Raw genomic sequence first — 120,062 nt, 5'->3', positions numbered from 1 at the left:
TTTTGACCCAACTACTTGAAAAACGTGACTGCTCGGTAAATATTTTAGCTGTTGGGTGCCTTGAAAAAATCATGAAGACCCTAAGGGTGCCTCTGAGAAAGTTTGGGAACCACTGGTCTAGGGCATTCCTGTACCTCTACCTGTACTGGATATCAATTTATTTAATTAATTATTTGGCTTTTCGATTTCATTTGACTATTTATATTGATTTGATTCCTTCCACAGGCCGGAAACTACAGTAGGAACCTAATGGCAAGGACCTTAACAGTGTCCACTTAATGATCTCGATGCCGATGCGCGTACACGCGGGTCGTACATCGCATCTTCAAATCTTGCCTACAGCAGGCAAGATCTGCCAATCTCATACATGATGCACTGGAAATAGTTAAGGGTACACGATAGATCGTTGACATTTTTAAGCACCATATCGTGTCCTGGAGCGCTGGGGAGAACTTCAAGGGAAATTGTTCACGATATTGCATCGTGTGCACATCATCTAGTGTGTAAGCACCTACAGAGGCACTCACTGCTTCTGACACACATGGAGCAACTGCTGCAGAAGGTACTTGATGGTGAAGCAGAAGTCATTGAGAGGTGAGCTCTTCAGTCTGGTCACCTGTTGCTTTGCTCTATGGTGACCTTTCATTACTTCTCACTAAACTCTGTATCCTGGCCTTGTGTAGTATTGTACTACATGTAAATCGAAATTTGATGTCGTCTGCTTAGAATTTACCCCCAGTGTCATGTGAGGGCGTCACAAGGCTCTGCTGCTGATGTTTACCTGTTTTCCCATGGTAAAGTAAATGAAGCCCATGGGAAAATGACAATGCTTTATAGATTTATTTATTTAGTATATTTGGATGTCTTGTAACTAAGAATTTACCACTTAAAGCTCAACTGACAAAATAAGTTACAATATACAATCGTGGATTAATGTTAGGGTTGTTCGGCATAGCATCTATTTGCATAAACAAGTAGTTTCTAATGTTTCCAGTCTGTTCACATTTGACATTTAATAAGGTTTTTAATATCATAGACTTATGTTTTAATGTGCATTCATCACCTACACTAGAAGTTACCAAACTCTGGGCCTGATTCAGAGCCGGTCGCTATTTGCGGTCGTTCGTTCAAAAAAAAGGGGTGGCTATTCTAATGAACCGTTCGCTCTTTGCGGTCTGTTCACGCCTCTAGGTCTGAACGAGCGAACAAAACTTGCGGTCGTTTTTTGGGAAACTACGCCCCCTGGCCGCTCGCATCCTACCTCATGTCCGCTATTAGATTAATCGAGTACATCGACCAGGGTATGAGCTGCTCGCTATTCTTGTGGTTGGTTTTTGCTACCACAATTTTGCGAGCAGTTCTGGCTATAAAATAACCCAGTGACATGCTCAATGATGCTGCTGTTTTAATTATGCACACCCATAATACGCCCGTTTTGACCTTTAAGCACGCCTGCGATCGGATCTCCACTCCCCGTTTTCAAGCACCTTCCCCTGTTACCACCCACATATGCCTCTTTCTGTCACTCAAATTATCAGGCATTCGCTATTTTGCGAGCACATGAATTTTGGCCGCACTGACTGGTTTGCGCATGCGTATAACGATCCGTACACATGCGCAGTTGGGCAAACATCGCTTGGAGCGAACGAGTGGCCGCTTACGAGCGGCTCTGAATCAGGCCCTCTGTCCTCAAGGCACTCTCACAGTCCAGATTTTAAGGATATCCCTGGTTAAGCACAGATTGTTAAATCAAAATGACTGATGTATTAAGTCATCTGTGCTCGATCATGGATATCCTTAAATCTTGAACTGTAAGTGTGCCTCTAGTGCCAAGTTTGGGAAACACTGACCTACCCAATGTGGAGACAGCCATTTTGTTGGCTAAACCAATGCACGTTGTACCTCATGGAAAATTTTAAGATTGCAGCCTAGCAGTATGGCCAGCTTTGCTGCCATTCGCCCCTATTCATTTCTCAGTGTTTCTCCAGCCAGTCACAGAAATCTGCCAGGACTAGACTCCTTGTGCTGAGTTACATTATAGAGGGCTGTTGATGTGTTACCTGCAATAACCAGCTAAGAAGACGAGTAGTGAGCACAGGCTGTAATGACGCTCCCTAGTAAGAGGACACCTGTTAGTTTTCCCCTGCAGGAATTTACATCCCAACTACAGAATTTCTGGTTTTTCAGTGTTTCGCTTCTCATGAAAACCACAAAGGCCTCAAAAACCTCTGACATGACCCACAGAGGAGCTCCTGGCTAAGCGATAACGAGAAAAGCAGCTTTCTGGGTGATTTCTAACAATATGGCCAGCCACATTTCATTTGCCTATTCATTTCTATATGTTTGACCCTTGCACATGACATTTACATTTTGTGTTAAAAACTTGCTGCTGATTTTGAGTGTACAACATGTGCAGGATGTGATGTTCATATGCCCGGCCTGATTCAGAGTTTGCCCGTAAGTGTGGGCCGCATTGCCTGCTGTGAAATAATTGCAACTCCTCGCCCCCATCCGTACGCTTGTGAAAGTAGCCGCCATCACTATTAGTGTGCATTTGCATCAGCTCTGTACCTAGTTCACCTAATTCCTCTAGAAACTATGTCACACAGGATGCTGAAGATGAGACGAGGGTGGATATTTCAGCAAGACAATGATCCCAAACACACAGCCAAGGCCACTCTCTCAATTGGTTTCAGAGAAAGAAAATAAAGCTGCTAGAAAGGCCCAGCCAATCACCTGACTTGAATCCAATCGAAAATCTATGGAAAGAACTAAAGATCAGAGGGTCTCATTCAGACTCGCGAGCGCTAAGCGCTCGCAAGCGGGTCGATGTTTCCCAAATGCGCATGCGCACGACGGAGGCGCCTCTGTCGTGCGCATGCGCGAGACCCGAATAACGACGGGGTAGCTGTCGTTATGGGTCTCGTACCAAAGGGGGCGTGCTGTCAATGCCTACCGTCTGGGTCCGGGCCCCACTGACATTACTAGTGATGTCAGTGGGAGTGATTTTGGCTCTGATAGAGCCAAAATCACTCCAGGGCTTGCGGCAGACGAGACCCTACCACAAGGGTCTCGTCGCAAGCCCGATGGTCGCGATGGTCTTGACCATCGCGACCATCATCATGGATGCTCGCATAAGTTGTGGGTGGTAACCCACAGCTATGCGAGCATCCAAAAGACCGGTTCGCAAAAAAAAAAAACACGCCCTGATTCAGTGGGCGCTCGTTCTGAGCGTCCGGCTCTGAAACAGGCCCAGAGTCCATAGAAGAGGCCCACGGAACCTTCAAGATTTGAATACTAGTTTCTCCATACAGGAGGCGTCTTCAAGCGATCGTTACCAACAAAGGCTTTTGTACGAAGTATTTAATACATTTTAGTAAGCCTGTTCAATACTTTTTCCCTGTGTCATTCCAAATTATTACATAAAACTTAATTTATGGACATCCGTGGTTTGATTTCTTTGAATGTGTGGATTGCATGGGTTGTTGCTGATATTTGGTGAACATTTCATTACAATAGCCCCGTTACAAATATATTTACTGAGAAAAATGTTGATGTGTTCAATACTTATTTTACCCGCTGTATATCTCTCCATCATTTAAATGTCGGATTTTGCCAAATCTGTGCTTTTCTTAAAACAAATTGTTTCTTTATTCCAAAAGAAAGCCATGACTCTAAAACATAGAAACTACATTTGGCAGCAGAAAATAACCATTTTGTCTGCCATTTTATGTATTTTTGTGAGAGTTTTTGTTTTGGGGGGTGGGATATTTTAGATCTTAAGATGTGCCCCGTGTATTCTTCAGTTATTTTATGATATGATTCTCCATCACAAGTGCTGGGAGACTATCCTGTCGCTCAATCACCCTTTATATAGAATAAAGGTCCTCCTCGGTCTATAAATCTTTTTTATTTACAAAGAGAAGAAACCCTGCCTTCCTCTATTAAGAATGTTATTCAATTTTAACTCTATGTGAATAACATTTTCAAAACTGCTCACATATTATTCACTTTATTCCCGCATTTAGCACTTTTCTCCCTAGGAATTTTGCTTCAAGTGTTCCACATTTATCTTAGAATTTTGAATAAATAAAATGTTATTGGTAAACGTGACACAAGTGATTAGGCTCTCATTAGTATTGTCAGTTATTACTTTTCCATATTGTGATCCAGTTTTCCACAATAAAATAGTCAATTAAAATAATTTGTCATGAAACAAATCCATAATGTGCTGCCATTTTTCCCAGGACAACTCAATTTGATAACATGCACATGACAGCTGAGGAGGTATGTGAGCAGTAGGACCAATCACCAGTGTTAACCTCTTGATTGTGGCTGGCTCCCAGAGGCTGGCTGGGACAGGGGGGCAGGGTGCCATGTGCCCCCCGGGCCGCAGCGCCATATACCATCCCGGGCCGCGGGCAGACTGTGTCTCTGTGACACAGCTGCAGTGCGCGTGTAGTGCTGACCGGACGGAATTCGGTCAGCACTACACAGTGCCAAACACTCCGGCGCCGGCAGCTGTGTCTTTGTTTAATTAGCAGCCAATGAGAGTCTGTGAGACTCTCATCGGCTGCTGCGCCTACTGCCGGAGCTGCTCCATCTTCCGGCTCCTGCAGTGGGTAATGGGAGAGACGTCATGACTTCTCTCCCATAGTGCAGAGCAGTTCGGCCTGGGATGACAGACGGAGGAGCGGATGGTGGCGACGGGAGCCGGGATTCAGGTAAGTGGTTTTTTTTATTTATTTTATTACGTGTGTGTGTTTGCTGGGGGTGGGGTGGGGCACAACTACTGGAGGCACTACAAGGGGGACTACTACTGGGGTCACTAAAAGGGGGATGACTACTACTGGGGTCACTACAAGGGGGGGACTACTACTGGGGTCACTAAAAGGGGGATGACTACCACTGGGGTCACTACAAGGGGGATGACTATCACTGGGGTCACTACAAGGGGATGACTACAACTGGGGTCACTACAAGGGGGGACTACTCCTGGGGTCACTACAAGGGGGATGACTACTGCTGGGGTCACTAAAAGGGGGATGACTATCACTGGGGTCACTACAAGGGGATGACTACAACTGGGGTCACTACAAGGGGGGACTACAACTGGGGTCACTACAAGGGGGGGAATACTCCTGGGGTCACTACAAGGGGGATGACTACTGCTGGGGTCACTAAAAGGGGGATGACTATCACTGGGGTCACTACAAGGGGGGACTACTCCTGGGGTCACTACAAGGGGGGGACTACTCCTGGGTGCACTACAAGGGGGGGGGACTACTGGGGGCACTACAAGGGGGGGGACTTCTCCGGCGGGGAAAACTACTAGGGGCACTGCAAGGGGGGGGACTACCACTAGGGGCACTGCATAGTGGGGGGGGAACTACCACTGGGGGCACTGCATAGGGGGGAACTACCACTGGGGGCACTGCATCGGGGGACCACTACTGGGGGCTCTATATAAAGGGCAATACTGGGGGTACTGCATGGGGGGGACTACAACTGGGGCAACTATTTAAAGGGCACTACATAGGGGTACCACTACTGGGGGCACTGCATAGGGGGGGACCACTACTGGGGGCACTGCATAGCGGGGGACTACTACTGGGGGCAGAAGGGGCACTGCACAGGGGGGACCACTACTGGGAGCACTGCATAGGGGGATCACTACTGGGGGCACTGCATAGGGGGGGACCACTACTGGGGGCACTGCATAGCGGGGGACTACTACTGGGGGCAGAAGGGGCACTGCACAGGGGGGACCACTACTGGGAGCACTGCATAGGGGGATCACTACTGGAAACCTGCATAAGAGTATTAGCAGAGGGCTTGATTCATAGTTGTACGCAATACCGAATGTTTATGGAGTGGAGAGATTATCGGTAAATCAGGGCCACTGTCTTGTACTTGCCCCCCAAGCTAAAAGTTGCCAGCCAGCCCCTGCTGGCTCCCCAGCTCACCCCACTTCCCCACCCAGTTTTTGCCAGTTGATGAAAGAAGAATTGAGGCACCAACGGTAAAACCAACTGCACGGAGGAGCTATGTTTAGGGTTAAGGGGCCCATGTGCTACCCTTAAGCTGCTGTTGGATTACTTCTGTTGTGTTCATTTCTTTAGAAAGTAACCTACAGGATTACAAGTGTGCATTTGTCACTTATGGTACAATATCAATATATGTTTTGTTTATTATCTTCCAGAACAATGGTGTAGACCAGAGCAGGGACGGACTGGGGCTGCTGAGGAGCGCTGGCAGTCCCCCTGCATGTGTGTGCCCGCAAAAGGCACGTGGCTTTACCTAAAAAGGGGAGTGGCCCCATCTCACAGGTGCGTGCCGTGAGTCAGGGGGACCTGGCCTCGCGCAACGCCCCCATCTTTCAGTATCCCCGGCCGAGTAGAGAGCCGGGAGGTGGGGCTGCTTGGCCGGGGTTTGACACCGGCCCATCTGGCCTTCTGCCCTTTGCCAGAAATGCCAGATGGGCAGTCCGGCCCTGGACCAGAGGTTCCCAAACTCTGCTATTACAGTCCAGGTTTTTAGGATATCCATGCTTGGGTCCAGATGGTTACATTGAGGTACTAATTAAGTCACTTGTGCTCAAGCACAGATACCCTTAAAACCTGGTCTGTAATGGCGGAGTTTGGGAACCTCTGGTATAGACAATTGCTGACCATTTTCCTGAAAACAGTTAAAGTAGTAAAACCAGAGTAGTTGGAAACAAAAAAAAAAGATTTGCAAAACCTGTGATCACCCGTTAGCCTGGAAAGTCAAATAATAATGACTGACAACTGAAGAAATGTGGATGCACAACCAGGTAGACTGGAACCAAACTGGCTTTACTGGAAGGAGCACGGGGCAGGATCCTGGGAAAGTGAGATCTGGTCCTGTCTGCTTCAACAACTGATAAACAGAGCTGGGATTTGTATGTAGTATCATCTTGTAGAATAATGCAGATAATGTAAAAATGACGGATGTTCTTAGTTTTGCAAGAAACTAAATAGACAGGAAAAAAAATAATTATTTACAAAAAATTCCAGCTCGACTAATGGACTTTTGTCCAGGAGTGATGATGTTTGTCCATGAAAGATGACATTTTGCCCCTTTCTGAGATCCGATTTTTGGCGGGAAAAATCCGAACTTGGCGGGAAAATTCAAACCTATCCGAGCCTGCACATCCCTACTTTAAATCTCTCCAATGCAACGCTAAGGAAGTATTTGTGACCTCGAATGTTTACCTATGGAGTTTCCTCGTAAACTGGGATAGTATAATGAAATACAGATGACAAATTTGTGCTGAAATAGACCAGATCATAACTGTTTTTCTAACACACTAAGGGGTATATTTACTAAGAGGCTGTATTTCAAAGCCACCGCTTGTTGGTGGTGGTTCTGGCCATGGTTTTAAATCGGCAATATATTAAATACAAAACCAGGAGTTTTTTGCATTAAATACTATTGCTTTCTTAAATCTGGTGGCCAGAGCGGCTACTTACGCTGGGTACACGCTTGTCAATATATTGCTTGCTCTATCGACGAGCGATCTATTGCGAGTGTATCAGCAGGTTTGTACACCTGATGGGGGCGACTCAAATGTTTTTGCCAGCGGCTGGTAGTTCCTGGCGCCCAACGGAGCAACTCAATTGTTGTTCCATAGAGCGTGAATTAGAAGAAAAGAGAAAGGGGATCTGTATAGGGTGCACTGTTATTAAAACTTGACCTTTATTGTTTTACTTAAAATGTTCTGTCAATACAAAAAAGCAAATCGAAATATCTTGATTAAAATAAAGAAAAAAATTGTGTACTCCGTATTAAAAAAGTGATTAAAATAAAAGAATATAAATTCTTTTAATAGCCAAGTGTCTGTCTGTCTGTCTCTCAATAAAACATCATCTTATCAATCAATCCTGTGTTCATGTCAAAATTATTAATGATCTGCTGAACCCAGAAGTATATAATCAGGGTTCCTGGTTCAATGGCAGTTTGGATTTACAGTCTATCTTCTAGGGGCCTATGTAATAATAACCGTGGTACTGCTGCAATTATTAACGGGCTAACTCGCCAAGGATATTTTAATTTATAAACATAATAAACATTAATAAACATATCCCGACTACGTACTGCCGGGAACTCGCAGGGACAGCGGTTGTGGTAACCTCGGTCTCAGCGAGTTATATCACCAGCATTTAGGAGAGGTCTTTCACAGAAGTGAAAGACTTCCCCAGGGGAAGCTGACACTGTGCATGCGCAGTGTCAGCTTCCCGTGGCTGCAGGGGAGAGATGGACAGATCTCTCTCCAGCACCGGGAGCCCCCATAGGCAAACAGTAGTTTACAACATCTGAAGAGATGGTGTAAACTACTGATGCTAAACTCCGAAAAGCTTAACTTTTTGGAGTTTAGTAAATGGGGGTCAGATCATAGGCCCTGATTCAGAGCCGGACGCTCTGACAGAGCGCTCGCTCTGAATCAGGGCCGGTCTTTTTTTTTTTTTTTTTTAGAACGGCCTCCTGGCCGCTCGCATAGCTGTGGGTGACCATCCACAGCTATAGCGAGCAGCCATGATGGTCGCGATGGTCAAGACCATCGCAACCATCAGGCTTGCAACGAGACCCTTGTGGTAGGGTCTCGTGGCCGCAAGCCCCAGAGAGCTTTTGGCTCAAACAGAGCCAAAAGCTCTCCCACTGACATCACTTGTGGGCTGCCCCCAGACGGTAGGCGTTCTCATGGGAACGCCTCCGTCTGGGCAGCCACCCCCCTGGCCCGCCCACCGAAGTGGGCGTGCTGTCACTCAGCATCAACAGCATGCCCCCTTTGGTACGAGACCCAGAGCGACGGATTGCCCGTCGCTATCCGGGTCTCGCGCATGCGTACAACGGAGCCGGCTCCGTCGTGCGCATGCGCTCTGGGCCACCATCGACCCGGTTGCGAGCGCTCAGCGCTTGCGACCAGGTCTGAATCAGGCCCATAGTCCACATTGATAATAGTGGGGAATATGGTGCTAACTAGCACTTTGCCAGAGATTTCTGTGAAATTTCCTGCATTGTGCTATTAGTACATAGCAACAATACATAAAATTGTGCAGAAATTGCAGTTTGTGCATAGTTTTATGTAAAAAATGACTTTATACATAGGTCCCATAGTCTTTAGCTGGTTAGATTAATACCTCCGGAATGACTATGTATCTTTATCACCAATGTGTCTGATTACAATGAGTGTTGAACAAATGTATCAGGTCCAGCCACTGACGAGTGCATCGGATACTAATGTAACTGAACAAGTGTTCCAACAGTTATAACATTTACATTCCAAATCTTTCAGCAGTAGGTAGGTGGGTCTGCACTGTGAGATTTCTTAGTGGGTTTCTAGTGGGAGATCAATTATAACATTTTCTCTCTACTTGATCAAGTGATATGAGACGTTCATATGTTCTTTATCCCTTGTGGTCCGTTCGGAATGTAGTTTGGAAGCCGACGGTCTAAATCCCGACCACCGGCTTCCAGACGGTCTAATCCCGATGTGGTACTAATGACAGGCATCTAAATCTAGATGCCTGTCATTAACCAGACACCGGAAGACCGACGCCCGGCATCCCGATCGAAGTGATTCCGGGCGCGGACAGCTGTGGGGGGGTGGGTTAGGTTTAGGGCTCCCGTGGTGGACTTAGGGTTAGGCACCCCCCGGGAGATTAGGGTTAGGCACCCCCCCGGGGGATTTAGGCTTAGGCGGCGGGGAAGGGGGGGTTAGGTTTAGGCACTTAGAGGGGGGATTAGGGTTAGGCACCCCAAAGGGAGGGTTAGGTTTAGGGGGGGGAATTAGGTTAGCGATACTTACCTTAGGGACGATCGGGATTTTCACCCTTGCCGGCCTGCCGCTGTCGGGATTTGAACCTACTACTCCCGGTTCGTTCACATGTGCTTTATCCCCAGTGGTTATATTATCAGAAATCCCACTGATCGCTAATAGTCAGTTATTACATATAGTACTTTTATACACTTGGTGGTTCACTCCACAGTATCTGCACAGATTTAACTACTTGAGCTGAGATTTCAATGTGTTGAAACTTTCAATTGTATTAGATACACATGGAATTTGGCAGATAGGATAATTCTACCACACTGGTTAAATATTAATATATCTGTCCCCTAAATGACAGTAATTCATTCCTGAAATAGCATTCGCTTAGTCATATCTGCAATAATTTTAGGATCGCTAAAGGTCTTTATCCCCTGTGGGTTTGTATTAAACCCTAGTTCATTCCCATTCTTGTATATAAATAATAGGTGATATTTATTTTACTTCTATTGTACATTATGGAGGGTATTTATCAAGGCTGGAAGAGAGATAAAATTGTGAGAGATAAAGTACTAACCAATCAGCTTCCAGTTTACATTTTGCAGGCTGTGTTTAAAAAATTATAGTTAGGAGCTGATTGGTTGGTAATTTATTTTTTACAATTGTATCTCTCCCAGCTTTGCTAAATACCCCCTATGGGCCTGATTCAGAGCTGAATGCTCTGACCAGAGCGCTCGCTCTGAATCAGGGCCCTCCTACCTGTTTTTGGAGCTTCCTCATGGACGCTCGCATAGCTGTGGGTTACCACCCACAGCTATAGCGAGCGTCCATGATGATGGTCACGATGGTCAAGACCATCGTGACCATCGGGCTTGCGACGAGACCCTGCGGTAAAGTCTCGCTGCCGCAAGCCCAGGAGTGATTTTGGCTCTATCAGAGTGATGTCAGTGGGGCCGGACTCAGACGGTAGGCGTTCCCATGGGAACGCCTCCGTCTGGCAGCCACGCCCCTGGAACGCCCACCAAAGGGGGCGTGCTGTCACTCACCATCGACAGCACGCCCCCTTTGGTGCGAGACCCCGAGCGACGTATTCCTTGTCGCTCGCCGGGTCTCGCGCATGCGCACGACAGAGCTCCCTCCGTCGTGCGCATGCACAACATCGACCCGCTAGCGAGCGACCTTCGCTCGCGAGCGGGTCTGAATGTCCCCCTATGTACTAATAATCTCGGCACTGCCGTGACTATTATGTATCCATCTCACCGGGAATATTTTCATTGTTAATGAAAATTTCCTGGCTATGTACCAAGGGGGACTCGCAGGGACAGCGGTTGCGGTAATCGCTGTCCCTGCAAGTTATATACCCGGCATTAGGAGAAGTCTTTCCCGGTGGACGCTGACACTTAAGCTGCATACACACGGAAAGATTTTCTGTCCAACCATCCAACTAGTTGATTGGTTGGAATGAAAATCTGGTAAGGTATGAAAGCAAATGACAATCAGCAATTTGCTCTCAAACGCCGGAAAATGGACAAAACTGTTGTTTGAACAAATTGTTTAGATCAAACATTTAACAAACTTGTCTGACGACCATTTTCATCTGTTTTCTGGCATTTAGGAGCAAATTGCTGATCATCATTTACTCCCATACGTTACCAGATTTGCATTCCAACCATTCAACTAGTTGGATGGCTGGACAGAAAATCTTAACATGTGTACCCAGCTTTAGGCCCTTATATCTTGATAAAGTTGCATATCTTAAGTTCCGCAACCACTACTATTTGCAAGTGACGTACTGTACACATATACAGGAGGTAATACCAGGTCAGCTATTACAGTAGTCAGGATCATTTTCCCACATTAATTGGTGAATATAAATAGATCTGTTCACAAATTTGTCAGTAATTAGTTACTGAACCAGCATCCGCTTAGTCAAATCTGTAGTAATTTTAGGATAGTTAAAGGTCCGTTCACATGTGCTGTATCCCCTGTGGGTCTGTATTGAATCCTAGTTCATGCCCACTCCTGTATATAACGTAATGAGTGATATCGTGCTCACTTCAGTGGCATATTGTATATTAGTACAGTCGCATATCTTAAGTCGGATTATGATCACATCACATGTACTGGAGGTACATTAGGTCAGTTTATAATCAACTCATAATTTGGACTTATTTAATCATTATGACATGTCAGACACTCGGCTACTGAAGCCGATGTACGTTACTATATATATATATATATATATGCTATATGTTATTATAATCTCATAAGGGGGAAGAAAAATGATTGTTTCGTTATAATTGACATAAAAAATATAAACGTGAAAGAACCCTAATCAAAAAAACTCTTCTATTTCTATAAATTATAGATAAATATATTTCTATGGATTATAATACAGCAAAAATCATCAACCACTTTATATTAAATGGAAAGGAGCAATATCTTCAATACATACTATAATACCTAAAAGTATTAAATATAATCATATCCAATCCTTATATTAATAATCGTGTGATTTATGTGTTAGCGAACTCAAAACTATAAATAACTGAAAAAAAAAGAACATGTCTAAGATGACTGTAAATCGTATAGATCATATGGTGAATTGTGTGTTCAGTACTACATCATGTGGTACTCTGTTAAAATCTGTGAAATAATTATAATAATGTGTAAAATTGTGTATTGTGAATAAAAAAAACAAACGTGTAAAATGTGATGGTGTACCTGTGCGTTACTAATATAATCATATGTGTAACTAGTCAATGTACAGTGCCTAAGAAGTGTATATATGATTATACAGTAGTAATAACAAATTTATTCCAAACTTCTATTAAAACATAATAAAAAAATAATCACAAATAATGTATCATCCAAGACACACCTAGCATATAATACAATCGCATGCAAAATAGTCATAAAATAGGTTAAAATAAATGCATGTATAAAATCCTCTATAGCATTCAGTGAAGAATTGCCAGAAGTCCCACTTCTAAGGGCCCGTAGATTTTAAAGGTGGAGGTTTCCGGATAACCTCTCAACTTCCGGAAATGGTACTATCTCCAATCCCCATGTGACATGTTTCTGTATATACCGGCCACATGCATGCAGTAAGCTACACCGTACATAAGGCGCCCCACGCGCCTGTACGGACACCTGTAAGTGTAGGTGCATAGTATCAGCATCATGTAATCCAGGCAGTGCTTCATACAGGATAAATAACATACTGTGAAGACACAAAAACACTAAATAGACAAGAAAGAAACATAGAAACAGACGATTTGCTATTATGTGTGGCACATTATAAAAAGCAGCTAAGATTTAACTATTCATTGAGCTCCAGAGGTGATGTAGAACGTAAATCGTAAATCCAGCGACATTCATTCTGCAATAGTTTTTTACCACGATCACCACCCCTAGTAAACGGGGGTATGTGGTCGATCGGCATCACTTTGAAATCTAAGAGGCTGTGACCCATCTCAACAAAATGCCTAGCAACAGGAGGGGTATTGACGTGAATGCTTTACGTATATGGAAGAGCGATGTAAAGCAATCCGCTCTTCAAGCATACGAACGGTCTTGCCCACATATAGGCGATTACACGGACACTTCATAATGTACACGACAAATTTACTCTCACAATTTAATCGATGATGGATTTTAAACACTTTTTTTGATTGTGGATCTTCAAATTGTTCCCCGACAATCAGGAATTTGCAATTAATGCATCCTGAGCAGCGAAACACTCCATTCTTTAAGGATAGCCAGATTTTAGGCCTTTTTATTCCAACATCCGATCTTGTGACAATGGCCCTGATTCAGACCCACTCGCGAGCGGAAAGTCCTTCGCTCGTTGTGTCTGATCAAAGGGGGCGTGCTGTCGATGTTGATTGACAGCACGCCCCCTTTGGTGGGCGTGCCGGGGGCGTGCCTCCCTGACGGGGGCTTTCCCACGGGAACGCCTCCCGTCAGAAGCCGGCCCACTGACATCACTAGTGATGTCAGTGGGAGTGATTTTGGCTCTGATAGAGCCAAAATCACTCCGGAGCTTGCGGTTGAAAACCTCAACCGCAGGCTCCGGCTCGCAGTTTCGATGGTCGCGATGGCCAAGACCATCGCGGCCATCAAACTGCACGCTCGTATAGGCTGTGGGTGGTGACCCACAGCTATACGAACGTCCAGGAGGACGCTCCATTTTTTAGGAGGGCGGCCCTCATTCAGAGCGTGCGCTCTGCTCAGAGCGTACGGCTCTGAATGAGGGCCAATGTCTTTAATGTTACTGCTACGTCTGTAGCTAATCAGTGGTAAATCTTTACAACTCTTTGATAATGCCGTCTCTGTTTGCACAATATGCCAATGGCGAATAATTGCATTATTAATCATCTGTGAACTGACAGAAAAAGTACTATTGAAGACCAATCGCTCTGGTTTAACTTCACATACATTGTTCTTCTTATCCAGCAAGGTAGTTCTATCAAGTTGCAGGCATTTATCTGTTGCTTGTTTGATTTCCTTTGGGGCATAGCCTCTCTCGATTAATTTTTTTGACATCTGTTGTAAGGCTGTTGGCTAATTCCTCTCTATCGGTGGTTATTCGTGTAACACGGAATAATTGCGAATAAGGGAGACCTTTTTTGAGAAGTCTAGGATGGAAGCTGTCTGCTGCCAGTAACGTGTTTTTATTAGGGATGTGCAGGCTCGGATTAGTTCGGTTTTGCACGCCGGGTTCAGATTTTTCCCTCCAAAACACGGGGCTCAGAAAGAGGCAAAACGTCATCTTTCACTGACAAACATCATCATTCCTGGACTGTCCAGGGATGTTGATGTTTGTCAATGAAAGATGACGTTTTGCCTCTTTCTGAGCTCCATTTTTTGGAGGGAAAAATCCGACCCCGGCGTTCAAAACCGAACTAATCCGAGCCTGCACATCCCTAGTTTTTATCCGATGCCTTCGAATATACAGATGTCTTAATTTTGTCACCAGTGATGTCAAGTAATTAAGTAATTAATCACTGTAGTACTGAAGCTCAAAGTAAATCTAATCGTATATATATATATATATATATAATTATATATATATAAAATACTATAATTTTAGTGTTTCAAATTTCCCTCATCCAAATGTTGAGTGTTGTACATTATTACATCCTAACACTATTAGAGCGTGACCAGATGCCGGCTTTTCTGCAGAAATATGCGATAAGTACTGGTTTTGGGCGCCCAAGCGGGAGTTAAGATGGGTTTAGCCATTTTACACGGGTAAACTAGGTCTAATTGGCTGCGAAGCGCACAATAATAAATGGCCACCCAAATCGATTGAATTAATTACCACGATGTAAAAAAACAATTGAATCACCCCTGAGGTGTCGGTGAGCGACGTCGTTCACCGACACCTCAGGTCAGCCCTGCAGCACAGCCGATGCCAATATATATGAAAGATAAATCGGTGCATCTGGCTGTGTGTACGGGTAACCTGCGGATCACCTGCACACAAGCTGCAGGGGCCGCCGGTACTGACATCTAAACTGAGCGGACAAATTTAAATCCCCGGTCAGTTGTGATGTCAGCCCAGACATATCCAGTGGTCGATTGGCAACTCTGTTTAGCTTACTAATCGGCCGCTGATGGCGAATCTGTCTGCTGACCGATCCGTCGTCTAAATGTGTACCCAACGTTAGTAAATATATCCCCAGATCTAATTTGGTTTGTTCCCTGTATGTTACCAACCTCCTTCTCAATCACCCCTGCTGTTCCTCAAACCCACTTTCTTTAACTTTGTATGTATCGATATTTATCATTTATTGCAGTTTAATATTTAAGTATTTTCTACACTATTTGAAAAAAAGAAAATAAAACTAAATACTATATAACATTTTATGGTGTTTGTATTAATACCCTCAACTGCGTGCAAACCATGGGCCTGATTCAGAGCCGCTCGTAAGCGGCCGCTCGTTCGCTCCGTGCGACGTTCGCACATCTGCGCATGCATATGGGTTTTAGTACGCATGCGCGAACCAGTCATTGTGGTCGAAAATCGGGTGTTCGCAAAATAGCGAATGCCTGCTAATTTGAGTGACAGAATGAGGCGTTTGTGGGTGGTAACAGGGGAAGGTGCTTGAAAACGGGGAGTGGAGATCCGAACGCAGGTGTGCCAAACGGTCAAAACGGGCGTTTTAAGGGTGTGCATAATTAACAAAGCAGCGTCATTGACCACGTCACTTGGTTGTCTTTTAGCCTGAACTGCTCGCATGATTGCGGTAGGAATATGCTACCACAAGAATAGCGAGCAGTTCATACGCCTTTCGATGTACTCGATTAATCAAATAAATAGCGGAGATGACGTATGATGCGAGCGGCCAGGGGGCGTTTTTTCCAAAAGAGTGAGCGCATGTTTCGTTCGCTCGTTCAGACAGAGCGGCGTCAACAGACCGCAAAGAGCGAGCGCTTAATTTAAATAGCCAGCCCCTTTTTCTGAACGAGCGGCTGCAATTAGCGTCCGGCTCTGAATCAGGCCCCATGACCATTCAGTAATCATATCTCGTCACCTAAGAGCTGCCATAATTTGTGACGCAGGAACAATTATTTCCTTTAAATAGCCTACAAAATGTACTTTATACTGGCAGTCAGAGTCTTGTTTTCTGTTTTAAAAAATGGTTCTCCGTTGCCCCCAAGATGTTTGCACAGAGTAACTGGTGTTTACCACTCAGGATAAATGTATAGATAGACACACAGAGAAGGAGAGCAAGGTAAAAAAAAAAAAATCAAGATACTGGCCGGGCCCAAAAACAACGGAGTATAGTTATTTCTGACTTCGCAGCCTCACAGTCTCCAGGAACATCTGTAAAATATAAATCTGGGAAAAGAGATCCCCAAGGTAGGCAGCTGGAGGTTATATATATCTTCTGTGTTTTTTTTGCTGGCACTCATTGGAAATACAAAGAATTGTATATGTGATTGCTTTACAAGTGCTTATTAGGTTAAAATCTGCTAACTGAAGTTTTGATATTATGTACATTGGGAAACAGATAACGTAGTAATATGAATTACGTCGGCTGTTAGACAATTTTATGTTAGTGATGGTTTTGAGGATTGGATTATAAATAGTAAATTTACCGACTGGTGTTATATTTTGTGTTTTATATATAGTTTATAATTTTCATTTTTTAGTGTTCTAATAAATAAATATTCTGTATAATATTTGGGAAATTGAAGATTGCCAGCGCTTTTCTCACTTTTTTTGTTATATAGGTCTTATTTTTGGGCTTGAGTAATCCCAATTTTGGAAGGCAGCAAGCAATCGGTCTTTCTCTGCACTGAGAGGCTAATTGGCACCAATGTGTTTCTTTCTTGTTTCTCTATTGGATACACCTATATGGTTTGATAAATGGTGAAACCATTCTACCAAAGAAACCTTTATGTGAACTTACTGGTGAAATATTAGGAGAGTGTTATCCCTATGCGCGGTCTGGGGTTGTACTACAACTGTCAGAGAAGTGTGGGGTTGTAAAGAAACCTTTTGAAGAATGCATTTTATTTTATCTGGGTGAATCCAAAGGCTCCTTCGCGTCTATAGGAAGAAGACTTTTGATTCTATGTGGTTGACAAAATTTCCCCTTAATTCTTCTGAGGATTACAGAGCGTCTTCGCAGGGATCTCCAGTGGGAAATGAAGAGAAGTTATTGACTTTATTTCTAACGGCGCTTGTGGACCACTCCATTTCTAATTTGTACATTTGTTCAAGAAGTGGTGCTCTTGGGAGTTGGTACTGAGCTGCGGTTAGGTGGCGCGAATTAGTCAATTCATTCTTTTTATTAGAGAATGGAGATGTGATGTCCGCCAATGCCTGGACCTTAATCTGCCCTCCCCAGGAGAGCTGGGCAGGAGAGCTGTAACACCTGCATGTCCCTGACCTGTCCTGATGGAATCCAAAGACGGCGTCTGGTCCTCTGCCTCTCTCGCCAGAGTTTCGCCCAGTATCCGGATGCGCAACATGACGTTATGGCGCAGCCGCGTCTTACAGAGACCCCGCCCACCGGGCAGAGTGCCAGGAGGCAGATCTTCTCAGCCAGGCCTCTTGACTTCTGGACTGGACCATCTGGCCATCGGCCCTTCTGGCATTTGCCAGAACTGCCAGATGGCCAGTCCAGTCTTCATGCCACAGCTGTATACAGCTGTACTTTGCCATCGAGACAGAATCGCTTCTGTACTATTCGAAGGTAGCAAACATCGGAAAGCAGCCATCGAATGGAAAAAAAACACAAACATGGGGGAAAAAACATTGATGATTGTAAACCATCGGCTATCGATGTCCATCCATCCATCCCTAATATTAAGATGTACAAATAAGAGTACATTGAAGGTTAGTGAATTATAAAGTGCAGGGAACATGCTGATGCTATATAAGTAGATGTTAATAAGTAATAGTGCATTCTGTATCTGGGAGCCAGTGATCAGTCACACACATACCATGTATAAAACATGCATGCACACAATGCACATGGATATCATGGGATGTAGTCAGCATCCCGGCATTCGGGTTGCCGACAGTTGAAATACCGACGTCCAAATCCCAACAGTGCCGAGATCCCGGCACCAGAATCCCGAACGCCGGCATCCTGAAGATGAGTATCGAGGGTTAGGGTTAGGCACCGGCGAGGGGAAGGTTAGGGTTAGGCACTAAGGTGAGAGGTTAGGGTTAGACACTAAGACGGGAGGTTAAGGTTAGGCACTAAGGAGGGAGAGTTAGGCACTAAGATGGGAGGTTAGGGTTAGGTACTATGGATGGAGGGTTAGGCACTAAGGAGAGAGGGTTAGGCACTGAGGGAGGGTTCGGCACTAAGACGGGAGGTTAGGCACTAAGGAGGGAGGTTAGGCACTAAGGAGGGAGGGTTAGGCACTAAGATGGGAGGTTAGGGTTAGGCACTAAGGGGGGAGGTTAGGCACTAAGAGAGGGTTAGGGTTAGCCTCTAAGTAGGGAGGGTTCGGCACTAAGACGAGAGGTTAGGCACTAAGGGGGGAGGTTAGGGTTAGGCACTAAGGGGAGGGAGGGGTAAGGGTAAAGGTGCTCATACACGGGGTGATAAAGCAGCCGATCTGACGGATTGGTAGGATTTGGCTGCTCTATCGTACAGTATATGGGCATGATATCGGACAGAGCGCGCACCCTTAGGGTCGTACATTGCACCCCCAGATCTTACTGCAGGTTCAGTCATTCTGGGGATGCGATGTGCGATCCCATGCAGTGCTATGCGGATGGGGGAGCCGGTATATCAGGTGGTCGGCCACCCGATCGCAATGTGTGTGGGGACTGCCCGATGTCGGACGTCGTTTTCCCCATCGTGTCGCATGGTGCTAATCGAACCGTGTATGGGCCACTTTAGTCTTACCTTACTTATACCACTTTTATACCTAAATTCCGGGTCTGACCCGGAGGTTGGAACAGGGTTCCAAACCGGATCAGATCCGGAATTTTGCCGGCGCCAACCTAGGATATTCCCGAGTTGGCGCCGTTCACACCGGAGCTGGGTCTGCAGTGACCCGGCTCTTCCGGTGTGGAAGTGGACGCTTGGAGATGACGTCATAGCCAAGCGCCACTGAAGCCGGCATGCGGCGTGCTCCAGGTTATTGTGACCCGGATCGCGCTGTTTACACTGCAGGGTTTCACGGGTGATTGCTGTGGTAAACGATGCAGGTTACCTGGGTTGGATTTTCGGGTCACTCGACCTATGAATCCAACCCTGTCCCCTTTTACACCAAGGAGCTACCCGGGTTAACCCTGCAATAACCCGGGTTTTTGCTCTGGTGTATTAGGGGTATAACTTAAGAGTGTGGGGATTCTGACTGCCGGAATGCCGCTGTCTGTATTCTGACCAGCGGCATCCCATACCCAACTATAGCTGGGTGTGTGAACAGACTGCTGTGCAGACATTGCTCACGGGTTTGTTGACTTTTACAACAGCAAACACCTATTGCAGCAATACAACTCCTGCCCGTGTGTTTGATCAGAGTTTGTATGACGCTGCTGACCAGGTGCCTCTCTGCATGGTGGAGGCTGTGGCATCTGGGCAAGCAGGTTTCACTTTACCTGCAGTGCATGCCAGCCAGTCTGCTTCCGGCCACCACTGTGTTAAAGTCTCCGCGTGTTTGATGGGACACCTCCCTCCTGCTGCTGTCTGCAGCTCTGCCCCGACTCAGGCTCATTATATGCTAAGGAAGAACCAGGGACGACAGCCAGCATGACCTCCTCAGCAGCCTGCTCCTAATTACAGAGCCTGCAGCCCGCTCAGGAGCCTCGCACTGCAGGTATGTGCCTTTATGGTGTTCCCGAGTATTTGTAACTCAGTAGATTACAGGTAACCTCAGTTCAACCAGGACATAAGAATCCGTATTTGCTTCTCCCGGAGATTTTGTTCCTATTCACTAAACTTACTTTGACTATAAAGTGTTCTTATAAAGTGTTGCCGAAGGTGACTTCATTCGCTACCTGCTGCAGATACTTCTATATGGGCGTACTGTACATGCACCTGACGTTTGTGATGGACGAGAAAAGGAAGACCGTTTGCAAATATTACATTATTCAAGATTTGATTCCTACAGAAAGCAACATAATGCAGTTGTAATACTGGCATACAGTGAGGTGTGCAGTATCGGGGTGTCTGCAGACTGAAGGCCTGGTTCAGCAAGGATCGTGGATGCGTTTGCGTATGCAGTCGGCCGATTGTTACGCACTGTGCATGCGTCAAAGCCGCAGTGTGCGAATGCAGAACTGCGATTGCACTGTGTACATGCAGAGCAGGGTAAAGCATTGCACAGTGAGTGACAGAGCGTTTGGGGGGTCGGCAAAACACAGGCGTGTCAGTGCGTTGGGATGCCGTTACAGGGACGTGTATAAATTAGCCATTGCGATGTCGTACGCAGCCTGAGTACTCAGGGCCGGCGCTAGGCTATGCTGCGGCCAGCGCCGCATGGAGTTGCCGCCCCTTCCCTCCTCCGCTCCCTCCCCCTGAGCTTAAATATTTCCTCTACCCCTGGGAGGGTGGTGGGCGTTTCCTGCGCCCTCTGGATACAGTGGCGCTCCGGGCGACGGACCGGCTTGCCCGTGCCTGGAGCCACTACTGTGAGTACTCATAGCGTGCCATGAAGTTGGCAATTCCTGAGTAAGATCAGAGCTTGTGCAAGTGCGTGAGGCTGCGATTGTACTCGATGTTACCGATGGTTTCGCAGTCTTCCTAAGGATTGTGCCGGGTCGGCATAGCGATCGCAATGGATTAGCATTCTATCGCAGTCGAACTGCGTGCGTAATTACTATTGCATTCACAGTTGCGATCTGTAATGAATCAGGACCTGAGGTTAGTAGCATGTTAGCACAGTACCTTTATTAAATACTATTTTGCTAAAAGAAATGCTGGAACTATTATGTCTCTGTGTGTAACAAGTAATGTGTAACAAACATTAATCACATGTACCAGGGGAAAAGGTGTAAAGTGTTTAAAAGTGTTATGAGATGAACCTACAGACACAAAAATATTGTAAAGGTTAAAACCAAAATAAAGGTTACATAGAAAGATCAATGACAAGAATGTACATACATATTTTTATTAATATATAGATTTACATATAGGGGCCTGTGTATTAGTAATCGCGACACTGCTGCAATTATTACCCGGCCGTATCGCCACAGACTTTCATTTTGAACAAAAGTTTCCCTTCTATGTGCTAAATGTAACTGGCGGGGAGAGCGGTAGTGGTAAATGTCCCTGTGAGTTACGTTCCCGGCTCATCGGAGGTGTCTATCGCTGTTTCTAAACAATCCTGGGAATCTGACATCACGCATGCGCACAGTGTCAGTTTCCGAAGCCAGACAGAGAATGCCCCCATAGGCATAAAGCAGTTTATGCCATCTGAGGATGATGTAAACCAATGGGCTCAGACTCCAAAAAGTTTTGCTCTTCAGAGTTTGGTACATAAGGGTCAGACCGTAGTCCCAGATTATAATAATAGAGACTGCGGTCTGCAGGGCTGATTAGCTATTTGCAGGAGATCATGGGAATACATAAAATTTAGCAAAAACTGCAGTTTCTGCAAAATTGTGTGAAAACTGGGCTTGTTAGATATACCCCATAATCCTCAGAATATGCAGATTTTCAATGTACTTTAAGAATTTATACATTCTTATGGCACTTTCAGCCTGACTCTCAGAAACATGTGCCCTGATTTGCTGGTTATCATTGCTGAAGTGGATCTAATATAGTGATTACTACTCAAAAGGGGGCATGTACCTGTGCGTCCGGTGCTTCCTAAGGAAGCGCTGGGTGCCTCTCCGGGAAGCAGGGTTCCTTTCCAGACCAAAGATGGAGAGGAGAGCTGCAGCTACCTCCTCTGCCTGGAATTGGTATGATTTACCGCCGGACCCATGCCCAGCGGTTCAAATCCCGACAGCGGCAGCCCGACAAGGATGAAAATCCCGATTGTCCCCAGGTAAGTATTCACTAACCTATTCTACCCCCTAACCCTCCCTTAGGGATGCCTAACCCTAACCTACCCCCCCCCCCTCTAAGTGCCTAAACCTAACCCCCCCCTCCCCGCCGCCTAAACCTAAGTCCCCCGGGGGGGTGCCTAACCCTAACCCCCCCTCCCCCTAGCCTAACCCTAACCTCCCGGGGGGGGGTGCCTAACCCTAAGTCCCCCCCCCCCCCCCCCGGGAGCCCCTAACCTGACCCTCCCCCCCCCTACCACCGCTGCTGTCCGCGCTCGGCATCACTTCGATTGGGATGTCGGGCACCGGTCTCCCGGCATCGGTAAAATGATAGGCGTATAGATTTAGACGCCTGTTCTTTAACCGTCACCGGGATTAAGCATTGGGTAGCCGGCTGTCGGGATTAGGTCCTCCGGCTTCCCGAGTGCATACCCTCTGCCTTGCACCCTGGTTGATGGCCTCGGCTGCACACTGCTTTCTACAGTACTGATGTTTAGTTTACACTCTCCGCCATACTATAATCTTTATGTGGATATATAGCACTTGGGGGGTGGGGATTAAATGACATGAACTCCTACTTGTTAAGTGTCATTTTCCAAATTCCTTAAGTAAAGATCCGCAAGTGGAATGCGGTTTTATGGCATACTTCTACTGAGCGGACAGATTATTCTGACCACCAGGTGATTTTATACAAAGTAGCTATTCCACAGATCATGCTGAATAATGAGGATGTCTGAACCTGTATAAGAATGGAAAGGTGACGGTATGCAGAAAGAATGAAGCGTATTACTCCTGAAATAACGGGTAAACCACGTGATCTGATAGACTTTCTATGTGGAATGATTGTAAAATGGCTGCACTAATGAACAGCATGAAATCATGGATCACTGGCGGAGGCAACGTCATGGTATGGGGCTTGTTTTCATGGGAGTTTCTGGGCCCTTTGATTCGTGTAGACAGTAGAATCCATGTCTGGAAGAATTCAAGCCGTATTAAGGGCAACAGGTGGCCCAACAAAGTGCTAACCCGGTGCTCATAATAATTTGGCCGCTCGGTGTATGTGCTAAGTGCAGGGCCCGGGTGAAGGGGGCGTGGCCTAATCATGAGAGGCGTGACCACGTGTCCTTAGGGGAAAAACAAACATTTTTTGCAGTGCTGCAAAGCGACGCTGCGTGCTAGGGAGTAGGGTGCTGTCAGTCCCTCAGCCCGGCGCATAACCAGTGGGGGGCACAATTACTGTCATCGACCCCTCCACAGGCATAGGAGACTGCTGTGGCCGCGAGCAGTCTCCCAGTGCAGCCCAGCACACTGCAGGCTCTACGTATTTAAAAAAGAAAATACACTTTAAAAAGTACAAATGTGAATCTGATAAGAAAGATGGTTCCAACCTAATTGTCACAGACAGGCATTTTAAGTCCTATTCATACTTCTGGCTGTTTCCTCGGCTCAGAAAGTGGTAATGGAGTGTTTTTGCCCAGAGGCACTAGCAACAGCGGGAAGTGGCCGTACACCTATGTTTGTACAGGGAGGAGAAAGAGGAGTAGTGGTACAACCCGGCATTGCTGCACCTCTGCATAGTTTGCAGCTATTAAATCACGCTAAGAGATCTCTAATGAGAGGACTCAGATAACTACTATTTTACTATCAGCAAAATCACTCCGAACATATTTACAATATTCTTAATTCTTTATTTTACTTTTATAAAAGAGCAACTTCAAAATTGTGTAGGCCCGTGGCATGCTCAGCTTTCATGTGTGTACGTATATAATTTTTTTCCTCTTGCTTTTGTTAGATTTGCTTGTCTGATGATCCCTCCTAATGAAATTACACACCATAACATTCTGATACTTGTTGTTTTTCTCTTTATCCCGCTAGGTATTTGCACTGACAGTCAAGACGGTTTTCTGCCAGCCACTAGGAGATGTTCTCAAGGCAACATCTCAAGGTCCTTTTAATTGGGAATGCAGGGTGAGATCCGTCTGACAATTGTAAAAAAAAAAAATAAATATCTAAAAATAAAAAAAAGAAATCACATAGATGTCTATTTTTGATTAATACTGTATATCAATATTATTCTCCTAGCTGTCATCTTTCCTTGTTAAATGATCTAAAATAGTTTATAAAGATCCAATGTCCACCATCCATGGAGGCAGAGTTTAGCCCTGTCCCCTTGGATTTTCATTGACTAGGATTGTACTTTGTGCTGCTCTAACCGTCCAGCCAGACATCTCATTAGTTTGCACTGCTCTGTTAAACAGCTAAAGCAGTTGTTCTCAAACTTTCTCAGTTCGAGGCACTCTTAAGGTCTTCATCATTTTTTCGAGGCACCCTTAAGCCATAATAATAAGTTTTTATAACCCTATCCCTTGGCTCCCCTCCACGCCTCTCCCTTTGCTCCCCTCCACGCCTCTCCCTTTGCTCCCCTCCACGCCTCTCCCTTTGCTCCCCTCTATGTCCTTCCCCCCTACTTACTCTCCTGTTTGATCTCCCACAACGCACTGTGTTGTAGAACCCCATTCAGCAACAGGCAGCCTCACGAATCACTGCCTGTTGCTTTCCACTGACAGGACCTCCCCTGCACCCTTCCCCTGCTCATCACAACCAACCCCCCTCCCGCTCCGCACCACAACCCCTCTCCCCCGTACAAATAAAAAAATAAAAAATACACAGGACAGCCTTGTCAGGCTACCAGCCACCGCGGTGCACAGTTTGGGAAACGCTGAGCTAAAGGCTTCCTGAGTCCAAAATAATCTGTGGTCCTAAAATTAAAAACAAAACTACCTCTCACACTGGGCCTGATTCAGAGGTGGGCGCTAATGCAGCCGCGCTGCTTCTTTTTGCAGAGTCGCACCGGCAATAATATGCAAATTCTACTTCCAGCCTCCTGGAAGCCTCTCTCTGCAATAGCAGCCCGGACTGGCAGTACCAGGGGGAGGAGACACATCCCCCTGAGAATGCCTGTTGTGTATCTGACTGGCAGATGGCGCTTCCAATAGGAAGCCACTGCCAGTCACAGTGTAGAGAGTGCAGTCACGGACTGAACTGACTACACTGAGGTGTCGGATTTTACTGGGGAAGGGGTGGGGGGGCTGCAGCCTCGCGGCCCCTAAATCCGCCACTGATTGTAAGTCTTTCACATACAGTCCATGCTCCACTAGTTTAGTCACTTGCCTACCACATTCATCCATGTACCAGCCTCAGCTCTATCACATACAGGCCAAATCTCCCCCATGTGAGGGCCCTCGCCTGCCACAGAAGTGCTGTAGCTGGATATGATCTGCAGAATACTACACATCAAATGTATGGTCTTTGTTTATTTTTTATGTTTCTCACATGACATGAGGCATTCAAATAATCTTCCGTTCAGTCCATATAAAGAATTGTTTATCCCCCTTCCATGTCCACCATTAATGTGTGTGTGATTTATATTCTGTTGCTACAGAGTGGGGAAATCGGCACTGATGAACCAGTATGTCAACTGTCGCTTCACCAACTACTACAGAGCGACCATAGGAGCTGACTTCTTCACAAAGGAACTGCGAGTAGATGATAAGCAGGTGTCTGTGCAGGTAAACAGAGCAGCAATCATACAAACATGCTGTTTAGAACAGTTTGTATAATAGACAACAGGCCTGATTGAGAGATTTACGATGATGCAATTGCAGCTGCGATTCCGCAATCTCATATCCGTCCAATGTCGCTCTCTTGCATAAACATCGGTAACATCGATGCACATCGGGCAGTCATGCAGCATGTGAGTCAAGTCTGACCAGCCACAAAACACTGCAGCTCTCCTGACATGCAGAGAGCTCTCATGCTGCTGCGAAGGAGATAGCAGTGGCTAATTCATGAATGCCCCTGAAACGGCGTTTAAGCAGTCAGACACGCCTGCGTTTGCCTAATTACCTCCCTCAAACGTTGACTACCTGTCACTCACTTTGCAAGTGAATCCTCTGTGCGGCCGTAATGGCAATACAATCGCTACTTGTGCGCAGTGCAACTTACATGCATGTGCAATGTCAAACAGATGCTTGATCTGCGGAACTAACGCTATTGCATCCGTCTCTGAGTCAGACCCAATATTACTACGTAGTAAGGTTCTACGTGCAAGAATCATACACCTTCAATCTCTGGCCCACACATCCTAAGGCAACTTTGCCAGTAAATAAAATGGCCACATAGGTTATGTTGGCAGGTATATGGTGATAAAATGATGCCTGCTACCCCAGCAATTCAGCAATGCCGGACCAGGCTTGGCCGTAGAGGGCCATTGTATGAGACTCAATGGTAAATCTAATAGGATGCAAGTTGCAGGAAGCCGCAGGATTTCAGTGAATTCGCTGTAGATTTAAAGTGCCAATAATTTCACAGCTAGGACCAGGTAAATTTGGACTTTTAAATTATTGCCGCTTTAAATCTACGGGCCAAATTGTCAAAAGCTCACGTCTCCCCTCAGTAGAGCAGCAGTAGGATAGGCAGCATTAAGGAATGGGACCTTTGTTGATACAAGTGAGGCTGCCATGTTTCTTGGGAACATCGGAAGGTGAACATTTGTGGATCGCTATGAAAGTCGGACAACAGTGCAGAAATGGTTCTCTCAGATCTACAATAAACGCTACAGAAATTGCCATTACAGTATTCACAGGTGTCACCCTCCTGTTATATAAGTAACTAATGAATATCTTCAACCATATCATGTGAGAACTGGGCACCATTAACCAACTCTTTCCTAGATCTGGGACACAGCGGGCACAGAGCGCTTCCAGTCTCTGGGTGCTGCACTGTACAGGTGCACGGACTGTTGCATCTTGGTTTTTGATGTTACATCCCCAAACTCTTTCCACGCTCTCAATACCTGGCAAAAGGAGTTCCTGGTACAAGCGGATCCTCCATCGCCTGAGAAATTCCCCTTCGTGGTCATTGCCAACAAGACAGACCTAGAAGAACGCCAGGTCAGTATGTGCTCTTGCACTGCATTAACCTCTACCACAATTTGCTTCATAGAGGTTTTCTCCCCAAAAACAAGCAAAAAAAAAACAGAAATGGAACCTAAGTCATTACTTGTGACCTGTGAAAGTTCAGATAACCTAACTTAACACAACTATTTGGTCTGTGGTTGCATTTAATTAGTGATGTCTACATACAACAGAATCAGAGCATCGTTATTTGAGATCTTCCAAAGGTTCGAATGGAAACAGAACTCTACAGTTCCAGCACCTGAGACCAGGACTCCTTCCCTGCCCTGACATACAAACCAAACACCTTCACATTGCCACATTTTCTGATTGCACATGGAGCCTTCCCAATATAACTAAACAAAGAAATATCATTATGAACATCCATTGCTGGGAATAAGAGCACCTACACATAGCAAGGAGATATAGTTTATAAATGGTAATATCTGCTATTGCTCTAATCCCCAGCAGTGCTTGGGTGCATCTTGTCACAGCTCCTGCCCAGCTGCACTCTGGAGGCTGCTCCTTCCCATTGCGCTGTTAGGTCACATGACTGGCCCGCTCCCCTGCAGCAATTCAGCTTGAAAATACTAGACCAGTGGTTCCCAATTCCTGTACTCTAGGCACCCTAACAGTCCATGTTTTATGGATATCCATGCTTAATCACAGGTGACTTAATTAGTCAGTCAATTTGATTTTACCATCTTGGCACAGGCATGGAAAACCTGGACAGTTAAGGTACCTTGAGCACCAAGTTTGAGAAATCCTGTACTAGACAATTCAATACCTGCCATAGCAACCTCCAACTTTGATGTTAATCCCTGCTGTCCATCAGTCAGTGCAATATTATATACAGATGTGTCCTTGCTCATCTAGCCTCAATACGCCATGCAGCATGTGTGCCTGGCATGAGTGAGCCACCAGGTCCTGTGCAACTTAATTTGATATGCGACACTTGTATATCTGTGTGTGACTGAGAGGGAGATTCAGACCCGGATGCAACGCATCGCACTTTCGCAGCCGTTGGGGGCAGGGTATGCAAATTCCACGATCGCACGGCAAGGCTTAAGGACTCCCTCTATGTCTTAGAGAGTGACGGCAGAGCGCACGCACGCCAGTCTATAGATACCCCCTTTTCCTTCGCAGCACACGTCAGCTCCAGGAAGTGTTTGCAATATCAGTAACGAGAGCCATCGGAGCTGCTCGTAGCCCTTCAGGTAGACCCTACCCCACCGCAAGCACTGCGATCACTGCAGGCTGAAATACAACCAGGTGACGTGTACAATGACGCCTCCATGCTAATTATGCACGCCCATGAAACGCCGTTAGGACACACAGACACGCCTGCCTTCACACATCCACACCCCCGTTTTCATAGACCTTCCCCTGACACCACCCACAAATGGCACTGACACTCAAAGTAGCGCTCAGTCTGTGTACTTCAAGCGCCCGATTCCCGATCGCTAAGACTAGCTTGCGCACGCGCACTACGGTTTATAAGCATGCGCAGAATGCGAAAATCGTCCATCTACGAGCGAACGCTGCATTGCGTCCGAGTCTGAATGAGCTCCTGAGTTTGTAAATGGAACTTGGAGTGGAAAACAGCGACGGCCCCTGCATCGTAGCGATTTGCGCGCTGATTGACTCAGTCGCACACAGATATACAAGTGTCACATATCAAATTAATCAGCACAGTCTCCTGGTGCTTCCAAGTCACATCGCATTGCCACTTAGATGCATTTTCATCAAAGTAAAGACGCCTGTCGCGGGACCAGGCGCCTCTGCACCAAAGACGAGTGAGGACACACCTGTACCTAGGCACTTACACCTTCCGAATACAAGGTAATTTACAAGACACAAACTGTTGGTGATGTGTAAGGACAGGTTTTAGCACAGCTACTGTATTTTATATGGTACAAACCTGCACTAAAAAGGCAGATAAACAGTGTATATTAAGTAACCGATAACAAATGTGGATATCTCTTTAAAATTGCACGGTGTGGCTGCTGCACCTGTATCCTGAATCGCGCTGTGCTGGAAGCTGTCCACACCATTCATCACTGTTTGCAGTAAAGGTGCCGAGTGCTTGTTAGTCTGGTGTAGACATATTTACGTGGTGCATATATAATGAGCGCGTGACCTAACCATTCTGCAAACAAACATTTACTAACACACAATATTGGCTACATCTCTATCTTTATTACAGGATTGTCATATGACGTGCTCTGCAACTCCTGCAAATAGCAGCCCAGAGCCCTGACGGGGCCTGATTCAGCACGGATCGCTATTCTAATACGAACGCAACACAGTTGCTAATATCAGCGGTGATATGCAAATTATTGCAATTGCAGCCTAACATAAGGACACCCACTTCCCCTTACTCACAGTATACTTTAGCAACATAACTACATCATCGGTAACATCGGACCCATACACACACTTACTCAAGCCCAGACCTTACTCAGGAATTGCTAACTTCCCCGAACGCTATGAGACCTCACACTGCGTATGGCACCGCAGTGGCTAATTTATGCACGCCCCTGCAACGGCGGGCAAACACACTGGCACGCCTGCATTTCCACGACCAAAGCCCTCCCGGCTCCACCTACAAATTGTGCTTCCTGTCACTCACTTTGCGAGGGATCTGTGTAGATCGCAATAGCTAGTTCACGTACGCACACTGCGATGCATACACAGAACACAACAATCATCCAATTGCGTGCGTATGAGCAACTGCGATCCTTTCTGAATCAGGCCCAGGGTGTCAAGTGTGAGAAAGAGCTCAATCTGTGTATTGGTTTGCTGCTATCGGTAGTTTATTCATTGATCCAAAGTATGGATTTTGAAAAAGAGACAGATGTTCACAGAAATATAGCAACGTGAATTGGGCAACTTATTTCCTGAGCAAACCTAGCAAAATGCAGTCATTCTATAAATGTCAACATGCTACAAACCATCATTCTGCCAAAATTGTTTACTTGGGTTTTTTTTTTCACTATTTTGTTCTTTAAAAAATAAATTTGCAGCATTCTCACGAGTTGGATAATCCTTCAGATATAATGTTTTATTTTTTATTATTATTATTGCATTTTCCCATTTTGATTACTTTCAGACTTTCTCTAATGCAAGTGACACTCTCTGCAGCAGAGAGGCAGGTGACCTAACAACATTCCAGTCGTTGAAAAGAAAGATAATCCCTAATTTTATTGCTTTGAGGAAAAGAATGAAGGATTAATTGTTAGTTCTGTTTTTAACCTCTTCCAGCAACACCAGATTTCCACATCTCTAGCTTTCAAGTACTCAGGGGCATTGTGAGATGAGGCGAGGTTAGAACTTTTTGCCTCAATAGTCAGAGTACTAAGAGCGCCATTGAAGAGACCAAAACATTCAAATAGTGTGTTAACTTTCTACTTCAGGGTCCATAGGGTATCCACAGGATACCTTGGGGTATAGGTGTGACGTCAGTCATCGGGCACCATACAGTTAAGCTTTCAGCCTCCCAGGATGCACTAGGGTCCCCCTCCTAAACCCCGCCCCCGAGCCAAGGCACCTCAGTTTAGTTTGGTGCCCGGCCGGAGTCGGGTGCACCTGTTGGAGTGGGGGCTAAGAAGAGCCCCTGAAGTTTTCCTGCATGCAGCTTGAGAGGGGTCACATACTTTGTACCATCATGTCTGAAAGTGATTTTCCTCTCCGGCTACAGTGTACTACGTGTAAAGTACCTTTAGCGGAGGGGGAGGGTAGCGCGGAGGGCCTCTGCCGGCAGTGTTTGTCAATGGCGCGGCCTATTACGGTTACAGCACCGGTACAGGAGCCGCCCTGGGCTTGTTTCGCTCAGGCGCTTACAACCTTAGTGGGCCAGTTAGCTCCGCAGCCCGCGTTTACGCAGATGGGTTTGTCCCAGCAGTCAGTGGTGTCGTCACCCATGCAGGGTTTCCCAAGACAATTGGTGGTACCCCGCAGTCTCCCTATTTCCCCTCTCCCGGTTTCTCAGGAGTCGGCGTGTTAACTCCCTGACGAGTTCTGTACAGCACTTGTCGGATGTGTTGCAGGGGGAGGCTGTGATGCGGCCACATAAACGGCCGGTGGCGTCTGTCGGCTCCTTATGAGGATGACGAAGGGACGTGTGATGATGGGGAGATTCTGGATCCTTACGATCAGGAACCTCTCCATACAAAGGACGCTGACGCTAGGTCCAAGGTGTATATTCCTGGACTTATTCGGGCAGTCCGCACAGCCTTGGTGATTGAGGACGAAGTTCCCCCAGCGGCTAAATCCAAGTATGCCTTTTTTAAGGATGTGAAGGGTGACTCCACAGTCTTTCCTCTTTCGGGTCAGTTAGTGGACCATTTAGAGGAGGCGTGGAAACAGCCTGGCAAGCGATACCAGCCGCAGAGGCGCCTGGCGGTGGCTTATCCGTTCGCGGATAATTATTTTGCTAAGTGGGAATCCCCTCCACAGGTGGATTCTCACGTGACCCGTCTTGTCCGTAGTGCCACATTGCCGATGCCATCCATGTCCTCCCTTAAGGATGCTACGGACCGCAAGGTGGAGATCTGCCTGAAGTCCGCTTATTCCCTTGCGGGGGGGGCAGCGCGGCCAGGTATGGCCATTTGCTGGGTTGCTAGAGCGATGGAGCGCTGGGCGGATTCATTGGAGGCGTCCTTTGATTCCGACTGTCCGGCCGATCAAGCGGAGTTGATTGGTAATCTCCGTGATTCGGCCACTTATATCAACGAGGCGGCCTTAGACATTAGTACCCTGGTGTCTCGAATTTCTTCAGCAGCGGTGGCTGCTCGTCGCACCTTGTGGTTGCGATCCTGGAAGGCGGACGCTGATTCCAAAAAGGAGACGTTGCCCTTTAACGGAGAAGTTCTCTTCGGTCCAGATCTGGACAAGATTGTGGCCACGCTGGCGGCAGCCAAATCGGCATGTCTCCCGTCGGCCGCTGTTCCTTCTGGTTCAGGACCATCGTCCTTTCGGTCTTATAGGGCCCAGGGCAGGCCCAAACCACAGTCTTTTCCCCGACAGGCTGGTCCCAAAAAATCGGCCAAGCCCCGGAAGCAGGCATGGAGTACCAGACGTCCGGCCCCTAAGCCTGATGACAAACCTGCGGCCTGACGGTCCGGGCCTCCCTTTGGGGGATCCCAAAGTGGGAGGCCGCCTGCTGCAGTTCGCCCGGTGTTGGTCGGTCACCACGAAAAGAAAATTGGGTTCTTGAGGTGGTCTCCCACGGGTACGCCCTCTCTTTCCGGCACAGACCCCCGGCTCGATTTTTCACCACGGGTCTACCATCAGACCGGAACAAGGCCACGGAGCTGCGGAAGGTCTTGCACACTATGCTCCAGGCTGGAGTTATAGTGCCTGTTCCATTCTCCCAGAGGGGCCAGGGTTTCTATTCTAATCTCTTTTTGTGCAGAAACCCAATGGGTCGTATCGTCCGATTCTCAACCTCAAAGCTCTCAACAAGTCTTTGCGGGTGCCGAAGTTTCGGATGGAGACCCTACGGTCCATCATTCTGGCGCTGGAACCTGGGGACTACATGGTGTCATTGGACATACAGGACGCTTACCTGCATGTCCCTATTCTTTTGCGCCATCAACAGTTCCTCAGGTTTGCAATCCGCAGCGACCACTTTCAGTTTCGGGCGTTACCTTTTGGCCTGGCGACAGCACCGCGGGTGTTCACCAAGGTGATGGCGGTCATGGCAGCTTCTCTGCGGCTGCAGGGAGTCCGCATGTTGCCGTACTTGGACGACCTTTTATTAGTGGCAGGATCTCCGGAGCTCCTTCTGCGCCACTTGGACCTGACCATTGCGCTACTGCAACGGCACGGCTGGTTAATAAACTGGCAGAAGTCCACTCTACTCCCGTCTCGGCGGATTCTGCACCTCGGAGCCTTATTGGTCTCGGGACAGCAAAGGATCTTTGTGATGGGGGAAAAGATCTCTGCTTTACAGTCGAGGGTGCGCAGTTGTCTGCACAGCTGCCGGGTGTCTCTACACTCGGCGATGAGGTTACTGGGCTCCATGGTGTCGGTGTTCGACATGGTGGAATATGCCCAGTTTCACTCCAGACCTCTGCAGCACCTGATCCTGTCCAAGTGGAACGGGCTGCGTCAGTCTCTAAAGTCCCAGATGATGGTGCTCACCCCGGAGGTTCGCCTGTCCCTTGCCTGGTGGTTACAGATGACCCATCTCAGCAAGGGACGTCCATTCTGGGTACCAAATTGGGTCCTGTTGACAATGGACGCCAGTCTTCGGGGCTGGGGAGCAGCGTCGGGTCCACACTTGTTCCAGGGCAGGTGGACTCCGACAGAAGCGGAGCTTCCAATAAATATCTTGGAACTCCGTGCGGTCTTCAATGCCTTCCAGCAGGCACATCGGGTTCTCCAGGGTCGCCCAGTGCAGGTCCAGTCGGACAACGCTACCACCGTGGCCTACATAAACCGGCAAGGAGGAACCCGAAGTCAGGCGGCTCTCGTAGAGGTGTCTCGGATCCTGGTATGGGCGGAGCGCAATCTGCCGGCCATATCAGCTGTCTTCATCCCGGGAGTGCTAAATTGGGAGGCGGACTTTCTGAGTCGCCAGGACATTCATCCGGGGGAATGGTCCCTGCACCCGGACGTTTTTCAACTGCTGGTGGACAAGTGGGGTCTTCCAGAGATCGACCTCATGGCGTCCCGGCACAACAAGTTGCCGGTGTACGGGTCTCGCACAAGAGACCAAGAGGCGTCTCTGGTGGATGCTCTGTCCGTCCGGTGGACGTTCCGGTTCGCTTATCTGTTTCCTCCGGTTTCCCTTCTTCCACGGGTAATCCGGAAATTCAAACAGGAAGGAGGGACGCTCCTGTTGATAGCTCTCGCGTTGCCCAGACGGCACTGGTTCTCAGACCTTCAGGGTCTGTCCGTGGACAGTCCTCTGCGGTTGCCGCTACGACCGGACCTTCTGTCGCAGGGTCCTTGTCTTCACCCGGACCTGACTCTGCTGTCTTTGACGGCGTGGCTGTTGAGACGGCCATGTTGAGGTCCAGGGAGTTTTCCAGCTCTGTAGTGAGTACCATGTTACGAGCTCGGAAACAGTCTTCCGCGAGGATATACCATCGCGTGTGGCATACGTTCTTCCAGTGGTGTCGACCGAGAGGTTATGCACCGCGGGAGTTTCGTCTGTCTCGGATACTCTCCTTCCTACAAGCGGGACTAGATCATGGGCTTCGCCTTGCTTCTTTGAAGGTACATGTTTCGGCCCTGTCTGTCTGGTTTCACCGTAGGATTGCTACAATCCCGGATGTGCGCACCTTTATGCAAGGTGTTCTCCGCATTCAGCCGCCCTTTGTTCCACCTGTGGCGCCTTGGGATTTGGCTGTGGTCCTGAGGGCTCTCCAGGGACCGTCATTTGAACCACTGGGCTCAGTGGATCTTAAATGGCTAACAGCTAAGACTGTTTTCCTTCTGGCCATAGCTTCGGCCAGACGTGTTTCTGATTTAGGGGCTCTTTCTTGTAGACCCCCTTTCTTGATTTTTCATGGGAACAGGGCAGTGCTCCGCACTCGGCCTGAATTTCTTCCCAAAGTTGTTTCATGTTAACGAGGAAATAGTTGTTCCGGCCTTTAACTCACCTGGTCTTTCGGTGGGTGAGGCCACTTTGGATGTGGTGCGGGCCTTAAGGACTTATGTTGACCGCACTTCTTCGTTTAGGAAGTCGGACGCCTTGTTTGTCCTCCTATGGCTTCCGTAAAAAGGGTTGGCCTGCTTCAAAGCAAACTTTGGCAGCCTGGATCCGTATGGCTATTTCTGAAGCTTATCTTCATGAAGGTCTGCCGGTTCCTCCTTCTTTGAAGGCTCATTCCACTAGGTTTGTGGGTCCTTCGTGGGCAGGTCGACGTGGTGCCTCTGCAGTCCAGATCTGCAAGGCTGCTACGTGGTCCTCTGTCCATACCTTCGTGAGGTATTACAGGTTTGACACCTTCTCCTCTCAGGATGCTTCCTTCGGGCAGCGGATTCTCCTTTCAGCACAGGAGCGTCCCCACCCTTAAAGGATACTGCTTTGGGACATCCCCAAGGTATCCTGTGGATACCCTATGGACCCTGAAGTAGAAAATATGAGATATGGTAAGAACTTACCTTTGTTATCTCTATTTTTACGAAGTCCATAGGGTTCCACAGGACTCCCGCCCTGTTGCACCTGTGCTGCAGATGGGCTTTGTTCTGGTCACCGGTTTTTCCGTCTCCCTCTGGTGAGAGTGTGATTCTTGTGTGTATCCAGATCTTCTTTCTCTCTCTTCCTTCTCCTCCGGCCTATGGCTTGGTAACTAACTGAGGTGCCTTGGCTCGGGGGCGGGGTATAGGAGGGGGACCCTAGTGCATCCTGGGAGGCTGAAAGCTTAACTCTATGGTGCCCGATGACTGACATCACACCTATACCCCAAGGTATCCTGTGGAACCCTATGGACTTTGTAGAAATAGAGATAACAAAGGTAAGTTCTTACCATATCTCATATTTTTCTAGGATCTGAGTATTCTGACACACACGTCCTGGCCCCGGCAGGGTGAAAACATCGGACATCCTGTGTAACCTGTGGGTCACTAAGATGGCCAATGTTTTCAGATGATTCGATGTAGCGGATCACAGAAGCCTGCGTTAGGCGGCTGTTTACACAAGCCGCCTCCTTCAGCACTAGCATACACACAGCAGCTGCATCCAAAAATGTCTCATATCCATATCTCCTCTACCCCAGCTACTGGTTATCGCACTCAGGAGCTCATTCAGACCCGCTCGCTAGATGCGGACGCTCCCACCCAGCGCATGCAAATTCGGCACACCCCCAGCAAGGCAGGCGATCGCACGGCAAGGCATAAGCACGCCCAATATGTCTTGGCGTGCGATCACACAGTGTGTGCAAACACCCACCAGCCTGTCTTAAGACGCCCAGTTACGCACGTCATCTCTAGGAAGTGTATGAAACCATCAGGTAACATCGGATGCGATTGCAGCGCTTGTGGCAGGCCATACCCTAGCACCAGCACTGCGATCACTTCAGTGTGAAATACAACCAGGTGACGTGTACTATGATGCTGCCTGTTAATTATGCAGGTGTTCAGCTCAGGAGGTAGTTAATGGTGACGGTATCACCCACAGAATAATTGCAACATTCTTATTCCTCCTGCTTTCAGTGTATTAGGAGTGAGGTCACAGAAGGATGGGGTTGGGTTTGAGTTCCAGCCCATTATTTATATCCTATTTATTTGGGCTGGATGGGGCAATATAAAAATAACAAAGGGTACAGTGCTGATACACTATTACCATATTAAAGTTTTGCTGTTATTATTTTTATATTTTGCGTACACAACTGGTGATATTATTTTTTACATAGTTACAAACTACTGTAAATGAATAATGAACACCTGAAGACATCACCGTCTGGGGCTATTTAAGCATCATAGTTGAGATGCCCTGAATTCTAAAACCTTTTTATGTTTTAGAGACATCAGTGTGGTCTGATGACGGGGCTACTTTTAACATATGTAGTTACAACGATCAATTGTTCTTTGGTATTATCATGTGAGATCTAGTCATGCAGAGAAGTAGCTGTTGCATGAAACCAACCTCTAGAAGTAGCTTTCACTATTTAATCTGTACTCCTAAAGTATCCTCTGTGGTTTATAAATGTATTTTCTCCTTCATCCACTAGGGGACACTGGAGCTTCATGACAGTGGGGTATAGACGGTGGGTTGAGTTGAGCCTGGCACTTTAAAAATCTACAAGTGTGACTGGCTCCTCCCCCTCTATGCCCCATCAACCCCAGTTTTTAGAATGTGCCCGAGTAGAGCCGGTGCACAGGGGCTGTCTCCAGCCCTTATATTAATTTTTATATGATTTGTAAAAGAATCAAGCAAGAGGACAGGCAAACTGTTAGCTGTGACAGTCTGCCTGCATCATGGGAGCCGCCAGAGAGGGGACCACACGGCTACTGCAGCCTGTGTCCGGTCACCCTATGGAGGGGAGGCTGCTTTAGGCAGTTAGGAGTCATCAGACTCAGCGGGGCCCGCCACAGCTACCACTGGCTTGTGTCCGGGTCCCCGCTCTCCCCTCACTGCCCAGCGCTCTGGCCGCAGCAGCTCGGTGAGTAGCACACCTCTCCTGACTAGCAGGAGAGGTGAAAATAACTGCTGGGTCTGAAAACAGCGCGCGGCTGTCAGCCCCGCTGTCAGTTGCCACGCTGGTGTTGTGATAGAACACCGGTGCTGGCTGTTAGGTAGCGCGCTCACAGCGGTCCTGCCTCTGCGTGCCGGTGCTTGTGTAAAAGGCACCGGCACGGTTATCACTGGGGCGGTCGTGCCGCTTGCCCCCGCTGTTAGTGCGGGGACAGAACGTCCCACTGTATAAGTGTATGCCGCGCGCATACAAAGCGGCGGCCATTAGGGGAGGAGCTTATGGGTCCCTCCTCCTCTTCCTCCTTCACTGCCTGGGCTAGTTTGGCGCGCTCTGAACGGGAGTGGCGCCTCAGACTGCAAGCACTGAGCGGAGGGGGAGAGGAGCAGATGAGAGCATCTACAGGGGGTCTGTAAATACAGAGGGTGGTTTTTAACTACTTTCTGGTCCTATTGATTGCTCCTCCCTTATATGCCTGTCTGCCCCTGTTACTGAGTTGCATTTTCTTGAAATTCTGCTCCTCTTACACTGCTCTGCATGCAATTTGAGTAGCATTATTATTGAAATTCTGCTCCTCCCTTATTGCTCTGTCTGCTCCCATACTTGAGTAGCATTATTATTGTAATTCTGCTTCTCCCTATACTTCTTCTGCATTCCTGAATTGTATGTGGTGCTTGTCTGTGAGTACATGATGACATCCAGGACAGAAAAAACTGCATCACAAAAGCTGTTTGCCTGCACTAAGTGCAGGAAGAAGTTTACCCATGCTCGCTCCGAAGGGTCTTCCCTGTGCGAGACATGTGAAGCAGACAGTGCTAACACGCAGTCTGTCACTCCCTCCTTCATAAATAGTTTGGCCGGGGTCATGGCGGACCTTTCTTCTGAATTAGCCGCTTCCCGTAGGGAACGGGAGTCTGCCAGAGATCTACCTGGCACATCTCACCCTTCTTTTCTAGCAGAACCAGCGTGGGCTCAGAATTTAGTCCGCTCGGTGAATAGCCTTGCTCAAGCGATGGGTTCTGCGTCTAAAGCTCCTGAAGCTACGGTAAGTCGCTCATCTAAAAAGAGGGCTCTTCCGGCGGTTCTCCAGTCGGATGAGGATTCTGCAGCGGATCACTCGTCTCAGGAGGAAGGGGAGATGCTGGACGAATCAGACGTAGAGACTTACTCACAAGAACCTGAGGCATTGCAAGGTATTGACGCACTCATTCTAGCGGTAAGGGAAGTTCTTAAGATTTCTGGCCAGGAAGCTCCAGAATCGTTAGAAGACTCCTTATTTGCCAGGTCACAGAAGATGGCCGTCACATTCCCTGTTTCTCTCCAGTTGGATGAACAGATGACGGCAGCCTGGCAGAATCCGGACCGTAAATTCCAGATTCCTAAGCGTTTCTTCTCTCTTTACCCATTTCCTGCGGAAAATAGGAAGAGGTGGGAGACCCCGCCACCTGTGGATTCTTCGGTTTCTCGGTTGTCAAAGAAGACCACGTTACCTGTTCCAGGAGCTACTACATTGAAGGAAACCTCAGAGCGGAGATTAGAAACCACTTTTGAAATCCATTTATACGGCCGCAGGTGCACTTCTCCGCCCGGCCTTGGTAGGATCTTGGGTCAACAAGGCTGTGGAAAAGTGGGCGGAACAATTGACTGAGGGTCTTAGATCCAGCACTCCGCGGGCAGATCTGATTACCTTGGCAGAACATATTCAGGAGTCTGCTGTATACTTAGGAGACGCCTCCAGAGATATCGGCCAGGTAGGCGCTAGGATTTCTGCTTCGGCGGTCTCTGCTCGCCGGGCACTTTGGCTTCGTGCCTGGCAAGCGGATGCGGAGTCAAAAAGAGCAGTGGAAGCTCTTCCTTTCACAGGCGATATTTTATTTGGTCCAGAGCTGGACAAATGGATTTCGCTGGCCACTGGAGGTAAGAGTACTTTTCTACCTTCATCAGCACCTCCTCCACGTCGCTCGTTTAGGGGACCTTCCTTTCGTTCCTTTCGAGCATCGGCAAGATTTCAGGGACGATCGCGAGGTTCGTCTTCAGCGGGGCGAGGAGGCCGTACTAGAGGACGTCAAGCAAATATTGGCCGCCGTCCAGATCCCAAGCCAGCAGACAAGCCTGTGGCATGACGGGCTCCCATCCCATCTCGGAAATCCGAAGGTGGGGGCACGCCTCCAGCGTTTCTCGGAGGTTTGGAGACGGACTTCTTCAGACACTTGGGTTCGAAATCTGGTATCTCAGGGGTACAAGATCGAGTTCGCTTTCACTCCTCCTCGGCGTTATTTTACAACAGGTTTGCCCGTCGATCCCTTGAAGCAACTAATTTTGCGTCAAGCGATCGAGAAACTTTTGCTGGCCGAGGTCCTTGTGGCGGTTCCCACTGCACAAAGGCAACAAGGGTTTTACTCAAACCTTTTTGTGGTTCCGAAACCAGATGGGTCAGTCAGACCCATTTTGAATCTGAAATCATTGAACCAGTATCTTTCATTTCACAGGTTCAAGATGGAATCTCTCCATTCTGTCATTGCAGGACTAGAGGCAGAAGAGTTTCTGGTGTCGATAGATATCAAGGACGCCTATCTGCATGTCCCAATTTGGGTTCCTCACCAGGCTTTCCTCAGATTTGCCATCAGGGAAGCTCATTTCCAGTTTCAGGCCCTGCCATTCGGTCTCTCGTCAGCTCCCAGGGTATTCACCAAAGTGATGGCCGTCATGGTGTCTCACTTGCGCTCTCGGGGGGTGACGATAGTTCCGTACCTAGACGATTTACTCATCAAGGCTCCGACGGCAGAAGTCCTTTTACACCAAGTGTCCCTTACACATCAGATTCTCATTCAACATGGATGGATTGTGAACTTCCAGAAGTCTCAGTTGATGCCGTCCCAGAGTCTTCAGTTCCTAGGAATGATTCTAGACACTGTTCTGCTTCGTATATTCTTGCCAAGGGACAAGGCCATAGCCATACAGGAGCTGGTTCGTCTAGTGCTCAGACCCAGGAAAGTATCTGTGCATCTTTGCATACGTCTCCTGGGGAAAATGGTGGCTTCCTTCGAGGCCATCCAATTCGGCAGATTTCACTCCAGAATATTTCAACTGGATCTTCTGTCTCAGTGGTCCGGGTCCCACCTACAGATGCATCGGCTGGTGCGTCTGTCTCCCCGGACCCGCATATCCTTGCTCTGGTGGCTTCGGACGGAGCATCTGTTAGCGGGTCGCCGCTTCGGAATTTGGAATTGGACCTTGGTCACCACGGACGCCAGCCTCCGCGGATGGGGAGCGGTGGTTCTGGACAATCACTTCCAGGGGCTTTGGTCGCAGCAGGAGTCCCTCTTACCAATCAATGTTCTCGAACTGCGGGCAGTCTACAGAGCTTTGATACAGGCTGCTCCTCTGTATCCGAACCGGAAGTCCTCGTAACAATCAGACAACGCCACGGCAGTGGCATACATAAATCGCCAAGGGGGAACCCGCAGTCGGATGGCAATGAGAGAAGCCAGTCGCATCCTTCTGTGGGCAGAAAGACACGTAGAGGTCATTTCAGCAGTGTTTATTCCGGGGGTCGACAACTGGGAAGCGGACTACCTCAGTCGTCAGGATCTTCATCCCGGGGAGTGGTCCCTTCATCCCGAGGTCTTTCATCAACTGGTTTGCAGATGGGGGAAGCCACAGATAGACCTGATGGCATCTCGGATAAATCATCAACTACCCCTTTACTGCTCCAGGACCATGGATCCGGCAGCGGTGGGAGCGGATGCTTTACTGATCCCTTGGCCGTACAGCCTTGTGTACCTGTTCCCACCGTTTCCGCTCCTCCCTCGGATTCTCAAGCGGATCAAACGAGAGTCGTCCACCGTCATCCTAGTGGCTCCGGATTGGCCTCGTCGGGTTTGGTACTCCGATCTTTTATTCCTTCTGGCAGACGAACCTTGGCATCTTCCGCTACGATCGGACCTTCTACAACAGGGTCCATGTGTGTACCCGGATTTACGGCGGCTTCGTTTAACGGCGTGGCTATTGAGACCGCCATCCTAAGAAGCCATGGAGTTCCTAGGTCGGTCATTCCTACCATGCTTAGGGCTAGAAAACCGGTAACATCAGCGCATTATCATCGCATTTGGAGGGCTTATATCTCCTGGTGTGAAGGTCGTGGATCCTCCACTTCCTCTTTTCATTTACCACGTCTTCTTCTTTTTCTTCAAAAAGGCCTCGATGCGGGGTTACACTTGGGATCGCTTAAAGTGCAGATTTCTGCTCTTTCTATTTTTTTCCAGCGTCGCCTAGCTCTGATTCCGGAGGTTCAGACCTTTTTTCAAGGGGTTCTTAGAATTCAGCCCCCCTTTGTGCCACCCACGGCTCCTTGGGACCTGAATCTTGTTTTATCTTTTCTTCAGTCATCCACCTTTGAGCCTTTGCAGGAGGTGGAATTGAAGTATTTGACTTGGAAGATGATCCTTTTATTGGCCCTGGCTTCGGCCAGACGTGTGTCGGAACTTGGAGCCTTGTCCTGCCGTTCCCCTTACTTGATTTTTCACGAAGATCGGGCGGAACTTCGTACCCGGCCTTCCTTTTTGCCCAAGGTGGTCTCGGGTTTTCATCTGAATCAGCCGATTGTAGTGCCAGCGTTGTCGGACTCTTCTGGGGATTCTCACTCCTTGGATGTGGTTCGGGCACTTCGCATTTATGTGTCCCGTACTGAGGGGCTACGTAAATCAGAGGCTCTATTCGTCCTTTATGATGCTAATCGGCGTGGCTGGCCGGCGTCTAAACAAACTTTGGCCATGTGGATTCGTCTGACTATTCGTCAGGCATATGTTGCTTCTGCTCGACCACCGCCGTTATCCATTTATGCGCATTCTACGCGCTCTGTGGGTACTTCTTGGGCGGCACGTAGAGGTGTCTCGGCTTCACAGCTTTGTAGGGCAGCGACGTGGTCTTCGGTTCATACTTTTGTACGTTTCTACAGATTTGACACTTTTGCGGCTTCTGCTTCAAATTTTGGTCGTAGTGTCTTGCAGGGCGTTCAGCACTCTCCCCCCCAGGAGGGTAGCTTTGGGACGTCCCCACTGTCATGAAGCTCCAGTGTCCCCTAGTGGATGAAGGAGAAAACAGGATTTTGGTACTTACCGTTAAATCCATTTCTCCGATTCCACAGGGGACACTGGACGCCCACCCAGTGCTTCTTGCCTGTTCTCAGTTGTTTGTTCTGCTTCAGTTCTGTTGCAGTTTTGTCTGTTTTATTGTGTGACTGTTTATCACTGCAGCCTGCTGTGTTCTTGCAGTGTGTCAGTATGTTGGATGTTTCTTTTCCTGTTCTCCTTCTCTGTTCTTCAGTCTGTTCTCCGTCTCCTCTCGGGCTCAGTTCTTTAAAACTGGGGTTGATGGGGCATAGAGGGGGAGGAGCCAGTCACACTTGTAGATTTTTAAAGTGCCAGGCTCAACTCAACCCACCGTCTATACCCCACTGTCATGAAGCTCCAGTGTCCCCTGTGGAATCGGAGAAATGGATTTAACGGTAAGTACCAAAATCCTGTTTCCTGTGCTAAACAAAGAAGCAGAAAAAAAAACAAAAACATTTATTTCTTCCTGCCATATACAATCTATTTTGGCAGGGGGACCCTGTCAAGTGTCCCCTTACTGTGGCTTTACACCCCTCTAGTTAGAGCCTGGTGCTGGTTATGGATAATATAGGGGACCCGCGTATTTTCAAAACCAGGTCTGGCTCACGGAGCCAGAGCTGGTTATGCCTTTGGTGGGAGACACACCTTTTTTTTTTTTTTTTAACACTTTCCTTTCACTTTTAACACACAAAAGCTTACACGGATCTCACTGATGGTTACATTGGCTAACTCGTACCTTGTAATAAACTCTGCGTTACAATTTGCGAGCTTTTCCGCAGTAACAATAGCTAAATCTCGCATTTCAGATATACTCGCACCTTCCACCTCACAGGCTATTACATTGAAATTTTCGGAGCAAACTCACTTCATACTCACAGCGAGATGATAAGAGTCCATACTCCCACAAAAGCTCAGAACATAGTACATTTCTGATGGGTGTCCTGAAAATATCTTGTACTTGGGCCCCCTCCCTTCTTAAAGCGCCAACTTGCCCTGATGCCTAAAAGACAGCCATGTTGAAACCACTATCTACTTGACCTGCTACTGATATGGGAAGTACAATATGTGGGTATTCTGGTCCTGATTCAGAGCCGTTCGTAAGCGGCTGCTCGTTCGCTCCGAGCGATGTTCGCACATCTGCGCATGCGTATGGGTCGTAATGCGCATGCGCCAACCAGTCATTGCGGTCGGAAATCGTGCGCTCGTAAAGCAGCGAGGGCCTGCTAATTTGAGTGACAGAATGATGCGTTTGTGGGTGGTAACAGGGGAAGGTGCCTGAAAACGGGGGAGTGGAGATCCGAACGCAGGCGTGCCAAACGGTCAAAACACAGTTTAATGGGTGCGCATAATTAACAAAGCAGCATCATCGACCACGTCATTTGGTTGTCTTTTAGCCTGAACTGCTCGCAGTGATAGCGGGAAGTAAAACCTACCACAAGCACTGCGAGCAGTTCAGACGCCTTTCGATGTACTCGATTAATCTAATAAATACAGGAGATGACATATGTTGCGAACGGCCAAGGGGCGTCTTTACAAAATAGCGAGCGCATGTTTCGGACGCTCGCTCAGACATAGAGGCGTCAACAGACCGCAAAGAGCGAGCGCTCAATTTAAATATCCGGCCCCTTTTTCTGAACGAGCGTCCGCAAATAGCGTCCGGGTCTGAATGAGGTCCTCTGTTCCACCCAGTTGTCAAAACATTAATGGATCTTAATTTTGACATTAGCTCTAGTTTGCTCTTTACGGACTTTTAAAAATAGTGTTGTCACAACTCACAACTGGTCATGGCGAACTGCCACTCATGCTCGGACATCTAGTGCAGTGTTTCTAAACTCCTCATTGGATTTTCAGCCATATGGTCGCCGTGGTTAATCTACCATGATGCTCCCCCCTTTCCTTGAATCTATGACTGCAGGCTCCTTTCAATCCATCTGCAACTTTAACTGTTCTCTTGCGTAAGACTCAAGTTCTCCCAGATTTTTGTATACTTTACTTTTTTTGCTTTTAAGTTTGTTTTATGTTCACTGAATGGTGCATTTTAGCTTTTATTGTATTTCATCAACTCTTAAATGCTTGTACTATGTCCCCTCCTTTCCCCTATCCCAGCCCTCTTTTTACTTCTTGCACCCCTCCCTTCATATCTCAAATAAAAAGATATATAAAAAAAAAAAAAAAAGACTGAAGCTGATTGGTTGGTTGTTTTGGGCAACTGCTTCACATTATCTCCCTCGAAGGCTTGATACATATTCCCCAGAGTCTCAAAAATTCTGGCATGACCTAACATCCTGTATAGTCTTGTGGTGCATATTGTGAAATGCCTTTGTGGGCTTTTTTTTTCCATTTCATGTAAGCATGTGCTACAATCCGCTCTTTATGGGGTGAAGATCATCATTGGAACGAAAGGTGACCTCACCCCCTGCTTAGGTCTCCTGAAGTTCCATTTTTAAGTGGTTGAGGACTTTATAAAACAAAGTGATCCACATTATTACTATTATTATCATTATTTTCATTTTTAGGATATAGCGAACTGCTGATTCTAGGATATTACCGTTTGGGTTCTAAGGGCCTTGCAAGGATTGCAATAGTGATTCCGCACACAGTCACACTGCGATCATATGCTAATCCTCTGCGATCGCTATGCTGTCGCAGCACAACAAAACTACCTTACACACATCTGTAATACTTAGCAAGACTGCAAAACCATCGGTGACATCGAGTACAATCGCAGCCTCTTCCACAAGGTCAAACCTTATTCAGAATTGCAAACCTTCCGGTATGCAGTGAGAGCTCAGGCTGCGTATGACATCGCAGTGGATAATTCATGCACGCCCCTGCAACGACGTTCGAACCCACTGGCACGCCTGCGTTCCGCCGACCACCCCCCATCACCACCACCAAACGGTACTTCCTGTCAATGACTCTGCGATGGGCCTGCATCACCATTGTGTTCGCAGTCCCGATCGCAGTGTAGTGTTCGCACAATGCATACGCATGCACAACGATCGGCCGACTGTGTGCGTAATCGCAGTTGCGATCCTTGCTGAATCAGGCCCTAAGTCGGGAATGTAATAGAGATTTTGCGCAATTTTTCCTCTAAATGTAAAGCGCCAATATTTATAAAGGCGGAACCAACCTAGTTTTGCCTTTTATAAATATTACTGCTTTGAATCCAGCTGCAAAGTTGCTCCTAAAAAGTCTTAGAACCCAAACGGTAATATTCTAGAACCAACAGTTAATTATATACTTTCATTGAACAAAACAATGTGAATGCTAATTGTCCACACACATTTCTGCAAGTCTGGTCAATTTGGGTATATAATCACAAAAGCACTGGTTGAGGTCACCTATTATAGGTAATAATAGACTGAGACTAAGATCATCTTTCACTTTTTTAGAAGCTGATGTTTGTGGTTTTGTATTAATTAGCTGTTTTGATGCTCTTTATTGCTTATATTTACATTCAATTCATTAGTTTTAAAAAATAAAAAAAAACAACATTACAATTTATGGAGAAAATGGCTTCTGGCGAGATCTCCATTTCCCGATTTTTTTAATAGTGTGAGCGGCAATACAATTTACTGTCCTTTTCTAGAGTATTTCTATAACTATATTGAATATACATCTATTTGCTTTGTTACAGGTACTTTCACGTCAGGCACAGGCGTGGTGCAAAACGTGCAATGCAGAGTACTATGAGACCAGCGCCAAGGAGGCAGTGAATGTAGAGGAAGCATTCCTGGGAGCCATCAGATTAGCCTTGAACCATGTACGTACCAGTGAAAACACATTATTTATTTTATTAGCAACCTGCATTGGAAACCGGGTCTGAACCCAATCTGTGGGAAAGCAATGTACAAATAAAGCCTGCGATATGCAATCATCAAACTTATGGAGCATACACACGGTCAGATTTGTCAGATGAACGATTTTACCAAAGACTTGGACGATTCCATTCATTTTAATGCAGTCAAAAATCGTTCAAGTCTGACTGCAAACACATCAGATGTCCGATATCGTTATCTGACCATCGGAAACGCGCATCGTTCATCATCCATCGTTCAGGCATTTCAGATATGTCAGATTTTCTTTCAGATATGAACGATTTGTTAAATCATTATAGTTCAGATCTGAAGAAAAATCTGACCGTGTGTATGCACCATTAAAATGCCACATTTATTATACCAGTAATTTTCTGGCATACCAAAATCATTTCGGGATTATCAACCACTGCAGAAAAAAAACTTTAATATTCCCTACATCATATATTTTAATGAAGTGTGAATATTGCTTTTTAAAATTATTATAATTAGTATTTTATACAGCACCAACCTACTTTATGCAGAGTTTCTACAGAAAGTTTTATTCATTTATATCCATCAATCTAAGGTCTCTGCCAGTTATTGGACGATCAGAAGAAGCGGCACACTAATACTACTTTTACAACAAAGTCCCGGGTCTGACCCGGGATTTGGAACTCGTTTCCAACCCGGAACAGACCTCTTTTAAACCGCAGCACCGACCCGGTCGACACAGTACACACTGGAGCCGAGTTTGTGCAGTGTCTGTCTCTTTCGGCGTAGGTAAGCAGCACGTGTATGCCGTCCCGGCCAATCGGGCGGCATACAGCATGATCCGGGTCATCATGACCCGGATCGCACCGTTCATGCTGCAGGGTGGCACAGGAGCGACCCTGCAAACTACCAGAGTTCACGTGCATCAACCCGGGATTTTTATGTCCGTGTAAAAGGGGTATTACAAAGAATCCACAGATATTATATTAAATCTTTTTTTTTTTTTCTGATTACAGTGGGTACAACTGAGACCATGGGTATACAGAACCTCCAGAATATTAGCACTTTAAACAAAATAAAGCTTTTCATGCACCATTGTGTAAGGCTCGTTCACGCATAACACTTCTCATACTTGCAAACGCATTGACAGTGGGGCTGAGACTAGGTCAAGGTGTCTATAGTATACATAAAATGTATATACCCTTAGGCAGAAATCGGTATGTAATGGCGGCTATCGGGATGCCTCCTGTCACATACCGATGGTTGGTATCCCGACAGGGGTCAGGTAAGTATACTCACCCTCCCCTCTTGTAGCCTAATCCGCACCCTCTCCATTAGTTCCTGAACCTAACTCCCCCTCCTTCGTGCCTACTCCTAACCTCCTCCCCCCCCCAAAAAAAAAAAAAAACCTAAACGCTAACCCCACTAACATGGCTTTCCACTTCACAAGCACTGTACATTTATCCCCTTTATGATTTTTATATTTTTTTTCTACCAATAGAACTCAAAGTTCTTTACATTTGCATATAAAAAAAAAATATACAAAATAAACTTAAGTATTCACTACATACAAGAGCGTTCAATATATGGAAATATATATTTTTTTTATTAGATACAAAAATGCTTTAATAAATAAGTCATCAGTCTGCTTTTGAAGGTTTCTAATTGGAGCCAAAATCTAAAAAAGCTCAATCCTCAAATAAACTACAGGAGTTTTTGGGTGGTACTACTACTAAGTAACGCTGTATGATGCATTGTAGGTGAACAGTACAATTTACTATAACATTGCTTATGCTAACTGTCTTCAATGTTTGCCTTGTTTACAGCATGAAGAACCAGAACGAAATGCTAATGGCGAGTCTATGACCCTATTACAAAAGGAAGGCCGTAAACAAAAGTGTGACTGTTAACATTGTACATATTTCACTTCACCCCTAACTGGATGTGTTCATCAGTCTAGAACTATTTGTCCTATGTTTAATGCCACAGACTACTCTGGATCTCTGCAAGTATATAAACACAATACTGAAAAATATACACCTGAAGTTTGGGCTTTGCTGCAAAACTTTCTAATCTGTTTGCCATGGAATGGATCTACTACAGTCTACTGAGCAAATTAAGCTACTTTTTCTTTCCACTAAGCTGGTTAAAGTTCTCAGGTATAAAGCCCCTACCCTCCATCCCTTTGAACAAGAATAGGACAGTAAGGTCACACAACTCTTACAAGACAAATAGGAGGAGGGGTCCCCCAGCTGGACTCTGAGAAAGGGATTTCACAGCAGGTACCAAAACTCCTATTTGCTCAGTCATCCGTCTGGGGAACACAGCTGACCATGGGCTACCTGCTCAGACTTTACTAAACGCAATAGGGTTTGTCTAAATTTAGCATATTTGGAGGCAAACTCATGAAATCATTAAATTAGTCAATGTTATTATTAAATTATCTTAGTAAATGACTAGAGGACCATGTTTCTACGCTACATTGCTGCTCTATGGAAACACCATGCTGCTCCACCCACAAAGTCCCAACCAAACTAGTGGAATGAGCTGAGATTCGAGCTGGAAGTCCAGCTAGACATATTTGCTGAATCATGAAACTAATCCATCTAGATATTGACTGCTTAGATGTTGGCCAACCTCCCTGCTTAGCATCATAAAGCACTAATATACTGTCAGTCTTCTGGTGCGTACACACGTAGCGATCAGCCAGCGATACGATATTGCTGGCTGATCGTTATGCACCCTCCATGGTGTGCTGGATGATTGATATCGCTCATCCAGCACACCACCTGCTTACCGACAACTATATAGCGACCCGCGATCAAAGATTGCGGGTGCCTATAGTAACTTGCTCGATATCGAGCAAGTCGACCGGCATGCACGGCCGATGGACAACACCGCTATCGTCCATACATTGCCGCGCAACACTGGTCGATGGCAAGTTGGTAGGGACCATTTGAAAGACCTATTTGAACGATATCGTTCAAATTGTTCTTTTAAATTGCTACATGTGTACGCAACATTAGGATGGTCAGTATACCTATCATGACAAATTCTAAACGGTATCTTTAGTAAAGTGTGGAGTTTTAGAAGTGGAGATGATGCCCATAGCAACCGATCAGATTCTACTTATCTTTTAGAGGGTGCTAGATAAATGTTACGTAGAATCTGATTGGCACTTTCAACATTCAAGAATGACAACTAACCCTGATTAGTTGTAGTATTAGATTCCCAAAAGCAGGCACGATAATTTCCTGATTAAGGTGAAAAGCAGACACCACCTTTGGTTGAGAGGATGGCTGTGTGCGTAATACTGCCCTATCTACGAGTTATAACAAAAAAAAATGGAGACTTGCAAGGCAAGAGCCCCAATTCAGAAACTCTTCTAGCCGTTGAAATTGTTAGAAGAGCCCATTTTCCAAGTCAAAAACCATCAGCTCCACCCTTTCCAAGGGTTCAACTGTGGGTAACTGAAGAGTTGATAAAACAAGCTTAAAGTCCTAATACTCTCTGGGATGAACAAATGGAGGCCAACTGTGTTTTACTCCCTGTAAAAATGTCTTCACCTCCGTGATCAGAGCCAATCCTCTCTGAAAGTATTTTGAGCATGCATTTTAAGTGAACCTTGGCAAAGTCCTAATTCTAGACTGACCAGAAGAAATGAAAGAAACTGGGCCAAAGTAAAAGATGACAGAAGACTTGATTTTCCAGGCCAGACTGTTTTTTTTTTTTCAGACTCTATGATAATTATGAGTATACCTACTTCTGATTATGGCATGAATCACTGTATGAGAGAATTTTTTTTTCCTTCCAGTATCTTGGTTTCAAGAGCCATGCTATTAGATGTACTCGTTAAATGTACTGACAGAATTGTCCCCTCTGATAATAGATTGGTTTGTAGCAGGATCCTGAACCCTGGACTGCCTGCCATGTTTAGTACCAAATCCTTTTGAGCAAATGCGTGGCGACAAGGATCAAATTCCTTCCACAATTTCTTGATAAGTAGAGGGAACATTGGAATTTGTGGGGATATGAAAGTTAACTGAGGAAACATCAGAATTTGTGGGAACATTTAAGCTAGTTGGAATCTCCACAGTACTACCACGCAGTCTGGGTGGTTTTTATTTTTGTTGAATCAGGAAGCCATAAGATCTATAGATTGGGGTCCAGTGTAATGGCTACCCATACCTGAAGACTGTCATCTGTAGTCACCATTGTATAGTTGTGAATTGAAACCATCTTGCCCATCACCTCATCAAGAAACTGGTGAAAGACTCATAAACTGTACTGAGTACCAATGGTTGAACAGACACCAATTCCTGTGTGTGTTTAGCTGAAACATCTGGGAATGTAGTCTTGCATACTGAACCGCCTCAAACGACAGGATATGTTTGGCATTGCGGCAGTCGGGATGCTGACGCTTACATTACCGGCGCCAGAACCCCGGCCGCCAGGATACCGAAGGCAAGTAGAGGATTTGTGGGGAGGGTTAGGGTATGGGGAGAGGGAGGTTGTTTAGGGACTGGGGGGGTTTAGCATCGGTATGCTAACCCTGCGGGCTGCCGGCGGTGGCATTCTGACCACTGGAATCCAGAGCGCCAACATCCCGTACCCAACCCCAAATGACAATACGATCTTTACCATTAGTCTTATACATGCAGCCATGGAGAAAAGTTAAGATTGACACAAGTATTCATTTTCACAAAGTTTGTTTAGTGTTTTTAGACTTTTTTTGTCAGAGGTTACTATGGTATACTGAAGTAAAATTACAAGCATTTCATAAGTGTCAAAGGCTTTTATTGACAATTACATGAAGTTTATGCAAAGGGTCAATATTTGCAGTGTTGACCCTTCTTTTTCAAGACCTCTGAAATTCACCCTGGCATGCTGTCAATCAACTTCTGGGCCACATACTGATTGATGGCCACCCATTCTTGCCTAATCAATGCTTGGAGTTTGTCAGAATTTGTGGGTTTTTGTTTGTCCACCCACCTCTTGAGGATTGACCATAAATTCTCAATGGGATTAAGGTCTGGGGAGTTTCCTGGCCATGGACTCAAAATTTAGATGTTTTGTTCCCCGAGCCACTTAGTTATAACTTTTGCCTTATGGCAAGGTGCTCCATCATGCTGGATGGTTGGGAGAAGTTGCTCTTGGAGGATGTTTTGGCACCATTCTTTATTCGTGGCTGTGTTCTTCGGCAAAATTGAGAGTGAGCCCACTCTCTTGGTTGAGAAGCAGCCCTACACATGAATGGTCTCAGGATGCTTTACTGTTACGCATGACACAGGACGAAGACTTTTGGAGGATGGCCTGGTGTCAAGAAGGGCAGCAAAGAAGCCACTTCTCTCCAGGAAAAACATCAGGAACAGACTGATATATTCCAAAAAAAAAATACAGGGATTGGACTTCTAAGGACTGGGGTAAAGTTATTTTCTCTGATGAATTACTTTTCAGATTGTTTGGGGCATCTGGAAAAACGCTTGTCCGGAGAAGGAAAGGTGAGCGCTATCATCAGTCCTTTGTCATGCTAACAGTTAAGCATCCTCAGACCATTCATGTGTGGGGTTGCTTCTCAGGCAAGGGAGTGGGCTCAATCACAATTTTGCTTAAGAACACAGCCATGAATAAAAAAAAAATGGTACCAAAACATCTTCCAAGAGCAACTTCTCCCAACCATCCAAGAACAATTTGTTGATGAACAAAGCCTTTTCCAGCATGATGGAGCACCTTGCCAAAAGGCAAAAGTGATAACTAAGCGGCTCGGGGAATAAAACATTGAAATTTGTATGTGGCCCAGAAGTTGATTGACAGCATGCCAGGGCGAATTGCAGAGGTCTGCAATAAGGGTCAGTACTGCAAATATTGACTCTTTGCATAAACTTAATGTAATTGTCAATAAAAGCGTTTGATACTTATGAAATGCTTGTAATTTTACTTTAGTATACCATAGTAACATCTGCCAAAAAGGTCTAAAAACACAAGCAGAAAACTGTGAAAACCAATACTTGTCATTCTCAAAACTTTTGGGCATGGCTGTAGAACTGAAGGACTTGACATCTAAATTCCAGTAAATCAGCTTCTGAATGTCTTTGATGTTGTCTCTCATCAGGAAAACTCTTCCTAAATGGGTATTAAAAATTAAATCTAAGAATTCTCTGATTTCTGAAGATTGAGACTCCTGCTGTGAGACCCTAGTGCCTCCACAGCCTCCAGAAAAGTTAACCTTACGGACAGCTTTGAAAAGATCGTCCAAATAGGGAACGATCTTTATCTCCATTGATCTTAGGAGTCCATCCATGACTGCAATAATTTTTGTAAGAATACAATGGGCTAGAACAAAAGAAAGCCCAGAGCTGAAACTCCCTTCGTTTGACCACAAATCATAGAAGACAGTGGTTTCCTACCCAAAGTGGCACATGGAGGTTGGCATCCTTGATATCTATTCATGGCAAGAAATTGTGTACCTGCATACTACTTATTACTGATCTCATGGATTCCATTTTTAATCTGTTTACACACAGCCTTATGTTTAGACTTAGTTCAAGATTGGTCAGTAACTCCTGTCTATTTTGTGGACTAAAAATAGATTGGAGTAAAAACCCCAAGGTCTACTCATTCTCTTGTACAGGAATAATTACTCCTGACACTAGAAGAGAAGAAATTGACAGTATAATCTGTTTGCCGTCACCCTGTGGTCTGAAGAGGACTTTCTCCACTGATCCCTGAGCAACAGAAGACAGGTACCCACCAAAGAGATGGCTGGGTGTATGCCATTCCCCTCATGTGATCTTCTCATGGAACCTAGGTGCCTCACATTTGCCTGGTTCCTTCCTGTGTGTCCAAATAAGTTTACTTCTTTGAGAACCATTTCTGAACAAAGAAGCCTGGGCTTTTGCCTTATAAGATATTGAGAGAGTATAATTTGTTGAAAGGGAGACTTGAAGAATTTTTAGCCGTACTATCCAAAGTAAATAAAAATATATTTTCCCTCCTGTGGTTTTACAAATTATTTCACTCTGGACTAAACAAAAGCTTTCCTTCAAAAAGCAGGCTTTCGAAAGATTTGCTTCTGAATCTGCACTTCAAGATTTCAGCCATAATAAGCAACTTGCCACAACCGCTAACCCTGATTGCAGAAAAGTAGTCAAACCTTTTTGTGGAAGGTATTCAGCCTTGGAAACCCACACAGAAGATATACTAGGTAATTTTCCTGTGGCTATTGATTATAGCATGCTCACACTTCCAATCTGAACCCTACTTTAAGGAGGCCCTGTCTGAAATGGGAAGAGAGGTGGTCTTGGATAAGCAAGCTACTGTAACATCTATCCTTGGTGCGGACTTGTTGCTAGCAAGCTCACCATGCAATAACAGATACATGGAAGGAAACCTATAGAGGGATTTGACATTTCTTATTTGGATTTAATAGATAACTGGGAGGATGAAGGAAATAGTTTCTTTCCTCAATCGTTCTGAATATCTTGAACCTTCTGGTTCTCGGCATCTCTTAAATCCAACTCTAGCAAACCTTAAGTCCCAGAGAGGAAATGGGAAGTGATTGTCTCAGCAGTCATCAAATAATCATCACTTCAAGTGTTGGACAATTCCATTAGGTTGCTACTCTTCCACCCAAAAAAAAAAAAAAAAAAAAGGACCTGCTTACCTGTCAACATTACCTCAGTGCATAACCCTTTTCATTAGGGGTGACCCTGGGTCTATCTACCCACTACTCTGACCCTTTCACTAGTGGAGCAGATGGTTGTCATGATTCTAGCCACCCCTCCCCTTTTAATGAGGTGGCCTGGTCCAGTTCCTGCTGACATCTATAATGGTCGGCAACAAACTTCCTTTTTCTGGAGCCCTCTCTGGTCAGCATCTCCGAGGAGTGCATCTCCCAGGTGCAATCCCACCTTATTCATTAGCTGTTGGGGCTTTTGGTAATAAAATTAAAAAAAAAAAAAGCTAAGCAGCGCTGCCTTCTCCTTCAGCACAGAGTGGAAAAAAAAAAAGTTAAGTGGACAACCAATCAGCTTCAAGGTAGCATTTATTTTAGATTGTACTTGATAAGTAGAAGGCGATTGGTTGCTTTGGGAAATTTGGCCACGCTTTTAACTGCTAGATACATTACCTCCATAAATGTAAACTGAATAGGGGGTTTGAGGGGAGGTGCTTTATACTTGAGAAAGCTTCTATACTCACAATACTCCCCTTGGTCAGCAGTGGCCCCCAAATGTAGGAGAGAGAAGAAGAAGAAAAAAGGAAACTGCTAGAGAATAAGTGTGTTAATTTTTGCTCTTAAGATCAACTAAAGGGGAAGATGTATCAAACATTCGAGAGTGAAGAGGACAAGTGAAGCCTTTGCCCATAGCAGCACCAGTAACAGATTGCTGTGATCACAGCAGTCTAAACTCGTGACACAAAAATGGTCAGTTTTCCATAGATAAAAGTGAAAGTGCTGTAGGACCACCTAACATACACAGGCACCTGGTTTGCGGTGTTCCATATCACCATGTGCATTACATTTGACAATATTGTCCCCTAGTACATTTCAAGTTTCTCATTTCATCTCAAATTTAAAGACCTGCAGTACTAATTATTGGGATATACACAAACTATGGGCATCAGGCTTTAAAGCAGTCACTGCCAGAAATGGTTTCCCCAATTTTTACATACAACATACATTTTAACCTACCAGTTGACCATTCTTTGGTTAAAGCAAAAGAGATGAGCAAGAGATTTATTCAGGCCAAACCACTATAAAACGACAAAAAAAAAAAACACGCATCATAGCACTTCTGCTATCATCGTTATCAAAGGCCCCAGCCATCAAAGATAGTCTGCAAAGTGTGTGGGATGTGGAGAGTTTTATTTGGGTTCCTTACACCCCAATATTTGCTACCATTATTTAAGATGCCACTTCATTCTGCCAGCAGAGGGCAGCATAGGAAACACCCGTCACAACAGCTTACTTAAGATAGACTGTCTATTAGATAAATTTGTACTTCCAAACTGCTCAAGGGCTAAAAAGAACATATTATAGATCTTGCAGCACCATGTAAAATATATTTTGATACTACGCCTTACAATTACATGTTTAACACAACCTAAACAGAAGTATGCAGTTTCAAAAAAAATAATAAAATTTGTGCACACAGCCGCCACGCCAAGTAGCGGAACCTTTGCACAGAGACCTTAAAGTATCATGGGAGTGGCGCTGAATGAACCTTGTCATTTCCTGCACATTTCTATTCGGAGGGTTTTCCTGTATAGTTGCCCTTTAGGTTTTGTAGAATAAAGTCCCCCCCCCTAGGGTTGTAAAGAGAATGTAAATGTGCACACTGAACCAGAGGGGAAAAGCTAAAAAAACAAGACAACACTTCAAAAAAGGTTTTTAATTGTTCAAAATAGCACAAAAACGACAGATAGCACTATAGTAATATTGGATCACTTCGAGAACTCCTCTACAATGGAAGTCATAGCTTTTCTTCTCAAAGGAAAAAAAGGCAGGTGAGGTTTTAGCAGGAGAGTCTAGGCGGTAACACACAGTAACACTATAATACAAAAACGAGAAGTGGCAGCGGCCATTTTCCTGTGGGATCTGCATATTTTTGTCTCCACTTTTGCCACACTCTTCCATCAAGCTGGCAAAGTATTTTAAACAAAGCTGCAATTGCTTCATGAGGCTGAAAAACTAGGCTAAGATAATCTCACGTTTAAAAGGGAGGGGGAGGGGACATTAGTAAGACGAGGCTACATTATCCTCAAGATATTTCTCCCATCATAAAAATACTTCCATCTTTCACTGCTGCCTGTGTCCCTACGTTTTAGGGTGCAGATTAAGTTTGACAAAACATTCAGTCTGGGAACAATTAAACTGGCAATTCATAGAATTGTCAAAAAACTTCTCATAAACTGTGCACACATCTCCTGTTCTGTCACATCAGCCCACATTCTCAAGATGTAAGGATATTAACCTAGATACTCGTTAAATCATAAAAGTCACAATAGGCCAAAAAATAAAAGTATGATCCCAGTTACAAATTTAGGGGGGTAAAAAAAAAAAAAAAAATTGCCCAAAATAAAAATATATATGGGCAGACCTCATTTCTCTGCACATTTCTTTACAAAAGCCAATTTTGTGCCGTGAGCACCAGAAAATTTTTAAACATTTGGAACCCGCTAAATGAAAAATACAAAGCAAAAAAAAGTATATGTATGCGTGTAAAATATATATATTATATATTCTACACGCAATTAACACAAAGCAGTATTAAAATGAAACACTATGGAGATAAGGTAAATTCTAGGTGATCTATACAATTTTTTTTTATGGTTTTGCTTTTGTACAAAAAAATTCTCCATGCTTTAAGCTACTTCAGTTTTTTTTTTTTTTTATTGTTTTCTTGTTTCTTATAAATTTGTTTTTACAAAAAGAAAAAACAAACCCTAAAACAGTTTGTGAAATCTGTTTTGAAACAGCTCCAACTGTTTGTAAATATTTATATATGTATATTTATACTTATGTATATGAATAGAAATGGCTAACGCTTGGCCTTCCTGCACTCTGGCCAACAACGATTGGTGCTGGTTATTTCTGGCAGGAAAATGAAAGTTTGGTGAACACATTTACAGGACTGGTGGGCGGGCATGCCTGTTTGGATAGGAAGCCGCTTCTGTACGGTCAAGTTTCTTAGGTGCAGGGCAATCGGCAGCTACAGGAGATCACAGACAGTGGCACAGAAAAGGGGAGGTCTACTGTATTATATATTTGAGCCTTGGAAGAAAGGGTCGAGCTATAGAGAGTTGTGTCGGAAAAATGTGTACATTATGCAGAAAATAATAAAGGAGGGGGGGGGGGGGGGGGGAGACAAAAAACACAAATAGCTGTTTTAAACTAATTTGAATTTAGATTATACAACGCAAACAATTGCAACCTGGTCACTGCCATGTAAGGTCTGTCGTGCAATTTTCTGCTACCTTTCCTAGTCTCGAAAGGGTTAATCTAAGAGTAGTGATATAAACCGACAAACTCTAGATCACCCACACTCATCCATCCCAACGTGAATGGGCTAGGTTGTAAAGATAGGTTGGTATGCAATTAATTCCTCTTCAAAAAGTTCATCTCAAACCCAGTGGGACAAAAGAAATATAAAATAGGCTGCACAAAATGAAAATGGTAATAGAAATTGAAAACTTCATTCAAAAACAAATTTTTTTTTGTTGCAATATATATATATAAAAATGTGAAATTTTGACGGTGCTTTTGAACTTTCCAAGTAACTTCCTTTAAATACATTTCGAGATGTGTTGTCCACGAGCTGAAACGGAATTTATCCGGCAGAGCTCCAGTAGAACAAAGCAGAAAACGCACACTTCAATGCCAAGCTCGGTTACAGATTGGACATGTCTGCACCATTTAAGAAAACAAAAGGGCAGGTGGTTGGGCACAATAAAGTTCCAGGAATTATGCCCAGGTCTCATTTTGCACAGCTTTGCCGTCCAAGAGAGTCACTTAAAACTAGCATCAGGATGGGCCTGCCAGGCGGAGTTCACTCACGGCAACCCCTTTGCTCATGTCTTTAAAACCATTACACCACGGATGTAGCTGAAATAAAGTCCCAAGTGCTTCTGTTGTCAAAACAAAATGTAGTATTTCCCCCAAAACTCCCTCTTTGTAGTCTTGCAAAAGAAAAAACAAATGCCAAACAAGCAAAAAAAAGACCTGGACGAATCTTCTACAGCATTTCCGTAAGAAGCTTTGTGGGTTTTTTGGGCTGTCTGCTTGTGCACAGTTAACCTCTGAAAGTTCACATTGTCCCAATGCAATCATCCTGCAACTCGCTCCATAGAAATACAGAAGCAAAAGATACAAAAAAACAAAACTAGGGTCATCTGATGAAGTTTATCACAACCCCCAACGAGGGGGTTGACAAAAAAAAAAAAAAAAGGTGGTGTGCTTTTTCCAAAGTTAGTTGTAACCAGGGGGGCAGGGGGGATAATAATAATAAATGAAAAGATGGCTATCAGTACTTCCTACCAACCCCATGCGACTGGTGGGGGAGGGGTGGAGGGAAAGAAATAAAAGGAAGTAGAAGTTGAGGGACAGCAAAGAGATCGCTGTATGAGCATCATTTTGGAGATTGGGAGGTGCTTCACCCTTGATCACGGATGATCAGGTTTTGCTTTCTTTGGAGCAGATTTCCTAGGTAAGAAAATACAAAAGAACATTTTGCATTACCGAAACATTATCAATCTACAGATGTGTGCAAAAAGAACAAACATTATAAGCCCTGCTTATCAATGGAGAAAAAAAAAAAAAAAAAAGAGAAAAAAAACAAACACATCATACCTCCACATTTTTATGCAAGTTCTTAATTTATTATCAATATATCTAGCCCTGTGTGCTCCATATTGTCTCAACCATAAATCCATCACACATACCCTAGAAGCGTTCACCATCCGGTAAATGCAGCCAACTGCAAGAGGTGGCTGAAGCAATATCCTACCCGCAAGAGGTATTGTCCATCATGTCAAGGTACACTATAAAAGCGATGGGATCGCTAAAAGCTGATCGATATTTGTCAAGATGGCCCATACACCTTAAGATTATCATTCCAACCAGTTGGCTGGTTGGATAGAAAACCTGGTAATGTATGAGAGCAAATGACAAATCGATCATTTGCTCTCATACACTGGAAAACAGACAGACCGTCATTCAGACCAATATTTTCCTGAACGACTCTTCCTCAGTTTTCCGGAGCAAATCGTTAATTGTAATTTCCTCCCATACATTTACCAGATTTTCTTTCCAACCAGCCAACTGGTTAGAAACCATGGTTGGAAAGATTATCTTCAATTATTTGTTAAGATGACCATACAATTTATCATATACAATATGAACTTAAAGTCTACCAAACTTATTAGGACTGGTAGTAGTAGGAGCTACAGCCATCACTATTGTCATACAGACCATCCAGGCACTTGTGATTTGCTAGGCAGAGACTTAATATTTGATATACAAACAACTCTACAATGTTTTAAGGAGAATATTAATGGCATCTTACTATGCCCAATAACCTCATGGATAACTTAGTTGGCAACATGCTATGTACGAGGGCTGACTGAAGAGCGAGGAGATTGCCTCGGTGTTCCGGTCCCATAGGTGGACATGGCAACGCTATGCTGGTTATTGTGAAGCTCATACATCGATGACAATAGAGCTGCAGGAGAACTGTGCATCTGAGAGGTGTCTATGCTTGGAGGACACTACATTTGTTTTTAGCACACATGGAAACTTTTCCCATGGTCTATAAAATACAGATGGTTTTTCTAATAAGGATTATTTATCCCTATGGGCAGCAATGTCAATATATAGTGTCAGAACATTACACAGAGCAGTCCTGTCAGTTGTGGGTTAAAGTACTTACATTTCAGGGGAGGATACGGGGCGTTTATTTCCGGGTTTACCAGCTGAACCATCTTTGCTGGATTCTAGGAAGTGAATTGATAACAGGTTAACACATACCAAAAAAAAAACAAAAACACCCACTTCACCTAAAAACACGTAATAAATGACCAACTTGTGGAATAATCTTGAATAATTGCATCATTTACCTTGCAGCCACCTAACTTGTGTAGCGGGTCCATAGCCCTTTTCATTGCGTGCGGCAATGCGGAAGATGATTGCAGGTTTTGTGGTGTAGTCTATATGAGCATTGGAAAGGCTGGAGGACTGCACCAGACACGAAGGATTAGGGCCACAGTATACCCGCATGAATGCCAGCTGGGCTGGTGTTGTAGACTTCTGTTCACTAGTCTGATTGCTTTGGATGGCCAGATACACAGAGTACTCTATGATCTTCCCAGATGTAACAGAAGGTGGTTCCCACGTGAGGTGAGCACCGTCAGGGCTCTGCAGAAAATAAAGATGCATGGAAAGTTAGCGACAACTGAAGTAATGATAATACCTACATCTACAAATAGTAAGCCCTTCATTAGCACAAATCACTGGGCTCACTCAGTAATAATTAGTGTCAAACAATTTAATTCCACGTGTCAAGTGAATCTCTAGGTATTTAAAGTGGTTGAGAAAAGCCAGAAGCAGCAACAGAAGGCTGACTGACAGCGAAGCAGAGTATTTTAGGAGATCCCTCTCCCCTACAGGATTCAGATTAAAACTAATTTTAATGGCGCACATCCACTTGCCGACTGTGAAACGAGAGCACGATTACGACATTGTAATCGTGCAGTCATTTCACAGACTGATGTGCCTACACTGAACGTTCAGTCGTCCAGTGTAGGCACATCAATCATCCCCGCACATTACCGTCAGGTTGACCACCATGTTCGGGCGATGATAGATGTCAAAAACGACCAGTGGGCACGCGCATCGCTGGTAGTTTTTGACTTTACACTGCCCGATTTGCGGACGATTAACAAGCGATTGAACGATCACGATATCGTTATCGTGCAATCGGCCTGTTTAATCGCGTAGTGATACGCAACTTAACTTTCAGAGACCTCTAAAGCTGGCTGCATACTATACAATATATCGGTCAATCTTGCGATACGCGATGGATCGCTATGACCATTGTATAGTGTACACCCAGTTCATCAATTGATGAATTGTCTGGTCAAATACCCCCCACATTGCATGAGCTGCACGGCAGATGGACTATGCAAACCTCTGTAACGATACAGTGCGTCATCGTACGGCAGATCGTGTAGTGTGTACGTGGTCACGATAGATCGTTAAATCATATTAGCCAGTCTCTAGATAGACTCGTCATTCAGGTGTGTACCCAGCTCAAAGCTCCTCTTCCTTCTACATCTCCTACCTCATTTCCCTGCACAACACCCTAACGCTGTCAAACCAGCGACCGCCACCTCACCTCTCCACTGATTACCAGCTCCCACTCCCGCCTACAAGACTTCTCCCACGCTGCTCCACGTTTTTGGAATGCGCTCCCGTCCTAGAAGATCCCCCAAACATCTGTTGCTTTGAGTGCTTCATGAAAACAAACGTATTTCTTATTTAACCTGTAGCCCCATAGGATATCTGCCTGAGATGGTCTTCCCTTAACCATCCCTAACCCCTTGTTTCTCCCCTTTACTCCTCCTTCCCTCCCTCTTTGAATGTAAGCTCTTGCGAGCAGGGCCCTCTCTCCTCCTGTTTCATCCCTCAGCCAATATGCATTAGCTACAGCTATGCCTACACTTCTATTTGTTAAGCTATACTTTACGTAAAATGTTACTTTATTGGCGCTTTATAAATAAATGCCAACAACAACGCTGAAATTGCAGGAAGTGTTTATGTTGGACTCTGCACGACAAAGTTAGCGTCATGATGTTGACGGAAGGGCTGTGTATAACGGGTAGCGTCATGACGTAGGAAGGACAGGAGTAGCGTCATGACGTAGTAAGGACAGGGCTGTGTATGACAGGGCTAGCGTCAGGATGTTGGAAGAGGAAGCCACAGTCATTTGGTGGAAGGAGCAAAGTCTTCCAAGAGCATAGGTGAGACTATCTAGAAATTTTTTTTTTAAACCCAAAAAACTGGTTTTTTTTTCTATTGACAGATACTGGTACCTTGCTGATCTTTATGGCACATGGTGCACCTGGGAAACCAGGTAGACAAGTCTTAAAGGCAGAGATCTCACTGAAAGGTCCACGTCCACAAGCATTTATTCCAGCAACACGAAATTTATAGGCAGTGCCAGGCTGCAGTTCTTGTTTCTTCAACTGGCTATAGTCTGGGAGGACACCAGAGTCATCCTGAAAACACAAAAAAAAAAAAAAAAAAAAAAAAAAGTTTCAATAGAAACAAATCTCCAATTTTAAATAAAAAAATAAATAAAACCTCTGGCTTTTATTAGCGGCTTTCCTATTTTAGCTTCTATTTTAAATGCATTTGTACTTTAACATCTTTAAACCCACCACCCACCATTATTTTTAAATAATTTTTTTTTTCTTTTCTTCTTTAAATAAAGTTTCCAATACACAGCAAAAATGCAGCATAAAAGAACAGAGCAGTCTTTTTTTTTTTTTTTAAAGGTGGAGGTAGATTTTCACTTTTAAGGGTGGTTTAAAGGAATTCTAGGCCTTTGCAGATATATCTTTAGTCTTATAAGCCGATAAGAACTGTAGTTTGTATTGGTCTTATAAGAAGCATACATAATCTATTCTATTTTACAATCGAGCCTTCCAGTAAATTCATTTAGTCAGACAAGAATTCACACAGAACATGTTCAAGGGTTATTTTTTGTCATGTAATGAGAACACCCTCCCACAATATACTTCTATTACGTCACTCTGAATTCCATGCTGCCAGTGTACCCACATCATTGCTAGAGTCGTCAGCAGGCAAGTAGTAATGGGTCACCATCATGTTTGTGGTTTTTATCACTCCAACATCAAACCATTGATTCTCTTTTTTTAACTGAGCTTTAGGCTGCTGTGGGGGTAAATCCTGTTTCTGTAAAGAAAAGAACAGTGTGAATCCCAGGATCCCAATGCAGACGCGTAAAAACGTTCACAGACATTCATCATCCCACAATAGAACTTACAGACTCAATGCCATTTGCTACTTCAGCGAGAGCTGCCGCCGCCTGGAGCTTTGCAGGGCTGGCAATCACCACAGGCTGCGGTGCGGTAAAGGCGTTCGTCGGAGCCAAACCTGGCAACGAAAACAAGAAATTAACCACTTGTAAAGTACAAACTGCGTAACCATGACTGGCAAAAAAAAAAAAAAAAGGGAGAACATGCTTTCTGCATTGACTAAATTCATATTTTGTTGACACTTACTCTCTGTGGGAGTAGCAGGTATAAGTGCTACCGCACTGGTCACGGCGTTCGTTAGCTCATTGAGCCCGTTACTTTCGCTGGCAGGATCGTTGAGGCTGTCTGCTGGTGCCAAAGCCTCCGTAGGCAATTGGTGCAACTGTTGCAACTGCTGTAGTTGCTGTAACTGCTGTTGATGCAATTGCTGCTGCTGTTGCAACTGTTGCTGCTGGAGCTGTTGTAACTGTTGCTGATGCTGAGCTTCCTGCAATTGTTGCTGCTGATGAACCAGAGCTGCCAGCTCCTGCTGGGTTAGGACTATCGGAATGGTGGTGGTGGGGCCTTCAGACGTCAGATGACGCAGCTCAGCGTGAGCCACGTCAGAAGTGTCCATTGGCTCTCCAGCTGCTGCTTGGAAACCCATAGGGACAAAACACAAAAACGAGTTGCAGAAGATGGACTTACAAATGTATGACCTCTTAAAAACAGTACAAAGAAAGAATTTCTCTTTGAAACCGTCCATTATACACAAACCCTTTGAGACTTACCCATCACCGCCTGCTGTGCAGCCTGCAGGACTGCTTGAATGGCCAATGCCTGAGCCTCTTCAGTAGCAGCAGCCTGGGCAGCAGCTTCAGCAGCGGCGGTTACTGCTAGCTCTTCCGGCGTTAACCCTGTGACCATGAGTGTGGTCGTCTGTCCCTCTGCCATTAGCTCCTGAGGAAGAGAAAGCTGTTCAACTCCTTGTTGCTCTGCAGCTGCAGCCTCCTGGGCATGTTCCGCTTCCATTGCAGCTTGTAGCTCTGCTTCACTATGCTCAGGCACAGCAGTGTCCATAGCTTGTGCTTCCGGTTCTCCCTGGGCATCCTCGGGAGGCTGGAGGATGTCAGAGGAAAGCTGAGCTTCAGTTTGTTCAGGGCAAGAGACCGCATTGGCAGCTTGCACGGCGTCTTCAGCGGGATCAGTCATGGATGAAATATTCTGGAGGGAGAAAGACCATAAACTGGAATTCTAGAAGGAATTAAAGCCATTCAGTTTCAAAGAGAAGAATGGGGACGATGACTACATAAGAGTAGATCAATAATACTATAGTCTTACCGGTACGGATGGGCCAGGGAGTGGTGTGGACTGTGTCACTGTTGTCACTGCTCTGGAAACGATGGGTTGAACAGCTGAATGGGCTGGGGAAGAGGCGGCTGTTACTACCACAATGGTAACTGGGGACGCGGCAGCTATGGCGCTGGAGCTGGTACTTGAGGCAGATTCTTCAGTGGGGACAGTTTCCTGCTCTCCTTGGCCATTAGCAGCTGGTGGTTGGTCTACAAGGGGATCATAAAACAATATATTACTACTGTGCTGTATATCATACAGACTAGAATACAAGAGAGGTCACATGAGTGCTTTTAATACAGGATTTCATTGGGGAAGGCATGAGGGGAAATAGAGTCACTGCTAATGGGAGGATAACAGGGTGACCCATGTGGCCATGCTAAGAAGCCCAAAGAAAAATAAAGCACAGATAAGAAGTTGCTGCTGAGCACAAGTTCGTCAAATCTGAAGGTGCCTATACACTTGGCGATTTTTTACACGATCTGGCAGATTCCGACACATTGGAACGACAAATCTTGAGTCCCCACTCATGAATCGCGTCCTCACTGGTCGCACATCGCATCGTTAGATCTGCCGTGCAGTAGGGTAGATCTGCCAATCTAGGACACGATGCACTGAAAAAAGAGTCTGGATGCAGGAGAGATCGTTTGAAGATTAGACACCAAATCTCGTGCAGAGCTGCCAGGGAGAGTTTCAAGGGAAATCGTTCACGATGTGGGATCGTCAGCAAGTCAGTAGGTGTGTAGGCACCTTAATAGATACTGCACTCCAAGGAAGTGCTTCAGTGTGTATATTGTGCCACATACACACATACATTATATATGTATACACACACACACACACACACACGGTAGTCTGGAAGCCGACAGTCTAAATGCCGACCACCGGCTTCCCGACTGTCATGATGTAGACGCCCAGCATTTCCCCGACGCCGGGAGACCGGCCTCCCGATCGTAGTGATGCCGGGCGCCGCGAGCGGACAGCCGCGGGGGGTGGGGGACTTAGGGTTAGGCACCCCCCCGGGAGGGTTAGGCTAGGGGGAGGGAGGGTTAGGCACCCCCGGGGGGGGGGGGGGGGGGGGAAGACAGGTTTAGGCAGCAGGGATGGGAGTGGTTAGGTTTAGGCACTTGGGGGGGAGGTTAGGGTTAGGCACCCCTAAGGAGGGTTAGTAGATACTCCTTTATCCACGATCGGGATTTCCAGCGCTGTAGGGCTTCCGCTGCCAGGATCTCTGCTGTCGGGCTGCCGCGAATCGAACCGCCGGCCGTATTTCAATTCCGGTTCAGACACCCCCCTGGGAGGGTTAAGCAACCCCGGGGGGGAGGTTAGGCACTCCCCCCCGGGGGACTTCGGTTTAGGTGGCAGGGAGGAGGGGAGGGGGGGGGCTGTTAGGTTTAGGCACCCCTAAGGGAGGGTTAGGGGGTAGAATTAGGTTAGCGATACTTACCTTAGGGACGATCGGGATCTTCACCCTTGCCGGGCTGCCGGCGGTAATGCCTACTACACCCATACACACAATACGTGCGCATGTGAGTAAGTATACGCCTAATTAGTGTGTATCCAAATATAATAAGTGCTCCTTGTAGAGGTTATGGCTATACAGTAAAGCAGCTAGATTTGAAAAAGCCTGCATCAGCATAAGCTAGATATTAAGTGGTCATTAAATCATGCATACAGATATTATTAGAGGAACAGATTGCAATAAGCTCAATACATTCTGTAACAACTTGGTAGCACATAATTTCAATTACACTTTACAGATCAATGAAAGATCAAAAACACAGACATGTTTGTCTGTACATTACCAGGCAAAATAACAAGAGATATGGTAAGAACTTACCTTTGTTATCTCTGTTTCTACGAAGTCCATAGGGTCCACAGGGTTGACCTTGGGGTATAGGTTGGGAACCAAATCCGGGCACCACGCAGTTAAAGCTTTTAGCTCCCAGGATGCACTTGGGTCCACTCTCCCTATAACCCCGCCCCCCAGCCAGAGGCACCTCAGATTGTAAGTAGCCAAAGGCCGGAGGAGGAGAGAAAAAGAGAGAGAAAACTGGAACACTCTAGAACCATACTCACAGAAAAGGAGACGGGAAGCCGGTGACCAGTAACACAGCCCATATGAAGCCAGGTGCGTCAGGGCGGGCGCCCTGTGGACCCTATGGACTTTGTAGAAACAGAGATAACAAAGGTAAGTTCTTACCATATCTCTTGTTTTCTACTTCAGGGTCCATAGGGGGTCCACAGGGTTGACCTTGGGGATGTCCCAAAGCAGTTCAACCAAGGGTGGGGACGCTCCTGTGCTGAGAGGAGAATCCGTCGCCAAAAAGGAAGCATCCTGAGAGGCAAAGGAAACCAATGCCTAGAACCTTAAAAAGGTATGGACAGAAGACCACGTGGACACCTAGTAAGGCAAAACAGCCGAGGCGCCACGACGAGCCGCCCACGAGGGTTACACGGCCCGAGAAAAAAACAAGCCTCAACGACAGAAATGCCCACCCATGGGTAGGCCCCTGAGGAAGACATACGAGGCCATCCAGTCAACATTTCATTATAGGCCGGCCATCGTTTCCTGTTAAAACCAGAAACCGCAGACCACCAATAAGGAGTCCGCTTACCATAAGGAACTTGAACGGATCACATAAAGCCAAAGAGGCCGGACCACAGTCCATGAGGCCACAACAGCCGAGAGGACTGTGAACTGAATGGCCATACCATAAGTTCCAGAATAATATGGAACCTAAAAACCACTTTAAGAAGAAACACAGGGCGAGAGCAACTCACACCCTGACATGATGCCCTCCAGAAGAGGGAGCCACATGAGAACGCTCCCCATTCAGACACTCTCCTGGTTGATTTAAACACCCTGAGAGAGAGAGAGAGAGAGAGAGAGAGCTTAAACAATAGACCATGTAATGGCTATCACAACCAGCGGTTCCATTGACTGTCCCCGGAGGGAACAAAGAACCACTACTAACTCCCCAGGAGTCCCTAGGGAGGACAAGTGGAGACATAATCCAGAAAACACTCCAAAGGATGAACTGGATACCAGAGCGGAGCAATTCCATATCTTAACCATACCGACAGTGTAGAGATCCGCACTGTCAGGAAGGCCAGGCCAAGGGTGAAACCCAAGCCAGCTGGAAGGAATGCCAGAATATCTGGAAATCCTGGACACCGGAGGATCGTATCGACAGGTACGATACCATAAGAATTATGTATGCCACAGTCCGTGGCAGATCCCAGCAAAGTCTGGCCTATCTGCTCTAAACATCTCAATGAAGACAGAGCCAGGGAAGCCCGAGGACCACAGTAGGGGCGCAGTTAAAGACAAGCGATCCAGATCCAGGGAAAAACAAGGACCCTGAGACAACAGGTCCAGATAGTGAAGCAGTAGGAACGGAGCATCGAGGAGGAGACTCCGAAAATCTTAGTACCAGTGATGTCTGGGACGACCTGGAGCCCCCAGAAGGAAAGCCCCTCCGTCTCGAATTAAACTTCCGAAGACCTCGAGGAAGAAGGGAGACCGGAGGACACAGGTACACAAAGTGGAAGGACCACTTCACTGACAAAGAGTCACTGAAGGTAGCTTCAGTACTCCTAGAGCTGGACTGTAACACCGGTAATGTGTGATCGAGTCAGAAGGCCATGGGGATCAATCCCCTCAGGGAGGCCCCCTCTGCTCACCAGGAGTTGAAACCTCTCTTGGAGAAGAGACTAGTCCCCGGGATGCACGCCGTGACGGCTGAGGAAGCCCGCTTCCCAATGGAGAGCTCCGGGAATAAACACCGCAGAGTTGGCCAGGAGAAGACCCTTGGACTATGTCAGAATGGGTGACATTCCTAACATTGCCACCCAACTACCAGTGTTGCCTAGATGGAAGCCACTGTTGTGACACTGTCGGACTGAACCTATTCAGGTTTACCGTGACAAATGGGTTAGGCCAGAGTGAAAGTCCAAGACAGCTTAAAGTATCAACAAGGTAAGTGGCAGGGCAGAAGCGACAGACGTCCAACTGCCCCGAAATGAATGCGGACCAGACACTGTCTTTAGCAAAGAACACCCTGGACGAGATGGCCATAGCCACCCGGACAGAGACCAACTCGCCTCCGTAGAAAGTATCATCGTTCGAACAGCGATCCGATGGAAAAAACTCGATCCATCTGGAGGGGAGTCAATTATGGCAAGGCCTGGAATGGAACTGAGCACATTCCACCCTACCAAAAGGTAGACACTCTGGTAGACCGCGCATCACAAAGAGTAATGACATATGTCGACTGCGTAGATATCCGCACACTCGAAGTTGAAGAGTGGAGATCTTGTCTTACGCCAGAAAAATTCTCAGATTCTGAGAATCCAGCAGTGCTCCCAGATGAAGAAAACCCTGTGAGGGATGCAGGGAGGACTTTTCTGTGACGAGAAGAAGCCCCGGTTATCCTGACCTGGCGGTAAAGTACCTTGGTGATCCTGCTAAAAGTAGGAGACCGTCCAGAGAAAGGAGCATTCGGATACACTGAACAGGTGAACTGTCAGAAAATCCATAAAGCTGGTAAACCCCGGTGGAGTTGAGGACAGCCCCAAAAGGCAGAGCCCGAAACTTACAAGTGTTGCTGTGGCACAGCAAACCTGAACCCATGCTGATGAGAGGGCTCTGTATGTACCCGTAGGTACGTATCCTGAATACTCGGATATACCATAAAATCCCCAGGTTCCAAACATCGGATGATGGAGCATGGACGATTCCACCTGAGTCAAGGCACCGTTGGAATCTGATTCAGGGATTTGAGACAGAGTATAGGCAAAGGAGGACCAGTCGGTCACCGCCCCAAAAAGAAAGTAGAACAACCAGTCCCTCACTGAGATAGTGAGGTTGGCCGAAATAGCTCTGCTTACCACAAAGACTGTATAGCTTTCTGGGATTGTAAGGCCCTGATCAGTTCTGAAGAAGGGCCCATGTAACAATGCCTGTGAGGAGGCTGCATGAGCAATGAGAGGCCGTTGAGAATCAGTACCTCACTCTGGAAATTCCCCAGATGTAGACCTGTCCCGTTAGGCTGAGGGTATATCCTCAGGTGTAGAAACAGGGTCGTCCGGAAGTCCAGGACTGCTCGGTACTGGATATGGTGGCCCCCGTGGAGGCCGACAGCCTAGGAAAAAACAGGCCTTTAGGCTGACCCTGAGGACAAAAAGACTTAACAGAGTTAGTCCGAATGTAGTGGGAGTAGCTAAAGACGGTATCTCCCCATTAGTGATACTGCCAATGATGCAACGATCTTGTCAAGGTCAGGACCAAACAAGAACTTCCCCCTGGAAGGAGTGTGCACCTCTGCTTTCCCATAACGCAGCCATAGGGTACTGCGGCGGATACAGACGCCGCCGAAACCCTGAAAGTTAGAAGACCGGCATCCCATGAGGTAATCCCACATATGACCACTGCATATTTTATGTGAGCGGCAAAAGATATTTGAACCTCAGACGTGTTGGAGGGGAAAAACGTCACAAAAGCATCACCATGCGATGGCCATGGTAGGACGGGCAACAGGCCCTGAAAACGAGTACATTGATTTCAGGCAAAGTTACCACCTACGGATCCGTAAAATTCGTCCAGGCCGGGATGGGAGGCGTATTAATGCCTGTAACCCGATGATTAACATACAAATCCATCCCAGAAGGGGATTTCCATTACTTGTGAGGACCCTCAGGGAATGGGAAACAGGAGGCCTTTGTGACTCCTCGTATCTGGGGACAGCCAGACTCCCGCTATGAGATCCACCCGCTGGGCAGAAAACGGGAGATGTATGATACTGGTGCAGGATCGACATTCTCTATATCCAGAATGAGCCTGGCTACCAGCCCCAAAGCAGGGATAATAATACTTGAGATCGGCTCCCCCCCATGTGAGAGGGAAAGAGCCGAATATACCATCCAGTTCACGGCAGAGCCACTGGTCAGTAACCACAGGGCGTATATCACGCCAATTAGTATTTCGTATAAAACGACATCCACCAGGGTGGCCGTTGTGGTAATCCCTGCAAGGGGAATGACAGACCGATGTGGTATCGGAGGTAATTCATGTACTGTGAAAAACCCCGGCAGGGAGCGATAGTCTGTGACACAGGGGTAAATTGCAAGAAATTGCGAGATACCCCGAGTTCAAAAGGGCAGTATGGTGAAGTAACTCCAAGCGAGTGACGACAATGGGGCCCGCCCGGCGATCCTCAAAGGAGAGGATCCTGAGAAACAACGCCCTTTAAGGGGGTCGTGCAAGGGGCCCGGCACCAGATGGTGCCGCATACGTAAACCTTTCTGAGTTAAAATCCTCCGCACTAATTCCTGCAGGCTATGACTTGCAGGATAGCAATAATGGGTGCAGTATCGTGTGCAATCTCCTGGTCAGATATATCTGACTATCTTGACGGAAATATTAAGCAGCGCCATACCGGTCCTGACTGACGCTAAGATTAGCTGCAGGAACCCATTATCAGCGTACGCAACTCACAGTTCCATCTAAAATATGGCAACGTGCAGCACGCAACAGTATGTGACAAACCTCACAGATATTAACAAATATATATATGTGAGGTCTCAGAACCACCCCAGGTACACCTGTATTAGGGCAGATAAAGAAAAGGGATAGATATACACTGACAGGTGAGAGAAAAAGCAGACAGTCAGCACTAGCATAAGTCACATACAATGCAGAAAAATATATATACATACATAAGCATGACATATAATATACTGCACAATGTCGCTACATTCAACTGCCCAGATTCAGTGTCTGGGAAGGCTATAGCGCTGTGTACACTCACCCAAAATGGCCAGGTACGCAGGGGGACTGGGCTCACTGACATCCTAGGAGTTCTGCAGCACCACAGAGAGAAAATGGCCGCTGGAGACCTCAGAAGAAGCGTGGCCCGCGGAGGAAGCAGCTCAGCGACGCCAGACTGTATTATTGAAAGGCGCGCTGAGCTGAGGGGAGGAGCCGCTAGACAGGGAAGGCTTCCTCCCCTGGCTAGCAATTAACCCCCCGGGATGCCGGCTCCCGCTGCCGCTATAATCCCTGGTGGGCTGTGGACACGCGGGGTATGCCTCCATGGAGGGGGAGCCCGCCGCCACCGCTAGCGCCTCCGGTCTGTCCCCAGAGACCGGAGGCATAAGGCTGCATGTACACGCGGGTCACCGCAAGCGGTGACCACGCGACTTACCTGTCCCCGTCGATCCGGCAGCAGCCCAGGGATTCCTCCAGAGCCCGGCTAGTACAGACTCTGGGGTCCCGCTGCGATCCCCAGATCTGTACTGGCGTCGCAGCGCCGGCGGGGTGTAGGGGCGGCAGCTCAGACGTCCATTGGACAGTCTGATGCTGCCGCTCTGAAGAGTAGTAAAAAAAAAAATAATAAAATAAAACTCTTTTAAGCTTAGGGGCTGCTAAGCAGCCCCCCTGCAGTAACGGTGACCCGACTCCGGCCGGGCACCAACTTAAACTGAGGTGCCTCTGGCTGGGGGGCGGGGTTATAGGGAGAGTGGACCCAAGTGCATCCTGGGAGCTAAAAGCTTTAACTGCGTGGTGCCCGGATTTGGTTCCCAACCTATACCCCAAGGTCAACCCTGTGGACCCCCTATGGACCCTGAAGTAGAAAATTCTGTACAGCAACATAGTTAAAGTTTCAAGATGAAGTATTTAAGATCATGTCCCAATATGGAAACATTAAAATCATTTCATTTTTGCAGTCAAATATCTCCACTAACACTACATGTCCCTCCTTTCAATAGCACAGAGAAATTAAAGATGGCTGGCCCCGAGAGGAAGCAATGGTTACTCCATATCTATCTGGATAACCTATTAAAAGTCAGATCCTCATCTCTCCTGCAGACCCAGTGGCTTTTCTGGTGGATGCCACTGTCCGTCCCTTTCACTCCAATTAGGGTTCTCGAGAAGATGAAGGAAGAGGGGGCTTGGGTCATTCTAGTGGTACGAGACTGACTAAGGAGTTCATAGTACTCATTCAAAAGTTCGCAGTAGGTCCCTGCTGCGACAAGACCCAGGTCCTCTTCATCAGGATGTTCCTTCAATTGGCTTTATGGTGTAGCGTTTGAGCCCATGATTCTTAAAGCTAAAAGGTCTCTCGGACATTGTGATGTGGTCCACTGCTAGTTCCTGCTAGAAACTACCATCAGTTTGGAAAAAAAAAAACATTTGAGGAAAACTGACATTTAGAGATAAATGGCGTTCTTTGCAATATTAAACCCAGAGCTCCTGGGCACGCATTCACACCCTATGGGGAGAAATAATTGAATTGATCCGATGGGCGCCTACAGAACAATTGAAACGTCCCCTATTAGTCTGTGTAATGAGACTTCTCTTCTGTCAAGTACACTTTTCTGCTGTTGGGTGTCTCAAAGCAGTTCCACACAAGTCTCTGTTTAGAAACTACCCATGTCTCTTTATAAAGTCCTTAAAGTCTCTAGCAGATGGGCCGTAAGCAAGGCTGGGGAAATCACCTTAAATCAAGAGATTGTCCAGAGAAGGAATGACCACCTCACATACATCGCATCACCTGTGTGAACACGTAAAGGTGCTGACATTGGACAGAAAGGCAGAGCCAGAAATAGATAGCACTTGGATGTTCGCACCCAGAGATCTTCTAGGAATTTCTTTTGAGGGCTTGGAAGGCAGCACCTTGCCGACCTATTTCCCTCTATGCAGTCCATCAAAAGAGCAAAGGAAGGGACTAGGAAGGGACTACTAACCCCGTGTTTTTCCTGCAGTGAGGACCAAAACCTACTACACTACACTTCTGGGGCATAGCAGACAAAGGAACTCCTCCCAACCACCACCTGGGCTAATGACCTTCTCCAGTACTGGGACGAAGCAAACTATTCCTAAAAAAGGCATAAACTGAGCGGTGCTAAAGTCAATTCTAGACTCAAGAAATTCAGATATCTCATGGGTGTGTTCAACTGAAGTCAGCAAATCATACCTGGGTCCTCATGACAGTAATCCCACCCAAAAGCTGCTGCAACCATTTTACCACAAACTTGTCCAACCAAGCTAAAATATGTTTGCGTGGCTCCAGTATCAACATCTATAGACTTGAGGATATTATCGTATTTCCTATGCATGCGATCCCAAAGTGCAACAGCATGTGTTAGAATAGGTATAGTTTCAGACAAGCCTGCTATGATTGCACCTACCCTGGTGGTTACTGCCAGTTATCCTAGCTAAGGAGATGATAAAAGATTTGCAATCTGCATGACACTTGGAACTTCCATTCAGATTGTCAACTTTTTGTATAGCCAGACTTACGCCAGCAAGAGTAAGAAGGGAAGTAAATTATCAGGCACCTCTAACGCCACTGTCCTGGCAGTTTAGGCTTTGCTTCACAGCCTGACTAGATGAATGAATTCTACTAGATGATAGGGTTTACTTCATCATGAGAGGTGCAGGGATTCTGATCTCCCCTAAACAATTCTGATGTTCCGAGGCAGATTCTAAAATGCTCTAAAAAGTAGGAAACACATGTATCATTGGTGTCATCACTCCAGACTTCTCTACTTAAATCAGACATGATAGACAAATGTGTAGTTTTAAAGTGCCAGGCTCCACTCTCCCCCAGCGTAACTCCAGTGTCCCCAGTGGATGATGGAGAAATGGGATAACTGCAGCACACTGTTAGGTGAGAATGAACCAGCCATGATGGAAACCCAACCCTAGAAAAAGCCCGAGTCACTGAGCCATTCCGCAGAACTATCCCACGCACTAATACTTCCCTGCAGCAGAAAATACAGAAGAGGAAAGATGGAGGTACAAGTCTGTCTATTTTGGTAGAGTTCTATAAGGCCTGCCAAACACAAGATGGATCTGTCTGTCTAAGGTGTTGCATCTCCCACCAAAGCTCCCAGATTGCCTAGTGTGTGGCTGACATACTTAGCGACCCAAAGTATAAGGGAGATCTGCACTTCTGTTTATGCCCCGCACACAGGGACTTACACTTTAGTGCTGCGACACCAGATGGCACTGTAGCAGCACTGGGCACCTGGCTATTACATGGGACCAGCTCCGACCTGCATCCATAATGTCTCTCGTAGCTAGTGGCAGTAACAAGTAACGGAAAGACACCTGAGCCCACTCCTGACAACTACAACCATGGAGGCTGTTTGGATGTCTGACCATCAAGGTGGTAAAATGGAAGTAAAATAAAAGTGTAGACATGCCATAGGTGACTCCGTTCCCAAGTACCCTAATTGAATTCCATGCAAGGGAAGAGGTGGGCAGGACATCCAAGGAGGAGACGTTAATACACAGTGCAGATTTTCTGAAGAACCAAACACCTGTCTGAGCCTCTATATTCTCAGGGTCCAGTCTTCAACATGGGATAGAAAGAGAAATAATGGAATGTAACGAAATACAGTTTTGAGAGAGACTATATCTGATGGTAACTGCAGTTGCAAATTTTTTTTTTAAGCACATCAATCAACATATGGTTTGAGCATGGTACATTAAAAGAGATTATGATTTAGCAACATTCCAAGTGTGTGATAATTAGATAGCAAGAAAAGAAAAAAAAAAAAATCTGAGGAAGGAACCTCACCTTGATTAGTCCCCATGGTGGCAGTAACTGTTGTGGCTGTGTGGGTAGTTCCGGTTTCATGCGTTTCACAAGGTGGGTTGGAGCAAACCTGCTGTGCAGCACCAGGAGGTGCATTGGGTCCAATATTGGACGTAGATGTGGTTGCAGTATTGGTGGTGTTCGTTTCGTGGGTTTCACAAGGTGGGTTGGAGCAAACCTGCTGTACAGGAACAGGAGGTGCATTGGGTCCAATGTTGGACGTAGATGTGGTTGCAGTATTGGTGGTGTTCGTTTCGTGGGTTTCACAAGGTGGGTTGGAGCAAACCTGCTGTACAGGAACAGGAGGTGCATTGGGTCCGATGTTGGACGTAGATGTGGTTGCAGTATTGGTGGTGTTCGTTTCGTGGGTTTCACAAGGTGGGTTAGAGCATACACGTTGCTCTAAAGTGTTTGGTTGAGTTTCTGTAGGCATTATGGTGGCCCCCGTACAGGTTGCCTGGTGACTCTCACCAGAAGTTTGTTGTGTATTTTCACCTTGTTCTATGACAATACTAGACCTTGCTGTAGTTGGGGTGTTGGTTGTACCGGTCTCATGAGTCTCACATGGCGGGTTAGAACAGACTGGGCTTGCAATCTGGTTGCCTTGTGCATCTGAATCTGCAGATACAGACATGGTGGTACGGGTAGAACTTGCCTGATGAGTCTCGCATGTGTCACCAGCAGACCGTTGGTTGTTTTCAGTTGTTCCAGAGTTAATGTTGGACTTTGCTGTGGTTGCAGTTTGAGTAGTGCCAGTTATCATAGTTTCAGACGAACAGTTAGACGATCCTGACTGGCCTAGCTGTGTGACGGATTTGTCAATTTCTTTGCTAGCAACATTGCCATGCTCCACCTCGATAAGACCAGATGCGCCAGAATTAAATTCTGTATGCACAGACATGGTCGTTTTCGTAGAACTGGTTTGATGAGTCTCACAGGGTGGGTTGTTTGGTGTTCTCTGTATGTTCTCTGACAGCCCTGTGCCGATATTAGACCTTGCTGTGGTTGGTGTGTGAGTGGTGCCAGTTTCGTGAGTTTCAGATGGTGGATTAGAGCATGCCTGAATGGCATTACCAGGCTGTTCAGTTGACAGGTTAGATGAGGCCACAGTAGCAGTGTTTGTTGTATTTGTCTCATGTGTTTCACATGGTGGGTTTGAGCAAACTTGCTGTAAATCTTCTGACTGTCCACTGATAATGTTAGTAGCCACCGTCATAATTGTACGGGTGGACGTGGTCTGTAAAGTCTCACATGGTGGATTATTCGGCGGCCTTTGCAGGTTTTCATTGCCAATATTTGATCTGGCCGTTGTAGCAGTTGGAGTTGTACCAGTATCATGAGTTTCACATGGTGGATTAGAACACACTCTAACCACTGTCCCTATCTGTCCATTGCCAATATTTGCCATTGCTGTAGTCGATGTCTGAGTAGTTCCGGTATCATGGGTCTCGCAGGGAGGATTTGAACATATTCTCACCACAGTTCCCGGCTGCCCACTGCAGATGTTGGCCATTGCGGTGGTTGAAGTTTGCGTTGTTCCAGTTTCATGAGTTTCACATGGGGGATTGGAACAGACTCTAACAATGCTTCCATTAGCCTGGCCCATTGTTACATAGGTCCCAGGTTCCTGACCTTCACATACAAATTGCAATGTGCCACCAGGTTGCTGAACAATGCTGCTGAGGTTCACGAGGGTGGTGGTGGCAGTATTTGTGGTTCCTGTTTCGTGGGTCTCACAGGGAGGATTGGAACACACAAGGGTAACTGTGCCAGGCTGCTGATCTCCTTGACCCGAGTCTGCTATAGTTACAGTTGCTGTGGGCTGGTCCGTAGTTGGTGAGGCCAAAATAGAGACAGGAAGGTCATGGACAGGTTGGGCTTCAACCCCACTGGGAGTGGTGATTAAAGTCACTTGGGTTGGCTGAGATATTGGCTGAAGAGGAAAAAAATAAAAACGTCAAAACACTATAATGCATAGTAGTTATAGAAAGCATTGTATTTCACATTATAGGGGGAAATAAAAAAATGTTTGGTGTGTGCCTGACAGAGCAATTCAATTGTTGCTCCGATCTGGTACGCTTGCTATGGGTGCACAATTTCTGCTCGCACCGTCCTGAGACAGAGGAGAAATCGGCGAAAAGGCAGCCGTTTGGGCGCGCTACAGTGTACTTTAGACGGATTTAGCCGCTTTATGTGGCTAAATCTGGTGCATTTGTGCTCGATCACTGCGCCATTCGCACCCGATCAGAGCAACAATTGAATAGCTCTGTTGGGTGCCTATTAATAATGGGCACCCAAAAAAAAACGAATGTAATTCCCTGCTATATTGTGCTAATAAATTTTGATGTAAAACTGAATAAGGCCAGAGTTATATTAGTGCTGTGTAATGTATCATTTAAGTGAGGGGCAGAAACACACAGGGAGAAAAGGTGTGTGCTTGTCACCTGCATAGTGATTGTGGGTGTACTCAGTCCAGAGGCTGCAGTAAGAGAAGTTTGAGCTGCAGACATAGTGATGGCTCCAGGATTAATCACCTGACTTGATAGCGTGGCAATGGTTCCCAAGGTATTTATCGGAGTTGCAAGTGAGGCTGTGTTGTGTATTCCACCTCCTGCCAGACTCGACGACACTGTTCCAGTAACTGTACCAAGAGTTGTCATTCCTAACGACAAGGCAAAAGTAGTGTTAAAGAAGAAAGGTCACAAAAGGTCTATACATTAAAAAAAAATGCCAAAATACATTGACTGCTAAAGCCGTTAAAGTGAAACCCCCTCTGAATCTACAACAGGCCTGGCCAACCTGTGGCTCACCAACTGTTGAGACTACAGATTTGCCCCGACAGTTTTAACATTCCCTAAAAGCAAAACTGTGGCAGGGCAAGCTAGGACTTGTAGTTTCACAACAGCTGGAGAGTCACAGGTAGGCCAGGCCTGATCGACAGTACAAATTAGGGATGGCCATTGGCAACCAATAGTTAAATATCGATGATTTTGCCATCTATGGCAGAGAGCCAATGGTGGAACCAGATGTTTTTTTTCCTGCTCCCAACAGAGCTTAGCCCCACCCCCCTGCGCCATCAAGTGGTGCAAACCATTGGTTTTTGTATCATCGATGGTTATCACCGATGGCACCATCAATAATGACCATTGATGGCTATACCTACTACAAATGCCAAGCCATTTCATAAAGAACCGTAATTCTTTAACCTGTCAGTCACACTGAAACAAGGTAAGTATTAGAAAAAGCAGAAGAGTTAAAGCCACATAATAGGATAAACTTGACAGAATTTTTTTTTTTATCCAACAAAAACAATGTTCTAAAGCCAGGACTACAATATCCTGACATAAATCAAACTTAAGACCATTTGAGGCTGAAAAATAGGCTTGGTTACCAGCCCTAACTATGGAAGATGACGCAAAGAAAAAAAAAACCAAAAACAAAACCCCCCAGCTCCAAAACTCGATGTGCAGCTAGCTAACAAGGCGGCAGTCTTCTAGGCTAGGAACTTCAACCTCACCAAATTGATTTGAAAGGAAGGTGCAACAATGTGTCCGGACAAGGTTGAGACCTCAATGAGCGAATGGGGGCTGCACCCTATGAAAGGCGGTCTGCACGAAAGGTAAGAGTGACAGTTTCTCTAAAGAGAACACCAAAAGAGCAGAGTTCCGTTCCTTCAAAAAGTAGAGTATTAAACACCCTTGCAGACCATATGGCAGTAACCGCATCAAGCAGAAAGAACAGGTAAGGAAACCAGCTTCATACCAAGTGATGTAGATCTTTAAAATACTGTGATCATTTTCTCTGAAAAAAGTTTTTGCGCCTTGACCATAGCATTAAAAAAAAATAAAAAATAACTCAGCCCTAAACAGAATGACTACAACAGCTACACAGTTAAAGGGGCCAGAATATTGAACTTTTTTTTTTTTTTAGTCTGTGAGGCAACTTTAACGCTGACCATGGAAACAGAAGTTGTTCGTCACATGGGTATTTAAAGCTAGATTACTTCAGTGTGAATCTTGTCACCTGTTGCATTTCATCCCTAACAAAATAGAAATGGATTCAATACCAATATTTACTTAAGAAAAGCTTACACCATTCCATTTCATTATCCTACCTCTGAGCTCTATAATAATAATAATAAAAAATAAAAAAAAGTTCTGATATTCAAATGTTGCAGCCACTTAAAAACCAGCGCACCTACCTGTTGTCCCCTTAACCACTAGAGTTGTTACAGTCGGCTTGACTGCAGATACAGTCACAGGGGTGACCAGTCTCATGCCACTCATGGGGACAGTTCGGAGGATAGTGCCTGGTTGGCCTGGTGCACCCTTCAAAACCACCTGTCAAATACAGAACAGTCATTTAGACCAGACAGGAACAAGCCAAAGTTAGATTTTGGATATAAATTTCCTGCTTTTGTATACAAACCTGGGTTAAACCCTGTTGCCCATGGCCTGCTGTGAGCTTCGGAACAGCCGTTATGATTTTGGCTGGTGTGCCAGTGCCTGATGTTACCATTTTGGTTGTGAGGATGGTAATTGGTGACTTAATCCCAGCGGTGCTTGTGACACCTATTGTATAGAAAGCACAGACACAAATCATAATGTAATTAAACAAATGGTACATTTCAGATGCCAGTATTTTAATTAGGGGGGGGGGTCAAGGCTTCGCGGAAAGATCAGATTATAGTTAATGTCTGTAATAGAACCTTCAAATACACTATGTACACAAAAGCAATTCTAGAATTTGTAGGGAGTTTGTGTTTTTCTCGCTTGCTCAATATAAAAAAAACAGGGTGAAGACATGGACCTCCCTCCAACAAAATCACCATGTCTGCCGGTTGGCCAGTGAAGAAAACACAAACTTACCATAGAGCAATTTTTCAATGGTTTATTGACAGCTGTTAAGTTTGGCAAAGCAGATAAATGCGAATCCCTTGACTCAGTACTTTAGGACAGGTATAAGTCTCTTACCTGTTGCTCCTGCCTGTGTGATAATAGCAGACATTGGGATAGTTTTAATAATGGTAGTGGTTCCTGGTTTTGTGGTGTTTGGCGACACACTGCTGATTCCGAGAATGGTAGGCTTGGTGCCTGTGCCTCCAGCCTGTGTGGTGGTGATTATAGTTGTGGGTTTGCCATCTGCTGATGTCACCAACTTCAATATCGTTCCAGCAGGAAGAGGTCCCTTGGTCTGGACATAGATAAATACAAAACACACAATTAGAGAATGCCTGCAGGGCAGTATAAAATACCGTGGTTACGGATATAGATCTAAAATGAAGACAAAATGTACCAAAATCAATTCAGTCGCATCACCAATTACCTGAATAATCTGTGTCAAGGGCCCAGAGGATGCCTGTCCTGTTATCGCAGATGTTTGGACCGGTTTGGTTTGAACTACAGACATCATTTTGCCAAGATTTGAAATCTATGGGAAGGAACATTGTACTTAGGTGATGACAAAACAAACAAGTAATGCCCATTATAGGTTAATGTATCCTCAAAGTAACACCCCAAACAGTTGCTTTATATTATATACGGGGGAGAGAGCTCACCAAAGTGCTGCCGCCGGGCACAGAAATCGGACTTTTCACAAGCGTGATTGTCTTTGTGACTCCTCCAACCACCGTGGTTACAACTTGGGCTTGCTGGGCGACAGTGACCGTTCCAGATTTATGCACAGTGATGATGGGACGTGTCTGTGTGTTGGCGGCAGATGAAACCGATGTGCCCACTTGTGCTGCCGCGGTCTTCAACATGCGTGTGGCCGGGTTACTGACCTGTGAAGTAAAGGGGAACTATAAAACGATTATTCCTTATGTTCAACAAGTTCAGTTTTAAAGAAATACAATTTCTGTTAAAGAATAAACAAAACATATATACATAAACCTGAACAAAAAAAGATTACTTCCAAACAAGCCAGGAGACTCTAGACCCCTCTTCTGAAAAACATATCTACAACTTCCATTGTAAAGCCCTCATCGGTCACGTTCTTACCATGATTGGGGAGGATGCCATTTTCATGGAAGTAGGGAGCGTAGTGGTTCCAGGTGACATTGCAACAGTTTTCACCATGGTTGTCCCAGCTGGCATGCTTAGCATTGTGGGTGCAGAGGAGGGGGGTATTTTCTGGGTAGCTGCTGCTGCAGCAGCAAGAGCAGCCATGCCACTCATCGGTTGACTGCTGCCAATAGCCTGTGTGGCAAAGACCATGATGGTAAATACACCTTTCCCTTCATTGTTAGAACAGCAACTTTATTGACTTACTAATAAAACACACACAATTCTTACGTTTTGAAAAGCCAACAAATAGGAAACTGGTGCAACATGGCACATACATGGACAAGACATACAATTCAGATAACTCTTTAAGCCAAGAAATGACAATACTTACAGTGCCTTGAGTGCTTTGGGCAGGTACCACCATTCGCACACCAGGAGGAAGAGAGGTGACGGTCATTGGCGTTTTCCCAACTTGTGTGGCTGGCCGAACAGTAACGAGTGGTGAAGTGACTGACTGCGGTGCCCCCACCTTCAGGACAGCTGGAACAGCTACAGAAATTGAATACAGTGGTTAAGGTGGCATAACAAAAAAGTGGGGCACCTGGGAAATCAGACTGGACCAAGCATTTAGTAAAGAACTTGCCTTGAGGACGTGGAGCAGCAGAAACGGCTATTGGGCTACCAGGGATCGCTGGCAAAACCTGAATAGTGGCTGTTGTTGGAGGCAGAGAGGCAGCCTGTGGGAGCAGGGTGATGCCGGTGTGAGCGACAGGTTGTACTGTGGGAGCAGCTGCTGCAGGAGCTGGACTCTTGGGCGGATTTACTGGCACAGACGGAACTGGATTGGCCGGTGACATCGCTGCGGCAGCAGCTGGTATGTCATACTTCTGAAGTTGCAGCAAGTAACTGTCTGCAGTGGATACAGCTCCCCAACTCACTTCCAGAGAGTTTGTATTTGCTCTAACTAACTGAACACGAGCAGGTGCAGGTGGCTTTTCTGTGGCAGAGAAAGAAACCATTCGTTTTAAGGCATCAGTAAATTTACAACTGAAATCTGGACCTAATTTTTAGCAAGAAATCATCCGTACAGAACAAGTTAGTTTAGAATACTGTGTTTGCTTTAAGGGGATAACATTATTTAGAAATTAAATACACCTAAAGCAATCTACAGGTAGACAACTGAGCAGTTCAATCAAGCCACAGAAATTTAATGACAATGTTTATAACAGTCACAATTATTAAGGCATGCAGGAATCTGTTACTCACCTGTTTCAAGGTACCACAGGTCTTTACAACACACCTGGTTATTCCAGGCTTTACGGTAGCCATCCCGACCACTCCATATATACAAACGTGTATTGATTGCTACAGCACAGTGGCCAGCGCGAGCCCGTGGTATGTTATCCTCCATTGTATCCATGACAATATGCTCCCATGCCATGGAGTCTGCAAATGGAAATAGGCAATAGTTTCCAAATTCCATCTAGACTGAATGGGGCCAATCGTCCGAACATACGAGCTACTGACTTGAGAAAATACAAATAAAATGTCTTACCAAGATTGAGACAAGCAAGTGTGTTGGTACATTTCCATTCCTTTTCATGGGTGGCTACTTTGACATCATCCATGACCAATGGCACCCAGCCTCCAAAAACATACATCCTGGAGGCGAAATAAAAATCACATTTTCATATCGGAGCGAGTTAGCAATTGGAAAGAGGAGAGAAGAAACTTTGGCTTACTTGTTGCTTATAGTCGTGGCAGAATGAAGACTACGAGGCAGAGGGGCAACACCATTCAGATTTGGTTTACTCCATGTCAGCGTGTCTAAAGACAACATAGTAACACAGTTTAGACCAAACATGTATCATTATTTATAAGAGGTCACAGACCTCAACATTCAACAGGCAGCCATGCAAAAAGAAATAAGAACATACAAAAAGTAAAACAGAAATAGAACAAGAATGCGAAAGTTTACAGTCTAGAGAGTAATGCAGAGACAATTGGAGCTAAAAGGAACAAGATGAAAGCTGGGCTTACTACTCGTCAGACGGGTAAAGAGTTACATCACTAGAGGAGTCTTGGGGGCCAAGAGTGAGAGGCAGTTACTCAAGAAGGGGTGCAGAGCTGGTCAGATACAGATCAAGATGCTAAGAGGGAGTGTATCTTGTGATGAGGTCATAGGTGGAGGGAGGTGCTGGTTAAGGCGAGAAGCTTAATTTAAAATCTGTACGTTGTACGGATTTTCGAACTGGTGCTGCAGATGTAAGGGTAAGATCTGTCTTACTGCAGCATTTAGGACAGACTGGAGCGAGAATACATAAGTGAAGGGAAGGCTGGGTTACAGGATGTTGCTGAAGTCAAGATGGGAGAATGGATGTTTACGTCCAGAATGACAAAGGAGGCATTCTGGTAATGTTTAGGACGAGGTGACAAGAAAAGGTGTGTGGAGTCCAGCTGTGAGTGGCGTTAAGGTAGGCACCATAACAGCGAGCATGGGGAGCTCATGATATTGTTACGTATGAGGGAGATATGACTTGGATAGCAACATTGGGGGGAGGAGGGAGGAGGAGAAGCTCAGTTTGGACATGTTGAGGTCTAGGGCATCCAGGTGAAGATGACGGAGGAAGATGGACAATCATTAACAAAAAAATTAAAGAGGAGTGTGGTAAATTTAAGAGATGTCTGCATTGAGGTAGTTCCAAAGGCCATACGGATAAAAAGATACAGGCGTTAACATTATTTGTTGTTTAGAGGGAAAGGTCTAGTCTGAGACACTCTGAATACACTACAATTTGCTAATGTAACATAACCCAATACGCTATATGAACACTGAAAAAAATAAAAAAAATAATCAAGAGCAAGTTTAAAACATCTGTTTTAATACTCAAATATTAACGAAATGTAATAGCTTACCTATATCCAATATCCACAGGTCACCAAGCCGGCATCCACTCATACCACCATATATCACCAAGCGAGACTTCTTGCTATCTTTATCTGTGTACACCACAGCAGTGTGAGATTCCCGGGGTGGAGGCAGTATGCCATAAGTTATGGGGATGTCCCAAGCTACAACACCAGAACCTGGACGTAACTCCAATATGTACAAATCATTCAGGTACCTTTATAGTAATAAAAAAATAATAAATATTGTATTAAAAGAAATTTGAAACAGAAATCACAAATAACTTAACGCACGCAATGTACAATGGGCAAACACTGACCCTCTAGATTGGCTTACCTAGGAATGTTGTTCTTTGGGTCCTCACTGTCATTTGCCAACCCACCAAACAAGTAGCATTTACTTCCCACCAATGAAAAACTGTGTCCAAGACGTGGGCAAGGAGGAGGACCGTTTTTGGGTGCTTTGGCTTTCAATCTCTTCCACTCCCATCTGCTTGCCTGAACACAGGAGATAAAAAGGAGGTTAAAGACCATAAACTAATTCCTAACTTAACTTCTTTTCAAGATGCATTTAAATACACTGTTTAGCCATTATTCAAAAGCCTCTTAAAAAATTATTACAAAGGACATAAGAACGTATCGAAGCAGAACCCAACATGTATCATTACATTTTGCAACCATGATATATTTGCTTTAAACTATAAAACAAAGTGGGCGGAGATAAATGTAAAAAAAAAAAAGTCAGCTAATGCACTGAGATAGTATCGAGTACCTGTAGTTCATACAAGTCATTGCTGTATTTGCCATATTCCACCATTCCTCCAAAGACAAGTAAGCGAGTCCCATCGCAGACAAATCCATACGCAGCACAACCAGGAGGAATGTCTCCTCTCACTGCAGGGATGAACCACTGGTTTGTAGCTGGAAGAGGGGAAACAAACACAGGTGTTATTTTGTATCCCATAACACCTAATGGCTTAATACTTTTAAACAGTACCAAAGCAAGTTTAGCCAGACAAACCTTAACATTAGCACTACTGGAAGTGTTTAGTAACTACTCTTGCCTGTCCTGAGCCCCTGGTGAAATGTACCTGACAGCATGGAAGGAAGAGAGCTGTCAGCACTGAGGACTGAACCCATCCCACACATTAAGCCAAGTGTAAGGCTTGTGTAATGAAAGCATTGGCCATTGTATTCACTACAGACTTCATTTCAGCATTTGGTATCTACTGCCAGACACACTGGCAACTCTCCTCTTAATGCTGTCAGAAGTACACAGACAGTTCAGGCAACAGACTGTGTCCAATATTGGACAAACTATTTTAAATACACGTATAACTTACACCACCCACTAATATATTCTAATCGCAGATTGCAACCGCTTGCCGCACTATAAATGGTCCTATTCTCTGGAAGTCCTACTGGTAATAGAGGACGCACATGGAGCACTGCTGTAAATTGCATTACTGAAAAACCATAGTGAGGACTGTAGAAGCCGAGCACTCCAGATTTTAAAGTCTGATTTTCATAATGCTTAGTCAATTCCCATTAAGAGCTAAGCAGTGCAAGATCGACAATCTTATTAAAGGAGGGGGAACGGGGAAAGGAAAGAAAGAAAGAAAAAGGGCAAAGCATATTTTCTGTAAATAACAAAATTATTATTGCATGTTCTGTGCATCAGTTCTTTTCATATACAATATCCCAACTAGCATCATGCAAAGCATAAAAGGTAAAAAAACACCACTGACATTTGTAGGCACATCTCTAAACACAAAGGGGGAGATTAATCAAAGCTTGGAGAAATAAAGTGGAGAGAGGAAGCACCAACCAATCGACTTTTGTCATTTTACAGGCTGTTTGAAAAATGACAGGAGCTGATTGGCTGGTGCTTTATCTCTCTCCACTTTCTCTACCCAAGCTTTGATAAATCTCCCCCAAAGGCGGAGGGGAAAGCAGAGTCCACCCAGGGGCTCAGTGCCATTCCAGCCCCCCACTGCTCCCGTATTCACCCCATCCCCTGTTCTACATCTAACTGTGCCCTACCTTCAGCAGCAGCGGTCAAAAGGTGAACCCAAATGGCAGGTGGGCAGAGTTATTTCAAGTGGCACCTGTATAATTGGCAAGTACCACAGTTTTAAAGTAGGGGAGGCTTACCTTCTGCAGGGAGGTTTGAGAATCACTGCAGTAGACAACCATTAGAGGGAGCAAGCACAAGTGCCCACACCACGGATAGGTATACCTCTTGTACTAGTTATTACCATATGACAGAAGAGTTTTGATACTTATATCAATTTGGGACATCAGGACAGTTCATTACAAACTCTCTTTCCAAAGTGATTTCTCCAGACCATACTGTTCAGGACCATAACAATATGTATAAGGCTGAAAGCAAATAGATGGTTCCAAGTGTCTGACAGTGCAGTTACTCAAGCTCTAATACCCTTATTGTGTGCTACGATATTATATAGGACACAGTGAACCTATTCAATTAAAGTATTACTCTCTTTTTCTAAGGGGTTAAATGTGCACAATAGACCAAACCACTTATGTTGCAAATATAACCTTTATGCTGTATCTAATGGCTGCTAGATGCATACTCTAGCATTAACCTATAATGCAGTCTCCATCGGTGAAAGACCTTGGTCTATACCCGGCCCCCACAGCTGTATCATCTGTCCACAGTCTGAACAGAGTATTATTAATACTTATGTATATAGTGCCAGCACACTCTGGAGCGTTTTACTATTGGGACAAACTGTAATAAATCAATACTGGGTATTAATGTACCCCCCTAGCCCCCTGCCCCACACAGGCCAAGTAACTTGCCTGTACCCTCTATTTTCTGTTCCTAATAACTAAGCTTCAGAGAGGAAAAAAAAAAAAACACATACAGCCTACTCAAAGAAACAGGACAGAATGATACAAAAACAAAGCTAAAATTGTGTGCCCCAGCTCTCAGATTGCTCTGGTAGTACCCACTGGTGCCTGCTCTTATCCAGTGTCTTGCCATGCCTTCATGTAATGCCCAGCTGTGTAATGTATAGATTTCTTAATTTAAAAAACAAAACAAACTCAGCCTGGCTATACAACAAAACCGTGGGGGCTACATGCCAGGGAACATCCTGATTTGGGAGAATTACCTACCCCCCTCCCTCAGTAACTGACACTCAGGAAACAGATGTATTTTTTTCCAACCCAAACACTAACCATAGAACAGAGGCTCCAACATCAGCACTTGGGTCACTAAGTTATCGACTCTGAGAAGTGTGTTCCAGCATAGATTAGCTTATTAAAAATATATGATTCACTTTCTAGTTACTAAATAGGGAGCAGATCCTTATCTGGAAAGCTAAGCAACCTCTAAAAGTAGAGATATACGAACACCCGAGTATTTAACTAACACATCTACACAATTCCCGTACATGTATAGATTTGGTAGAGGCCAAATTAACCTTCCAGCTGTTTAACGTTTAATCATGGCCAAGATTGTGCAAAGTGGGATACTGCATATTGACTAACTAAAAGTTAACACTTCAAAATCTGTAGACATAAGTAATAAGATGCCAATTTAGACGTTCAAATTACTGTCCAACTTTATGCCCTGTATTTCCTTGCACAAAATCATCAGTACAAAGTAATTGTCCTCACGAGAACTATGTCCCACTACGGTTAGAACTTGCATAATATCAAAGATTGTAGAACAGACTAGTAACCACAATAGAAGTGTTCTGCAAAACAAGAAGTGTACACTCCTACAGTACCTAAGTTAGCCCTTTGTGCTGTGTATCACTGCCCTAATACAGCACACACTGACAAGTGAAAATATGAATGTAAACACAGACAGTCATGTCCTAAAACAGCAGAATAAGCAGTGCGATACAGAGGACAGCAGATCCTGCTACACAGGAGGAGGGGGGCAGCTTCAGACACTGCTTTTTGAAACTTGAAATTGGCGCCAGGATTCTCAGCTGGTTAGATGTGACCAACAGCACGAAGGGGACGGCTTATCCTTATTCATCACTCAGTGCTGGAACTATGTGACACCTTATACAGGCAGAGTCAACTGACAGCTTACTGTGTGCAGACACACGCTCACCATCACCTATTGCTCTACCAATTAGATGGGAGATTTACCACGGTGACATGCAATCAGTAGCATGAGAGAAACAGGCTCAATTAACATTTTTTACTATTCAAGGCTTAAAGCCACAAATACCAGGGGCATGAAGAACCAGGCGCAAGCTGTACACTGCGTGATCACCAAGATCAAATATACGCACAATACACAGCGGAGAGCTGAAGACAGGAATACAAGAACTGGAGTGACTGTATATTATCAAATACACTGCACTACGGGGTCAATCCTATTAGCCGCCATGATATCGCGGGTGCGAGTCAACGCAGCAGTGGCCGCACTTTACAGCAGCCCGGATTCGCTTAAAATTGCTTCTTGCAGCCTCATTGGGCTCTGAGCAAAATTCAGCTATTTCGGGATTGGAGTGGGTCGCTACGTGACAGCGTTTTAACGCCATTGCAATGGCAACTTGCACACTTCGCCTGGAATAGGATTGACTCCTATATATTAAATATAGATCTCAATCAGGGCACTCTTTGTATGTCTATAACCCACTCTTGTTTTATTCCCAATTGTAAAGCACAACTGAATTTGCTGGCTCTACACAAGTATTACATTAATAAAAAGGTGTTTGGAAATGGGAAACAAAGTATGCAAATGAAAAAAATAAAAATAAATGAGTATTTTTAAATGGCAAAGTGAATTGTGCAATACACATTATAACACTGTTATACAAAGATGCAAATAGTAACATTATCTTAACTATGTATAGATCTCAATAACAGAGCATGCAGGCTGGCAGGATTACATTATGCTGACCCATAACAATAATAATACGGCATGCAAGTCTGACACCACAGGGGTGTGTGAGCCAGGAGGGCCCAGGGCAGAGACTCTCTCCCTCTCCCCCCTCCTCCCGGGGAACCCGCCATTTTTCTGGCGCACAGTGCCTGGGGTTGCTAGTTCTAGTCCTGTCAGTGATCTCTCAGAGTCCCGATTATCAGGCGGTGTAATAAAGGAAGCAGATGCAAAATAACACAACACACAGCGTGCTGCTGTCACCAGCCCATATGGGGCAGCAGCGGCTGTACCCAGCCAGGCACTGCGCGGAGCGCTGAATGAAGCGCCGGGACCCAGCTCTGTACATACCGGCCCGCGGCGGGACTCACCGGTGTTGTAGACATGTAGCTCGTCCACGATCCCCTCGTTTCCGCCCCCGAACACTACGATCAGTTCCTTGATGGCTACGGCCCGGTGTCCGTGCCGGGGCCTAGGGACAGGGCCCGACCAGCCCACCACTCTCTTCCAGCGGGGCTGCAGGGCGGCGGTTCCCGTCACCGCGGGAGGGGCGGCCATGGCGGCGCTGACAGCTCCTGCACGATCACCGGCTTAGATGTGGAGAAAGTGGGGGGAGAAATCGGCAATCAAGCGCCCGGCTTCGGCGTCTGGGCCCGGGGTGTCGGTGCTGCGGCCGGCCTCTGGCACGAAGTGTGCAATGGGGGTGGATAAAACGAGAAGCCCGGGGCTGCGGCCTTGCAGTAGCCGGCTCTCACTGTGGCGCTGTGGTGTCCATGGGAGCCGCCATTTTAGGACGGCGGCCGGAGAGAAGACAAGCTGGTTCCCGCGCCTGCTGCCGCTTCCTCGGCTCCTCTGGGTCCCCGGCTACGGGTGGAGGCTGCTGTCCCCCTCCTCCTCCGCGGGCAGCCCGCTCCCGTCTCACCCGAGCGGTTTCTCTTCTCTAAATCCGCCCGAGAGCGGCGAAGCTGAGGGAGTCCATGGGAGCCGCCATCTTGAGCCAAACAAACCAATAAAGAGCTGGTAGGAGAACCAAAGATGGCGGCGGGCGAAGCGACAACACACAAGAGAAACCGCCTCCTCCGGGCTGCTGGGAGCAGTGTGGAAATGATGGGAGCTCAGCCCCGGCACCGATAGCACAATGAGCCGCTGTGTATGGAGGATGAGGGCCGAGACTCCACCCCCGCCGCCACCTCTGGGCTCCTGAAACTCGGGGGATTTAAATGAAAATCGGGGAAACGAACGTAAACAAATGACTGCCTGTGCCACACCAGCTCACAAAATGACGGCCACCGTGGTGATCGGTGTGCGAGCGTGGGACGGGGCACCGGAGCCTCTTTTCACGCCTCCCTGGGAGCCGCCATCTTGTCAGCGACCGCCTCCCGTCTTCCTCCTCCGGAGACAATAAGATGGAGGCGGGGACTCAATAGCGCTGCGGCCACGGGAGGGTGCCTCAGTGTCAGTACTGCACTGCTACCGCCAGCCCGGGCACAGCCGGCAGCCATGACAAAATGGCAGCCATAGTACACACACAGTGGATGATGATCATAGTACATCACAACCATATACACTACAAGGCTACAGAGTATTAATAATAGAATTAAAATAAGGAAGAGACGCCCATGCAAACTAACCCAATCCTCTTCCCTAGGACAGCCGGTGACTCCCAGCTGTTGTGGAACAACAATTCCCAGCATAGCATGACAGGGTGTGCTGGGACCTGTTGTTCTACAACAGCTGAAGAACCACTGATGATATAGCCAGTGCTCAGGTCAATAAATGTAGCCACAGTAATAGTAAAGATAGATATGAGATAGATAGGATATGGATAGATGAGATATATAGATATTAGATAGCATATAGATAGGGGATATAGATAGTATATAGTTATAGATAGATATACACACATATGTTTTCAGAGACAAACATGCTGGTGGCTCTTTATTATCAGTAGGGAAGTGGTCAATGTGCTGGGACAGTCCCGTGTATGTGACATGATATATGACCACATGTATGTACTGTCAGCAGCAGGGACACACGGAACACGGGGGACTGGTTGGTGTAGGAGGCAGGTTGGCAGGGAGACGCTGAGGAAGCTTTCCTGTCCCTGGAAGCCGCCATGTTTTCACGTCGCCTCCACGTCTGGAACACAAACATTACATCAGGTGTGGGATGAGGGGGAGGGCTGTGGCGCCTCCATACTATAAGTGACTAGGGGATCTGGTGCTGCTGGCGGCTCTCACGCTTTGCAGCCACCGGCCACCATGGTATCACAGACAGGCTAATTAGCTATCTGCTCATTCACTCGTCTACTGTGTACAATGGCTTTATATTTATACACGATTTCACTGACAGGGTCTGCAAGACGCCATCTTGTTGACCACTCCTCCCTCCGATTAGGAAGAGGCAGACACAGTAATGGCGGCGGCTTCTTCCTGCGAGTCCGGATGTGGGGCGGAGTGCAAAAGAAAAAAGAACAAATGGAGACCACGAATTCACGTTTCTTTTTTTATTGTACGGCGAACACAGTCCCATTCTCTGTGCCCCAGTCACACGGTGCGCCCAGGCCAGGTAGATTGGCGCGGCATCTCTTCCTTCCCAGTAACTGTCATGGCGCCTCCTCTGCAGGCGCGGCCGCCATCTTACCCTCCGTTCCTAGCAACGGTTGCCAAGGCCTTGTGGCACGAGGTAGAGGACGTCGCCATTTTGGAATGTGTCTAACCCACCTCCATCTCTCCTGTGCAGGCGGGAAACATGGCGGCTCATTAACATAAAGGATGGCAGACTGGAATAGGGCGTTGTTTTTAGCGAGTGTTGTGCACAAACGTCTGGTGTGAGATGCAGATATGTGCCCATGCAATGTGGTGTCAGTATAATCTGACATTAGCGAATTTCACCTTATGCTATATATTTTGTCAATTTTAAATTCTTTGAAAGAACCCCCCCCCCCTAAAACAACAGAATTTAAAGGAATGACACCTTTCTCACTGGAGTACCTATTGTCTTACATTTGAGTACTTAACTAAAAATGAAATAATGACCCCGCACTGTATTCAATTAGTTTCGCACCCGCTATACTTTTTCGCGTGCCGCACTTTTCGCAGACTCCGCGTGTTTTAGCTGCAGAAACTTATCAGGCATGCCCTCGCTAATCGCCGTATTCAATTCCAAAGGCTGTGAAAACACATCCCAGCGATACTCAAACAGGCGAAAAGTGCTGTCAAAAATGGAGAACAGCCTGACAACCCCCCAAAAGATGCACTAACATTGGGGATGGTATAGATGTCCCCGATTTGCCCCCTGGAGCTATTTGGGGTACTTAAGTGCTTTCAATTGCCTCTATATGGCACAAGTGAGAATAGCATTAAGCAGTTAAAAAAAAAAAAATAAGTAGTCCTGTCAAATTTGGGGTACTTGAAAATGGGTGTAAGAATGGTTCAAAATCGTTTAAGTGAAGTTTTAATTGCCGCCAAAAACGCACCTCCAGCAAGCACCTGCAAACAAAAAAAACACCTTCCCCATACTTGCATGCCCCCCAAAAGTCTACTTTGCTACTTTATATGTCTGTACCCCCACTTTGTACATTTTCTCCCCCATTTTCAAAGTAATTTTTTGGGGTGTTTTTTAGTTGTTTTTTTTTACGCAGTTATCCTTGGGGGGCTGTCCCAAGGGTGCAGAGTGGTTTCCGCACCTTTGCACCCCAAAACCGCAATTCTGCACTTTTTTCCGCCTGCTATTCATAGGCGAAACTTTTTCGCCTATTACATTGTATTGACTTGCCGTGTACGCGAAAAAGCTGATGGAATTGAATATGGAGATTGTGAAAAGTCGAAATCGGCGATACTTTTTTGCGGATTCTTACTTTTTGCCGGCAATTGATACGGGCCCAAGTTTAATAGGCATGAGGGGGGTACAATTACAAAATGCCATATCATTAGATACAACAGCAAATATGTGTCTCATTCGGACATTAAAGTTGTTCTCTGTGTTTTTAGTTAAAATGAATAAATAAAAATGAGCAAATAATTTAAAAAGTCAATGAAGGTTATTTATGAAAGTGCCAGTCCACAGGTCCTACATGCCCGTTTTTATGCCTCAGAGATTTCTCATGCCCTTTTATATGGCATCAATGCCCCCCTTGCCATAAGAGACCTCTCACGCTCCTTTATATGCCACATACCAGAACCCCCTCATGCCCCTTTATATGTCATTAATGCCAGAGCCTTATGCTTTTTAAAAAAAAAAAATTAGCCCCTTTAGTATAATCCCCTTTATAGTATTATGTAATATTCAGTGTCAGTATACAGTATATACCTTCAGACGTGGACACATTTGTCTTGGTACCCTTCCATGAAAAAAATAATAACCAATTTTGTTCTCTGAAGTAGCGTGATACTGACAAAAGTAATTGGTATCCATCATTGTTTATACAATATTTAATAGAAATCAGACTTTGCATTTGATTTTGAAATCAATAAAATATAAGTCAGAGGTTCCGAAACTCGGCCCTCAAGGCACCGTAAAGCTGGCCACAGACATAGCGATGTGTTCACGATGAGCCGATGTGTACGATTTCCCTTGAAACTCTCCCCGGCTGCTCTGCACACGATTTGGTGTCCAATCTTCAAACGATCTTTCCTGCATCCAGACTGTCACAGTGCATCGTGTCCTAGATTGTCAGATCTGCCCTACTGCACGGCAGATATGACGATGCGATGTGCGACCAATGGGGACGTGCATCGTGAGCGGGACTCACGATTTACTCTCAATTTGGCCATATTTTACACGTTCTGTCGTTCCAATGTGACGGAATCGGCCAGATCGGGTAAAATATCGCTATGTGTGTGGCCAGCATAACAGTCCAGGTTTTAAGCAGGGTTGCCGACAATCTGGCTGCCCCTTCCAGGAGGGGGTAGCCAGATCGGCATCGCAGGTGGGTGTGGTCGGCATTGAGGGGCAGAGGGGTCGTGGCCACATGATCGTGTCATTTCTGAGATTACCGACATTGTGAAGCAGGGGGTGTGGCCTAAATGGCGCAATTCAGCGTCAATTGCCTAGCGTCCAGACTCTGAACAGTTCTCGAAATTTCTGGACCGTCCAGAGAAATCCCGGATGGGTGTTAACCTTCGGTGCGATATATGATGAATTACTGCAGATATTTACCATGCTGGGGCTGCTCTGGGAACCCCAGTGAAAAACCTCCATTTGGCAATTATGTTTTTTACCACTTTTACTGGCAGCCTAATGCTGCATGTACGGCTAATGGTGCATGTGACTAGTGCCATGTGTCAGAGATTCATCAAACCTTCTCTAGTGGCACTGAATCCCAGGGTAGAGGCTAGCAAATCCATTCTGGTTTTGATTTTTCACCGCATGATGAATAGAGGTGTGTGAGAACAGTGGTAAGCGCAGGTAAATAGGTTACTAAACTGCACAAAGGGCCTGATTAATCACGGATCGCAATTGCAACAGTTTACACAGATCGACCGATGGTGCGTACTGCGCATGTACCACAGTGTGCAGGGAGGTATTGCAATCTCACTGCGATCACATATGCAGATACAAAGCCATCGCAGAGTGAGTGACGGGACGTCAAGGTTTGGTGGTGCTGAACGCCTTTTTATAGGCGTGCATAAATTAGCCATTGCGGCGACATTCGCAGCTTGAGTACTCACTGCGTGCGACGAGAGTTTAAATTTCGGAGACAGGTCAGACCTGCTGTAATTCTGCGCGAGGGACTGATGTTACCGATGTATACACAGGCGAGGTATTACGGATGTGAGAAGGCGGTAGTGGGCGTCTCTATGCTGGCTGAGCAGTTGCAAACATTAGCATATTTTCGCAACAGAACTGCGCGTGCGTAATCACAGCTGCGATAGCAGTAGCAATCCGTAATAAATCAGGCCCAAAGTCCTTTGTGCAGTTTATGGACCTAAACCAAACGAAAACTTTCTCCTGAGTTTTGGTTGAGTGTAGGGATATAAATCCCTTTATTTTTAAGCGTCCTTAGACGTGGAAGAGATGAAGATTTGGCCTACTCTTTCAGCGTAACACCTTTCTAAAAATGTAAATAAACTTGAATTGAAAGAAGGGAGCATAGTTGCATACTCGTCCTGAAAATGTATGAAAGACTTCTTGAATATTGGGAGACAGCCTGGACTCCCAGGAAGGCAGGATAATCTCTCACATCCCCTCTATGTGCCTTTTGCAGCATCCAGTCCTTATCAAGTTCGACAGCGGCTGTGCCGTGGCTCCCTTCTCGATGTGGGTTTCCTCCTCGCAGAGTCTGATGCTGGTGCTGTCCCCCACTCTGTGGGGATGGGAGCGCAGCACTGTGTTGAATTTAAATCTGTGGTCACATGACCCCTGATGTCAGAAGGCAGCATTTTCAAATGGGATTCCCTACATAATCGTCACTGTGATTGTTACATGCTTCCAAAGTGTTCCAGCTCCAGCTCTCTAGTGTGCTATCACAGTATTATCCTCCTGTGTATGACCCCTGACTTGATCATGACTCCTTTCCTGCAAAATCCCTGTTGCCTAACCAAGATTCACGACATTTCTCTTATTTGCTCGCACCAGCCTATCTTATTAGGAACTAGTGACAGGCACAACAAAGTCCAAACATCATAGGAGTTGTCCCTGGAAAAAACTACTGGTGCACTAGACTCTGTGCCTCTGCTCTGCTCCTGGTAGGCTAATACTAGCTGTTAGATTCAAGTATCCAGAATTCCAGCTGAATTATGACAATGCACTCTTGCCAAACAAAGTATTCTGCTGGAGATCCATCTCACAAGGTGTATGCAGCACCTATCAGCCTGAGTGAAAAAGTAAAAAAGTGATTAAGCTTAATGTGCCCATCTACTAGACGATTAAGTTGAACGATAACGATCGTTCAATCGTTCGTAAATCGTTTGCAAAGATGTTTAAAACGACCAGCGATGCGCGTGCCCGCTGGTCGTTTAGACATCTATCATCGTGCAAACATGCTGGTAAACCTGACGATAACGTCAGGTTGAGCATGTTTGCAGATGATTGATGAGCCTGCACTGAACGACTGCTCGTTCAGTGCAGGCTCATCACAGACTGACAAACAACTGCACGATTACAATGTCGTAATTGTGCAGTCGTTTTCATGTCTGCTAGTGAATGGGCACCTTTAGATTACGCATTGTTTGCAGACACTTTTACAGTATATCAATGCTCTTCCTGCTCCTGATGCAGATTCAGTCAGTAATCCGAATCCTGGAAACCCAACTCCAGTCTTGGGAAACTTCATTACATATACCTTCATCCCTAAAGTTTGACGGTGATCCTAAAGCATTGTTCTATTGATTGGTATCTTTTGCTTCCTGCGTGCAGCACTGATAACTCCACCGAGCTATCTTAGTGACTCATGCCTCTAGCACTGTCAATCATTCTATTGTCTGGTGTCCCGGTGCCTCATGCCTCCAGCACTGTGAGCCAGTTTGTCTTCATGTATTCTGTGACTTGTGTCTTTAGTGCTGTCAGCTGTACCACCCTCTTGTATCCCAGAGCCTCATGCCTTAGTATGACTGTTATTCTCAACCTCTGTCCCTACAGCACTCCTGTCTCTTCATTAATAACCCTTTCCTGCCGGTAATGTTTGGTGCTCACTCGGGGGCGCTATGACCTGCATGGCATCTCTTGCTAAGTCAATACCTCTTTGCGAGGCTCCCTGGTGAAGACCAACACCTTGTTAGAGTCAGCAGTCAGTGGCGTCCAACTATCAGTGCCTGTATCAGATCCATTATTTTCATATTTCATACACCTTTATTACACCTCTTTGTATTTTTTAGAAACTATTATTTTACATTAAATTGCTGAGCACCTCTTATTTACCCTTATGTCTGAGGAACACATACAGCACAGGATGCATGACACATTGCATTTTTAATGCAATGCATCCCACCACTCATCACAAGCATAACGGCATTTACTAACACTGTATGCTTGAAGAAAATCACACAGGACAGCTCTCCTGGTAAGACACGCCGCGGAGGGTGCTGGGAGGGATCCGATTGGATCCCTCTCAGGGGGAAGTGTGAATAGAAACCCATAGGCTTCTATTAGGAAACGCCTTCTAAAGATGGCATTGGCCACCGCATCCAAGCTCTGGAATGTATCACATTCCGGAGCTTTGTAGCGCCCAAACCTCCGAAAACATAATTTTTGGAAGTTTGACTGCAAAATAGGCTTCAATGCATCGTGCCCACAATAGTTTTGCTAGATAGCAGCTAAGGGAACATTAGGCAGTCTTTCTGTCAACATTGCTGATCCGCGTGCTGCATCCAAAGATGCAGCGTCTGATCACCATCAGTCGCCATGGCCGCATTCATCGTTCCATTTTCGTGAATGGTCCCTATCGCCAGCCATACCCCATCCTCAGCCTGTCAATCAGTCTGCGGCGTCCAGGGCACTGCGACCGGGATCACAGTGGCATCACAGCTCATGTGCACTGTACTCCCTCCTCACTAACAAGGGTGTAATAGGGCAGGATTGAGAGTGCCATAGAAAAAGAGCAATGGAGAAGTCCTGCAGCCGTACACAGTGTAAAATCACAAGTCACCGGTGGGGGTCTGGGAGAATATCGGTAAGAATAAATATAGATGGGAAGCTAGAAACCAAGAAGATGCTTCAGTTTATTTGGAGAGTGCAGAGTACAGATAAACTATCTTGTTCAGGACTCTGGGCCTGATTCAGAACCGGTCGCAAGCGCTGAGCGCTCGCAACCGGGTCAATGGTGGCCCAGAGCGCATGTCAGTGGGAGAGCTTTTGGCTCTGTTTGAGCCGAAAGCTCTCTGGGGCTTGCGGCCACGAGACCCTACCACAAGGGTCTCGTCGCAAGCCTGATGGTCGCGATGGTCTTGACCATCTTCCTGGCCGCTCGCTATAGCTGTGGGTGGTCACCCACAGCTATGCGAGCGGCCAGGAGGCCGTTCTAAAAAAAAAAAAAAGACCGGCCCTGATTCAGAGCGAGCGCTCTGTCAGAGCGTCCGGCTCTGAATCAGGGCCTCTGTCAAGTGGTGGATTAGGATATTACATTTATTTTCTAATTATAGGGCTGCTAAATCAATTCGTATTATATCATCATATGAGTTAGAGTGAAAACAATGGCAATTGGTCTGCATAGTTTTATTTGGATTGAATCCACCCAGGATTGCACTTTGGTGTCAGCAGGACTGCCAGCAGGGGTGGGGGGTGGGGAGCGACAAGGGTTCATCTGTAATGGTGCATACACACAGGTAGATTTTCAGGACGATATAAACGATAACGATATAGTTTATCGTTCCATCATTTATATCGTCCTGTTTACGGGCCCCTTCAACGACCAAACGATGGTCGATGTGCGGGCACGGATGATCGATATCGACCATCGTTCGTGCATGCAGGCTAATCTGGTTGATATCAACCATGTTAGCCTGTTTACTATAGGGACCCAGTAGTGGGTGTTTGGGGCATGTGCTGGATGTTCGATATTGAACACCCAGCACATGCAAGACGATCAGATAACGATCGTTATCGTTATCTGATAGTCTTTAAAGTCTGAGCGTGTTTACCCTCCATCAGGAGCCTGGACAGACAGGGCCGTAAACTCCTTCTGATTTATATAGTCCTCCTGTAAATCAGAAGCCGTGTGCGGCCAGGAAAGCCAGTGCTGGGACATCCAGATAAGATGGAGATACATGCCCTGCTTCCCATGCTGTGATCCCGGCTCGGGTGAGGTCAGGTATTCACTGCACTAATTAAATAAATATGTGTACTTACTGTATTTGTTTTATGTCATTTTTACTGACACAATTTCTATTTAAGCGCTTGCACTGTAAGTACTATTGTACTTTAAATTTTGTTTCATTTATGACCAGCATCTTAAATTATTAGTGCAGAATGTCTTGGTAGACCTCCAACATGAAGAAGCGAGTCGCCCTTGTTGACCAAAAATGTAGCCCCCCTTGGTCTAGACCAGTGATGGGCATTTGAGACACTCATAGGAACGCCTGCGGCACACCAAGGCTCACAGCTCGATCCTGCTTTACTTCTCAGCCCTTTTTCTGCATTAAGCCTTGTCAGACCCAGTCTTTATTATATTACATGATCTTATTATTACTGAATAAGAGCTGGGGCACAGGTGAACGTCAGCAGGTCATGAAAGAGAGAATAGCTGAGCTTTGCCTGAAGCAGCCAACTTCTGCATCACAAGACCTTCACTGAATAACACAGATATGTTGCGCAGTGCCAGCAGAACATCTGACATCAGAGGAGAAAGGACCTACTGTCTGTAACACATGACCAGGTGACCTCCCTCCTTCCTGAATGGAAAAGACCTGTGTGATTCCTGCTGACAGTACTTCATTAAAGCAGGTAAGGTACAGTATGTTTAGGCTGGCCCTGTAATACAGCAGTTCTGCAAAGTTGTCTATTTTTGGTTTCAAGTACTTGTGTGCACAGACATTCTCTATGATGGGGCACATTATAAAACAACATGCATTGGACTTTTTTATCCCTCTAAACGTAAACATTTGCTTGAATTGACTTTTCCTTTTAATTGGTGAAATTCTCAAATTAAATACCTAGGGATTATGCCCCCAAAACGATTGATGGTTTAAATGAGAGGCTAACTATCCTCTCTTCTTATCTTGCATTACGTCTGTCTTCCTGTCAGCATTGCTGACCCGCGTGCTGCATCCAAAAATGAATGAACTCTGGGCCTGATTCAGACCCGCTCGCGAGCACTGAGTGCTCGCAAGCGGGTCGATGTTGCCCAAATGCGCATGCCCTGGGGATGGAACAGCCCTCCTCCCGGCTCCTGCACTGTGGTGAGAGATGTCATGACAGCTACTGTGCAAAGAGCCGTGGGACCTATACAGCTGCTTGGGGCGTTCTGAGGATGCTCCTGGCAGTTCCATGGGTACCAGAGGATGGCGGTCCTGCCCGCTTCCTGAGGCGTGACTTATGTGTTCAGGGGGCAGGGGGTGGCATCAGCGTCAGTACAGGGTTCATAACGATGTGTGTTCACTTGATTTGATGTTACATTTTACTTATTGTAGTCTTCTACGATCCTGTTTATGTTTGTTAACTTATAACCTATCGTGTTATTTACAGTGTATATCAATAAACATACTTCAAAAAAGTAAACACCAACAACAATATGCAACACAGGATGGCGGATGGGAACCTCCCTGCAGTACTGTGTTGTGCCTGGTCCAGTCTTAAGCCGCGTATCCACTAGCAAATAGTGGAACAACAGTACGATTACAACATCATAACCGTACAGTCGTTCCTCATCCCCTGTAGTGCCTACACTGAATGATATGTTGTTCAGTGCAGGCAGGGTGCCTCATCCCTGAACATGGCCAATCTGTCGTTATCGGCAGATAGACCATCATGTTCAGGCGATGAGTGATGTCGGTAACGACCAGCGGGATCGAGCATCGCTAGTCGTTTTCTACAAACTGCCCGATTTATGCACGATTAATGATTATGATGTCGTAATCGTTCAATCACTCATTTATATCTGCAAGTGGATACGAGGATTTACACCTAACTTTCAATAGCTGTTGGAAAATCACCCTGATGTCACACAGTTTGTCAAATTTGTTGTAGATTGTAACACTAAGGCCCTGATTCAGAGCCGCTCGTAAGCGGCCGCTCGTTCGTTACGAGCGATGTTTGCCCAACTGCGCATGCGTACGGATCGTAATACGCATGTGTGAACCAGTCAGTGCGGCCGAAAATCGTTTGTTCACTAAATAGCGAATGCCTGCTATTTTGAGTGACAGGAGGAGGCGTATGTGGGTGGTAACAGGGGAAGTTGCTTGAAAACGGGGAGTGGAGATCCGAACGCAGGCATGCTTAAAGGTCAAAACGGGCGTTTTATGGGTGTGCATAATTAATACAGCAGCGTCATTGACCACGTCACTGGGTTATTTTATAGTCAGAACTGCTCGCAAGATTGTGGTAGGAAAAACCAACCACAAGAATAGCGAGCAGTTCATACGCTGGTCGATGTACTCGATTAATCTAATAAATAGCGGACATGATGTAGGATGCGAGCGGCCAGGGGGTGTAATTATCCAAAAAACTACCGCAAGTTTTGTTCGCTCGTTCAGACCTAGAGGCGTGAACAGACTGCAAAGAGCGAACGGTTCATTTGAATAGCCACCCCTATTTTCTGAACGAACGACCGCAAATAGCGTCCGGCTCTGAATGAGGTCCTAAGTTCTGTTAAAATGACTCCTGGTTAGGACACATAGTTATCATTCTTTACTGACATAATTTGTTTCAACTTAGGGCCCAAGTCAGTGATTTACTCAAACGCGGTGGTTTACGTACAAAAAGCGAGCGCTCGCTCTGAATTAGGGCGGGCGCGTTTTTTTTTAGTTGAGGCCTCCTGGCCGCTCGCATAGCTGTGGGTGACCACCCACAGCTATTGCGAGTGGCCAGGATGATGGTCACGATGGTCAAGACCATCGCGACCATCGGGCTTGCGATGAGACCCTTGTGGTAGGGTCTTGTGGCCGCAAGCCCCAGAGAGCTTCTGGCTCTAATAAAGCCGGAAAGCTCTCCCACTGACATCACTGGTGATGTCAGTGGGGCCGCTCACAAACGGCAGGCGTTCGCTTGGGAATGCCTCCGTTTGTGAAGCCACCCCCCGGCCACGCCTGCCAAATGGTGCGAGCTGTCGATCAACATCGACAGCTGCCCCGTTTGTAGTGAGTCTCAGAGCGAGTGCTTTTGCGCTCGCTCCGGGGCTCGTGCGTGTACACTGGGCCACCATCGACCCGCTTGCGAGCGGGTCTGAATCAGGATCTCTGTGCAATCCTTTTGAAGGCTTGAGTACTACACATGCATTTCTCGTTGAAGTGTATCAGCTTACCCATAACTGGCTGAATCTTATAGGTAGCGGTGTCATGGTTCCTATGTATATAGTCTACTCAACCTTATTTACATAACCCCTGTCATGAGTCCAACTTCAGGGCATGTCACCTGCTTCTGCTGTGTGTGTGTGACTGTGTGGGTTAATCCACTCAAACCCTCACCTTTACACAGAGCGGAGGGGGTGAAAGGTTCTCAAACATCATATTTGCTTGAGAGGAGATTAACTAGTCGTTGGGCAGTAGGGTATTTTTAGTGCACCCTCACAGTGTGTGATAGAGGGACTACCTCTCTGGTCTGTAGCCTCATATAGTTAGTTGGACCCTAGGTGGTCTCATCTCCAAACAAGAAACGTTGCAAAAAACCCCCCCCAAAAAACAGCAAAATAAGCTACGGACCTGGTGGTACAAATGAGCGCATTCACCCATTGATTGTAAGGGCATTTTACCACCAGCTTGTAGTTCCAGTCAATGGCTGTCAGTAAATACTGGTACCTGTACATGTAATACCTCAATAGGAGGAGGAGCCAGCTGCAGAATACATCTGGATAAAGTAGCTATGCCTTCTGTTCAAAGTACTAGTTTTGTATAGAACTTTAATGCTGGCCAAACCTGCTTCTTTTTTCCATGAAGTCTGATGAGAAGACATTTCTATTGAACTAGGGGATACATTGGCCCACCATAAGTGGAAGTTTGGATGAAAAAGGGTGTGCTACTGTCACTTCCAAGAAGCAGAGCCGGCCCTAGGCCTAGGGGCGACTGGAATGCCTAGGGGGCATTACAGGGCTCTGCAGCTACCCTGCACCCCGCCTGCCACTGCCCCCTATCGCATGACGCTTTTTCACCCACTCTCCCCGCCGCCGGCAGCTGCCCCTCCTCCGGGGGGGGGTGGGGGTTTAGGGGCAGAGCCGCGGGTAGGGTATCGTTATTTTCGCCACTGTGAAGCAGGTGGCGGGGCTATGATGACGCAATTCACAGCAAATCGCGTCACCAGCCACCCCGATAGATAGAAAAAAGAATGGTGGCACTCAGCATCTTGATGAAAGTATAGTGGATCCACGCTGAGTGCCACCATTCTTTTTTCTATCTATGCATTGGAGCTTGCTTCCTCCTAGGAAGGCACCTGCGCACATCCGACTTCTACCTCAGAGTGCCGGGACAAAGAGAGAATTGTGTGTGTGTATATATATATATATATATATATATATATATAGTTGATCGGCACTCCATATACTTGTCCAACGTCCGGGGTGCAATTTCCCAAGGAAGTGTGACATCACAGGGATTCCTTGCTGGGTAGAAAGGCTCTGTTAAATGCATGGGAAACCTGACTAGCTTCTCATGCAATATAATATGAATAGATTCATGCAGAAGGTCTAATAGTAATTACACTACCAGTCCACTATCCCTGTGGTCTATTGGTGCTGAAAATAAAGATCACTTATTGATAATAAATCTTGATAAAAGTATAAATATCTAACATCCCCATACCTGGGAGAACATTTCTATTGCTCAAACAATTGTGTAAAACTATGACAGAGATTCTAGAAAAGTGTGTTTTTTTAGATTTTGCTCCATTTATGTAATGCTCTTTAATCTATTATGCTACCAAATCATACTTATACCTAATTTTATAGTCTCCTCTCTGGGATATGCCGCATGCTACTTTAGTGGGCGGGGCCAGGCTCTCACATCTTTAGACCCTGCTTCCGTCAGGGCAAAGTGCCACGAATCGTGGGTTTGTGGGAGGGAGGCAGATCTACAAATTAATGCAATCTGTATCATTTTAGCCACGCCCCCTCCCTACCGATCAGCAATTCCTGGTATTCTCTCCCCATCCTCCCCACTTTACTAGGGAATTGGGAGATCTGGACACTCTTCCGGAGGACTACCGGTAAAATCGGGAGTCTCCCATACCTTCTGGGAGAGTAGGCAAGTATGTACCAAATAAAAGCCATATTTTTTTGTGAAAAACAACTCTACAAATTTCTTAGATAGCCCAGGTGAGACCAACACAGCACTAAAACACGGTGAGTCATTATGGTGCAAGTTAATAAACAAAGAGGCCGATGCACAATTGAATGCAAGTTGGCAATAATTGCACCTTCTCCTAAATTTGTATAGATTTGCCTGTGTGCTGAGTCATATTCATCTATGCGGCTGAACTGCCCTTATCCGTATGCTTGGTTTCTTATACCTCGTCATTATCGTTGCGGGTCTTGCACAGGGCCGGATTAAGGACCACGTAGGGCTGAAAATGTTCAAGGGCCTACAGTATACTGAAAATGGGAGGAGCTGTGACCAGTGCTGTGTGGGTGTGGCCAGAGCCACGTGGGGATGTACACCCCCTACACTACCAGCCCCACTGTCTCCCTAAATACACAAAAATAGAAACACAATTTTAATACTTATGATTTATGGTGGACTGTGTGCCAGTTATTTTTATGTGTAGGCCTGGAGCTGTAGCTCCATCCGCCCCTTTGTTAATCTGGCCCTGCACTTGCACCAGCCTGTCATGCTCGGAGGTTTTTGTGAATTCGGCCAGGATTTAGAGAGAAGGACAAATGTGCGAGGCTGGGCGACTTGGGCTGATATCGGCTGGACCTGGACTTAGTAAGAATAGTACAGGGGGTTTGCTGAACTGCAACAGCACAGGAACTGGGAGCAGCTTCCACTATAAGGGACTCAGGAACAGGTCTCTGAGGAGCACAGGGAGTCTGCACAGAGGCAGGGCTGTGGAAGACGTTGCACTGGCAACCAGACTGTGAAGCAGAAAGTCTCTTTATAGTACTGCCTGAGCACTGTTTGGATAACAGGGTCAGGTGTCTGCTGTAGTGAATGATTGGAGAAAGGGAACCAGGCGCTCAGTGGTGCATGGAATCATGTGACTACTGCAGAGACAGAGACTGGAGGATCAGCGGTCAGCTGACTGAAAGTGTCATGGCGCACCCAGGGGGTCATTCAGACCCGGTCGTTAGCGCCGATGCGCTCGGACCGGGTCGATGGCCCCCCACAGAGCATGCGCACGACGGCGCCGGCGTGCGCATGCGTGAAACCCGCTACGACCGACAGCGCCGGTCGTAGCGGGTCTCGATCCAAAGGGGGCGAGCTGTCGATGTTGATTGACAGCTCGCCCCGTTTGGAAGGCGGGCCGGGGGGGTGGCAGCCCAAACGGAGGCTTTCCCATGGGAACGCCTACCGTTTGGGGGCGGCCCCACTGACATCACTAGTGATGTCAGTGGAGAGCTTCCGGCTCAGACAGAGCCAGAAGCCCTTCCAGGGCTTACGACAACTGAGACCCTACCCTAGGGTCTCGTCGTAAGCCCCGATGGTCGTGATGGTCTGTGACCATCGCGACCATCACCGGAGCGGTCGTTAGAGCTGTGGGTGTTAACCCACAGCCTAACGACCGCAACAGAGGCGGGTGGTCAGGATGCAAGTGGCCGCCCAGTTTCTGAGCGACTGCTTGTATCCTCTGACCTCCTCTGAATGAGGCCCTCAGTCTCCAGCGCACATGGAGAACGCCGGACACTGGCATCTCAGAGAAGACCCTGCTTCCTCTGACAACGCTGCACACTGGAGCCATGCAGGAAAAATGATCAGCACTAAAGGACTGGAACAATACATCCACATGATCTCTGCAGCTCAGGTCTAACTCATCAGCTCTCACAGACAGATAGACTCACAGGTGTGCAAATAGTCCACAAAGGAATACAGGAGCTAGCAACACAGATATGCTGCAGCCTATCTGGATATCCTGACCTGCAGAGCAGGTTGCAAAGGTAAGTCACAGGGCTATTAGTAAAACATAAGTCAGGATCATGACACAGCCCTATCACTGGTGCAGTACTTTGGTCTGAAAACAGGCGTAATTATGCATACGCAGCACTCTGTACAGTATATCCTGCTTTTTCTGTCTACATGCCTTATTACAAAGGTACATGCAACTGTGTTACCTATGACTCACCAACACTTGTGTATGCACATTTCCGGAGCATACTGCGAAAACACGCAAATGCAACTTGCATTCAACTCTGCACCAAATTGTTAAGTAAAACTTTACTACGTAGAACTGCACTTAATAATACTCAAGTAGATGTTATGCCAAAATTTACAACAAAACCAATATTATTGGGAATATTTAGTGGAATTTATATATACTGATCTGGTAAGGAAAACTGGAGGTGGGATCATTTAGAACAGAGGTAGCCAACCTCGGTCCTTGAGAGCTACTCACAGATCATGTTTTCCAGACCACCTAGCAGGTGCACAGGTGTAGTCATTACTCACTAATGCTGCCCACCCAGTAGAAGACAGGCAAAAGACTGCACGATTACGACATTGTAATCGTGCAGTCGTTTGTCAGTCTGTGATGTACCTACACTGAATGAGCAGTCGTTCAGTGTAGGCTCATCAATCATCTGCAAACATGCTGAACCTGACGTTATCGTCGGGTTGTCCAGCATGTTTGCCCGATGATAGCTGTCTAAACGACCAGCGGGAGCGCGTATCGCTGGTGCTTTTAGACATTTTTGCAAACGATTGAAAGATAACGATATCGCTCAATTTAATCTTCTAGTAGATGGGCACCTTAACACATTTGAAAAGATCCACAGGTGGAGATTATTTCACTTGTGAATCTGTGAGGAGACCTGGAAAACATGCACTGTTGGTAGCTCTCGAGGACCAAGGTTGGCTACCCCTGATTTAGAAAAAGAAAGGACTGCACTCCTGTAAGAGGTACAATTTTGCGTATTTTTTTTTTTTTTTTTTAAGTTACACTTTTATTTATTTTGAGAGTATTCGCTTTAAAACAAATCTACCCCCCAACCCCCCTCCTCCCTACACACACCTCAGTGGATTTAAAAACACTATATATTTTTAATGCAAGCTCTCATGTACGCAGGACAGATGAGACAACAGTGCAGATAGAGCAGTTTGCAGTATGCTGGCTTTGTAAAACTGCCTGCTTGGCTGAGAGCTGAGCTGCAGAGTGCACAGGAATCAATGTCAGAAGCACTGGCCAATCCTGCCGCCTGTAACACTGGGAGGCCCCTCTGCTTAGCCACATTCAGGAAGTGCCTAAAGTACTGGAAACCAAATGGGGGTGGAGGTTAAACATTACATACGTCTGTCTGCTTGCTGTCAGTGAGTAAGGATCTCTACTTCTGATTACGTTGTACCTCAGCCTCACTACATTGCTTAATGTAAAAACAGCTGAGACATGAAACGAACACGCATCCTAGAACAAGATAGCTCCTTGTGGCATGTGACTGGAGCTTTTGCAGGGTGCCTGGTGATCGTGAGCACAGGTGTGTTGGACACGGTCAGCACTGAACTAGGGTATAGTCACTATGCGGAGAAACCAAGTCCTCACCTTCCCGGCTTTCTTTCAATGCCTTTCAATTCCATCATCAATCTCGGATATATACTTCTGGGAATATACTGGCTAACCCTGGATGAAAAGGCTATCAGAATCAAGGACAAGACGGGACTTTATCTGAAGAATGTCTTTTCCTGGATGGCACTGGGATACGGCCCTGTTCAGTGGGTCAGGATATGGACGCAGGTTCAGTGGGCTGCAATTCTAGATCAGTGGTTCACGTTGCCTCTCTTTGCTTGGGCAATTATTTGGTGCAACTCCATCCTGCAAAATTGGAAGAGTCAACATTTCCTGGCAATAGAACTCCTCTCACTGTGCAGCTATTTCTTGAGCATATTTCATCCGCAAGGCTTTGAATTAGCCCTGTCCTTACATATAATATGGGCATTTGTGTCTGGGCTGAGATTGCAGAGCAGATATGGAGACTCTACCACAAAGAAGTACTTGGCCTTTGCTCTATTTTCTTGTGTCGGATTTGTAGGATTAAAGCTTCTCGATCACTGGTTGGCCCAACTTTTCCTCTTTCAGAGACTCACTGGCCACTTCTGGTCCAAAGTGTGTGACATCTTGCAGTTCCATTACGCGTTCTGCTTCTTAGTTCACCTAGACCACCGTAGGTCCTCAAAGTCAAATAGATAAGGACTCAAAATTTTGTTAGAATATTGTCCATATTTTCTTTCATTTTGGAAAATTGTAATCTGCAAGGCCTGGAAAATAGCAATCTTTGTTGTAATTAATTATAAACTTTCATCCGGAATTAGAGCTGGATCCATATAGTGAGCAATGCTTAAAAAAATAATGAAATAAATAAAAATAATAATAATAATAAAAAATAAATGTGATATTGTGAGAAAGGAAGTGATTGCAGTAACTGAGGCCATTAGAGCTTTGGGTTTATTATTTTTATCATGAGTGCATCTTTAAACACCGACAATGATAATACTTAAAAGATGAATGTTTATTAACTTTAAAAAAATATAATGCATTCAACATGTTCTTTTTACATTTGTTTTATATAGGACCTTGTATGTTCATCACGTGTATTGTGTAGATTTGCTTCCGGTGGTTCGGTTTCATGACACTGTTCAATAACTTCATCATAGATTAACTGGTCTCTAACTTGAAAACTGACCCTAATATTGTGTGTGTCTGTAATAGGAATTTTTACGATTGTAAATTCTACTTGGAAATCAATGGCTGTGAATTATAATCTGTTATTATACAGCGTTGTGTATTATGTTGGTGCTACAGTATAAGACAAAAAAAAATAACAAATAAGTTTGCATCTAAATCAAATTAAAGTTTCATAACAGTCCCATGTTAGGATTCAATTCCCTTCCTTCACATAAACAGCAGAAGCATTACTGTTTTGCAGAGCTTTTATTTTGGATTACACAAAAAGTTTCTCTTATGTCTGGGTGATATATATATATATATATTGTGACGTTCAGTCGGGTTAGGGGGTCCCTCTCCTGGGTAGATGGACTCCTTCCTTACACACACAGCAGCCGGGAAACAGCACACCAGTCTGGATGCGAGTACAAGCTGGTCGGCGCCAGTCTTTATTGTACAATGTCAGAACTTACATAAAGAAATCATAAACATAAATCCTAGCCCTGTCTGGGCTCTCACTTTACAAGTGATTTCCCTCACTACAAGAACCTGGCAGGGCCTAATACCCTCACCAGCAACAAAAGCACAGCACAGTCCTCACAGCTAGGTTTCCCAGGGTCTCTGAGCAGACTCCCTCTCTGCTCACCCAGGTGAGACACTCAGCCCTAAACAAACTAAGCATATGTTGGCCATCTTCAGCTGGAAGCCCTAATGAGCCTGTTACCAAGCTGAAAGGCCCAAAACCTGGAGTGGCTGTGGGTGGAGCCCTTCCTCTCACCCACAACTCCCAGGACCCAAACCGGCTTTTCAAAAAGCCGAGACTCAAGCCTGCTACACTGCAGACTTTCTCCTGGGGATTTAAAACACATAGGACAGGAATCTGGGACAAATGTCCCTGCCACAGACCACTTTACCAGTGATCCTATCACAATATATAATTTTTTATTTTTTGTGTTTTTATTTCGTAAAGCTGGGTAGGTATTCTACCACTAGTATCTATGATTAACATTTCTAACGGTATTCATCAACTCCGGTCTGTGAGTACCTGCAGTCTATGTACTAAACTTTGGAGACAGAGTTAAAACGGATGGAGATAAAGTACCAACCAAGCAGCTCCTAACTGACAATTTTCAAACAGCCTGTAAAGTGACAGGAGCTGGCTGGCTGGCTGACTGATATATATATATATATATATATATCTCTCTCTCTCTCTCTCTCTCTCTCTCTCTCTCTCTCTCTATATATATATATATATATCTCTCCCCCCCCCCCCCAGCCAAATAGATTAATTCACTGCCCATGAATAAGGACATTCTAAAAACATGACCTGTTGGGACTTCATTATCAGGACTGGAGTTTGGATACCCTGATTTCTCTCCTCATAGTGGAGACAAACATATCCACCTCTTTTACATTTGGGAATGTATGCCACTGATTTAGGACTGTTCACACACTAAGTGGGCCTCTTCTACAGTCAGGCCTCCACACAACCATGACCTCATGCCTCTAGAACCTCTGCATTATGGCCTGCTCAAAATCTGAAAGCAGTTTGGCATAGCTTTGTATTCCCCAAACATTGTTGTGGTCCCCAGCATCACCTACTTCAGCCTCCCCTTCTGCCACTCCACTCATTCCCTCACTGCTTCCTTGTATCTGTTATGTTTTACTTAAGTTTTCATATCTATCTTATGTTTTCTCTTGGCTCCATGAAAAGTATTAGTTTATTGCTGTATTACTGCAAACAAAATGTCCGCCCCATCACCCATCGGCCTGTTGTCTCTTTTATCCCCTCCTTTTTAGAATGTAATCTTTCATGGCCAGGCAGAGCCATAACTAGACTTTTTGGTGCCCTGTACTAGAGAGAGCATTGGCGCCCCCACCCCTCATTTTTTTAATAGGACCATAAGATAGTGCACCAGATAAAGGGCCATGGCTTCATGGGGAAGGGCCAGGGAAGAGATAGTGGAGGCCAGGAGATGCTGGGGATAAAAGAAGAGGATGGTACAAGTGAGTATGATAATAAACAGGAAATTTAATAGGCCCAAACAGCGCCCCCTGCCTGTGCCATGGCACAGGTCGCACAACACTAGTTACGGCCCTCTGGGCAGGGTTCTCCCTTGTGTCCTCTCTTCATCTCCCTCATGTATCCCTGTCATGACTTATGCTGAATTGGGTCTGTCCGTGCTTATCTGTCCCATCTGTCTTCCATGGCTTAGGCCAAATTCTTCTGTCTGCCATAAGACTTGGTTAAAATGACACCCATCAACGTTTATCCTGCCTACTTCTAATTGTCATATTCTAGTCTTGTACGCAGTCCCTGACTCTCATCTACTGTGTGTTGTTACCGTATTATTTAGATTTATACTTTGTACTTACTATATGCACTGTAACTCAGATGCGTTCTATGTTTACCCCTTGCACGGTACTATGGACACTTTGTCGCACCTTTATAAATAAATGATAACAATAATTTAAGAAGTACCAAGTACCTTTCCATATCATAGGCTGAGAACACTATGGGTTCAATTCAATGAGGAGCGAGGGGGGGCGAGTTGCTGTTGCTGCATAGACACCCCCACACACAGCCAAGTCTTGCCCCGAACTCATGGATATTTGTACACAGCCCTAATTGAAATGAGCCCTATTTGTTTATCAACAAAAACTGCTATACCATTAGAGGTCAGAGGTCGACTGAAATATCCTAAGGACAGGAAGGTGAAGAAATGTTTAGAGAAATAACGTTGTCATTGGTAAGTCAATTAAATCAAGTGTGGCTATGTCTTCAGTCTCCAGGGGAATCAGAATTTGGATGAACAATCTGTATATAAAGAAAGGAAGTAGACAAAACAAACTAAAAGTATGGAAATTATAAACAAAGGAATTGATTTCATCAATAAATACTACACTTGCAGCTAAAGGTATAGCATCTATAGCGGAGGCCAATGGATGTGAAAATGTACAGCAGACCAGCAGTATAAAAACAGCCTAGCTGCACTTACCTATGAAAGTGGGTTTCTATTCGGTAAGAATCTGGACATGAGGATTCTGAAAGATCCTTAATTAGATTACATTTGCTTTATTCGGGCAGCCGTTGAAGGAGGCCAGTAGTGGCCGACAGTATATCAAAGAGCATATAGGTAAATCATCCCAGCATCCTTGCCGTCGCTTTCATGGAAAAGTTGGAAGACAACCAAGAAATTGAAAATTGCTATGTACTAACCAATCCTGGTTGCTGGCAGGATTTCCAGGAAGGCGGTGGCTTGGATGCTTTCCAAACAGGCCATTTGGGTCAAGGACATTACCTAGAATTTAATTTTGTAAAAATTCTTACAATGCCAAAAAGATGTGTAGTGCCTGCTTCTCAGAAGTGAACAGGCTTTTATTTAAAACTCTGGTAGAGAAACAGGAGCAATCCAGCATATGTTAGTGTCAGACCTCAAAAGACTCAACCAGTTTATAAAGACAAAACAAGTTTGTTTGTTTTTTTGTTAAGTCTGTAAGTTCCATCATCAGGACAATAGAAGTATATTTGCTGACATGAATAGATTTACAGGATGTTTACAGTCACATGCCAATTGCACCATACTGACATCATTGCTTCAGGTTCTGCAGTCTGGGGTACAATTTCCAGTTTACCTTCCTACCTTTGAGGAACAGCAGGTAAATGCGTTTTGTTGCAGTTGGTTCTTGTCTGCTGGCACTTTTTTTTTAAACTTGCTGCCGCATATGATTTGTGTCATCTGGGGGCTGGCCTTGGGCTTAACATTGGTACCTGGCTACCAGCTGCTTTACATATCAGCCCTTAGCATTAGTAGCTTGCCAGTTCTAGCATTTACATGCTAGTGTTCCTAATAGCCTGCTCAGTCTATATTATGACATAAACTCTGCCTAATACAGCCTGAATTAGCCTCTTTCTTGTGATCCCTACTCTGCCTTGTCTGCTGCCTGGACTGGCTTCTTGCTTGTGATCCCTCCTCTGCCTGGTCTGCTGCCTGGAATGGCTTTTTGCTTGTGAATCCCTCCTCTGCCTGGTCTGCTGCCTGGACTGGTTTCTTGCTTGTGAATCCCTCCTCTGCCTGGTCTGCTGCCTGGACTGGCTTCTTGCTTGTGATCCCTCCTATGCCTGGTCTGCTGGCTGGACTTGCTTCTTGCTTGTGATCCCTCCTCTGCCTGGTCTGCTGCCTGGACTGGCTTCTTCCTTGTGAATACCTCCTCTGCCTGGTCTAGTGCCTAGACTGGCTTCTTGCTTGTGATCCCTCCTCTGCCTGGTCTGCTGCCTGGACTGGCTTCTTGCTTGTGATCCCTCCTCTGCCTAGTCTGCTGCCTGGACTGGCTTCTTGCTTGTGATCCCTCCTCTGCCTAGTCTGCTGCCTGGACTTGCTTCTTGCTTGTGATCTCTCCTCTGCCTGGTCTGCTGCCTGACCTGGCTTCTTGCTTGTGAATCCCTCCTCTGCCTGGTCTGCTGCCTGGACTGGCTTCTTGCTTGTGATCCCTTCTCTGCCTGGTCTGCTGCCTGGACTGGCTTCTTCCTTGTGAATCCCTCCTCTGCCTGGTCTGCTGCCTGGACTGGCTTCTTCCTTGTGAATCCCTCCTCTGCCTGGTCTGCTGCCTGGACTGGCTTCTTGATTGTGAATCCCTACTCTGCCTTGTCTGCTAACCAGGCTGAACTCCTGCTTGTGTATCTGATTTGCACTGGCCTCTACTCTGCTTTTCCTATTGCTTGCTGCACACTGCCACTTCCTCTTTTCCACCTGTTGCATTTGCCTCATCAATTACTTTGATCTACTATATACTGCCAAACTTTAACCTACATGCAAGTCATTCTGTTGGAAAGTCTATGCCGTGGCCTGGCATTCCCTGCATTCCAGTGACTGCCGAATCCCTTGGTGCAACTCCCTACAGTTCTGCAGTAGAGCTTGGCGTGGCAATTGCAGGTCAGTCCTTGTTTATACTAGTATCTATATTCTGTGAAATTGCACCTGACAAATTATCATAGCTTCCACATTAAGGCCCTCATTCAGAGTCTCTCGCAAGATGCAATCGGTCACTTGCAAAAAGCGGCCGGGTATGCAAATCAAGCGATCGCTCTTTGTGCTGTAAGGACGCCCTCTATGTCTTAGTGAGCGACGGCAGTTAGCGTACGCTGGACTATCAAACCTCCCACCTGTCACTCGCAGCACACATCATCTCCGTGAAGTTTGATTAATTGTGAACATCTAGGGCCATCGGGGATGCTCGCAGCGCTTAGGGTTGACCTAACCTACCCCAAGCACTGCCAGCGGTTGAGGCTACAAAACAACAAAGTCACGTGTGCAATGACGCTACTTTACTAATTATGCACACCCATTAAACGCCGTTCTGACTGTCAGACACGCCTACGTTCGCACATCCTCACCCCCGTTCACAAGCACCTTCCCCTGTAACCACCCACAAACGGCACTGTCACTCAAAGCAGCGACCTGAAAGTGGCCTGCGAGCTACCAAAATCAGATCGCAACGAATGACTTGCGCATGCGCTCTGCGAATTATAAGCATGCACAGATGTGCGAATATCACTCCCAACAAGCGAGTGTGCCCTAACGAGAGACTCTGAATGAGGTCCTAAGTCCCAGGGACAACCAAGTACTGTTGTACACATAATGAGCTATGGGAACAGGGCTTGCTATAAGTGAAGACCTCATCAGGACTGGTTCTGATAATAAATTATTTTGTGCACGCATTCCTTAACACTATCATTTGGCCTCTCAACATCTCCCATAGCCTTTACAAAAGGTACTGGTCATCCTCATTGCAGCTCTCAGTAAGCAAGGAACTTCAGTCTGGCCTTATCTGCATGATAGTCTAGTAATAAGAAAATCAGAGAAGAAAGCTGGAACAGGATGCTCAAAGTGATCTCTCTCTCATTTTCTTCTATGTATAGGAACATGGATGGATCATAAATTCCAGCAAAACTCACGTTGTGCCTTCTCAACAGCTGCAGGTTCCAGGTAGAAACAGTGAGAGACATCAATGTCACAAGTGAGAATCCAAGACATTCAATGACTGTCTTGTCGGTTCCTCAAGCTCTTTGGTAGAGTAAAAAATTCCCAAGTTATTCTCCGTAGGCAAGTTGGCATATGAGAGATCTGGTAATAGACCTGCATGCAAAAATTCGGAAGCTAGAGCATTGTGGTGTGCAATACAACAGTGTACACCTTAACTACTGTAGATCAAAAACTGTGATTTATCCTTTCACTCAACTGTGGACAGTGGTAACCTTCATAAACAGACTTGGAGGCATCAAAAACAGGCATATGATGATAGAGATATCAACACTCATACCATGGCCACAGGACAATCAAAAGATACTTTACGGCACTTCATGCAGTGGGAAAGGACAATTAGTTGTGACCTCAGTCCATATTAGATCCAGCCAGGAGAATGGTCATTGCACAATGAGGTATTTCAACAAATAATTCAGTAGTTTTGAATTCCCAAGGTAGACCTGATGTAAAAATATCAAATTGGAAAAATTCTACCACTGTCACACGGACTCAAAAGCAGGATTAGATGACCTAACAAGACCTTGAGATCGGAACTGCCATACACGTTCCTTTAATTGCAAGTAGGCAAATTGAAATACAATGGGAACTAGCAGGAGTGAGAACAGTGCTTCTGTTTTGGCCTCGCAGGTCATGGTTAGCAGCAGCAACAGGAATGCTCTTAGAACAACTGTGGCCTCTACCTCATCATTTACACCTTCTACCTCAGGCACCAGTCTTGTACCCATATAAAGAGTAGTTTCTTTTGATGGTATGGAGATTGAGTGACTATTGTTGAAGAATAAGAGTCTCTCGATTAAAGACATTGAAGTATTACTACAAGCAAGGAAGAATAATTATTTAAATGTATATGACAAAGTATGAAAAACATTTTGGGTGCAAATGCAAAGCGGATATAGGCACTGGATGCTAGCATAACTTAAATTCTAGACTTCTTCAGGGACTAGCCCTTAGAACGGTTACCAGCACTGAGTGTAAGATGATCCATTCAAGAGTTTATTTCGAGCAACCAAAATGATTTACCCTTCTCTTTTGTGACACCTTCGATTCGCAATCTTCTTTTTTGATACGGTCACTAGAACATTTTGAACTGCTAAAGTATCACTCAAGTAGCTCACACTCAAAGTAGTAGTAATCTGGGTAGCAATCTTGTGTGCCAGAAGGTAAGTAGTGCTGCAAACATATACTGCATTCTTGCCTAAAGCAATCTCTAAGTTTTATGTCAAGCAAGTAATTGTACATCCAGTTCTGCGTCCAGGACAAGCAAATGAGAAGAATTGCAGCTTAAACATATCTTTGTAGAATAAAGGGAATCGGTCAAGGGTGTATTAATGCCCAAGGGGGCCCATGTGCAGCAAATCCCTCCACAGGCTACTGTCTCCAACGAGTCTCCCAAGCGATGCCATCTTCCAAGTGATGTTCAGGAAGATGGTGCATGCGCACAAGATAGAAATGGCGGTCTTCTATCACTGCAGTGCTGCTTCATATTTCCGAAGATGACACTTAAGAGGGGGGACCCACATGCCAACACCAGGTAGGTAGGTCTGGGTGAAGGGCGGAGGCTCCCTGGGCTCCTCAGAGACTCATTATAAATGCACCTATGGAATCGGTGTAGTAGGCAATGTGGGGGTTATCAATTATTAAATTAATAATAATAGAAATACTTATTGATATTGGATCAATTATTGGGATATAATACAATTTGTGTCTTTTGTTGCTATTTGTGTCAGGTGGAATAACTACAGAAGTTGAGACATCCTAATTGTTCCTAAGAACCATCTTTCTACATTTTCCTTCTACCACTACAGCCATAGGCAGGGAGTCCCAACTATTCCGCAGATGTAACCTGGCTAGGATCCCGTAGCTGAACCCTGCTCGTGACTCTGATTCTGTATTATGATGATATGGTTATAGATCGCTAACAAATAAACTAGTACAATGTATCAGATAATGTAACGTATGCAAGAAAAAGAAACATGTTGCACAACACCTAGAAAATAAAAAGTGATTATGTTAGTTTATGTTTATAGCCTCTTTTGCCGATTTGGGCAGTTCCTGAGTTTTATACGGGGTTCCTATGTTATGCCAATAGCGTGTCTCTCCGGGATGGTAAAGACTCTAATCTCTGTCCCTATTGCTGCATACCTTCCAGAGATGTAGCGCACAGCATCGGCTGGTTCCCTTCTCCGTATGCTGTATCTCCGCTGTTATGCCTCAGGTGAAATGAGGATCGCGGTGACCGCTTGGAGGATGAAGCTGCGGAGTTCGTATAGCTGCTCTGTGTATCTGCTCCGTGCCTCAGGTGAAATGAGGATTGCGGTGACTGCGTAGAGGGTGAAGCTGCGATGTTCGTGTAGCTGCTCCGTGTCTGCTACAACGCGTTTGCCCTTTTTTAAGGATAAAGTGCTATCTGCATAGCTGCTTTATATAGGGTTTAAAACTTTATTTAATTGTATAATTAAAAAACGGGAAGTGATGTAACTTCCTGGTTAAAATAGTGGTAACCACATGTCATTCTTGCACTGGTCATTCAGAATATTCTAATGAATACAAAAAAGTATACATAAAAAAATTGTAAAACATAGGTATTGCGCTAAAATATAAAAAGTTACTTTAAGATTAAATTAATATTATAATATATTATTTTGTTATGAATTTAAAAAAGGTTTTATTATATATATTTATGATGAAGTGATTTAGAGGAATGCATTAATTTCTATATTGATATTTAATCCTTTGGATGAAGGGTTTGCATATTATAGATCCATTCAGTCACCTTTCTTTTTAGAGCTTCTACAATATTTCTACCTCTCCAATTGTTTGTATTTTTTTGTATTCCTACAAAGTTCATTTCTTTAGGATTTTTTTCATGACAGTCTAAAAAATCTTTTGATACACTGTGTCTGTAATCCTCTTAATATTATATATGTGTTCAGTGATTCTCATTTTGAATTTCCTTTTAGTTTGTCCGATACATTGATATCCACATGTACATTCTATCATGTATATGATGCCTTCCATTTCGCATTAAATTACATTTTTAATTTGATATTCTTTTTTTGTGACATTTTGATATGAATTTAGTAGTTGGTTTTGTTGTAGTTTTATTTGTAATTTTACAGGCTTTGCATTTAAGGCAATAGTAGCAACCCTTATTTCCTCTCTCTATTTATTATATCAGGTTTGATGAAGCTTTTTACTAATTCTTGTTTTAAATTCCTCACCTTTTTGTATATGATTATTGGTTTTTCTTGTATGACAGGTTTCAGTTCAATATCCAGCTGTAAAATATGCCAGTGTTTTTTCAAGATGTTTTCAAATAGATAGTGTTGGCTATTATATTGGGTAATGAATGCTGTATTGAAATCTTTTTTTTATTATTATTTTATTCATTGTATTCTATCAGTTTTTTCCTATCCATATGTTATTTTTTCTATTTATTTTTCCATTATGATTTCACCATATCCTCTTTGAGTAAATTTGCTCTTCATCTGTTGGCTTTGTTCCAGGAAATTTTCCCTCTGGGTACAGTTTTGTCTCAATCTTCTAAACTGTCCCCCTGGGATGTTCTGAAGCCACTGCTTGTAGTGGTTGCTTGTTGGAGGAAGCATATTATTTCCACTCAATTTCTTTATATGATTCCTTGTGTGTATTCTGTTTTCCCATGTGAATATCTCTAAATCCAAATATACGACCATTTCTTTACTTGCTATGGAAGTGAACTCTAGTCCAAACGTGTTAGCATCCATGTATTTGAAGAACTCCTGCAGTGTATCCTCAGGGCCATTCCAGATGAATAGTAGGTCATCTATGTATCTTCTCCAACAGATGATGTCATTTGAAAATGGGTTGTTCCTCCAGATATTTTCCTCCTCCCATCTAGCCACAAATAAATTTGCATAACTGGGTGCGAAGGAACAACCCATTGCTGTTCCTTTCATCTGGCTGTAGAAAATTCCTTTGTTCCAGAAATAATTGTGAGTTAAAATGTACTCAGTGCAAGCCATTATGAAGTTGATTTGTGCATTTGGTAGTTCAAAATGATTTGTTAACAAGAACCTGGTTGCCTCACATCCTTTATCATGGGCTATACATGTGTATAGTGACTTAACGTCACTCGTACATAGGATGTAGTTCTCTTCCCACTTCATTTCTTCTAGACACTTTAGTATGTGCAAGGAATCTTTTAGATAGCTTTTTTGTTGTTGTACCAGGCTTTGTAAATAGGAATCCAAATATTTTGATTAATTGGAGGACAGTGAGCTTATTCCCGACACAATGGGGCGGCCTGGAGGTTTAATTGGATCTTTGTGTAATTTTCGGAGCTGATAAGAAGTGGGTATTTTTGGGTCTTCTATATAAAGAAAGTTGAACTCTTTTTTTTTTTTGTCAATATTCCTATTTGTAGAGCTTCATCTAATAATTGTTTCAGTCCTTGTTGATATTTTATTGTAGGATCTCCTTCAAGTTGTTTATAAGTGATGTTATCTGATAACACAATATGAAATGGAAGTTCAAAACATGCTATGTTCATGATCACCAGTCCTCCTCCTTTGTCTGCTGGTTTCAATATAATAGATTCATCTTTTTTCAATTCTATAAGAGCTTGTTTCTCATCTTTCGTAAGGTTATATTTCTTTTCCTGTGATATTCATTATGTCATTTTCTACCAATTTTTTTAAATGTCTCTATGTGGGGACCTTTGAAATACTGTAGGCTGGAAAAAACGTGGAGTTTGGTTTAAACTCACTGTGAATAAAATTATCCGAGATTTCACATTCCCTCTTTTCTTTCTTTGCAAAAAAATTTTTGATACAAAGTTTTCTTATAAACCTCTGAGTATCTATATAAGTCAAAAGGATGAAATCATAATGGAAAAAGAAATAGAAAAAATAACGAATACGGATAGGAAAAAACTGATAGAATACAAAGAAAAAAATAAATAAAAAAGATTTCAATACAGCATTCATTACCCAATATAATAGCCAACACTATCTATTTGAAAACATCTTGAAAAAACACTGGCATATTTTACAGCTGGATATTGAACTGAAACCTGTCATACAAGAAAAAACAATAATCATATACAAAAAGGCGAGGAATTTAACAAGAATTAGTAAAAAGCTTCATCAAACCTGATCTATTAAATAAAGAGAAAGGAAATAAGGGTTGCTACTATTGCCTTAAATGCAAAGCCTGTAAAATTACAAATAAAACTACAACAAAACCAACTACTAAATTCATATCAAATGTCACAAAAAAAAGAATATCAAGTTAAAAATATAATTTAATGCGAAATGGAAGGCATCATATACATGATAGAATGTACATGTGGATATCAATATATCGGACAAACTAAAAGGAAATTAAAAACGAGTATCACTGAACACATATGTATTAAAAGAGGATTACAGACACACAGTGTACCAAAACATTTTTTAAATATCGATATAGAAATTAATTCAAATCACTTCATCATAAATAAATATAATAAAACCTGTTTTAAATTCATAACAAATAATATATTTATTATAATATTCATTTAATCTTAAAGTAACTTTTTATATTTTAGTGCAATACCTATGTTTACAATTTTTTATGTATACTTCTTAATGTTCATCAGAATATTCTGAATGACCAGTGCAAGAATGACATGAGGTTACCACAATTTTAACCAGGAAGTTACATCACTTCCCGTTTTTTAATTATACAATTAAATAAAGTTTTAAACCCTATATAACGCAGATAGCACTTTATCCTTGAAAAAGGGCAAACAGTCTAAGAGCAGCTACACGAACACGGCAGCTTCACCCTCTAAGCGGTCACCAGCGATCCTCATTTCACCTGAGGCACGGAGGAGATACACGAAGCAGCTATTCGAACATCGCAGCTTCATCCTCCAAGTGGTTACCGTGATCCTCATTTCACCTGAGGCATAACAGCGGAGATACAGCATATGGAGAAGGGAACCAGCTGACGCTGTGCGCTACATCTCTGGAAGGTATGCAGCAATAGGGACAGATAGATTAGAGTCCTTACCATTCCGGAGAGGCACGCTATTGGCATAACATAGGAACCCCT

General features: G+C 45.4%; 3 protein-coding genes across 7 annotated transcripts; 2 read left to right on the top strand and 1 right to left on the bottom strand.

Annotated features, from left to right (window-relative positions):
* The first annotated feature begins 19,903 nt into the window (after positions 1-19,903).
* LOC148478384 (ras-related protein Rab-7a-like) lies at positions 19,904-48,723 on the top strand. The gene is made up of 6 exons (XM_088455499.1): positions 19,904-20,089; positions 24,138-24,230; positions 25,705-25,831; positions 26,996-27,214; positions 46,117-46,242; positions 48,094-48,723. Exons 2-6 carry the CDS (start codon positions 24,184-24,186, stop codon positions 48,175-48,177), a joined length of 603 nt encoding a protein of 200 aa, XP_088311625.1. The 5' UTR covers positions 19,904-20,089; positions 24,138-24,183; the 3' UTR covers positions 48,178-48,723.
* A 6,921-nt stretch (positions 48,724-55,644) lies between these two features.
* On the bottom strand, positions 55,645-89,931 carry HCFC1 (host cell factor C1). Of its 5 annotated transcripts, none has more exons than XM_088455468.1 (26): positions 88,923-89,931; positions 84,451-84,599; positions 84,016-84,176; positions 83,688-83,896; positions 82,514-82,598; positions 82,327-82,433; positions 82,038-82,217; positions 81,415-81,768; positions 81,163-81,320; positions 80,766-80,963; positions 80,324-80,566; positions 80,092-80,196; positions 79,740-79,959; positions 79,195-79,337; positions 78,968-79,106; positions 77,211-77,428; positions 74,749-76,699; positions 64,145-64,365; positions 63,595-64,057; positions 63,071-63,457; positions 62,833-62,942; positions 62,607-62,741; positions 61,856-62,041; positions 59,882-60,179; positions 59,695-59,758; positions 55,645-58,469 (listed from the first exon to the last, which is right to left on the bottom strand). In XM_088455468.1, exons 1-26 carry the CDS (start codon positions 89,107-89,109, stop codon positions 58,430-58,432), a joined length of 6,711 nt encoding a protein of 2,236 aa, XP_088311594.1. In that variant the 5' UTR covers positions 89,110-89,931; the 3' UTR covers positions 55,645-58,429. The 5 variants fall into 5 exon arrangements, with proteins under 5 accessions (XP_088311594.1, XP_088311595.1, XP_088311596.1 ...); XM_088455469.1 differs by having other exon boundaries at positions 63,071-63,454; XM_088455470.1 differs by having other exon boundaries at positions 63,595-64,027.
* Positions 89,932-106,557: 16,626 nt separating this feature from the next.
* On the top strand, positions 106,558-108,145 carry TMEM187 (transmembrane protein 187). The gene has a single exon (XM_088455456.1). It carries the CDS (start codon positions 106,669-106,671, stop codon positions 107,464-107,466), a length of 798 nt encoding a protein of 265 aa, XP_088311582.1. The 5' UTR covers positions 106,558-106,668; the 3' UTR covers positions 107,467-108,145.
* Positions 108,146-120,062: the final 11,917 nt, after the last annotated feature.

This window comes from Taudactylus pleione, unplaced genomic scaffold (assembly GCF_031769625.1).
Source record: "Taudactylus pleione unplaced genomic scaffold, aTauple2 ptg000656l, whole genome shotgun sequence".
NCBI lineage: Eukaryota > Metazoa > Chordata > Amphibia > Anura > Myobatrachidae > Taudactylus > Taudactylus pleione.
This window is presented reverse-complemented; position numbering and strand designations above follow the sequence as displayed.

What these genes read in the sequence shown, in the direction of transcription:
- LOC148478384 (XM_088455499.1), top strand. Translation starts at nt 24,184, where the DNA reads ATGTTCTCAAGGCAACATCTCAAGGTCCTTTTAATTGGGAATGCAGG. An exon ending in ATAAGCAGGTGTCTGTGCAG is followed by an intron (nt 25,832 to 26,995) that starts GTAAACAGAGCA and finishes ACTCTTTCCTAG; the next exon opens with ATCTGGGACACAGCGGGCAC. An exon ending in TCAGATTAGCCTTGAACCAT is followed by an intron (nt 46,243 to 48,093) that starts GTACGTACCAGT and finishes CCTTGTTTACAG; the next exon opens with CATGAAGAACCAGAACGAAA.
- TMEM187 (XM_088455456.1), top strand. Translation starts at nt 106,669, where the DNA reads ATGAAACGAACACGCATCCTAGAACAAGATAGCTCCTTGTGGCATGTG.
- HCFC1 (XM_088455468.1), bottom strand. Translation starts at nt 89,109, where the DNA reads ATGGCCGCCCCTCCCGCGGTGACGGGAACCGCCGCCCTGCAGCCCCGC. An exon ending in CACCCACAATCACTATGCAG is followed by an intron (nt 76,700 to 77,210) that starts GTGACAAGCACA and finishes TTTCCTCTTCAG; the next exon opens with CCAATATCTCAGCCAACCCA. An exon ending in CACCATGGGGACTAATCAAG is followed by an intron (nt 64,366 to 74,748) that starts GTGAGGTTCCTT and finishes ATCCCCTTGTAG; the next exon opens with ACCAACCACCAGCTGCTAAT.